This window comes from Triturus cristatus, chromosome 4_2 (genome assembly GCF_964204655.1).
Source record: "Triturus cristatus chromosome 4_2, aTriCri1.1, whole genome shotgun sequence".
Lineage (NCBI taxonomy): Eukaryota > Metazoa > Chordata > Amphibia > Caudata > Salamandridae > Triturus > Triturus cristatus.
The window spans coordinates 582,218,620-582,362,798 of NC_140586.1; positions in this window are offsets into that span (position 1 = coordinate 582,218,620).

A 144,179-nucleotide genomic window follows, 5' to 3' on the forward strand; every position below is an offset into this window, starting at 1 on the left:
GTAGTTAGACAAATATAACAAAGTTGCACATTCAGAGATTACTGTCTGTAAACAATTGGATTTGTGAGGGACGAGGAGGAGTGATACTGTTCCCATGAAATGTCCTGAAAAGGTGATTGGACGAGAGGAGAAGAAGATGCAACATTAACTGCAACATAATATTGAACTGTGTATAATAGTACATGTTCCTAGAGTAGGTTAACATACACCCCATTTTCTATGGTATGCAGACATTCATGCTGATTGCTGTGGCTACTGCTACTGCACATTTTCCCTGCCTTACTCCTTATTGCTTTGGGACTTTACTGAGTTTTGTGAAGCTCTCTTTATGGGAAGTTCTGCTTTGATCGATTATTGACTTCTGGATATTTTTTAAGCTTTATGCTTGATCACATTCCCTTTTGAATTTGAACTATTTATGGATTACTACTGACTCTTTTTGCCATTCTTCGGATAGGATTTCTTCCTTTCTGGAAAACACTTGGGGCCTGATTACAAGTCTGGTGGTCCATAGGCCAGTAGACTCATGGGGGCGCTGTAGTGGCTGTCTCCTGACCACCCTATTAGGAGTTGGGCAGTCAGACTGCCACAGCCACCAGGGAACTGACATTCCCTGGCAATGTTGTGGTGTTCAGGAGGCAGAAATATGCTTGGTGGGAGCGCCATGGTCTCACCAAGTATATTACGAGTTTTCTCTCCTCCGGAGGTGTCATGGAGATTCGTCCTCCATGAAAACCATGGCAGAGAGGAAACAAAGGGGGCCCTGTCACCTCCACATGGGGATGAATTCAGGGGGGCATAACATGTGACCCCCTGTGTCCATGCGTCCCACCTCCTGCATGGTATGGACTGAAAAGTCCATGCCATGCTGGAAATGTTTTTGGCATTTCCATAGTGGTGCCCATTTTAAGAGGCACTGCTGTAGGAACACTAAAAACCAGCCCGCCAGACAGGAGGAAACTCATAATTTGGCAGGTGGCCTGACCATGGATTTGATGGTGCATCGGTGGGACAGACCCAGCACCACACCACCAAAGCTTTAATCAAGCCCTTTTATAATTGACTTAACCATTTTCTTAATCAAGTCTGTAACATATTGATTATTTGCAACTAATATGAACACACCTTATGATTCTGAATATGGATAATATACTAAACTTTAAAAAGTAAAACCCTTTAAAACTTTAAATAGTTCTCATAATAAACTTGACTTTAGATAGAAATTGTGATTACTATTTATGTGATAATTTCCTCCTGATCTTAACTACAAAAGCTGAGGTACATTGACCTATTGGGCTGCAACACAGCGGGAATCAGTATTTGTGTGATGGTAAAATGGGTTGTATTTAAACTGATGTCTGCTCCAGCAAAGTTTGGTAGCAGAGGATGCTTTATGTTCTGAGAAGAGGAATTTTAAATACTTGTCCAAGTTAGAGTAATCACCGAACCCCAAAGCCCAGTGTCCGGAGCTTGAAGACTGACGAGGTGTGATTTTCCAAAACTCAATCAATCAATCAATCAATCAGTGACACTTATAGAGCGCGCTACATACCCGTAGGGTCTCAAGGCGCTGGGGAGGGGTGGTGCCGCTACTGCTCGAACAGCCAGGTCTTCAGCTTCTTCCTGAAGGAGAGGTGGTCTTGGGTCAGGCGCAGGTCGGACGGGAGGGAGTTCCAGGTCTTGGCGGCCAGGTAGGAGAAGGATCTTCCTCCTGTAGTCGCTCTTCGGATGCGGGGGACAGCGGCGAGGGCGTGGTTAGCTGATCGGAGGTGGCGTTTGGGAGCGTAGAAGTTGACTCGGCTGTTGAGGTAGCTCGGGCCTTGGTCGTGTAGGGCTTTGTGTGCGTGGGTGAGGAGGCGGAATGTGATTCTCTTGTTGACGGGGAGCCAGTGAAGGCCTCTCAGATGTCCGGAGATGTGGCTGGATCGTGGGATGTCGAGGATGAGTCTGGCTGAGGCGTTTTGGATCCGCTGGAGTCTCTTCTGGAGCTTGGCGGTGGTCCCGGCGTAGAGGGCGTTGCCGTAGTCCAGTCGGCTGGTGACGAGGGCCTGGGTGACGGTCTTCCTGGTCTCTGTGGGGATCCACCAGAAGATCTTCCGTAGCATGCGTAGGATGTTGAAGCACGCCGAGGAGACGCTGTTGACTTGTCTGGTCATGGAGAGGGAGGAGTCCAGGATGAAGCCCAGGTTTCGTGCATGGTCAGTTGGTTTGGGTGCGGTGCTCAGGGCGGGGGGCCACCAGGAGTCGTCCCAGGCGGAGGGTGAAGGGCCCAGGATGAGGACTTCCGTCTTGTCCGAGTTCAGTTTCAGGCGGCTGGTCGTCATCCACTCGGCTACCTCTTTCATCCCTTCGTGCAGGTTGGCTCTGGCGGCGGCGGGGTCGTTGGTCAGGGAGAGGATCAGCTGTGTGTCGTCGGCGTAGGAGATGATGCTGAGGTGGTGTTTGCGTACGATGGCCGCGAGGGGGCTCATGTAGACGTTGAAGAGGGTGGGGCTCAGGGATGATCCTTGGGGGACGCCGCAGATGACTTCGGAGGCCTCTGACTTGTACGGTGGTAGGCGGACTCGCTGTGTTCTTCCGTTGAGGAAGGAGATGATCCATTCCAGCGCCTTGTCCTGGATTCCGATGTTGCTGAGGCGCCGTATTAGGGTGCGGTGGCAGACCGTGTCGAATGCCGCGGAGAGGTCTAGGAGGATGAGGGCCGCTGTTTCTCCGTTGTCCATCAGGGCTCGGATGTCATCTGTGGCGGCGATGAGGGCGGTCTCGGTGCTGTGTTTGGCTCGGAAGCCGGACTGTGAGGGGTCGAGGGATCCGTTCGTCTCGAGGAAGGCGGCCATCTGCTTGTTGACGGTCTTCTCGATGACTTTGACTGGAAACGGGAGAAGCGAGATGGGGCGGTAGTTCTTGAGGTCGGTGGGGTCCGCTGTTGGTTTCTTGAGTAGAGCGCTGAGTTCGGCGTGTTTCCAGCTTTCAGGGAAGATGGCGGTGTCGAAGGATGTGTTGATGATGTCTCTCAGGTGGGGTGCGATGACAGCGTCGGCCTTGTTGAAGACGTGGTGAGGGCAGGGGTCGGTTGGTGATCCGGAGTGGATGGAGTTCATCGTGCGGATGGTGTCTTCTGTGCTGATCGGGGTCCAGGCGTGGAGGGTGGTGGTGGGGGGGGGTGGCTGGTCGGCCGTGGTGTGCGTTGGTTGGTTGTTGAAACTGCTGTGTATGTCCGTGATCTTGTTGTGGAAGTATGAGGCGAGGGAGTTGCAGAGGTCTTGTGATGGGGTGATGTCGTTGTTTCCTGCGTTGGGGTTGGAGAGCTCTTTCACGATGTTGAAGAGTTCCTTGCTGTTGTGTGCGTTGTTGTCCAGCCGGTCCTTGAATGCTGTTCTTTTGGCGGCGCGGATCAGCTGGTGGTGTTTCCGGGTGGCCAGTTTGTAGGAGGTCCTGTTGTCCGGTGTCGGGTCCCTTTTCCAGACTTTCTCGAGGGCTCTGATTTCTGTAGTGAAGGTATATAAAGGAAAAACACAATATACATACATAACAAAGGGCGAAAGGGACGGGGTATGGAAATCAACAGATTCCCAGACCTCAGGCATTTGCATCCAAAGTGACTTTCAACCATTCATATTTACAACAGTCACAGTGTGAGAGACATCTTGTGCACCACATAGATCATAATAAATTAATTGGAGTCAAGGTGTGGGTGTAGATGACGTTATAGTCAGGGGATCATCAAGACAAGGAGATCTATATGCCTGAGAGATAGCCTGAGTGAGATTACAGGGGGGAGGAAGTAGTTCCTGTGCAAGGCGGTGCTCCGTGTGGTATTCAATAACCATAAATAGTTGGCGAACATGGAAATCGGCAAGCGGGTCAAGAGGAAATGTCCTGCTCATAGTATCCTGGGAGGCACATTCTTCTTTATATGTGTGCTGCCATAGGCATCACACATAGAAAGAGAAAGAAATTAGGAGAAATAGAGATATTTCTCCTCATTAGGCCTCCCCTTGGAAGGCATCAGATTTGGCCTATTCTGAGGTTTACAAGTTCTTGTAAATCTGTGAATGCATCAAAACCGTTGCATGGGAACAATGCAATGCCCATGGAATGCCTTCCTGGGGCAGAGTAATGCAATGAAGTGATTTGCGCTGCTTCGCATTACTCCAGACTTATAAAGCTACTCAAAGCTATTTAAAGCAGCTTTGCATGGCTTCATAAATCTGACTTAAAGGTTTGTGTCACACATGTACCACATTGCGTGGTGCAAACGTGATGCAAGCCTCTCATTAATAGACCCCCAGGTATCTAATCTCATTTATTACACCTTTTGAAGCATACACATTGTGTAAGAAGACTTTTGGGTTTGCTTCTGATGCTGTCTTCAGTAAATTAGGCTACATATTTTAAATGTTAATGAAATCATATGCTACCAATATAATGTGCTAAACTATTGGATAACAACTGATGAGTATGACCCAACTTTAAAAGTACTTTTATTTAGACTCCAGAAATTGGACTAACAACCAAGAGGGATCTATTTCAAATTGTAGAAGAACACAATTAGGTCAGAATCTCAAATTAAATTGGCAAATAGAACCTAAGCATAATCTCGATGAAGTTATTAGGGAAGCTCTTGCTCCTTGTTGCAAGGAAAAGAGTCAAATGACTTTTAGGACTATTCGAGTACTACTCAAAGTAAAAACATTTTTTTAATTGTCGAATTGATGTGAGCTTTGTTAAGAAAATTGTACTGTTTAATTGGAGAGAGAATTGTCAGGAAGATTTTAAGCATGTTAAAGAAAGAAATCTCAGAGACAACCTTGTTGCATAATTTTGATATAAGCAGGCATCCAATTGTAACAATGGATTCCAATAAAAAGGGCCTGGGAAACATGTTTAGTACAATTGTTTGAGGAAAAGAAACGAGAATAGTGATGTTTGACTCTCAAGCTTTCATTTAAAAAATTCCTCATCAAATCACAGCAGAGGATTAAACATTTTTCACTGCATAAATCAACTTGGAACTCATCCAACATTTCATTTTACTTTTTATTTTTCCCAAGTCCTTTTCTCCCTTCCACTTTCTCTGCTTTTAATATAGTTTTTATTGTGAGATAAATACAAGGAAATGATAAAGCATGTTTAAAAGATGAAGTAAAGTCTCCCCCTTGCAAAACTTTGCAATTGTAAAATAGAGCCTTCAAATTCAGAAGGATAGTCATAAAACTGCTTGTCAGATAGAGTGATTTTTACGGAGCTATGTATGTGGATACTTATAAGAGGAATACATGTTGAATGTTTTAGTGATTAGCATCTACCATGTTTCTCCTTTTGCAATGCATTTTACTTAATTCCTCATTTTGAGGCTCCAAACATGGAGCATACAGAAAGGGAGATGATAGATTTTAGCTGTAACATAAATAATGTATTGGAGGTACCATTTATTGTCTACAAACATGGCTCTGTGTATCTTAAAACCACTACATAAAAAGGTAATTAAATGCACCTCTTTTAAAATAATCAAGATTGTAGATCAGAGAGAACATTTTTGGAATTGTTTACATTTAAAACTGTCATAGATTAGACCGTTTTAAAAACCTTAAATATTTCATAAAAAACCATGTGAATGTTTTGGGTCCTTATTAATTTCAGCAACGTGTTGTAGCAGAGATCAGAACCATGGGGCATATCATCAAGCCGGCGCAATAAAATTATCGTCGCTTTAGCGTCCGTTTTTGGGCGAAAAGCAGCGATAATTTTATCGCAGTATCAGTAAGGTCACGCTATCACGATGCAAAGTGGGCGTTCCTTCCCAAAATAACTGGAGAAATGTCGCTAACCGACATTTCTCCAATATGCAAGGGAATCGCTAACCTGCTTAGCGATTGGATAAGAAGCGCTAACCGGGCTTACCGCAGGTTCCTGTACGCCTGCTTTCAAGCTGATTTAGCCATGTAAGCCAATGGGAGGTGGATTACATGGCTAAGTCCACCCTGCCCTATCAGCTAGGTATCGCCTGTCACAGTGCGATTATTGCTGGATTTCCAGAGATAATCGCACTGTTTTATAGCTAACATGGATTTCTATCGCTTTGAAAATAAGCGTTGCTTTAGCACGCTATCTCCGCGATAGAATCCAGCGATAGCCGGCGATAATTATCCTAGCGCTAAGTGCTCTTAGCGATAATTATCGTCGGTTGTTGCTGATATGCCACCATATTCTTGTACACACTCAGTGGCATATTATCAAGCACGGCGTTAAAATTATCACTGCTTTAGCAGCAGAAAACTGCCGCTAAAGCGGCTATAATGGGCTTGATAATATGCCGCAGAGAATTCCAATAGAAGCCCATGTTCACACCAGAACACCGTTTCTTGATAATATGCCCCCTAGACTCTCACACAGGAAACTAAACAATTCTAAAACTGTATTCGCCAGCAGCATGTCTCCCAGTGAAGGCACATTCTGTAGTTCTTTAATAGATCTTTGTAACCTTCACGAGCATCTGTTCGGGGAAGAATACAAAGTGATATGTGGGTTGTTCCTATATGGAATCTTGTCTCACTTACTAGCTGTGAATCTCCTGGGTAGATATCCACAAGCTAGGAGCAACCAAATTACAGCATTTTGATAGTGTACAGCGGACTGATTTACAATTCTTATTGTTACCGAAGCCAATGATGCTCATTTCATTATCCTGAAAAGGACATAAGGATGTATCAGCCCTAAGATGACTCAAGCCTTCGATATAAATGTTACACAGAGATGAATTCCATTGGTAATATACCCTCTTACCTACCGTCCTCGCTAATTAGTAAAATAAGGAGGAAGAGTGTAAAACGGGGCTGTTCTGACCTAGATAACTATATTGCAGGTAAGTCGCTCTCCCACTGTCTATTTTCGCTGAAATAAACATTTGTACTTGCAAAGAAAATACTCCTTTAGTAAAGCACAGTAATTTACGATAAAATAATGAAGCAACTATAAATGTAAACCTTGTTTATTTCGTCTGTGCCTGCAGCGCTTCTGCTCAAGGGGGGGGGGGGGGGGGTCACACATTTGAATATATGCACAGTTGCGTTTCATGAGTACTGAGAAGATATGCAACCCAGTTTTTTTTAAATTACACATTATGCCTCATATGCTGACGTTATAACAATTGACCCCTTTTTCATGAATTCGTGTTTGTTAAAAAAAATAATTCTTTAAAAAAGGTTGTATGCAGTAATGCATTGTTTGATAAATGTAAGATTACATGCAGAGATGCTGAGCATTTATCATTATTATTGTTGGGTCAGACACGTCTGTTTTTCAAAGGGCCAAAGAACAATGCAAGGTTCTGTTAGTCTTTTCACTATGTTTTCTTTTGGTGGAAGAATTGTTTTTAAAGGTGATAGGGCACCACCACTGTTTGCAAATTTGGCTTTGAGGAAGTCCGTCCAGGTCAAAATGCGTCAGCCAAAATAAATCAACTTCTTGAAACTCTCTCTGGAGTGTGAGTCTTACTGGCGCTGAGTTGCGAGTGCTATTTGCAGATATATCTTTATATTGCACACACATACAACATGCCCTTTCTAGATATTGCCCTGCCACTTAATTACAATCTAATCTAGAGGGCAGGGGGAGGGCTGCAATCAATGGGGTTTCAGTGATGACTGGAATTTAATTGTGTGGCTGTCTAGTGGGAATACACAAAGCCCAGCTGTCACCCAAGCCAGACAAGTGATCAGAGATAGACAGCAGGCATCAAGTGCCACAATGTTAGATGTGGGTCTTTCTGTATTGAAAACATTATTTGGGAGCTTTTCATTGACAGGGCATGTAAAACTTAAAAGTACATGGCCTGAGTTTTGGGCACCCTGCTCTCTGGGTTGTCCAGGGCCTACCTTCCGGGTGACATATGTATAAAAAGAAAAGGTTTGGGCCTGGCTAAAGGGCTATTTTGTCAAGTCAACTGGGCAATGTGAAACTGCCCACATATGTTCTGCAATTGCAGACCTGAAACATTGATAAGGGGCTACTTAAGTGGGGGCACAATAAATGTTGTAGGCCCACTGGTAGCTTTTAATTTACATACCCTGGGCACATGCAGTGCACTTTACAAGGGACTTATAGGGAAATTAAATATGGCAATTAGGGAAAAGCCAATGTTACCATCTTTAAAAGAGAGAGCTAAGACAATTTAGCACTGGTTAGAAGGGCTAAAGTGCACCTAAAATCCTAAAGCCAACAACAATGAATTCAGTAAAAATAGGATGAAGGCCAAAAGTTTGGGGATGACCCTGCAAAAAGGGCTATTTTTCAACACTAATAAACATGTTGAAATACTGTATTCAATTAGAAAAGTTGCTTTACTGATTGCTACCTAGAAAGCAAGACTGATAGTCAAGGAGGATAGGATCTCCAAAGAGTACCTTCCGAATGAAGATTATGGTTAGACAAACTAAGATGTCTCATTTTGAAATAGACGGCACAGTTTAATCTGCAGACACTTGGAAGAAGACTGATTTTGGTTTTGAATGCAGTCAAGTTCATGCGTAGTCTGGGCTTAATGTCAGGCACATAAGATTCCAGCCAAATGGTCATAGTTTTAAAGCTACAAGAATATTTAAGTTTGCTCAAACAATTTTGTTATGCCAGAACAAGATAATAGCTTAGTCAGTGTAGGTGTTCACAACATATCCTACATACATGATCCATATGTTGCCTGGTTCTTTGTTGATCAGACACTTACTTTAGGAAAGTTGAAAGATAACCTTTCTTGTCATATTCGAGCTGTACCTTCACGGGCAGTGGGTCATCAAGGATCCCTTCCATAATAGGTACTTGATGTCTCTCCTTCACCTCCTCTGCAGCACATTGAACTAGAGAGAGTTACAATGGTTAAAGAATTTGTGGTGTTAAAGGAAATGGCCTCAATTTTTGTGATACTTTCAGCTAGAATAAACTTGATCTCAGGTTTTCAATGGTGGACTCACATCTAACCTGTAACAAGGCTAATTCACTGCCCATCAATGCTGGAAATAGTACTACTCGATCTGGAAAAACTAGTACTCTGATATTGATTTCTTTGCTGCACTAATGAAAAGCATATATGCATGGCCGGACGGTGTCCCAAGAAGTTGTCGACCTGTTCTAATACTCAATCTAATAACTATTTGAAAAATGAGGATATAGAAATATCATTTATATGATGTAAATTTATACCAGGAGCAGTTTTTGTACTTACATTTTACAGAGAAAATGTGGGTTCTCACGTAATAAATAATCTTTCTGAATGCACTTTATAGTTGGACAAAATAGGACATGTGAGTCATTCCATAGATTTACATTTCTATCCACATTTTCACTAATTAGGAATAAACAACACGCCCTTTTCAAAAACATAATAATCCTTTGATAAAATATACTGTGTGCGTTTATGACTTTTGTTCAGCATCAGGGTACAGTTAAAAGACTAACAGTAGATGAGCTTTAATTTTTTTTCTCCATAAAGAACTATAAATCCAACCACATTTTTAAAATATACAACCTTTTCATTGCAGAAAAAATACATTCACTGTTTCTTTTTGAAATGACGGGAAGACATGAACTTACTTTTTGTAGCTAAGGATAAAATGTGCTATAAATGGAGTCTTGCATTTTCTAGAGCTCTCACATCAAACGTTCCAAGCTTTAGCTCACAGTAAGCATGGAATGCAGAATTCTACCAAAGCAATTTGTTGCTATCTGCCAGATGATTAGAAGTGTAAAATTGAATTTTCCAGTAAAAATACTTTTTCATATCTTTTCATTAGAAATGAAATTTGTTTTCAGAAGTTATCCTAGACCCCTGAGTCTTCCAGATAGGAATTCCACAGAAATCGTCTTGTACACCAGCCTTGAGTGAAAAAATCTAATTGATTGTACTGCATAAGAATTAGAGCTATTATATTCACAGAAAATCCTTCAGTGGTAGGTAGCTTTTTTGGATGAAGCGTATATCATACAAAAGGCATTCCACTAAAGAATAAACATCTCCAATTAAACTTGTTAAGCTTCTTCTAGCAGCTATGCACTATTCGACCATACATGTAGTGACGTTTTGCAGCCAGGCAAAAACTCAGTTTTTTTGCTTGTGCTGAATGTTAAGTAGTACGGAATTCGATGCACTGCTTCGGAATATTATGTGTGCAATATGCCTTTTAACAGCTTAACCGAAGACCCTTGTAAATGCAAATAAAAGATGTAAACACCTTATGAACTGGAAATATATTAGGATTGGGCAGACTGGGGAACAACCTTTACAACGCAACTTTTACAACGCACTACACTTACAACGCATTTTTTACAACGCAACATCCATTACAATGCATTCCATTACATAGCATGACACTACAACGCATTTTTAAAAACTACCTTTACAACGCATTCCATTACATCGCATACTACCTTTACAACACATACCATTACAACGCATAATATTACACTACACTATCCAACACTTACCCTACTGTTGCACCCCCTGGAGTTAGAATAGTAATGTTTACCCCTATACTATCCAACACTTACCATACTGTTGAACCCCTGGAGTTAGAATAGTAATTTTTACCCCTATACTATCCAACACTTTCCCTACTGTTGCACCCCCTGGAGTTAGAATAGTAATTTTTACCCCTATACTATCCAACACTTACCCTACTGTTGCACCCCCTGGAGTTAGAATAGCAATTTTTACCCCTATACTATCCAACACTTACCCTACTGTTGCACCCTCTGGAGTTAGAATAGTAATTTTTACCCCTATTCTATCCAACACTTACCCTACTGTTGCACCCCCTGGAGTTAGAATAGTAATTTTTCCCCCTATACTATCCAACACTTTCCCTACTGTTGCACCCCCTGGAGTTAGAATAGTAATTTTTACCCCTATACTATCCAACACTTACCCTACTGTTGCACCCCCTGGAGTTAGAAAAGTAATTTTTACCCCTATACTATCTAATACTTACCTTAAATGCAATTTAATATTATGCGTTGTAATGGTATGCATTGTAAAGGTAGTATGCGTTGTAATGGAATGCGTTGTAAAGGTAGTTTTTAAAAATGCGTTGTAGTGTCATGCTATGTAATGGAATGCGTTGTAATGGATTGTGCGTTGTAAAAAATGCGTTGTGAGTGCATGCGTTGTAAAAGTGTGCGTTGTAACGACATACATCCGGGCAGACTTTCATTTATGATGGGGTAATCAGAGTAATTCCGTGCTAATCTTGTTCAGGGAATCACTGATAATTGCACATTTACTCCTGCTGGGGTAATTAAGAGTAATTTGAGGCGATATATCTACTGCCATAGCACATTTAGTAAGTGTGACCTGCCGCTTGTGCTCACTATACATGTTCTTCTGCATTTAGTGCTGTTTCTAAGTGCAAAATGAATCCTCGCTCTAATTTTGGATGTGAGGATGCATTTTGAGAAAAGAAAATAGTGCTAAATGTCAGTAGTAATCTCAGGGAAAATCCTTCCCCCAAGAGCATATTTAGTGAGCACTAGCAGTTCCTTAGGCTCACTATTCATGTTCAGTTGAACTTAGCACTATTGCTTAGCGCAAAATGCATCCTCGTGTCCATTTTGGATGCAAGTGGGCATTTATGCCCAAAGAAATAACACATTACTCCTCTCATATTTTCATGTGTAATCTTGCTGAATTCTTAGATGATTCTGCGTGATTACACTACACAGAATTATGTTAGTTACGCCCACCCCTAAGAAATATCTCTTGAATGAACATCAATAAAAGTCAAGCTACTGACTTTTGCAAATGCTAACACCATTTTTCCAGTTAAACACGTGCAGATGGGCAACTAACTACTTATGAAAGGTGAGCCAATTACATGACAAAATATACGTGTTAAAAAAATCTACAGAAAATATAAAATAATATTCAAAACCACACACAAACCACTTGAGCCATATTACAGAACATGCCCCAGGGGTACAATGCGCATGTGCGCCCTCTTTGCGTGGCCCTGGGGCACATTATTCTAGAAAGAGGAGTAGATGCTTGTGCGGCTACTTCTGTAATACTGAAAGCGCTTTTGCTCATGCCGCACCAGCGCTTTCTCAAGAGGGCATTTCCTTATTTGCATGATAGCATGGCCCCATGAAAACGAGGGAACCTTTTTGGCTCTGCACCTGCACCATATTATAGAAGGGGGCGCAGAGGCAAAAAAGCTGTCATTGTCCTGAAGACAGCACATTCTACATGATAGGGGCCACTATTCCTGTTTACACCTGGCGCACTTGCTTGAATGAGCTCCGTGGCACAGGCAGGAAAAGTCTGCCCTATCTGTAATAGGGTCCCAGGAGAGTAAAATCACATTAATACACACTGCCACTACTGAAAAAATACTACAGATTAAAGTGAGAACCAAATCAGAGGATTGCAAAAACCTGAGAGGTATGTTAAGATGCATAGGATGCACAACGATCAGGTTCAGAGAAAATGCGAAGCACACAAAATGGATAACAAGCTAACAGGACATAGATATTGCAGTAGCACCACAATATGTACACTATTCCCATAGGGAAAAGGCAATGGATCACAAGACCTAATTTGCAAGAGAAAGAAACAGATGTCATAAGCAATCTGTTTTTAACTTCCATGAACATCACACTTTAATATGAAATGTGTGTTAATCAAAGAATCAAGAAATGAACAATCATGATTTTATCAAATGCACATTCTTATAATTTTGCTTTGTCATGCATTTATGATAATCCTGAGTATATGAATGAACTCATGGTAATTATTAATTTCTGCTGAAGAATATCATTATTATCCATCATAAACAAAGAAACAACTATGGCCTTCTAAAAGGTTAGTGTTAATGTGCAACAATATTTTTACTCTCAAAGAACAGTTCTTAATATTTTGAAAGAACTGAAAGGGCATTATGGTACTTCTTATTGATTGTTTATTCTAGCAGTCGTTGACAGGCCTCTGAAAAATGTTATAAAATTGAATGTAAGGGACTAGACATTAGAGAGGAAATCTTCATGTCAGAGCTACAAAGAAAGACAGGCATGACTTGAGCACTTGCTTTAATAGATTGTTGTTGTGGGGCAGTGAGTGGGCTTCACCCGCAGTATGAGCGACTGTGTGAGTTCTCTGATATGAGGTACACAGCCATCTGTGGCAGAAATAGCTGGTTTGCTAATCAGGCAGAACAATTTGTCCTGTTATTCTGAATTAAATATGGAGTGTGCTCTACCTCTGAAACTCAAGGTAGGCTAGGTACTTACTAATATACTAGAGCAAGGATAGTGCCGTGAAGTAGCAGACAGGGAGGTAATGCTAGAAGTGAATAACCATGTGAAAGTATTTCTTATTCTTCCAAATATTGATTAATTTTCTTGCTGCTTTATTATTGATATCGTGTGTGGCTATGATACATATTGTATGCACTAAACTAGGCTTTTAACATAAATAATTTGAAATAAAATTCTGTTTCATAGTGATCCTTAAGTGTGTGATTCATTCATAAAAAATAATTTGGATTTCCACTAAAGTGTCCCTGTCTTGTCTCATGGGACTGGTAGCCTCCCTCATACTATTTCATTTTTATGGTTGGGGTTGGTGAAGGAGCAGTCATGTATTTGTGCTGATACAAGATTAGGGGCATGGTTGGTTACACACAAAAGTTGGTCCATTGTACAACAGTAAAAACTCTGAACTTTGTGATTATGACAATCAATACAGGAATGTGTAGAACACATATGATTGTGTGTTATCATTACTTATTAGATGTGTTGGACTTGACCCTTTTTGGCAGGTTCACCCCTAAACTTTTTGCCTTAGCTCTGACATGGAGTTGGTGTTCTTAGGCCTCTGGGTGCTTTAGCACTGTGGTCCAGTGTAAAGTATGTGCGCTCTCTGTGTTACATTAGTAAGGTTGACTTGCCCTCCCATAGTAATGCATTGGGTATTCCCTGATCAGTGTGTGTCAGTGGTAATTCCTCTTATGAGAGGAGCAGTGTGGTCAAGTCTGGTATGTATGACATTGTGAGCATAAGTTCTGTGCAATGGTGTCCGCAGATTTATTATGACTGTTGGAGAAATGCCACTTTTAGAAGTTGGCATTTCTGTGTGCTATGTGTCCGCCTGCCTGATGTGAGTTGCATGTCTGGCTTGTGAGTGACAGGGGCAGGGAGGTGTGTGTGGCTCTAGGAGGGGCAGGGCGAGTCAGCACTAAGCTGAATGGGACATCTGGGCTGGGAGTAGTGGGAGGAGAAATCCCCTCACCCTGAATAGGCCTGTGCCCAGCCTGTACAATGCTGGCTCCACCCCCTGTGGTGCGTCTGATCACCTAGCCCACACCTGACAAAGGGGAAGAGGAGCTTGCAAAACAAAGTGCTCCAAATCCCCCCTGAACCAGTGGCATCTGTTAGGAGGTTATGGTCTAATATGTTTAGGCTTATGAAGTTGGTGCAGACATATTTCACGCCTAATGTGATACTGTGTATAATATGGTTTGTGTTACAGGATGATGCTGAGTACAGTGTTTGCCAGTAGTTACTTGATGTGTTCTACGCTTATTATATGGTCTACATTTACTAAGTTCACTTTTTGATGGTTCTGACAGTGGCCCAAGTGGCCCTGTCATATGTATAAAATCCCCTGTAAATATTGCCCAGTGCCAGGTGGCACAGTGTATATTGTGTGATTACTATTATAATGTGTTTTATGATAATACAAAGGCTATTTTTGATATAAACTTGTGCGGAGTTCCTTTTGTGGTGTGCCTAGTGTGTTGTTGCTGTGTGTGTGGTGCGCAAAGGCTTTACACATTGCCTTCCGGATAAGCCTGATTGCTCGTGGCAAGCTACCAAAGGGGTGAGCAGGGGTTATCTTTGGCGTGTAACTCCCTTGCCCTGACTAGAGTGGTGGTCTCTGCCTGGCTTTGGCACAAGCCTTAGCCAACCAGAGATCCCATTTCTAACAAGATGTTACTGAGAATGTGCTTAGCATCCTAACACATTGTGCAGTAATTATTGATATACTTACATGTTCTAAGGTGAAGGCAATTTTTAATAGCCAGGTTTTCTTGCTGCCTAGGGGTGATGAGCATTAAATGGCTATTAGGGTTCATACGGATCAGGGGTGGATAGGTATTGCGTTTTAAGGGTTGATTTCGTTTAAGGTATGAGTAGGAGTAAAGGGAAGTAAGGTGTATTTAGAGTTTAGAAATTAATAATGGATAAAGGAATAGCACAGGGTTTAACTGGTAGTGAGGGTTTCCAATGTTTTAAGTTATGATAAAAGTATAGAGTTGCAAGGTGTTTTTAGGGTTCTTAAATGAATGGGGCAACGGTGTTTGTGGGGGGGTTTTAGTGTTCAGAAATGGGTAATGGAGTAGTAGGAGGTGTTTCGGTTTAAGGTATGGTTAGGTGTGGGGTAGGGATTGTTAATGGTTTTTGTTTTAGAATTGGGGTAAGGAGAGGGTGAAAAATAGATGGATAGATAGATAGATAGATAGATAGATAGATAGATAGATAGATAGATAGATAGATAGATAGATAGATAGATAGATAGATAGATAGATAGATAGATAGATAGATAGATAGATAGATAGATAGATAGATAGATAGATAGATAGATAGATAGATAGACAGACAGACAGACGGACGGACGCACAGACAGATAGATAGATGGATCACCTTTAACCCATATCACCTATAAAGTATACACCAATCAAGCAGCACCCACACGGGGGACCGAGACATGAAATTCTTAAATCATTTTGATGGCTTTAGTTTTCAGTTAATGTTTTACATTTCTAGGGGAAAACATGAGCACATCTTCCTGTGCAGGAAGAAATGGGCTGGAATTTCACAAACTGTCCCTAGTATCTTTCACATGGATCTACAATTAGGTGACATGATTTTAGATAGCACAATGAACTGATCTCAAGACCTTCTCTAATCTCTCCAGTAAACAAGAATGGAGAGAATGGAGAGTAGAAAGGATGGTAAAAAATGGAAGGGACAGAATGGAAGAAGGAGTAGTAGAAAAGGGGTGAAAGCATGAAAGACCAGCTAGCCAGGGTACAAACTGAGTAACAAGAGGTGAAAGAAAAGAAAGAGCTAATGGGAAAGAGGTGGTGATGGATGAATAAGAGTTAAGTGATTAAAGACAAAGTGAGATCAAATGGGAGAAGAGTGGAGCGATTTAAAAAAATTGAAACAGGATGAAAGAATTGAGGAGGCAAAATCATTGAGTTGAAAAAAATGTATCTGAAAAGAAAAGACAATTATGGAAAAAATAGAGTGTGACCAAAAAGGAAAGAGTGGAGGTAGTAAAAAGAAAGTGACTTTTCTATTTCCATTGGGCTTATCTATAAATTTGTTGAAGTTGAAGAGATGATTTTGACAACTCCTATATAGGTAAAAACAACATATATTTATCTGTAAGTAAGCAATGTTTCACTACACGTGGACCACTTTTTAAGGATGCTGTGGTGAGTTTTGACTCCGGACAGACCCTGGCCACTCTCTGATCGATTCACACCTGAATATTTCTGGTAGAAAGTAGTTTATGACTTGGGGTGGAAATGAGTCTATGACAAGGTATAACACCACCAACTTATCAGGTTAAAGTACAGTTTTAAAAATTTAACACTGCACTCAACTCCCGGTTAAGGTGCAACACACACAGGCTTAATGTAGGAAAATGTGGAAAGTACTTAGCTTTAACAAAACTGTTAAAAAGTCAAAACACCCAAAAATTAAAATACCACAACCAAATGAAAAAAAAGGACATTTAATGAGTAAAATTACACAAAAATGAAAATAAATCAAAACAGGGAACAAGCCAGAGCATTTAAAAAAAGATTTAAGCTAAAAAGCATCTTGAAAAGTAAAGTGCCAATCAGTCAGTGTCCACAGTTCACCAGGTCCTAGGCACAATTTCAGGTAAACTGTGATATAGTGAGATTTGGATACACAAAGTGGGTTTGTTCCTGTCGAAGATTTTACCTTCTGAAGTAGCCTCTGAAATAGAAATCAAAGTCCTCCATCGGGGCAAGGTTGCAAGCTATATCTGCCTTAATCCTCTCAAACCAGACAGTTTCTGGATGAGCTCCTGCTGAAGCCATTTCTTTTTTGCAGTAAAATCTCAAAGTGGCAGCCAAAGTAATTGTACCAGGTGGATACATTTTATGCCATCGAATGGTCAATGGCTATGCCTTCAAATTTAGGGCCTGATTTAAGTTTTGTCAGACTGGCTACTCCTCCAAAACGGTGATGGCTATCCCATCCCCTAAAATATAAATCCAATTATATCCTAAGGGATTTATATTTCAGTGGATGGGATAACCATCACCGTTGTGACAGAGTCACCCGTCCTCCAAGACCTAAATCAGGCCCTTCGTCTTTTAATAGAGCTCAAAAACCTCCATCGGGGCATGCCTAAATCTGCATGTGACAAATTATCTTTAAATTCTGGCACCTTTGTCACAAGGTCTTGCTGATTGTCCGGAAATCTTCACATCCAATAACCTTTAAGCTCCAACTTTTCAGATTTTCTGGAATAGATTCTATTGGTTATTTCTAACACTCCCAGGACCTCAGGGACAACACATAGGGCCAGGAGTTACTCCAGCAGAAGCTACCAGCAGGGTACAGTTCAGGTACAGGTGAACTGTTCCGTTGAACACTTCAAGAAAAAGTCTTCTTGCAGCTTGTTGTGTCCCTGAAGGCTCATAGGAGGTCATCCAACAGACTCTTGGAGTCCACTGATTAGTCTTGGATATAAATGTGAATGTGTCCAGCCCATCAGGTCTATACACAGCTCTCAAACATCAAGTCCAGCCCCCTTCTGTTCTTCCACAAGTCCAAAGAGATTTCTGATCCAGAATGCTTTGGTTGAGGTGACAGCTTTGTAGAGTTCATTGGCCAAGGGGCTGAAGGTTAATTTGTGGACTCTCCCTTTCCAATGAGAAAAAAGACCTGGCCACTATTTCAGCACATCTATTTTGTCTTACTGCAAACTATCTCACAGTGCACTATTCTGAAACAAATCAAACATGATAGAACCTTTCTATCCCTGAAAGGAGCATGTGCACCAGCCAGGGGTGTGTTTAGGGAATTAGGAAGTTCCCACCTCCTCAGCCACACCAAACTGGTCTTGAAACAAGCTCCTGCTCCCACTGTGCTGGCGCTAAACTGGTTACAGATGGCCTACAGAACAAAAGACCTCTCTTTAGAATTAACTATGAATAGGCATTCCTTACCAGATCCCTTTTAAGTTAATGACAATTCTGATCCCTTCCCAGCTGCCCTTGCTGCTGAATGTCACAGTTGTCAAATATCAAAGCTGACTGTGTTTATTGAATTTAAAACTCATGTCTCTTTCGTACACCAGCCTAGGCTTCCGGTATCTTTATCTTATTCTTAGAGGTGTATCGGTTTTCATTTCTCTCTCTTACCCCTTCTTTTTTTTTGCCTTTCCCTCTCTCTCACTCTTGCCCAAAATCTGATAAAGATAAGTAAGTCTCTCAGCTCCCAAAAAAGTGTTGATGTCCACCACTTGAAATCAGCAACACAACGTATCCCTTTAGTTCATTGGACATGACATTCAAGTTTTCTGCACCACCTCCTTAATGCAGAAGACATGAACATCATTTATTTGCATTAGAGGCGGATAAACCATCTTGTGTCATGCATCCAATTCTGTGGTTACCAAGCAGATATTTTGCCCACCCGTAGGGTAGATTGGATTGTTACCCACTAAATTACCAGCCCCAGACAGGCATATATCCAACTAGGCACCAGGGAAATGTTATAAAAGGATCTGGGGTGGATGTCTAGCTCATTCTGGTATCAGGCTGCTATCACACACATGCCCTAAATAGTCTCTATGCCTTATTGGCGGTGGTTTGGGGGAGTTATCCCCATCTGCCTCTCCTGGGGGTGTGGAGGTAGATAGTTCATTAGACAGCAGGAATTGGGGACTAGAAAGAGAAAGGGGGAAGTGGCCTGTCCCGGCATAGGTTCTTCATCCTACAACCATAGGTAACATTTGTTCTGCTTTCCTAAAGTGCACTCAACACCAGGGATTCATGCACAAAAAAGGAAAGGTGTGTGGGACTGGCCAGTCTTGGAAGCGGGTCTTACCTCGGGACACCAGTCTGTCCGAGACCCAGGGGTGTGGCATGTGCTCATAAAGGAAGAACATGCTGCCTCCCTTTTCTGTTAATTATTATGAGAAAGTGGGTTGGTGGTTGGGGACATATGAGCCTTTCTCAAGAAACCGCTGCAATCCTTTTCAGTGTGAACCACAACATTTTTCTAGCTTAACCTTCTCGCAGCTTGGCACACAAGCAGTTAGGCTTAACTGATGCAGCATTTAAACAGTAATAAAGTGAAAACACAATATGAGAAAAATCCTAGACTAATTTAGAAAAATAGAGTAAAATGTAATAAATTATTGAACACCAAAAAATGGCTTAAAAGAACAATATGCCAATCACAGGCATCTAATCACTTGAGACCAGGGCATAGTCAGAAGTTATGGCCAGCCGTGATACAATGTGGGATGTGCGGAATTTGGCTTTTTAGTGTAACTATTTGCAATATTGGGAACATTACACAAAATTATAAATAAATTTTGCATAATGCAATTGTGGCCATTAGCGATATAGTTGACTGTGAAATCAATTCCTGTCTCTATGTTGAATTCATGGGCGCATTTCACATTCGAAAATAGTGCCAAAAACACATATGCTGTGAAAACAGCTGCTCGCGTTGTGGTCATTGTTGATTCTGTGTTATAATTCTTGTTTTTCTTGTGCTATCAATTTTCCGTGAGTCCAGTGCAATTAAACAACATGACTTAACATTTTGAATTAAGCGTATTGAGCTTAAGGCAAATTTCACTAATTTACACGTATTATGTTAATGTCTTTTAAATATCACCTGGGTCTAGTTCTGAAGTGAATGCAAAAAAACCTGTTAATTTATCAAATTAGACGACTGGGGAAATCTACCATATAGTATGGCATTCATGGAACCCAACACAGTTTCCCATCCAGAATGCTGTACAATTGTCAAAGAGTCAAAAAACAATAATTTTCCCACATTTATTTGACAATCATCCTGGGCCTGTACAGCCAATGGCAAAAGTCTTATCATACTTCTTTATCATATTGATTTCACACGGTCCAAGTCGTGACGGTCTCCTGTGTGGTACATTTGAGCCACCTACAAAACTGCAGTACATTTATCATTTGGAGACGTGCAGGAATGTAAAAAACTCCTGGAAGTTTATGTCACATAGGTATAAGGAAATTCCGTTTTTCACAAATGATTTAAAATTTATAGTGTATCTTCGCTAAGTAAAAGTGGTGGGATCCATGCAAGGCACACAATACTGGACTCCTCCTGCTCTGTAGCCAGGTAATATTTGTGTCTTTTTTCTTTGGGTAGCTCGGGCTTACCATCTTATTGAGATCTGAGTCTGATGTGAGAAGACTCCAATGCCGTTTAATGTCTTCTCACATCAGACTCAGATCTCAATAAGATCCTGACCAATTACCCTAGCCTTACTTACCGCAAAGGCTTAACAATTCGCAATATGGTAAGCCCGAGCTACCCAAAGAAAAAAGACACAAATATTACCTGGCTACAGAGCAGAAGCTTGGGTTTCCATAAATGCGGGGATTGCAGCATGTGCAAACACGCCTTATCAGGAATCAAGGAGTTTTCTTTTAACGGATCTAGAAAGTTTCACATAACTGAGTATATCAACTGCAACACCAAATTTGTCATTTATGTTATTATTTGTAATTGCTCGAAGATCTATGTGGGCAGTACGGTCAGGAATCTTAAAATTCGAATCGCTGAACACTTTAGAGCATTAAAAAACATGGATGATAGATATCCTATAGTTCATCATGCCTTAGAATGTTCAGATCAGAACAAATCTCAGAAATTCAAATTCCATGCATTAGAATCAGTACCTAGTGATATCCGAGGTGGAAATCGAGAATTAAAGCTACGGCAGACTGAAGCACGCTGGATTCTGAGGCTACATGCGGTGAATAAGGGGATAAATATGGAAAATGAATTACAATATTTTTTGGGTGCATAATTGAATGTGCTTCCATATGTCTCCAATTTCATGTCAGCCTCTGATAATAATGTCAGTAGTAACAACATTGTGACACATGATACAGTTATTGTGAATTACTCTCTGTTATTCCATTATAAACCTCCCCTTCTAGTCTCTCAATGTATTTACTGGAAAACTGTATCCATTTTGAACATGTATATAAAGTACTATACTGGCTATTATTGTTGACCTTGCCACACAGGGAATCTGTTATGGTGGGGCTCTACTATGGTGTTGCCTTGTGGCAATTGGTACTTTTCTTTTCTTCCTTTTTTCCCTTTAATTTAGTTAGCAAATCACTTAATAATTGATTTTCAGTATTGCTACTGATTGACTATTACTTATAGCCATCCAATTGAGATAATAACTTGAGATGGTTTGCCCAGCCTGTCATTAGGTGAATGTTAACCTATTAGAGAGTACTTAACAATTTATTGTTAAAAGATATTGACACCACATTAATAGGAGCGTCACGTAGAAACTATCGTGTTGACGCGATGACTCGAATTTAATAGTAAACCGAAGTACAGGTAGCCAGCAACTGCTAGGAGTAGGAAAGAAAAAGATTAATTATATAGTAGAATGGTTTATATAGCAGGTCTTTACCGTTTTTATATATTATCTAGATTATTCGTCTATGATATGGCGCTCGATGAAGATATAATAATAGTATTTTGGGTCGTCATTTAATCGGACTACTAATCCCAATACAAGAAGGCGCTCGCTGTTGACGCCGAGCTAACGACAGTTTATTGAGACTTAGGTTGTAAATTAACCATTCTAAGATGGCGCCCAGCGGGGACATGAGAGCAGTACGTGTTAGTCCGTTATCCAATTGGACTATTTATTTCCACTCTAAGATGGCGCCGGTTGCAGACGCCGACATAATGATACGCGGTCGCGATACAAGGCCGGTTTGAATACTTTTAGGTAAGCGCTGTTTACATTATATTTGATAACATATGGTATATTGACTGCTAGTAATGATAAATGCATTTGGACATGACATAGGAACTTAACGGGGCTCACTATCTGCTTTACGATTATATGATAGGATACCCTACATGGGTAAGACATTATATCGACATCAGGTTCTCTCTTGGCAGCCTGCTGACTAGATAAACTTATTTCACTGATAAATGATGATAGTTACTTCATTTTGAGTTTGTGGTTTATTAGATAAGGAGGTTATATTCTGGTACTTCTTTACTTCAGGGAACTTATCTATCAATAGCGCGGAGTACTACAGAACGGTTAATGGGAAGATATAGGACCGGTCTGAACACTTAAAGGTAAGCGCTGTTCACACTAGAATTTATTACATATGGTTCACCTATCGCCTGAAGTATAAAGTCTAATTGGACAAGGCATAGTAGCTCAATAGAGCTAAGCAATCTGTTTCGTGTTTATGTGACAGGATACTAAACACCATATTGATATTAGGCTCTCTCTTGGCTGTTTGTTGTCGAAATTACTACAAATTTATTTACTAGTTGACGATATTCATTTCATATTTATGTTCATACTATTATCAGACACATATACTATCGTCTGGTTTTTTTCTTTACCTCAGGGTACAAAGATCTATTAATAGTGCGGAATACTAAACATCTGTAAAACGTGAAGAATTCGAGTTAAGTCCACTTCCTGGAAACTACCGGTACGCTTTTATTGTATAATTAAGCTAGCGCCAAACAAGGAAATCCAATTGGATCATAATAACTCAATACGATAATTTTTGTTTACCAATTTTAGCTCATGAATGCAACATCAGGTTTTTGACCTAATAGTTAAAGCCCTTGATCATACCTTATATAGGTGAGTTTATACTTCGTTTACGACTCAACACAGTGGTACTGCCATATACAGTAAGAATACACTTGGTGTTTACTATAAACTTATGGGTTATTTTGCCGTTACCTAGGAGATTAGTAGTTAAGATAGTGGTTTCGTCTCCATGGCTTATATAGCCTTGTTTATATATTTTTTTCTTCACTACGATTGGTTTGTCTTCAGGTTCTTTTCTAACAAACTATTCCCCTTCAGGTGCTTCACTTCCTTTCCTATATTCACGGAATACTCTCTACTCTTCGGTGAACACACTATATCATAATCCTGGCTCCGATCACCACTTAAACCTATTAGGTTATCCGGCACCATAAACTGTATTCTCAAGACTACAGCTCACTATGCTAATTTAGTTGTATGAATTTTGCTCAGCGATACATGCTTATGTATTTTGGTTATTATATACTTTTGTTTGCCTGCAGCCCTGATGAAGTCCATGATGTGATATAGTCAGGACGAAACACGTGTTGGCTGACAGGGGGCTCACATCGAAGAAGCTCTGTCAAAGAATAAAAGACAAGACTTGAACAACTGAAAACAATTTGGAAAATATTCTTTTTGTTGTGCACTATCACCATTACTTGGACTTTACTTTAGAACCCTATTGCTCGGTTTCAAAAATTGTTGATGTTTGGGGTAGACTTGGTTTACCGAGATTACGGCATTAGTGGTTGTCGTATTGTTAACCTAGTAGCAAGGGTTCTTTTTTACACTTAGAACGAATATAACATTTCTCTGCGCAATTTGTCCCTACCACTGTGGCTTGGTTTTTGTCAATTTATTAAAAATGTTTGGAGGAGCAAACAGAATGTAGATAATGCTGGAACTACTGAGAATTCTTCAAGTAAGAAAAAAATTCAAAACAAGACGAAAAGTAAAAAAGCAAATGGTCAGTTAAAGGAGATAAAGTATGGTAAAAGAAGGCAAAATCAGTATAAGGAATTACGCAAAAAAATATTTTACAAGAGAGTAGTGCATAATTTGCTGAAAGATGTGAAGAAATATAAAAAGAGAGCTATTTTATAAAAAAGAAGAAGCATATTGAAAACATTGTGTAAAAGGCTTTTGAAGTAAAAAGGAAACTGTTTATTTTAGTATTAAACAGAATTCGATCACGAGATAAACCAATCCATGTAATGAAGGCCAAAAGTAGGAGGAAAAGAGTTATTAATAAAAAAAAAATTTGTGATTTTTTTGGGGAGAATGGAAACACAGTTCCAGTTCAGAGCCTTTTTTTTAATGAAGAGAGTTATTCACTGAGCGGAAAATTATTGTATGCAGTTGACACCAGTGGTAGAGGTTATGACGTTAGCAACTGTTGTCCAATTGAGAAAGAGAAAATGGTTGAAAGAAATGCAGAAGAAGTGATAGCTGATGAAGTTTTAGGGAGATGTGCTAAAAACCCTGTGTACACTTAGGATTGCAGTAGTGTTTGCAGTGTACGACAGGAATCTATTGAAAAATTATGTAGTTTTTTACGAGCCTATACTTAAAAAAGTGTAAAACAAAAGATGAAGCTGTTGCAAGGACTAAACCCTTGCAGAGTGAGAAAACATACTGGTTTGCAAGGTCATTCTCTGGCTTGTCTTTCTAGGAAAGTTTGTCAAAGTGTTTTTCACCATTTCAGAATGCAGGCAGTACATCATACTCAAATGCAGAAGTTAGTGAGAAGGTTGTATTATGCAAAAAGTCCAGCACTAAAGTTAAGTGAGTTGAACAGTGCTCTTTTGCATGGGTCAGTATCAGATGTGAAGCAGGTCTGTGATGATATTGAGTTTTGTTACTTTGGTCCTCAGCAAGAGAGTGAATAAACTGACACATTAGTAGAACAAAATGTTGAAGACAATGAACAACCCGTAATTACAGAAAACTTTGAGGAACAAATCACAAAGTTTATGGTAATTTCAGGTGAAAGACCACATGTTTCTTGTATTTGTTGTCGGCGAAGTCACTATAAAAATCAGACTAGGGGTGTCAATCTGTATTTAAAAAGTGAAATAGAAGATAATGATAAGTGGATGGAATTTGCAACTTATTTGTTGGTAGAGGATTGTTTTGATTTGGGATCTGAGCAGCGTATTTCAAAATATTGTTATAACAAATTAGATGAGAATAAAATGCCTGCTAGAGCTGTTCATAATAATCTAGAGTCGGTTGCTATTCCTCCAGAGCTGATAGATTTAAATACGTATGAGTCTATTCTCATACAATGTGTTCACCTGTTTCAGGCTATTGTTCGTATGGAGCCCAAAACAGGTAAATTACCTCCATCAGAGTTGCAAAGAGGATTGAAAGGAAGAGTTGTGTATTTACCATTAGATTTAAGGAAAAATATTGAAACTATTGGTGTAGACCATGCAGAAAATGAGCCACTAGTCATTCTAGTTAATGGTGTTCCTACTAAGAATAAGAACATTTGGCAAGAGTTAGTGGATGTTAGAAAAGTGCAAAAGGCATCATTGTATATGTTAAAAGATAATGAGTACTATAGAAATGTGTTTGTAGGAGAAGAAGAAATAGATTTAGCTGAAGATACTGAAACATTAAGTGGACAAATGGAAAAAGTGGACATGTCCAGATGTGAAGAAATCTATGAACATTACAGTGCACATCAACTTCATTCCAAAGAGGTGATGGGGAATACAATTGAGTTGTTTCAAATGAAAAAAGCAACAGGAAGTCCCATGAGTGTATGGGAAGAGAGCTTGGAAGCTCGTTGTTTCCCGCAGTTGTTTCCAACAGGAAAAGGTGGACGATATGATGAACGTCCTGTGTAGATTCCTGCATCTGAATATCGGACAACAAGATTATATGCAGAAGATCCAAGATTTCGACAATGTATCCCTTATATGTTTCATCTTCTGTTTGAAAGTGACTTGTCTGGACTTTCATATGCAGTAAATCACATTTTAAAAATTGGAATGCATCTTCAAAATATAACTGTAAAGGATTTTATGGATAAAGTGCATCAGAGAGATGATCATTTAGAATCTCAGTTGATTAATCTGATGGCATGTCAGCGTGGGACTAATGAATATTGGTACCATCGAAATGGAGAACTGAAATGTATGCTACAGAACTTGGAAACTCCTACATGGTTTGTTACACTAAGCTGTGCTGAGTATGCTTGGGATGATTTACTTGAATTTCTTCGAGAGGCAAATTCTAATATAAAAAATATTGAATACAAGACACCTGGACAATTGTGCTCTTTGCATCCTGTCAATGCATGCACATATTTCAATCATAGATGTGAAGCTATGATGTCTTTCATCTGCAATAAAAAGAATCCTCCTCTTGGAGAAGTTGTGGATTTCTTTTGGAGAAAGGAGTATCAAGCAAGAGGTGCTCCTCACATACATATGTTGTTATGGATCAAGGACACCCCCAAATTTGGAACAGATTCAGATGAAACTGTTTTGTCTTTCATTGAAGATTATGCTACATGTGCTCTTCCCAATAGCAGAGAAGATAAACACTTAAAACAAAGCCACAGGTGTGGAATATACTGTTGACGAAAGTACAAGTCAAAGGATAAGTTCTATACCAAATGTCGTTTTGGATTCCCACGTCCTGTATTATCCAAAGGAAGAGTGAACAGTTTTATGTCAGCTATGTGACATACCATCACAAGAAAGTCTCCGAAAAACACCTACAACTTAAGAAGAAGCGAAGAATCGAAATACCTAAATGACTACAATCCAGTTATTTTATCCATGTGGAACACTAACATGTATGTTGCGGACAATTCCATTGCTGTTGCTCGATATGTAACATCTTACATTACTAAATCAGAAAAGACTGAATTGAAAGAAATGTGGGAAGAGATTTCTCACAAGAAGACTCTAAGTAAGAAATTATACAGTTTTAGTTTGAAGATGTTATCGCATCGTGAAATTGGAGCATATGAATGTTCAGATCGGTTATCATCTGCAAGTCCATATTCCAAAAGTAGAAGAATCATTTGGGTGAGTCTAGGTCTTTCAGGAATGCGAAATCGGGTACTGAAATCTGTTCAAGAAATTGAATATTTAGCAGAAAATGAACCAGAAAGTACAGATATTTTGAAAACGAATATGTTAGACACATACTACCCAAATAGAAGTCATCATCTTGAGAACATGTGTCTCTATGAAGTGCTGCAAAACTACACTTTTAAACGGAATACTACAGAGAACATCAACAATGGAAAATATGCAGTGATTGGTTCTGAAGGTTGTCTGGTGAAACAAACGAAAGGAAATTTAATTAATCACAGGAAACTGAGTTGCGACACTGCTGACAAAAGGGAATTTTACTATTTAGCCCTTTTGCCACTGGAATTACTTGGAGATTTTCCCAGCTATGAAGATTCATTTAATGCTTCTAAAGATAGCATACAATGCAGTGCTTTCGCAAATTATGTCAAAATGTTGAATGATGAAATTGATCAAGAAGCTACAATTGCAGCTGAGATTGCTAGAGACAGTTCTCAAGACAGTCAAAGTTCTGCTGCACTGAGTCAAGATCCACTAGGACAACCAATTGTTGAAAATGAAGCAGCGATTGCAATGAATGAGGTGGAAACAGCAATGTATCAAGCTCAAGAAGATGCAATACAGTTAGGAAACTTGGAAGAACAACTAAATGTTGAACAGAAACAAATATATCAGCAAGTGAAAGAGCAGATTGACCACGGATTACTTCATGAAAAGAGAGGGTGCTCATGTACATCATTTCAACCTATCCGAATGTATGTGAGTGGTCAAGCTGGAACAGGAAAAAGTTTCTTAAAGTAATTACAAGTTATCTGCAGAAAACAACTGATTCACATTTGTCTTGTGTTGTCACTGCTCCAACTGGGTTGGCAGCACATAACATTAAAGGAATTACTTTACATCCTTTACTAATGCTGCCAGTAGAGCATGAGAACAAATTGGAATACCACAAGCTATCTGGAGAAGCTTGTTGTGAGGTTTCAAGAGTCCTGAAGAAAATAAATCTTCTCATTATTGATGAGGTGAGCATGGTCTCAAATGTGATGCTTGCCTTTGTGCATTTAAGAATGCAGAAAATTCTTAAAACAGAGTATGACATGTTATTTGGAGGAAAACACATCATAGTTTTTGGAGATCTACTGCAACTGACTCCGGTAAAAGGACAACCGGTATTTAAAACACTAGCCCATGAAGATACCAGAAAGTCTCTTGGCAGTGTTGGTAATGTGAACATTTGGACTCATTTTGAATACAAAGAACTGACAACAAATATGCGACAGGCAAATGATGCTGAATATGGAAGCATTCTTCAAGATATAAGAATTCGAATTCTTTCAAAACAAGGCAAACAAGCTTTGGAGAGTCGATTACTTTGCAATGTCTTTCCAAATGAAAATGCAGTTCCTGCAAAAGTGTACGTGGAAATTGCTAAATATAATTCAGTGATTTGCTTAATGCCAACACTGCGCGAGTGTTCCATATTCAACGAAGAACTATTGAAACTGGAAAATTAGGAAATTGTAAAAATGGAAGCCATCGATAAAATACAGCATGAAGGAATCACTATTATTTTGACGGGAAAGTTGAGATCAAAACTGGATTGTTTAGGAAAAAAATATCTTAAACTGCTGGTTTAGAAAAGACACTATATGTGTGTGTAAACTGTCGGGTAATTTTAAGGCATAATTTGGATGTAGAGAAAGGTTTAGTTAATGGTGCAATGGGTAAAGTGGTGGATTTTGTGAATTATCAGAAAAAAGAAGGAATTGAATTTTTAAAAATTAAATTTGATCAGATTGAAGAAGTTAAAGAAATTGGTCGCTGTTCAGTTCGTCTTTTGCTTGTTAAAGATATATATGTCCGTAGGAAACAATTTCCAATTTTTTCTGGCATATGCAGTGACTATTCATAAATCTCAAGGATTAAGTGTAGACAGTGCATTGGTGAACATTGGATCTACCGTATTTAAAGAGAGTATGGCATATGTTGCTTTGTCCAGAGTCAGAACATTATCTGGTTTGTTTTTGATTGATTTTGATGAGACAAAGGTTACTGCAGATGCAAACTGTTCAAAAGAGTATAATAGGTTAAGAAGGGTGTATGCTCCAAATTTAGGTCAATATCCTGTATTTGAAAAGCGTGTGGTTGGTCAAAAAAGAAGGTTTGACAGTATCTGTTCTGAAGGTGTTGAGAAGGGAATAGCACAAGCTAATGTTGTGATTGCAAGTAAAAAGAAATTGGACACTGTTAAAGAGGTTGTTGGATATCAGTTTGAAAATAGTTCAGGTGTCAACTGCTATGCTAATGTAGTGGTCAATGTTGTTTTTTATCTTTAAGGTTTGCAAGAACAAATTATGCAGAATCAGCAAAAAAGATTTTGTTCTCTGTTGCATTCTGTTTATGAAAAATTGACAACAGATACAAGTAAATTACAATCTGTTTCAGATGTTCATAGTGTTTTGGATGTGTGTTCTGGTTCTACACAATTTTCACAAAATATCCAACAAGATGCTCAGGAATTCTTAATGTATATGCTTACCATTTTTGAAAATGAAGGTGTAGAAATAGAAAATATATTTGGCCTTTCGTACAAATGGGAACATGATTGTGAAAATGGCATGTATACATGTAGCACCAATGTAGACACTGAGAGATTTCTGTATTTAACATTACCAAACTGTAAATCAGTGTCTTTCAATAAATTAGTTAAAGGTGCAAATTAAAACATGGAGTTTAGCCAATGTAAATCAAAAATGTTATCCACATTATTCTTAACAAAATATGGAAAATACATCATTTTAATGATGCAACATTGTACAGCTGACGGAAGAAAATTGGATACTTTAATAAAGCAATTTGTAGCAGCACAACTATCAATATCAGGAAGGACTTTTGTAGCAATTGCTATAATTTTCCATGATGGTCCTTCCACCACATCGGGACATTACACTGCCTATCTAAAATGTGACAAAGGCTGGACACTTTGTAATGATTCCCAGTTGGTTTTTAAACAACGTTTGCCTAGGGAATTACAAAATTCCTACCTAATATTTTTAAAGTCAAAGTTTTAGGAAGATAATTCAATCTCTGAGGAATTTATTATTATAATTTAATGGGACTACCATTGGACAATTTACATAAAGAAGGAGTGCAAAAATACCATTTGGCCTCAAGGAAAGGTATATTTTTGAATTATGGACTTTTTGGTGGTCATTGATTAGGTGAATATTTTAAAGCGGCAATATTTACAGTTTTTATAAGTTAAAGTTATAAAATTTTGTAAGCCGTAAGCTTTCATATATGGGTGATTTGTTTTTTTTGGTATTTTACTGAGAATAGCATGTTGTTTTTTTTTTAACAATCTTTCTGATTTTTTTTGCCCGCTGTTAAGTGAGGAGTACGATTGAAATCACTATTTCTAGTGAAATTCAATTTATTCTAAGAACAGCAAAAAAGGCAAACAAATTACTCTGTGGAAATTAAGCTGTGTTGTAAAAAATGTATTATTACATGTTATATATTTTTTTTTTCTTTCACAGATCCAAATTTTAAAATAAGCAATTTATATCAATTTAGATTGCAATGAAAATCTGGAAAAAATGTATACCATTTTTTATTCCTATTACTGTGATGGTAAGTTTAACTAAGTCTCACCTTTGCAGACCTGAGGAGGTCTGCAAGAAGCTACAAAGATGAAACATGTTTCTAAAAACACTCTGTTTATACCTATGTAGTTTTAAAATCTGAACATAATCATATATCATGTGACCTGCAAAAAAAGAGATTTGAGGGGTTCACAATATTTCCCATTGTACCTATTGAAGGACCGTAATCATTTCAATCATTCTTCTTTGAGCATCTTTGCAGACAAAACTCTGTGCTTACCTTCTATCATTCGCAAGCAATTTTAAAAACAGAAATATGTCACTTTTTGTAACATAGTTATTGCGCAAGACAGTCTTTCATATTTACAAAGAGAGGAAAAGGCACTCTGTGCACATTTTCTACTTCATTTAAATACAACGTCATCATACACACCACTTTGCGTTGAAAGGGTGTTCTATAAGTGTTGTTGTGCAAGATTGCACTGAATACTCATAGAACAAGACACATCTCTAGATTTATCAGAAATCATAAATCTCGATATGTGTGTGAATGCTGCAGCATTCTAAAATTGGTGTAGGAAAGCACAACAAGGAGAATTATTTTCATTTCTCCACATTTGTACATCATCAAAGCATGCTAAAATGTTCAGCATACATTGAAGGAGAAAAATGTGTTTTCTGACTGTTTTGTGCAGGAAGGTGTGTCTTCCTGCAGAAAAACAAACAGCACATGACATAGATATCCTTGCACTATGGTGCAAGGGGGCCTGTGTCACCACATGGCTGCAGTTTAAGCAGCCGTGCAGAGAGTTGCATAGATTTGCAACATATTTATGTACATATGTTGCATCCCTGTGCTTCGGAAGCACTACAGCACACTGCAGTTAAAGAGGTCGTTGTTTCCCGCAGACGCCTTGCTGCTTTTGTTTCTGCCCGTTTGGAATCGCCTGTTGCCAGCCTACTTCTTGCGGAACCCGCTCCGCGGGTCCCGCTGCGTGAGGAGTGTTGACCGCAGCGCCTTGAAGGGGACACCGAGGGAAGTACTTGCACGGGGCTGCGAGTGAGTGCGTGAGCTCCTTGGGACTGCATTTCCCAGGAGCACCCGCCAGCCCTGATCAGCTACACCTGGGCCGCTCTCCCCGACCCCTCCTACCCTTCCACCGAGCCCTTATCATCTGCTCTCGCTGAGACGGCGAGTGGGACGCCTTGCTGCTTTTGTTTCTGCCCGTTTGGAATCGCCTGTTGCCAGCCTACTTCTTGCGGAACCCGCTCCGCGGGTCCCGCTGCGTGAGGAGTGTTGACCGCAGCGCCTTGAAGGGGACACCGAGGGAAGTACTTGCACGGGGCTGCGAGCGAGTGCGTGAGCTCCTTGGGACTGCATTTCCCAGGAGCACCCGCCAGCCCTGATCAGCTACACCTGGGCCGCTCTCCCCGACCCCTCCTACCCCTTCCACCTATTGTGTTCAGACTCCTTATTAAGCCACAAGTACTCCCGCAGCGCGGGAGAGCGCGCGGGAGAAGCCCGGGACAAGGGCGGGACCGTATGTGGCCGTCCGGGGCCGAAGGAGGCCGGGCTGGGCCACCCCCCTTACCAGTGACATACAGTATCACCTCCAGTAAGTGGCTTAGGAAAGTTGGATTTGTTTAGTGTTTAACATGGCAACGTCTACATCAACAAACTCTGTAAATAGCCATCAAATAACTCCTCTTGTAGAGTTTGGTCCACTGGCAATTGGCCCCCTAGATAAATTTTTCTTTAATCGTTCACTGGTAATAGACAAAGAGTTGACCTTGGCAGAGAAGCGCGCAGAGCGTAGGCTGTCAATCGAAATACTTAAGAATTCAACGGATAAGTTTTCAAATCTAGCTTACCCCACCCTGGTAACTCCTCTGTCATCAGTGAACTTGCCAGTTGTAAACGACCATTTTGAGGTCCAGGCCCAAAAACCAAACAAGGATGTTGTGATAGAACTAAATAATCCTTGTGGCGGCAAAATCCTACCAGCACCGCTCACTGATTCTGGCGCCCAGGTTACATTGGCCCAACCCAAAATCGGGTCCAAACGGAAACGACCAGCATCTGTAAGAAAATGTAAAAGGGTGGTCAAACCCCCTCAAAAACTCAGGAAGTTACATAAACTCGTGAACACAGGAGAGGTAGCTACTAACGAAACTCAAAGCACAGAAAGTGTTACACCTACTAATCTTGTCTCCTTGAACAGCCAGGACGGAGATGACAATCCTTGTACCGACTCCACTGTACCATGTAAAGATAAGGAGCAATCACTTGTAACTGTTCTCCCTGAACTGGAAAAATTGTTTAGATCACTACTCACCCCCATTGAGGATAGAATTGCAAAGCTTGTAGATAGGCTAAACCATTTTGAACAGACTACCTTAGACAATTTTTATTCCACAAAATCACTGATTAAAGCGAATAGGGTGGAAGTAAGCACAAACTCTCAGGTCCTAAACAACCCTGTTTTTCAGGATAAGGGAAGAAATCCCCGAAATAGCTCTCCTTTACCTCCCAAACTGAGCAAACCTACAGTTAAAGCCATTACAAAATCCTCAGACAGAACAGAGAGAGCAAACGTTGGCCCTGATTTACCTCAGTCGACCATAATACACCCTACACAGCCCACAATCCCCCCGACACAAAATCCACCAATCGCAACGAGTGCTGAGGCTACAGTGCGTCACCAAGCGGGAATAGTACCAACAAACGCAAACGTAACTAATAGTACGCAGAAAGCTCAGAATATTCCGGTGGGAGGGAATAGGGCTAACACAGGTTTGTTGGTAGGTAAAACTTCAGTACCGTCCCAAATAAATAACAAACAACAGGCGCTGAAGCCTGTCCCCCAATATGTCCCCCAAGTTCCCAAATCTATCCCACCGCCCGTGGCAAAACAACCCTACAGAAAACCACCAATTAATCTCACCCCAGACTCCTTTCCCTATGTAGCAGTTCTTATAAACGTCCCACCATTACCCCCAGGACAGAGAGAAACTTTCCAGATGCTCAAAAATAAGATCATGCACTGGCTAAAGGAAAACCGTCCTCTGCCTGGTGACATCGACGGGCTAATCATAGGGGTAAGGAGAATAGATTGGATGGGATATACATCGAAAACCTTGGGTGGGGATTGCATAGTGGTCAATTTCCAAGACCCAAGGGTGGCGGGATGGATAACAAGGCAGGGATGGGGAACAAATAAGGGAGGTATCGGAATTGTAGACCTTACCTTTTTTTACCCCCGACCGACTAGTGTAACGACTAGTTTACTCAATGAACCCCTTATTCCCCCTACTGTATCATGGCCAGTCAATCCCTTACCACCTCCTTCTGTAGGTTATAATCATACCACTTACACATATTACAACCCTCATGTAGGATGGCAGGAGCCGGGATGGGGATATTGACAAACCAGTACTGACAGTTTAGGAGGGAACACTAACGAGCCAGAAGGGCAATGTGATGTTCATGGTAATACAACTGTTACAAACTTATTGGTCAATTACATCGAGACGGGGGGTTTGGTCGAAGAAGGTGGTTTTAGACTGGGAACCCTAAATACAAATGCCAAGATAACATACCCAGCCAATACGACAGTGGATCCGACAGATGACCAAGAAAGGCAGACTAATTCTACTGAAAGCCCTATGTTAGCCCAAGTATTTCCATTGACTAACACCCGAGAAGGGCTAGATGCTAGCATTGGTACGCTTTTATCTTGGAATGTCGCTGGGCTGGCAAGTAAATTGGATTCCCAATCCTGGGTGGATTTTATAAGTGGGTATGACATCTGTTGCTTCCAAGAAACCTGGGCTTGTGATCCCCTTTTCTGTCTTGGTTATTTGAACTATTGTATACCAGCGTCAAAAGGGGGAAGAGGGCGGCCCAAGGGAGGCTTAACTGTTTGGGTTAGACAGGACCTGCAGGTCAACATCAAAATGTTGGACCTGGGAAATTGTGATTTGCAATTATTAAGAATCTCCGTAGCAAAGGGTCAACTAATAGATTTGTACAATGTCTACGTGAGAGGTAGCAACGTAACCAATTTACCCACCATTGAGCTGTTGTCTACTGCCATTGAGACCAAGTCCCAGGAAAGTGTAACGATAATTGTAGGGGACCTCAACAGGACTTTTGAACCTCTGGACTGTACAAATGACCTCTTGGAGAGCGAAGAGGACAATCTCTGGGGAGTACCACCTCTATGCCTAAAACCTGTAAGGAGATGGACAAAAGAGATCTTATCACTGAATGGAATTTGTATGGAACATGGCTTAAGAGCACTGAACGGGAGGACACCTGGGGACAAGGAGGGCAGCTACACTTTTGACAATGGCATCAACAGGAGCCGAATCGATTACATTTTGTGCAGTCTCCAACTGTGGAAAGGGGTTGTTGACATGACAGTTAGGCCCCGGGTTGAAAGTGACCACAACCCCCTCTGTGTGACTCATAGGTGGTGGAATACTGGTGCGGGCAACCCTCTAGTGATATACGATGAAACCCCTGTTATGAGTAATGATGAACGCAGGTTAAAATGGCCCAAGGTACTGGCAAACGAGGCCACTATGACTTACATCAATAATGCTGTTGATTGTGCAATTTCCGCGATGGAAACAGCGGTTCCAGTGGTTCCAGGGGATAGTGGAATCACCGAAATCCACAATAAGTTATTCTCCCTCCTGAGACCATGCTTCTTCATTAAAAAAAGGAAAGGGAAGAAATCTAAAGAAGTGGGAAGGTGGTTTGATAGTCATTGTAGATCAGCACGATTAGCCCTGGGACAAGCCATAAGGAATAGGGACCGCGCCGCTGTGACAAAGAATAGGGAACTGTACAAGATGGCCATCTATCGTGCAAAAAAGAATTGGGATGAAGGCCACTGGGCCGAACTAAAAGAGGCCTCTGATAGTAAAGACTCCAGGGCATTCTGGAAAATCATCAAGTGGGGTAGCGGAGCCGGTCCTGCGAAGCCAGACAACAATGTAGCAGAGGAAGCTTGGGTTGATTACTTCAGACCTCAGTACGCGGAAGTTAACCATCCTGTGGCAGCTGATAGTAGAACACCGGTTTATGCAACCGACGATTTGTTCTCCCTTAGAGAAGTGGAAATTGCCATTGGTTCCGCGAAATGTGGGAGGGCGCCAGGTCCAGATGGCATTCCACCTGATATTTTTAAACACGATATGACCAGATGGGCGAGATATACCCTCCTTGTAGCGAATGCCCTAGCCAAGGGGGAAGTGGTCCCAGACCTCTGGAAAGGCGCAACCATTATCCCCATCCACAAGAAGGGAGATCGTTCACTGCCTGCAAACTATAGGCCCATAAGCTTAATAGCCACCTTACAGAAAGTAGTTGGGAGAATGGTAACAAACCAGCTTATGGACTGGGTTGAAGACAACAACGCCCTTTCTCCATACCAAGCGGGATTCAGGCGAGCAACCAGTACCATCGATCAGGTCTTCCGCTTTACCATATTAAGGTGGAAGACCGTTGTACTGGGAAGGGGCTGCCTGTACGTCGCGTTCGTCGACCTGCGGACGGCGTTCGACCTAGTCCCCCGGTTTAAGTTATGGTTGGTTTTGCAAAAGTTGGGGATCCCTGCTGATCTGCTAACATTAATTATGCGACTGCACGAATCCAACTTCGCTAGAGTCCAGTGGGGTGGAAGTGGAGAGACAACAGAGGATTTCCCAGTGGAAAGGGGTGTTCGACAGGGCTGTTCCATGGCCCCTTTACTTTTCTCGTTATTTATTAATGGAATCGTTGAGAGGATGCTGAAGGCTAGTGTTGATGCCCCATCGTTAGCGGACACCAGGGTTCCGATCCTGATGTTCGCTGACGACACTCTTATCTTGTCTAAGACCCCCATGGGGCTGCAACGTGCATTAAACATTTTTGATGCTTTTTGCACTGAGCATGGGCTAGAGGTAAATGTGGGAAAAACAAAACTAATGGCTTTTTCCCCCGGACGCAGGAACTACCCCAAGGTAACCTTAAACAGCAGTAGGTTAGACATTGTCAAAGAATTTACGTACCTGGGTGTACAGATCGCAGAGGGCATTGGCTGGACGCATCATGTAGATAAAGTGGTCTTAAAGCACCAGCAGCTTTCTGGTGCTTTAAGGGGGGAACACCGCAAATCCAAAACAAAACCCATAAAACCCGCATTAATAGTGTATGACGCGAAGGTTTTGGGTGCCACATTATATGGCGCGGAGCTATGGGCCTGGGATGGTTTAGCGGCTCTTCAGACTTCAGAGAACAAGTTTATGCGAGGGATTACAAGACTCCCACAGAGTACCCCCTTAACCCCACTGTTTTTGGAGTTAGGTAGACGCACCATTGTAGATAGAGCCCGATTGCGCCCAGTCCTTTACTGGAGACGTCTCTGGACGACTCCAGAAATAAGACAATATGCGGAGGGTTTTCAATGGATTATCAAGGAAGATACCTTCCATAAGATAAAATGGCTAAAACATCTGAAGTCCATGTTAGTAAACTTAGGGTTTTCAAATCTTTGGAATAACCCTGAGGGAGAGATCTTCCCTAGCAAAGAAGCCCTTAAAGAACAATACTGGGATTGGGTTGGCGGTAAGATGCTGAATGACACCAGGGCCGACTCTATGACTGGTCGCTTCCTGGAGATAAAATTTTTTCCTGCCCTGGAAAATTACTGGGACAACATCACGGTACCAATGGACAGGAAACTTGTATTTCAGCTAAGATCAGGATCTATCCCCCTCAAGAAACTGACATCTGGCTGGCACAGACCCACCAATAACTTATGTCCAGCATGCGAAAATGCCGAGGAGAGCATAGGCCATTTTCTTTTCGTATGTCACGCTTATGTGAATCCGAGGAGAAAATGGCTCTCGCCGGTATGCAAAAACTTGGGGACACGAGACAGCACAGTGGCTCTAAGAATCCTACGTACAACAACTCAGGATTCGATAGTCATAGGGGTAGCTAAATACCTGGGTTGGGCATGGGCAATTAGAAGACGGTCCCTGGGGGGAAGCAGGTAACAAGGTATTCCTCTCAACAATGATTAATGTAATACTATTTGTAAATATGGTTTTTATATGCAAATGTTGTATGAGCTGTACTCTATGTTTAATGAATTTTTAATCCGTAATAATGTATTATTGTATAACTGTGTTGATTTTATGTGTTTTTATGAGAATTGTCTCGAATAAAGCTTATACAAAATTAGAAATTGGTTACTGTGTGATGCTGCAGCACTTCTTCATAGTTCTGCACTTATACATTCACCATACGCTACTAATGCATTAATTCACTCAATTACGCACTACATATACATTCATCTAAACTTTCTCACACTAACAAAGAAATGTAGCTCTATTTTAAACCAGGAAAGTTAGTTCTTAGAAGAACTTTTTTTTTTCTTCTTTCTTCTTTTATATTTTTGGGGGGTTTTCTAAACAAAAAAACCCCCAAAAAACAGGAGGAACCAAACAATGAACTTCAGGGAACAAAAACATAAAAAAAAGAAACAAAAGAAAATGGGCAAATGTGACTTTCTTGCCGGCGGCAGATCAGATCGATCGACTGCTCACCGTAGCACAAAGTCGCATTGCACTTAGTGCAGAGCACTTTTAAAAATTAAAATTGAGGACAGATGTCCAAATTTTGGGCTGATGGATGCACTCTTGAAGTGCTCGGCTGCGATGAGGTGGAAGGCGCAGGAGCAGGAGTGTCTCTCATCCATCGCCATTCTTCTCGTGCAAGATTGTTAGGATGAAGGGTCCTCAGGTGCTTCATCATACTAGCCGTCCCGCAAGAGTATTTCTTGTTAGGATCCCCTCGATACAGCACTCTTTTGCAAATCTTGCACGTGACCAAGGTGGCATTGGTCTTCGTTTGCCCCTCGGAAAAAGTAAAAAAATTCCACACCACAGATGAAAAACGTAGTGTGCGTGGTGTCTCTTTCAAAAATTCATCCTCAGATGTATGAGGAGATGCAGGTGATGCCTGCTGCCCTGAAGCCATTTTTGGTTGAAAAAAGTTAGAGCTAAGTGTAAACTTAGTCTACAAAAATCTTCTTCTCTGCAAAGAGATGCTCCTCCAAAGAAGGTCAAAGAAGAATGATTGAAATGGGTGGGGTCTTTCAATAGTTAGAACAGGAAGTGTAATGAACCAATCAAATGTCTTTTTTTGCAGGTCACAACGGATCCACGCACCCTGCGCTTACGCATCACACACCCAGCGCACATCCGCAAAATTGAATTAAAGAGTTAAAAAGAAATATAGGATTAGATATAAAAATATATTACTTTTAAGACTAGTTTAGAGTTTGTCTTCAATTAACATTCACATGAAATACATATATGTTTTTTTAAATGTTAAATATTTTGCGGGATCTGCGCACCTACCGCGTCATAGATGCAGATGACCATTCGCGGAAGCGCGTAAACGTCGCGTTACGTACATCGAACGTGTCGCGTATAGGCTGGGAGTCGCGTACCAGTCGCATTGCGATCGCGCACTAAACACGTACCCAACGCATACCATGCGTGGATGCTATCGCGTAGGGATCGAGAACGGTGCGCATAGGGTGCCCGGATCCAAAAAACATGGGAAAAAATATCTAAAATAAAGTTTTGAACATATAGTTAAAAAATATGTTTGAAAAACACAATAAAAACAAATAATATTTTTTAATTTTGAAAATATTTAAATGAAAAAATAGGTTAAAAAAATAGTGTTAAAAAAGAATTTCAAAAAAACATAATTAATGAAATTGACACACTGAAATTGAAAAATATAGAAATCCAATGAAAATCATTAAACATGATATCTTTAGAGATAATTTATAGATAGGAATTAGCATTTAAAAAACCTTTGAAATTCACTGAAAAAAACATAGGTTTCATGCATGTTGGGGTCCCCCTGTGATCAGCATGACCTCCTCTGTAAGCCCCTAGTATATAATAGGGCAGGGGATTAAAACTACCTCTTAAAATGCGCCACCGGGCGTGTTTGCACACGTCACCTCAGGCCCCGTCCCCTCACTTCCCCACTGTGTAAACACGCCCTGTGGCCATTTTAAGTTGGGAGATTAAGTCCCCTTGAATCCTGTGGGTCCCTAGGGTCCAACTAGATCACTAGCTACCTCCAGTAAGTGCCACAGAGCTGCATTGCAAAGAGATGTAAAAAGGGGCACGGCCTAGACCACCTCTCTGCAACGCAGCGCAGTGGCGCTTACTGGAAGCACCTGGTGGGCTAGTTGGCCCCCAGGGTCCCTCAGGATTGAAGGGGAATTATTTCCCCAACTTAAAACACGCCACAGGGCTTGTTTGCACACGTTAACTCAGGCCCCGTCCCCTCCCTTCACCACTGTGTAAACACCCCCTGTGGCCGTTTTTAGTTGGGAGATTAAGTTTATTTGAATCCTGAGGGTCCCTAGGGTCCAACTAGCTCACTAGGTACCTCCAGTAAGCACCACAGAGCTGCATTGCAGAGATGTAAAAAGGGGCATGGCCTAGACCACCTCTCTGCAACGCAGAGCAGTGGCGCTTACTGGAAGCACCTGGTGGGCTAGTTGGCCCCCAGGGTCCCTCAGGATTGAAAGGGAATTATTTCCCCAACTTAAAACATGCCACAGGGCGTGTTCGCACACGTCACCTCAGGCCCCGTCCCCTCCCTTCACCACTGTGTAAACGCGCCCTGTGGCCGTTCTAATTTGAGAGATTAAGTCCCCTTGAATCCTACGGGTCCCTAGGGTCAAACTAGCCCACTAGGTACCTGCAGTAAGTGCCACAGAGCTGTGTTGCATAGAGGTGTAAAAAGGGGCGTGGCATCAGAACACCTGTCTGCAACGCAGCTCCCTGGCGCATACTGGAGATACCTGTTGGGCTAGTTGGCCCTCAGGGACCCTCAGTATTGAAGGGGAATTAATTCCCCAACTTACAACTGGCCAGGGGGCGCGTTTGCAGAGTGCTGCAAGGAGGGGGTGTGGCCTCTGGCGCGATGCCGGTCTTTTATTTATTTTATTTTTTGAAGAAGGAGGGCTGTGTGGCCCCCATTCCTTTTCTAATTTACTGGCCCTGGTGACCCCATCTCCCAGGGCCTGCACCCTAATTTGTTTTGTTGAAAAAAATAAATGTGGCCCTCCCAAGGCCTTAATCGGCCCCAGGGACCCCATCCCCCGGGTCATGGCCTTTTTTTTATTCTTTAGGAGGGGGCTGCGTTGCCCCCCTCCTCAGGCCACTTATGGCCCCGGGGACCCCATCCCCCGGTCCGGCCTTAGTTTTATATTATTTAAAAAAAAAATATATTTATAGAAACACCTAGGACATGCTGGACAAACCGTATGTACCTATCACCATGACGATTTGCGTGATATTCATTGAAAGGCGACTATGAATAGAATGAATCCACATGGAATGTATTTACACCACTAGTGAAGCTCTGACGTGTCTGACGCCCTACCGTGCCTAATCCCGGCACCCCCGCCGGTGGGTACTCTCCAATTAGACACCCTTGTTGTTTATTTATACAAACATGGGTAGCTATTGACGGGCACATTTAATATACACGCACACCAAGCCATTCAAAGGGGATTCGACAAAAATTCGACCAAACTATGCAAGAAACCCCCCTCACGGTTAATAAAACACACATCCACCGCCGGATGTGTAATACTTTTTATTTTACTCTCTGGAAAGGAGACAAACCTCACTTGAGAGTCACAGCATGCTCCTGGCTGAGCTCAATGCTGTGTTACACCCACCAGTGCCCGCTGAGTGCCTCACACCTCTGTGTTGTATTCCACCAGCTAGTGTGAATGCTATGACACTCTCTAGCCCATGTGCACTGTAACACCACGCCGTGACTATGTCATGCCACACTTGCCTTCGCACGGGTTATATTGCCTCATCTAACGTGCCTTCCTCGATGCCTATGTTATAACGCACAGCGCTATGCCATACATATTACAATCTGGGATCCATATCTTTGTCACAGTGCAGATGCAACGTTACACTCCCCAGCACATATTTTATATTACAACTTTAGAGACTTGTTAGGTTACACAACACTGCCCTGTGCATATTACACTCCAAGGCGCATATCGCATAGCACGCGCTAGTGCCTGTGCTATCTTGTGCTCTCCAATGAATCTGTCATTGCGCACAATGTATTGCATATTATATTTCACGCCCCGGTTCATCTTATATCACACTTTTTGGTACATAGTTTATACCATATACTATATCTAGTTTTCATTTTCAATCGTGCTCTCAGGACTATCTATATAACACTGCATCCACCTACCCTTTTCACGGGCATTACATTTTGCGATGGGGGTGGAGCGTCAGGAGGTGTTTCTGCCAAGTGAGCCCGGAGTCACAGTCACAAACGTCCTCTTCTTCCGGAATAAAAGTGAGATTATGCTGCATACTTGTTCATATTTTAAGTAGTTCGCACAGACACACATTTTAAAAACAATAAAGTTCCTAATACCCACCTTCTCTGAACAGTTAGCTTGCTGCCCCATCCACCTCCTCCCTATCCTCTGTTGTCTGAATCCATGGACTAGATTCCTCCCTTCTGCCATGCATGGTCTGATGTGCTGCCACTGCCCTCCATTTAGCATGATGTACCAGTCCACTCCTCCTGCCCTCCATTGCCCAATTCTATGGCCCATCATTGACCTCCTGCTTAGCCTCTGTGCTTAGCTTGCTGCCCCTATTCTCCTTCCCCCTGCCCTCCGATGTCTTTGTGCATGCCCCTGCTCCATCCTTTTTGCCCACCATGTTCCATGGACCTGCCACTCCTATCTACTCTGAGTGTTCTGTTGAGCTGCCACTCCCCTCCCACCTGCCTAGTATTGTCAGATGACTGTAACCTGTCCCTGCCACCTACACCCTGCCTGTCCACATGCCATGCCCCTATCCCCTTCCTCCTTTCCTCCATGGTCCATTTTACTGCCACACCCTTCTGCACTTCCTGGTCTGTTGTGCTGCAACTGCTCCTCCTGCCTGCCCCGCGCGGTCTGTTGTGAGGCCCCTTCCCCTGAACTCTCTTGTCTGTGCCCAGGTCCTGACCCTCCCTTCTATCCTCCATGGTCCTTTGTGCATGCCCCTGCACCCTCCTTCTTGCCCATCATAGCCATTGTGCTGCCACTAACCCTCCCGCTTGCCATGCATGGTCTTCTGTGCTGCCATGGCCCCTCCCACCTTCCCTCCATGGTCTGTGTGTATGCCATCATAGTCTCATTGTTGCTCTCCATGGTGTGTCTTGTTTCTAGTGCACATCCTGCCTTTCCTCCATGGTCATCTTGCTGCTCCTGCCCTGCCCCTTCCCCCCAGCCCTCTGTTTCCATGTGCAGATCCCTATTCCCTCCCTCCTGGCTTGTCTGTTTCATTGTAATGCCCCTGATCCGTCCCTCCTGCCCTTTATGGTCTGTTATGCTGCAGCTTTCTCTCCTGTCTGTCCATTATGGTCAGCTAGCTACCATTGCCTCTTTCCCCTCAGTTCTCTGTTATCCATGTGCATGGTCCTGTCCCCTCCCTATTGCTTTCTATGGATTGTTGTGCTGCACTCCCGTCCCACATGTGCTGTGTGGTGTATTATGCTGCTGCAAACCCTGATGCCTGCCCTGTAGGGTCAGTTTGGCGCACCTCTCCATGTCCCTCCTGTCCTCTGTTATCCGAGTCCTTGTCCCTACCCCAATTCCTCCTGCCTACCATGATTCAATGTACCATACTTGCGAACATTTTGAACTTGGTAAGAGGGAGATTTTGAAAAAAAACTGGGGTATTGATTTTCCCCTTCGAGTTACATTGAAAAAGAGGAGATTGTAAACAGGAGACAGATCAAATAAAGCCCATTTGAGCTTAAAAACATTGGATGTTTCCTGGCTGAAACGGGTCTGTTGGCATGTATGGTTGTACTACCACTGCCTCTTCCTTCTACCCACAATGGTCTATTATATTGCCACAGCCTCTCTTGCCAGTCCTGTATTGTTGGTTTGTTGCCCCTGCCCCCCTTTCCACTGCCCTCCATAGTCTGTTGTGCTGCCACTGCCCTTCCTGCCTGCCCAGTGTGGTCAAATTGTTGCCTTTGCACTCTCCTACCTGCCTTCAACTTTCAGAGTCCATGCCCCTGGCCTCTGCCTCTCAACAGTATCCCAATGAACAACTAGATTGCTAACATTCTATACTTATTACAAAAGTGTGGAACGCCTAACGTCATCTTGATGTAATCAAAACTGTAATACCTAGAGTATTTCCTTTAGAAATTACATATATGAGAGGGTCTTATTTGCATCAAAATTATGGTTAGTGCTCTAAAAAACTAAAATGAGGACATATTTTCTGAGTTTTCAAATAGCGACAAAGAACTTTTAAATTATTTGTAATCTTTTTGTTTTTTTATCCAGTTGACCTCTTGATTAAATGTTGCACCTTGGCGAGAGGATGTGGTGTTACTTTCAGAGCTGCAGACTTTGCAAATGGGGAACCAGGATGGAGTTTCTGCTTCAGCTCAACATTCTGTGATTGTGGTCAAATCACTTAATCTCCCCATGTCTACAACCAAAATTAATTTGATCTTGTGTGATGTAACCAATGCTCATGTAAAGCATTCCAATACCTGATAAGTCTGCACTATATAAAACTGCAAATACACAAAAAATAAGTGTTTTGCACACTTCTGTCATTGGGCTACATGTGGGCTACATCTGGGTGATATTTGTGCTGCATTTGGGCTCTTTTGTCTGTGGTGGCCATCTTGGGAGATTTATTTGTTATGAAGTTTCCTAATTTCCTCATTTACTGCAGTCTCTTCAGTAGGAAATGCTTTCAGTTTTTTACTTTGATTCCATCAAGAAGGTATTCAGATATGTCACACATTTGCCATTAATTCTGAATGTTAGCACTCTAGTTGCTCACTAGATCACTGTAGTAAAGCTACTGCTCACCACGGAAGTCTGCTGCTGGTATTAAAAGTGTATGTTTCAGTCTGCATGTCAGAATATTTTTATGAAATAGAAGAGGATTTGAGAAGTCAAAATGTGCCCTAATTTTTCTTTCTGCAGAACTAATCATAATTTCTATGGGAAAATGAACCCCCTCATTTTGTTCCTTTGTAAATTAAATGTTTTAAGTGTTACCACTTTATTCCGATCAAGATGGCTTCAGGTGTGCCATACTTTTGTCATAAGTAAGACTGTTAGCGCTCTAGTTGTTCGTTAGAACACTCTGCGACATTCTGTCATTGGGCTATACTTGGGCTACATCTGGGTGATATTTGGGCTACATTTGGGCTCTTTTGTCTCTGGTGGCCATCTTGGGAGATTTATTTGTTATGAAGTTTCCTAATTTCCTCATTTACTGCAGTCTCCTCAGTAGGAAATACTTTCAGTTTTCTACTTTGGTTCCATCAAGAAGGCATTCAGATGTGTCACACATTTGCCATAAATTCTGAATGTTAGTACTCAAGTTGCTCATTAGATCGCTGTAGTAAAGCTACTGCTCACCAGGGAAGTCTGCTGCTGGTATTCAAAGTGCATGTTTCAGTCTGCATGTCAGAATTTTTTTATGAAATAGAAGAGGATTTGAGAAGTCAAAATGTGCCCTAATTTTTCTTTCTGCAGCACTAATCATAATTTCTATGGCAAAATGAACCCCCTCATTTTGTTCCTTTGTAAATTAAATGTTTTAAGTGTTACCACTTTATTCCAATCAAGATGGCTTCAGGTGTGCCATACTTTTGTCATAAGTAAGACTGTTAGCGCTCTAGTTGTTCGTTAGAACACTCTGGGATATTCTGTCATTGGGCTATACTTGGGCTACATCTGAGTGATATTTGGGCTACATTTGGGCTCTTTTGTCTCTGGTGGCCATTTTGGGAGACTTATTTATTATGATGGTTCCTAATTTCCTCATTTACTACAGTCTCCTCAGTAGGAAATACTTTCAGTTTTTTACTTTGATTCCATCAACAAGGCATTCAGATGTGTCACACATTTGCCATAAATTCAGAATGTTAGCACTCTAGTTGCTTATTAGATCACTGTAGTAAAGCTACTGCTCACCAGGGAAGTCTGCTGCTGGTATTGAAAGTGCATGTTTCAGTCTGCATGTCAGAATTTTTTAATGAAATAGAAGAGGATTTGAGAAGTCACTCAAAATGTGCCCTAATTTTTCTTTCTGCAGCACTACTCATACATTCTATGGCAAAATGAACCCCCTCATTTTGTTCCTTTTTAAATTAAATATTTTAAGAGTTACCACTTTATTCCAACCAAGATGGCTTCAGGTGTGCCATACGTTTGCCATAAGTAGGACTGTTAGCGCTCTAGTTGTTCTTTAGAACACTCTGGGAAGCTGCAGTAGAACACAAAGGAATCAACTGACAGTCTCTGCCCTTGTTGGATGTACATGTTTTACTGAGAATGTCAGACTTCATTCTCACATGACTGAGAAAGATAATGTGAATTTACAGAAAATATGCTCTCAGTTTAGCTTATAGATCACCTTCCAAACCTCTGTGGGAAAATCATGAGAAAATTGTTTTCTCTCAAACATGATTCATGATATCACAGCAGAAGGCTTTTTCACATGGTAAAATCACCTTAGAAGACACCACAATTCCTAAAATGAGTATGGTACCATCAACAACTGATTTATAATGTAACTAAAGTCTTAAAACCTTCTATTAACTGCAATGCTTTTTAATGAGGTGCTATCATGTATATTGATCCCAAGATGGCTGCCAACACTTCTTGGATGAAGTGCTGACAGCCAATCAGATCTCACGATGAGATGTGTGGTTAGGCTCCGCCCAGATATATATGTGATTTTACTTTTGATTTTCTCAGGCACTACTGAACGGATTTACACCATTTAAGCAAAAGGCACAAGTCTGAACTGAGGACTACCTCTTTGCCAAACTTGGTGTAATTCCGTTCAGCACTTTGGGCTGTAGCTGCGTCAACAGGTCCTGTGAGAAAATGCATGGGGAAAACGCCTTTTGGGAGCCCCCCTTTTTCTCGGCCCCCGCTTGACGAATCACCGTGAAGTTTTCAGGATAGGAGCGGACCGGAGCTGGCCAAAAGTTTGGAAAATTTCGCGAAGATTCATCAATCGACGCCAACGTTATTCCAAATAGAATGTTGCGGATTTCCTATGGAATATAGGTCCTAACTATAACTACCTACTGGCGACTGCCAGTAGGTAATATATATATATATATATATATTATCTACTGGCGGTCGCCAGTAGATAGTTATAGTTAGGACCGTGTTTCCATAGGAAATCTGAAAATTCTATGTTGAATAACTTTGGCGCCGGTTGACGAATCCTCGCGACATTTTCAAAACTAATGGGGCGCTCCGCTCAGCTCCTACCCTGAAAGTCTCGGGGTGATTCGTCAAGCGGGGGCTGAGAAAAAAGGGGGGTCCCAAAACACGTTTTCCCCATGCATTTTCCCATAGGACCTTTAGTCGAAGGTACAGCCCGAACGGCTGAACAGAATTACTTGAAATTTGGCAGAGAGGTAGTCCTCAGGTCAGGGAAGTGCCTTTTGCAGGTCTGGTGTCAATTTGTTCAGTAGTTCCTGAGAAAATAGCATTTAAAAGCATATAAATATCTATAAGCGCGTACCGTGCGCGCACCGTAAGCACACGGTGTGCGCACCCTAACGTGCGCGAGCGAAATTCTGATTGGTTGTTACATGTCTGTACACATTCGAATCGGTCGAAATCAGGAAGTGTCGGCCGCCATTTTGTCTGTCACACTGAAAAGGAAAGGTGGAGAACGTGAAAAGGGGACAGGGTAGGGAGTTCCTGACCCCCTAGCGTTTGTCAGGGGGTCACAGTGGGACCCCAAAGGGAAAAAAAAAGATTTTAATTTTTTTTTTAAATTTGCGGGGTGCGCGCACGAAAAAAAAAAAAAAAGATTTAAAAAAGAAGATTAAGTGTTTAGATATTAGGTGGCTCTAAAAAGAGCCGTTGTGTTTATTGAGTGTTTTTTGGTACCTACAAGTAAGTACCGATGCAGAGTCTAAAGTTCAAGAGGAAGACTCTGTTCCCTTCATCATTGAAATGTACACCGTCTCCTCTATAAATGCCTTGCATATTGTAACGCAAGTTGTTGTGGTATATAGAACCCATACCATAGTCTCTGAGGAAAGCAGAAACAGACTTATTGATGTGCTTTCTTGCTTTGTCAATCTGTGGACAATGTTGGTTGGACCAGTTCCACTTTTGCCTTTGGCATATATTAGAATATACAAAAGCAGTTTGTGGAAAAAGTGACATCAATTGCACAAAGGTGTCCTTAATAAGCATTTCCAGACCTACCCCAGTTAAAGTGCCTAGGTCATTTCCACCACAGTGCACAATAATAAGGTTAGGCTGTGGGAGATGTACAAAGGTTTTTACCAAAGGCATTAATTGGTGCCACTTTAACCCTCTCTGACAAATCCTTTTAATGTCTACATTTGGCAAAGCAAGATCTTTCACAATACCTCTTTTTTCTGCAAACTTTTCACTCCAGAAGACATAGCTGTGACCTATAATCCACACTGTGAACTTCTTCCAAGGAGATCTGGATGCACTCAGAAGGTGTCTTTCAGTAGAATGGCAATATGAAAAGAAAGATAGTTGTAAAATAGAGGCTTACATACTTTTTTTAAAATAAAAAGAAATCATTGGCTGTTTCAGAACATTCAACAGTAAAAACTAGGCTGAATGTTTACATTTTTAAAAGCATGTTTTGTATTGGCACAGAAAAATGTGTTCCCACAGAACATTAGTTTGGATTTGCTGTTAGGTTTGAAAAGTCAAGCACTCTTGCTATTTGGATTTGAAACATTGTGTGCTGAACTTCTGACCTCTCTGCTCACCCCAGTGTTCCATGACCTGTTGCTATGGTAGCAGGCAGAAGTCATGTTGGGAGAAGGGATCATTTGGAAAGGGTTGAAATTTGCAACCAATAGAAATGTGTGATTCCATTTGAAAAAATGTGGGAAACACTGTGATTTGAAGTTAACATGTATATGTGTGAAACAAAAGAGGGAAACATTGCCATTTACTGGTTCTGCTGAGAGGTGTACAGTTCTGAGATTCTGGCCCTGATAATCTGCTGTGTGAGTGGCACATTTCTTTCTCAACTAACTACTTTTAAAAGGTGAGTTATGAATTTGAGAGGGGATGTATGTGGTGTATTTGGAAATAAATAATAGAAATATGATTCTTCTTTTTAAGTTGTGTTTGTGTGAGAGGCAAATGCAAACACATTTGAAAATAGCATGGTACATTTTCCTTCCACTTTAAAAGTTGTGTTTTACATTTTATGTTAAGGAAGATATTTAACTGCCTTGAACATGTCAGATATTATGGAGTATGTCTTCACCATAAGTTAAGGTGTACTGGTATCACCCAGGAATATTGTTTTGTGCCTAGAATCACACCATGAGTCTGTGTGCACACAGGAATTCTTCTCAGAGATTTAATTTGTGTTGCTCTTGCTCTGTTAGACTTGCACTCGCAGGAAAGGGGCAGCTTGTTTTCAAGAACTGTGATGGTTTGCATTCAGCAGAAATCACTTTCTCACAAATGAGAGGCAAATGCTAACATATTTGAAATTAGCATGGTACATTTTCCTTCCACTTTTAAAATTGTGTTTTACATTTTATGTTAAGAAAGATATTTAAGTGCCTTGAACTTGAAAGATATTATGGAGTATGTCTTCACCATAAGTTAAGGTGTACTGGTATCACCCAGAAATACTGTTTTGTGCCTAGAATCACATCATGAGTCTGTGTGCACACAGGAATTCTTCTCAGAGATTTAATCCGTGTTGCTCTTGCTCTGTTAGACTTGCACTCGCAGGAAAGGGGTAGCTTGTTTTCAAGAACTGTGATGGTTAGCATTCAGCAGAAATCACTTTCTCACAAATGAGAGGCAAATGCTAACACATTTGAAAATAGCATGGTACATTTTCCTACCACTTTAAAAGTTGTGTTTTACATTTTATGTTAAGGAAGATATTTAAGTGCCTTGAACTTGAAAGATATTATGGAGTATGTCTTCACCATAAGTTAAGGTGTACTGGTATCACCCAGAAATAATGCTTTGTGTCTAGAATCACCATGAGTCTGTCTGCACACAGGAATTATTCTCAGAGATTTAATTTGTGTTGCTCTTGCTCTGTTAGCCTTGCACTCGCAGGAAAGGGGCAGCTTGTTTTCAAGAACTGTGATGGTTAGCATTCAGCAGAAATCACTTTCTCACAAATGAGAGGCAAATGCAAACACATTTGAAAATAGCATGGTACATTTTCCTTCCACTTTTAAAGTTGTGTTTTACATTTTATGTTAAGGAAGATATTTAAGTGCCTTGAACTTGAAAGATATTATGGAGTATGTCTTCACCATAAGTTAAGGTGTACTGGTATCACCCAGGGATACTGTTTTGTGCCAAGAATCACACCATGAGTCTGTGTGCACACAGGAATTCTTCTCAGAGATTTAATCCGTGTTGCTCTTGCTCTGTTAGACTTGCTCTCGCAGGAAAGGGGGAGCTTGTTTTCAAGAACTGTGATGGTTAACATTTACCAGAAATCACTTTCTCACAAATGAGAGGCAAATGCTAACACATTTTAAATTAGCATGGTACATTTTCCTACCACTTTAAAAGTTGTGTTTTACATTTTATGTTAAGGAAGATATTTAACTGCCTTGAACATGTCAGATATTATGGAGTATGTCTTCACCATAAGTTAAGGTGTACTGTATCACCCAGGGATACTGTTTTGTGCCTAGAATCACACCATGAGTCTGTGTGCACACAGGAATTCTTCTCAGAGATTTAATCCGTGTTGCTCTTGCTCTGTTAGACTTGCACTCGTAGGAAAGGGGGAGCCTGTTTTCAAGAACTGCGATGGTTAGCATTTACCAGAAATCACTTTCTCACAAATGAGAGGCAAATGCTAACACATTTGAAATTAGCATGGTACATTTTTCTTCCACTCCTGCAATGGGTGAGGTAGTTTTTACATGTTCAAAAGTCCAATTAACCTTTACCACACATGTAGTCTTACATACATGTCTGCAGTCTTCATGCAGTTGTGCAAGAGGACATGCAGATCTGTGTTGCACCTGACAATACACGGTCTCCAGAAGCATGCTCTTAGCACACAGACAGGTGCTTCTCCTGCACTCTCATGCTTACTATTCAGCTCTGTGTGGTGTTTCAGATAGCAGTGTGTAATGCTAACACATTCAACGTCACCAAGGCTCATTTCCTTTGCTCTACTCTAATCACTCAACCTGTAACACATGCTGATGGTCTCAAGTAGCTGTTAGGACATGTACTCTTTTCTGCCTCTCTAAAATATAAGGAAAATGTGTCAGGCTGCCATAGTAATTATCACTTACTATTCCACAGTAGTAAATGTGCTTTGAAATTGCCAAACCAAAATCGTTTTTTGCTTAGAATCACACCATGAGTCTGTGTGCACACAGGAATTGATGTTAGAGATTTAATACGTGTTGCTCTTGTTCTGTCAGACTTGCAGTTGTAGGAAAGGGACAGGTCATATGATAGGATTTGAAAAGCTAAAAAAAAAAATCGTAATGTATTAAAATTACATAAAGGTATTTTTTTTTTAGTTTCTTTCAGGTATTGCTGAACAACAGTGAAATTAATTAAAGATGCCTATAAATTCAAGAAAGAGAAAAGAACAGCAACAACATCTATATTTGAAGAAAACTGGACCAAAAAAAAAGTTGAAGAACCTCATGCTGGTAAGCAGACTAAGGATTTTTTTAAAAATATCTTCAAACAAAGAAAAAATGTTAAGAATATATCCACTGCAAATAGTGTTTCAAGTACAAAACAACAACAGAGTCGACAGAAAATACGAATCAGAAGTAAGAAAGAGTGACTTAACACGAAAAATAGATTTTAAAAACATTCGTAGAAAAATGTTTCAGAGAAGAGTGATGTTAAATTTGCTAAAGGATGTGAAAAAATATAAGAAGAAAACCAAATTTTATAAAAAAAAGAAATATATTGAAAGAATTGTTGCTAAGGCTTTGGAAATAAAATGAAAACTATTCATTTTAATTTTGAACAGGATGCGTAGATTAGAAAAAATAGTCAAAACAATGAATTCACAAAGCAAAAGGAAAAGAGTAGTGAAAAAAATGACTTTTGTAAAGTGTTCTTAGGAGAATGGAAGCATAGTTCAAGTACTGAGCCATTTTTTAATGAAGAGAGTTATCTTCAAAGTAATAGTTTGTTACATGCAGTTGACACCAATGGTCAAGCTTATGAAGTTAAAGATGGTTGTGTAATGGAAAAGGAGAAAATGGTTCCAAGAAATGAGGAAGAAGTGTTAGCTGATGAGGTTATGGGGAGACGTCCTAAAGCCCCAGTGTACACTTGGAATTGTAGTAGTATTTGCACTGTGCGACAGGAATCTATTGATAAATTACGTGACTTCCTAAGAGAATATAGTAAAAAAGAGTGTTAAACAGAAGATTAAGGTGCTTCAAAGACTAGACCCATGCAGAGTGAGAGAGAATACTGGTTTGCAAGGACATTCTCTTGCTTGTCTATCTAGGAAAGTTTGCCAAAGTGTTTTTCACCATTTTAGGATGCTGGCTGTTCATCATACTGAAATGAGAAAGTTTGTGAGAACATTGTATTTTGCTAAAAGTCCAGCACTAAAGTTAAATGAGTTGAATAGTGCTCTGTTCCGTGGATCTGTATCAGATGTAGTGAAGGTTACTGATGATATTCAGTTTTGTTACTTTGGTCCAGAGCAAGAAAGTGCAGGAAATGACACAGTTATTGAGGAAAATGTGGAAGAGAATATAGAAATCACTGTTAGTAAAAAAAATTAAGATGAAATGACAAAATTTGCTATCATCTCTAATGAAAGACCAAATATTACTTGTATTTGTTGCCGGAGAAGCCATTATAAAATTCAAACAAGAAATGTGTATCTGTATACAAAAAGTGAAAATGAAGATAATTATAAGTGGAAGGATTTTGCAACATATATATTTCTGGAAAATAGTTTTGATTTGGGTGAAGATCAGCGTATTTGTAAATACTGTTATAACAAGTTAGAAGAAAATAGAATGCCAGCCAGAGCTGTACATAATAATTTAGAATTGGTTGATATTGAATGAATGAATGAAAATAAATTTATAACGCGCAAAACTCAGCCCAATGGGCATCAAGGCGCCTTCCTGCAGAACTTTCTGATTTAAATACGTATGAGTCTATACTCATTCAATGTGTCCATCCGTTTCAGACCATAGTGCGTATGGAGCCAAAAACAGGTAAATTACCTCCTTCGGATTTACAAAGAGGTTTAAAAGGAAGAGTTGTCTATTTGGCATTGGATTTGAAAAAAAATATTTAAACAATTGATGCAGATAGATTGGAAACTGAACCATTAGTTATTCTGGTTAATGGAGTACCAACAAAGAATAAGAAAATTTGGCAGGAGCTGGTAGATGTACGAAAAGTACAAAGAGCAAATTTATATTTGAAAAGAAATAATAAATGGTATGAAACAATTTATATGGATGAAGATGAAGAAGTTTTACTAGCAGAATCAGGAATACCAGCTGGGCAAATTGAAAAAGTGGATAAGTCAAAAGAAGAAGACATTTATCAACATTTCAGCATACATGCTCTTCATTCTAAAGAAGTTATGGGAAACACTATTGATCTGTTTCAGATGAAAAAAGCACAAGGAACTCCCGTGAGTGTATGGGAGGAGAGCTTGGAAGCTTGTTGTTTTCCCCAGCTGTTTCCTACAGGAAAAGGTGGACGATATGATGAACGTCCAGTACAGATTCCTGCTTCTGAGTATCGGACTACAAGGTTATATGCAGAAGATCCAAGATTTCGTCAAAGTATTCCATATTTGTTCCATCTTTTATTTGAAAGTGACTTGTCTGCACTATCTTATGCAGTACATCACATTTTAAAAACTGGAGTACATCTACATAATGTGTCTGCAAAGGATTTTATGAACAAAGTGCAACAGCGAGATGATCATTTGGAATCTCAATTGATAAATTTGATGGCTTGTCAGCGAGGAACTAATGAATATTGGCACGGATGCCATGGAGAATTGAAATGTATGTTACGGAATTTAGGAGCTCCTACATGGTTCCTTACCCTAAGCTGTGCTGAGTACGCTTGGGATGATTTACTGGATTTTCTTCGAGAGGCAAATTCAAATATTGAAAACATCCAATACAAGACAGCAGGAGAATTGTGCTCATTGGATCCAGTTAATGTTTGCAGATATTTCAATCATAGATTTGAGGCTATGATGTCCTTCATCTGCAATAAAAAAAATCCACCTCTTGGAGAAGTTGTGGATTTCTTTTGGAGAAAAGAGTACCAAGCAAGAGGTGCTCCTCATATTCATATGCATTTGTGGATCAAGGATGCCCCAAAATTTGGAACAGATTCTGATGATGGAGTTTCATCTTTCATTAAAGAAAATGCAACATGTGCTATACCTTAAAGGACAGAAGAAAAAAACTTAAAAGAGCAAGTTTTACGTTTCCAAAGACATCGGTGTGGAAAATACTGTCAACGAAAGTACAAGAGTAAAGATAAATTCTACACAAAATGTCGATTTGGATTTCCACGACCTGTTCTTTCAAAAGGAAGAGTAAACAGTTTTACGTCAGCTGTGCGACATACTATTACAAGAAAATCGCCTAAGAATACCTACAACCTAAGAAGAAAAGAAGAGTCAAAATATATAAATGACTACAACCCAGTCATTTTATCCATGTGGAATGCTAACCTGGATATACAGTATGTAGCTGATAATTCTATTGCTGTTGCTCGGTATGTCACATCTTACATCACTAAATCTGAGAAAACAGAATTGAAAGAAATGTGGGAAGAGATTTCTCACGAGAAGACTGTCAGTAAAAAGCTATACAGTTTCAGTTTAAAGATGTTATCGCATCGAGAAATTGGATCCTACGAATGCTCAGATAGGTTATCATCTGCATGTCTGTACTCCAAATCCAGAAGAATAATTTGGGTAAGTTTAGGCCTTGCAGGAATGAGAAATCGGGTACTGAAATCTATTCGAGAAATTGAATATTTTCAGAGTATGAACCTGAAAGTACAGACATTTTAAGAACAAACATGTTGGACACATATTACCCACAAAGAAGTCATCATCTTGAGAACATGTGTCTATATGAAGTTCTGCAGAACTACATTTATAAACGGAATACCACAGAAGACATCAACAATGGAAAATATAAAGTCACTGGTGAGGAAGGATGTTTGGTAAAACAAACAAAAGGAAGTTTGATTAATCACCGGAAGCTGAGTTGTGACACTACTGACAAAAAGGAATTTTACTACTTGGCACTTTTACAGCTGTTTAAACCATGGCGTTCAGAGGACGAACTACTTGGAGATTTTCAGAGCTATGAAGATTCCTTTAATGCTTGCAAAGATAGCATAGAATGCAGTACTTTCTCAACATATGTTGAAATGTTAAATGAAGAAATTGAACAAGAAGCAACAATTGCAGCTGAAGTAGCTAGAGACAGTTCTCAAGATAGTCAAAGTTCTGGGACGTTCAGTCAAGATCCTCTAGGACAACCAATCATAGAAAATGAAGCTGCAATAGCCATGACTGAAGTCGAAACAGCTATGAATCAAGCTCAGGAAGATTTAATAAACTTACCAAATATGGAACAACAACTGAATGATGAACAACAACAAATTTATGAGGAAGTCAGAAAAAAAATTGATCACAGATTACTACATGAAAATAAAGAGTGCTCATGCACATCGTTTCAACCAATCAGAATGTATGTGAGTGGACAAGCCGGAACTGGAAAAAGTTTCTTGATTAAAGTAATTAGAAGCTACCTACAGCAAAAAACAGATTCAATTTTGTCTTGTGTTGTTACTGCTCCAACTGGGTTAGCAGCATATAACATAAAAGGAATTACCCTCCATCGTTTGCTAATGTTACCAGTAGAGCACGAGAACAAAATACAATACCACAAGCTAACAGGAGAAGCATGTTTTGAAGTTGCAAGAGTATTGAAGAAAATGAAAGTTCTCATCATTGATGAGTTAAGCATGGTATCAAACTTAATGCTTGCCTTTGTGCATTTAAGAATGCAGCAAATTCTAAAGACAAACTATGACGTGCTATTTGGAGGAAAACATGTTATAATTTTTGGGGATCTTCTGCAGCTTACTCCAGTTAAAGGACAACCAGTATTTCAAACCCTTACACATGAAGACACGAAAAAGTCATTAGGAAGTATACGTAATGTGAATATTTGGACATACTTTGAGTATAAAGAACTCATTACCAATATGCGGCAAGCCAATGATGAGGATTTTGCAAGTATTCTCAAAGATATCAGAATTGGACTACTCACAGAACATGGCAGAAAAGCTTTACAGAGTCGATTGCTATGTAATGTGTTTCCAACAGAACAAATAGTTCCAGAGAAAATATACAAGAACATTGCTGGAAAAAATACTGTAATCTGCTTAATACCAACACTACATGAATGCTCTATATTCAATCAAGAACTTTTGAAATTGGAAAATGAAGAGATTGTCAAACTGGAAGCTGTGGATAAAATACAACATGAAGGAATAACTATCATATTGACAAACAAATTGACAAGTAAATTGGATTCTCTGAAGAAAAACATCTCGAAAACAGCCGGTTTAGAAAAGAATCTTTATGTATGTATGAACTGTCGAGTAATTTTAAGACATAATTTGGATGTAGAGAAAGGTTTAGTGAACGGAGCTATGGGTAAAGTTGTGGGTTTTGTTAATTACCAGAAAAAAGTTGGAATTGAATTTTTGAAAATAAAATTTGATCAGATTGAAGAGGTTAAAGACATTTGTCGTTGTTCAGTTATTTTCTTGCTTGTGAAAGACTTATATGTACGTAGGAAGCAGTTTCCGTTTTCTCTAGCATATGCAGTAACTATTCACAAATCTCAAGGATTAACTGTAGATAGTGCATTTGTAAACATTGGATCTACTGTGTTTAAAGAAGGTATGGCATATGTTGCTTTGTCACACGTGAAAAAAATATCTGGTTTATTCATGATAGACTTTGATGACTCAAAAGTAAGTGCTGATGCAAACTGTGTAAAGGAGTATAATAGATTAAGAAGAAGCTATGCTCCTCATTTAGGTCAGTATCCTGTGTTTGAAAAACGTGTTGTTTGTCGGAAACGGAGATTTGAGAATATCTGAAATGAGGATGATCAGAAGAGAAAACAAAAAGAGAGTGATGTGACTGCAAGCAAAAAGAAAAAGGACAGTGTTGAAGAGGTTGTTGGTTGTCATTTTGAAAATAGCTCTGGTGTCAACTGCTAGGCAAATGTAGTGCTCAATGTTGTATTTTATCTTCAAATTTTGCAAGAGCAGATAATACTAAATCATGAAAAAAGATTCTGTTCTCTGCTGAGTCTCCTTTATGAGAAGCTGAGTAATGATAAAACTAAAATAGAAAGTGCTTCTGATGTTAGAAATCTTTTAGATGTATGTTCAGGATGTACACAGTTTACACAAGATGTCCAGCAAGATGCACAGGAATTCTTGATGTATATGCTTATGGTACTGGAAGATGAAGGGGTAGAAATAGAAAATATATTAGGTGTCTCATATAAATGGGAACATTGTTGTGAAAACTGTATGAACACATGCAGCAGTAATGTTGATTCTGAAAGGTTCATATATTTAACATTACCAGAGAGTAAAACAGTGACTTTTAGTAAATTAGTGAAAGATGCAAATCACAACATGGAATGTTCTCAATGTAAATCAGACATGTTATCAACGTTATTTTTACATAAATATAGACAGTATGTAATTTTAATGATGCAACGTTGTAGAGCAGATGGAACTAAAATGGAAACTTTACTAAAGAAGTTTGTAGGAAATCAATTATCAATATCAGGTAAAACTTTTGTTGCAGTTGCAACTATTTTTCATGATGGACCTTCTATAACTTCTGGTCATTACACATTTTATCTTAAATGTGAAAAAGGATGGACACTGTGTAATGATTCTCAATTGATTTTCAAGCAACGTTTGCCTTATGATTTACCAAATTGTTACTTAATTTTTCTAAAACCAAAATTTTAGATACAAATTCCAGCATCTGAAGAAACCATTATTTCAATTTTATAGGATTAACATTGGATATTTCACTTACAAAGGATTTTAAAATTACCATTTGGCCTCAAGGAAAGGAAAAGGTAACAATTGTGGACTTGTTTGACAGATATTATTTTGGTGTACGTGCTTAAGCAGCAAGATTTACAGACGTTATTTATTGCAAATATTTATTGTTCTTAGAAGGTATTTTTAATATATTTGTGACATTTCTATCAAGGTCTGTTTTAGTGAGAAGAGATTCAGGGCTTTTTTTAAACAATCTTTCAGATTATTGTTTTTTTTTTGCCCGCTGTTAAATGATGAAAACAATTGATATTATTATTTTCAGTGAAATTCAATACATTCTGAAAACAGCAAAAAAAGGGCAAAAAATTGCTTTGATAAAAATGAAAAAATATGTACTGCTTAAGAAAATGTATTGTTGAATATTAATACTTTTTTTCTTTTTTTCAGATCTTGAAAGAAAATTTAGGAAATGTAATTCATTTTACTTGCAATTAAAAAAAAACATTTAAAAATGTGTTTAAATTTAAAACAAAGGTGGAAAACATGGAAAGGGGGCATGGTAGAGACTTCCTGACCCCCTAGTCTTTGTCAGGGAGTCCCTGAAGGATCACAAAGGGTAAAAAAACCGATTATTTTTTTTTTTTAAATCATAGGGTGCGCGCACCATGCGCGCATCCTAAAAAAAATCGACGATTAGATTTAAAAAAAAGTTTTTGTGTTTAGATTTTAGGTGGCTCTAAAAAGAGCCCTTGTGTTAATGTAGGGACAGAGGAAGAGAAAAATGAAAAAATGAAAAAAACTATGGCCTGGTGCATAAGTGCTGCTCTAATTTCCTCTCAATGAGATCAATACTGGTCTCACCCAGAGAAATGAGAGCATGACAGTCCATGCACCGTGTATACAGCCTCCCAAAAGAAGAGCGTATATCCAGAGGTGCAGAAGTAGGAGAAGGCACCACCGCAAAAGAAGTGCTCGGCTGAGCTGCCAATGGTGTGCTCGGCTGAGCTGTTGCGGATGTGCTCGGATGAACTGCTGGTGGGTTTTCCTCAACAGCTCGAGCAAAAGTCGCAGGATGCACTTTTTCAACGTGCCTTAACATTGTGTGAATACTAAAAGAGTATTTCTTATTAGCATTTCCACGTGATAAGGTCCGGTGACAAAGTATGCAGGTGACTTTTGGTGCATTCACCTTCTTTTGGCCTTCTGGAAAAGTGAAAAACTGCCATATGAAGGAGTCTTTCTGCTTCCTCTGACTCTGTCTCACAAGAGTATCCTGTTCACTCTCAGAAGATGGCTGCTGCTCTGCCATTGTATCTCAAAAACAGATTAGCTCCTTCTCCTAGTGAATCAGAAGTAATAATGAGGGGAGTGGGTGTGGTGTTGGAAGAATCTGGAACTGAAACTACTTTGAACCAATGAAAAGTGTTGTTTCTTGATCACATGACTTGCCATGAGGGGAGTGGGTGTGGGGTTGGAAGAATCTAAAACTGAAACTAGTATGAACAATGAAAAGTGTTGTTTTTTAATCACATGACTTGAGGTGCGCGCTCGGCGCACGCACGGCGGAGCAAGTACGCATGCGCGAACGAGTACGCGCGCATGCGTGTAGTATTACGCGCGTTCGTAGCGTGCATACGAAGTACGCGCGCATGCGCGAACGTACTACGTGCGCATGCGCGTACGAATTACGCCCGTACGTTGCACGCGTACGAAGCACGCGCGCCTGCGCGAACGTACTACGCGCATAGTACGCGCCCATGCGCGAATGTACCGCGCAGAGCACGCACGACGTACGCATATGTATGTGGAGAACGTACGCATGCGTACATTATCTACGTACGCATGCGTACTTAGTGCACGCACTGAGCGCGCACTATGACGTATGCATGCATACGTAGATAACGTACGCATGCGTACACGAAAAACATACGCATGCGTACTCAGTGTACGCACCGAGCGCGCACTATGACGTACGCATGCGTACGTAGATAACGTACGCATGCGTACACGAAAAACGTACGCATGCGTACTGGGTGCGCGCACCGAGCGCGCAGGGTAAAATAAACCTTTAAAAAAAAAATGAATGAATTTAAATGTATATAAGTTAATAGAAGATATTAACTATGCTGTTCAAATTTATCCAAATTCAAAAAAAAAAAAAGCTGAGCCATTCCAAATTAAAGGATACAGATAATCTATAAATATATACATAGGTAACTTGTTGTAAAATAAATATATAAAAAATATAATAAAAAATTCAAAAATTAGCATTTAAAAAACCTTTGAAATTCACTGAAAAAACCATAGGTTTCACACACGTTGTAGTTAGGAATTAGCATTTGAAAAACCTTGCACATTCACTTAAAAAACCATTGGTTTCACACATGTTATAGTTAGCTGGACATTTCACTCGTACAAAACCATTGAAATTCCCCTGTTATAGTTAGTTCAGCTAACTATAACTCGTGCGCCTGCAATCCACTGCTGATGATGTCACATATTACATCACTCATGACATGGTCAGTGATATCACTGATGACATCACTGATGACATCTCAAATGACATCACTGATGACATCATCCATTTACTATGTGTTTCTGAACAGTGTTAATATGTTTACAATATATAGGGAAAGGCATGTTGAAGAATGAGTGGATGTACAAGTTTGTGAATGGATGATTTTCTAGGTGTGTAACTGATTCTATATGTGAGTCATTAAATGTATATTACTGCATACTAGTGACTAAACTGTGTGAATCTCTGCATGTGTCTGTGTGTTTGTGTATAAGTGGCTGCATGGTTTTGTGAATAGCTGTATGAGGATCTATATGGGTTATTTATTGGTTGTCTAAGTATCTGTATGGGTGCCTGATTGTATTAGTGGGTGAGGTGTGTGCATAGATGTATGAGTGGGTGATTCTATGGGTGCATGGTCTTTAGAGTGCATCTGTGATGAACTGTACGGTTGAGTGAGTGTATGTATGGGTGTGTTAGGGATCGAATGTATATCTCAGTTGTAGATGTGACAGTAACTACATATATGAAACACATTGAATATGTGTGTAAGAGTATATAACTATCTATATCTGAGAGTGTGTGATTGCGGGACTGGCTGTATGGATGAGTGTGTGCTTGCACTAGAAATTGAATAAGAGTGTCAAAATGTTTTAGTATTTTTATGAGTAAGTGAACTTAAGTGTGTTTAACTGTGTAGGTGTGTCAATTGGTCTGTGTTTATTTATTTGCACAACTGACTAGGTGTGTCAGTACCTCAATGGATGATTGGAAGTGTGTGAGTGTCTAGATATGTGTATAAATGCATATGATAGTCTTGTACGGAGTGACTGTAAGAATGAGTGACTGTACAGGTGAGTGAGTGAGTGGAGGTGCATGTAGATGTAAGAGTCAATGAGTGGGTATGTAGTTATTAGTATTGGAGTTTCTATGGTTTTCAAATTGGTCATCTGAAAGTTTGAGTTGGTGTTTCTAAATTTATATTAGGATGGGAGAAGATGTACTATTTTTTCACATATATGACATCATCATTGATGTCATCAGTGATGTCATTTGAGATGTCATCAGTGATGTCATCAGTGATGTCACTGACCATGTCATGAGTGATGTAATATGTGACGTCATCAGCAGTGGATTGCGGGCCCTCGAGTTATAGTTAGCTGAACTAACTATAACGGGGGAATTTCAATGGTTTTGCACGAGTGAAATGTCCAGCTAACTATAACATGTGTGAAACCTATGGTTTTTTCAGTGAATATATATATATATATATATTCACTGAAAAAACCATAGGTTTCAGGGGCGTTATAGTTAGCTGGACTTTTCACTCGTACAAAACCATTGAAATTCCCCCGTTATAGTTAGTTCAGCTAACTATAACTCGCGCGCTCGCAATGCACTGCTTGTGACGTCACATATTAAATCACTCATGACATGGTCAGTGACATCACTCATGACATCACTGATGACATCTCAAATGACATCACTGATGACATCATCCAGTGAATGTGTGTTTTTCTGAAAATTACATATGTTTTATATATGTATATCTCAAGGTCGATGGAAGAATAAATGGGTATATAAGTGTCTAAATGGATGATTTGTTTTTGAAGAATTGATTGAATAACTGACTGATTAAGTGTATCTTAGTGAATACATGGCTTAGTGAGTAATGTTTAAATGTGTAAATATCTGTATCAGTCTCTCACTTTGTGTATAAGTGGCTGCATGGGTTGGTAAGTAGCTACATGAGTGTCTATATATGGTAATTAGTTGGCTTTTTGAGTATCAGTATGAGTGTCTGTATGGTTCGGTGGGGGGTATTACGTAGTGCATAGGTGAATGAATAAGTGACTCACTGTTTGTATGTGTTGAAGACAGCATGTGTGCAGGACTGTATGGGTGGATGAGTGTGTGCATGGGTGTGTTAGTGAGTGATAGACTGTCTCAATAGTGTCTTTATGAGTAACTACATATGTTTTAAACTAGTATATGTGACTATTGGTGTATATAAGTGAGTATATGTGAGAGTGAGATGTTGAAAGAGTTCCTGTATGAATAAGTATGTGTTTCTATAAGTGATTGTTTAAAAGACTAAGTATGTGTACGTTTCTGTAGAAGTAAGTGTGGTGGTGTGTGTATAACTGTATATGCAAGTAAATGGATGTTTGATTCTTTATTAGCATGAGTGACTATGTGTGTGAGTAACTCTATGGATGAGTGGCATTGTGTAACAGGATGTATAGGTGTGTGAGTACATATGATGAGTGAGTACATGTATGAGTGACTGTATAGGACTGTTGGTGAATGAGTGGATGTGTATGTGGATCTTAGAATTACTGAATAGGTTGTTGTAACTGGTATTGGTATGTCCATTGTTTTGAACATTGTAGTTTCTATTTTTGAATGTGTGTATCAAAGGTTATATTAGGGGAAGAGGAGGTCTGCCACTCTATCACAAGGATGATGTCATCAGTGATGTCATTAGTGATGTCATTTGAGATGTCATGAGTGATGTCATGAGTGATGTCACTGACCATGTCATGAGTGATGTAATATGTGATGTCATCAGCAGTGCATTGCGGGCGCGCGAGTTATAGTTAGCTGAACTAACTATAACGGGGGAATTTCAATAGTTTTGTACGAGTGAAATGTCCAGCTAACTATAACGCCCCTGAAACCTATGGTTTTTTCAGTGAATTTCTAAGGTTTTTTAAATGCTAATTTCTAACTATGCCTACAGAGATAGGACATGTGAAGAAAGAAGAAAAAACGCACAGAAAGAAAAAAAAGAAATGCAGAAAGAAGCAACAGAAGTCCTCAAAGACGAAGAAAAGTGCAGGAAGAAGGATAACGTGCAGAAAGAACAAACAGAAGAGCAGAAAGAAGCCTTGTTGCAAAATCATCCTGTACCCTCAACTTTTTCAGACGGATACTGGTGGTAACTGAGTCTGACTAACCAGTCCTAGAGCCAGTGCTATGTTAAAAGACACTCAGAATACAGTGAAAACACCTACATACACTAGGGAACACTATGCGTTGGGGTCCCCCTGTGATCAGCATGACCTCCTCTGTAAGCCCCTAGTATATAATAGGGCAGGGGATTAAAACTACCTCTTAAAATGCGCCACCGGGCGTGTTTGCACACGTCACCTCAGGCCCCGTCCCCTCACTTCCCCACTGTGTAAACACGCCCTGTGGCCGTTTTAAGTTGGGTGATTAAGTCCCCTTGAATCCTGAGGGTCCCTAGGGTCCAACTAGACCACTAGGTACCTCCAGTAAGCGCCACAGAGCTGCGTTGCAGAGAGATGTAAAAAGGGGCACGGCCTAGACCATCTCTCTGTAACGCAGTGGAGTGGTGCTTACTGGAAGCACCTGGTGGGCTAGTTGGCCCCCAGGGTCCTACAGGATTGAAGGGGAATAATTTCCCCAACTTAAAACGCGCCACAGGGCTTGTTTGCACAAGTTAACTTAGGCCCCGTCCCCTCCCTTCACCACTGTGTAAACACGTCCTGTGGCCGTTTTTAGTTGGGAAATTAAGTTCATTTGAATCCTGAGGGTCCCTAGGGTCCAACTAGCCCACTAGGTACCTCCAGTATGCGCTCTGTTTGTTCGTTAGAACACTCTGGGACATTCTGTCATTGGGCTATACTTGGGCTACATCTGGGTGATATTTGGGCTACATTTGGGCTCTTTTGTCTCTGGTGGCCATCTTGGGAGATTTATTTGTTATGAAGTTTCCTAATTTCCTCATTTACTGCAGTCTCCTCAGTAGGAAATACTTTCAGTTTTTTACTTGGTTCCATCAAGAAGGCATTCAGATGTGTCACACATTTGCCATAAATTCTGAATGTTCGCACTCTAGTTACTCATTAGATCACTGTAGTAAAGCTACTGCTCACCAGGGAAGTCCGCTGCTGGTATTCAAAGTGCATGTTTATGTTTCAGTCTGCATGTCAGACCGCCAGTAGATAATATATATATTATATATATATTATACTTACCAACCGAAAAGCAACATCCTCCTCAGTAAGAATATCCTAAAAGAAAGAAGGAGAAAGACAGTTTAACTTTTAGTTAAAAAGATCACCTGAACAATTAAGATACTTTAAATTGAATACCTGAAACTAAGACTACATAAGGATATCTACTGAACAGAGAGAGGCAAAATCCACTATCAGACAGGTAATGAGAGGTCAAATGTAATGTTAATTAATTGGGCTCACTGAGATGTTCAGGACTTAGTAATTCTGTGCTTGTTGTTACAGGTGCAGGCGTTCTTCAGAGAAAGAAGCAGAGAAGGCACCAGAGTGGCAGTCTCTCTTGTTATTTCCCATTCCCCTTTCCGCCCCGTTTCTGAGATCAGAGTGTCTTCTGGTTCAGAGGTGTAGGGGAGTTGGGAATTATACACCAGTAGGACTTCAGCCCTTCTGCTCCCTTGGATTCACCAGAATTCAGGTACCAATTCTTGACACCCCACCTCCGGAAACTTCACTGGCTCCCTGTACAGGAAAGATGTCAGTTCATGCTCCTAACACATGCATACAAGGCCCTACACAACTGCAGACCTTCTTGAACCACCACTTAAACTTCGATCAACCAACTAGACACCCCCTCTCCACATCACTTTCTCTAACTCTCATACCCTTATCTGAAGTAGCAGATGCGGAGGTTGCTCCTTCTCCTACCTAGCACTGAATACATGGAATGAGCCACCCTAGTGACTTCCAAAGTTCCAAAGGTCCCTGGAGACCTGGCTATTCAGGTAATAAACCAGACGCTGCCAGCGCCCAGATACCCCGATGGATGACAAAAAATGCTCTACAAATCTACTGATTGATTGATATACAGACACAGCCTCTGCAACAGCACAGTCCCATGAAGGTTCTGCAGCATGAAATTGTGTCTTTTATAATGAACCCAGAAATACCTGTCTACCTCGAGGGAGAACTGCATACTGTGACAGAGGATTTTCATCACTTCAATCTTCCAGCAGAAGCATGGAGAGAAGTTTTTTCACTCTATTTCAGCTGAGGGTTTGTCCAGCTCAGTCCAGGTTTGCAATATTAGGTAGCCGTGGCATATGTACAAAGATGGATAAATCAGACTTTAAATATTAATGCTTGTCATGGGGAGAAGTTTCCATACTGACTGAAGTTTTATGTCAGTTCTGACAACCTCTGTTTTCAAGGATGGTTGATGCAATTATCTGACATGCATTTTCAGCCCTTGCTCTCCCAGCAAACTGGACCATGGCCACCCCTTACAATTTTAGGAGTGTATAATTCATAGTCTATGGGCTTTTTAGCAAATTAAATATAAATTTGGACTTTAAAATGTATTAATTGAGTCTCTGTTTTCAAAACTTTCTCAGGAAGAGCCATCAGCGATTATTCACGGTGGGGTCTTGCTTGCTTCGCTTGCTGCAAACAGGCATTTGACATGGTACAGCAGGTGATGACAGTGATGGAAGTGGACAGCACCAGTGAGGGAGTGGACAGCAGCAGTGATGGAAGAGGGCGAAGTGTGTGAAGAAGTGAGATGTGGATTAAGAAAATATTACAACACCTGCTCTTATTTTTTCCTAACAAAATTGGCACAGTTAGGAGACTGGGTTACGAGATTCATTAAGTTAATGCAGGATTTCAAAACCTGCCTGCGTTACATAGTGCACTATATTATATAGTACATTCTGTGCAGAGTGATCTCTATAGTGGGGCTGGCCATGATGGGGGTTCTGGAATGTTGGGGGAGTCCTGCCTGGGGTTGCACGTTTTAGAGATATATGGCTGTTTCTCTTCAATAAAGCTGTTATTGAATCAAACTAGCTGTGAGATTCCTAAAGTGGAGATGAGTATAGGATAAATGGTTATAGGCAATCAGGCCTGAGGGAGACCAGCCTTTAACGTTGCAACCCCATCTGGTTGTTGGAGCCAAACAACGTTGCATTGTGAGCGATGGGCGGTATTTGAAAAGCCTACTGTTGGACTTGGCCCTTTTTGCAGGGTCATCCCTGAACTTTTTGCCTTCCTCCTGTATTTTTTGTGGCCTGTTGTTGGCTGTTTTATGACTCTGGGCACTTTACCACTGCTGATCAGTGCTAAAATGCATATGCTCTTCATTGTAAATTGTTGTAATTGATTAGTGACTCCATGGTCGGCTTATCTGATTTACATGTCAGACCTTAGTAGTGTGCACCATGTGTGCCCAGAGCCTGTAAATCAAATGCTGCTGGTGGGCTTGCAGCACTGATTGTGCCACCCACAGAAGCAGCTTGTAAAGTGTGTCTCAGGCCTGCCATTGCAGAGCCTGTGGGCAGTCTAGTACTGCCATGTCGACTTGGTAATTGCACCAAATTGCCAGTCCCCAAACCTTCCCTTTTCTTCATATCAGACATCCCTAAGGTAGGCCCAAGGGCAGGGTCTATTGTAAGCATAAGGTAGGACATGCCCTGGTGTGTGTGGCATGTCCTAATTGTAAATTACAACCATTTTCATTTTTCGCTATTGCAAGGCTACCAGTCCCCATAGGCCAGAATGGGCAGTTTGCTTATAACACCTTATAATCCTAACTGACCCAGGCAACATGGTAGACATTTGAGTTTAGTATGCCTGAACTCAAAATGATAAAATACATCTTTTAGTGAAGTTGGTTTTAACATTCTGTGTTTGAAAATACCACTTTTAGAAAGTAGGTATTTTCTTACCTAACCATCCAGCCTGCCTCTGCTAGCTTGTGTATTGTGTGTCTGGTTTTGTGAGTGACAGGGGCTGGGGGATTCCAGGAGACAGGGTGAGTCAGTACAGGGCTGAATAGGGTGGTGGGAGGAGTCGCACCTGTGCCTGCCTTCCACAATGCTGGCTCCACCGCCTGTGTTGCGTCTGATGTCCTTGGCCCACAGTGTCAAAGGAGGATTCCTGTAAACAAAGTGCTCCAGGACTGCACAGAACTGGTTTGGACTAAGTACAGGCCCCTCTGCCTTCAGAGGACAAAGGATTTAGTAGTATAAATATGAGAACCTAGACCCCAAAACGTTAGATCACTTCTGGAACAACAAGACGAACCTTTGCCAAGGAGAAGAACCAAGGAAGCTGTAGGAGTTAGACAGCTCCCCCTGCCAGTGTGCTGTGTTGCTGGGTTGGCCTACAGTGGTGACTTCAGTGCCAAGGAGAGGAGAAGGAACTTTCAGAGAACTTTCATCATCTTGCAGAATATTACTCCAAGGGCTTGAACTTGTGCTTGCCTCCTGCTGAAGTCTCAAGGACAAAACACTTCACCACCAGCTCCTCCCTGAATTTCCTTGCTGGGAATTCTGTCTGCTGAAGCCTGCGTGTCGCTGGGAGCTTGAAGCGCGACTCAAGGAGAAGAAGTGTGTCGCAGTCGCAGCTGTTGCCATCACATCGCCGGAGAACCTTGTCACCGCCGCAGAGGTCGCCGCCGCATCACCAGAGAAACGTGCCTTTGTCAAAGCTGTTACCTGATGCATCACCGGAGAAGCATGTCGTTGCCTCAGGGGTCGCCGTGGCATCACAGGAGAAGCGTGTCGCAGGGCCTGTCGGGGCTCCAAAGTTACAGAGATCACTGCATGGCTGCCGGGCGTGCACGCATCGTCTTCACTTCGTCGCATCATGGGCGCCATCTTATCGCATCGCACCGGATTGTCACATCGGATCGAGGCACCATCTTGTCACATCGTAACCAGAACACAGTACGAGAATCAACGCATCACCTCCTCTCCGGTAAGAACCAAGGCGCATCCCCTACTCTGCGCAAGCATTGAGGCGCGATGCATCGTCTCCCCCTGAAATAAGGAACCAACACATCTCCATCCCTGCAAACCATTTGTTTGTTTTGCATTACTCATTCCGGTACTTTTGTGAGAACTTTGTCGCATTTATCATCAACTTGAACTAAGTGACTTCTACTATCTTTAAGTCTATTTTGAGTACAGTATTGTGGATTTTTGTCATTTGTGGTCTTGTGTTAAGTCTATATTAAACCTGTGTGGTGTCCATCTGTAGTGTTTCACTGTATTACTGTATGTGTTCACAAATGCTTAACACAATGCCTCTGAGATAAGCCTGTCTGCTCGTGCCAAGCTACCAAGGGGGTGAGCAGGGATTATCCAGTAGTGTAATCCCCTTTCCCTGACTTAGAAGCAAGGGTCCCTATTTGGTCAAAGGTACCTACCTCTGCCAACTAGAGACCCCCAGGTCTAACATTGGTGGTCAGCGGTGAGGATTCTGAACTTCCATTTGTGACTCATATACTGTAATTGGTGTACACTACTAGTGTGTGCAGCCCAAACGCAAACACATACTTTTTGGTAAAAATGTTTTTCCTTTGACCGATATTTTTTCTGAGAACTGACAATTTTTGCTGCCATGAGCAGACCAGCATCCGTTGCATCTATGGATCTTGATTTTGAGGAAGAGAGGTTGGAAACCTACAATGTGAAACAGCTAAAGGACTTCTGCACCAAATTTAAAGTTGCTACCCAAGGCTCTGCCAAACAGGATGAATACCAAAAGGCGCTGAGGGCCTGGGTGGAAGCAAGAAATACCTCTGAACTGGTGGTAGAGCCAGTTGGGGATGCAGATGGGCAGCTGGATAGGCCATTGTTTCCAGCCAGGGGAGGGGTACTGTCCCCACCTGGCAGTAGCGTCTCTTCTAAAGGCTGTCCCCAGGAGAGCTGGAAGACTGGGAGAGAAATAAGTTGCACAAGCTGGAGATGGCCAGGCTCAAGATGGAGGGGCAAAGGGACCTTGAGAATAGCAGAGAGAGAATGAGATTGGAACATGAGGTGAGAATGAGGGAGCATGATTTGGAGCTCAAGAGGCTTGAAGCAATGAGTGTCTCAGCCCAGCAACAAGAAATGTGTGTAGCTCAGAAAGTGAGCTTGGCTGAGTTGGAGGGGGTATCCGGATTAGATGGTGGCAGCAAAATTATGTTACCCAGAGCTGAGGGAGTAGTGCAGACACCCAGAGATGTGGCGCCCGACTTGGAGAGGGTTAACATACACCAGGAGGTTCAAGGATCTGAGGTAGCTCCAGTGGTGTGCAGTGTCCTGCAAGAAGATTGGGGCACTGGCACAAGGGTTCATGGTTCTAGTGTTGGGAGGGACACTCCACTGACTCTAGATGAGAGGATCAGGGAGAGAGGTTCCCCTATGGTTGAAGTAGTGGTGTGTGAATGTGGAGACCGACCAGAAGAATGTGGGTTGAATGACAGAGACAATCAGATACTGTCTTGCCAATCTCAGGAGAATGGTGTAGTGTATGTGTGCGAGGCGCTGGATGGTGAGGTGAAGGTTAGCAACTGTGTGGGGTTATGTGACTCAATTTGTGGAGAGCATATTGTAAGTCCCTGTTTTCCAGAGCTATGCCAATACCTGTTGGAGAGTGAGTTTTCAGACCCCAGGGAGCTCACCAGAGAGGCAGACCTTTTGCTGGATTCCAGAGGGTCTGAAGAGGCATTGGGGAGTGACCCTAAGGGAAGTGGCTCAGGTATCTTCCAACCCAGAGTGGTGGAAGTGGTTCAGAGTAGCCCAGCTAGGTCCCGTTGTAGTGGTAGGGGTGTAGGGCTTCACCTCCTGTCTTCAAGAAGATGGACTGGGATATGTCCAGATAGTGCCCAATCTCAGTCTCAGGGCCTGGATGGTTCTTTAAGGGAACACCAAGTAGGGAGCCTAGTCTCACCTGATGGGATTCATGTTGAGAGGGATTCCCTAGTGTCTGGTGAACTGTTAGTGTCTGTAATCAGACCTCCATCAGTTCTGTTGTCTGGCAGTGCCACTCCTAAGTGGAGGGTGCAGAAGTCCAGATTGAGGGGTGAGTGGGGGAAAGAGTCCCCAGTGGAAGAACCAGTGGGTCAGGGGCCAGCCAGAAGAGCTGAGTCCCCAAGGAGCTACCATGGTGACACCACTTTTGTCCTGGGGGATCTTCACGCACTGTCAGATGGACAGGAGTCAAGAGATCTGTGCCAGGCAGACTGTCACACAACACATGAGTTATGTGTCACCCTCGGGGAGGGTATCTGTACTCCCCAGGAAGTCCTTGTTTGCCAGGCAAGTGATCAGCCGCAGGGGTTGGTCCCTAGGTTGGGAAGCCAGGTTTAGGTGATGCCTGACCTGGAGGGAAGGACCACTGTAATCAGTGTCCCTACCGGTTTGTCTTCTGGGAGTACACTATATGGTATAGGACATTCTGTGAGGAGTGATCTATATGCTGGGGCTGGCCATGATGGGGTTTCTGGAATGTTGGGGGAGTCCTGCCTGGGGTTGCAAATTTAAGAGATATATGGCTGTTGCTCTTCAATAAAGCTGTTATTGAATCTGACTAGCTGTGAGACTCCTAAAGTGGAGACGAGTATAGGATGAATGGTTACAGGCAATCAGGCCTGAGGGAGACCAGCCATTAACGTTGCAACCCCATCTGGTTGTTGGAGCCAAACAACGTTGCATTGTGGGCGCTGGGGGGTAATTGAAAGGCATACAAAGAAGGAAAATGTACACTTCATAGTTCGGTGCCACTTATGAACTGGTGTATACGTCGAACAGTGAGTGCTTAAGGAAGTGTGGAATTTGGTCAATGCCCATATGGTGGAGACTGTGGTCATTGAATGATATTAGGTTGCGTGCGTCTTCACCACGCTATCAGCTGCCTTGTTGAGTAGTAATGTCTGTGATCATAACACACTGCATGGAAATTCCTAATACGTCATGAACTTTTGTTTATCGTTTGCCTAGCAACAGTTATGGGTGTGGCAGTTCACAGCGTATAGCCCTGAAGGCTCTTACCGGTGATTAAAACCTCAAAGCGTACCTGTGACCTTGTGCAGTTTGTACAGGGGTCGGCTGCGTGGCAGCAAGAGACAACTGTGTGCACTGGGGTTTGTGTGGATGCATATGCCAGTAAAACTTCTGGAGAGTGTTTAAGGCAGAGTGTTAGGGCAGGAGAACTATGGGAAGTGGTCATCGAGAGGAAGAGATGGTAACAAGCCAAGGACATCTCTTATTGGCTGCACACCAATTAGTTCCAGCAACTAGTGGGAAGTAAATCTTTTAAGAGAAGACCGGCATTTCCTGACACAGAAACTGAGGAAGAACTAAATAAAATTTTAAAGGCTGGTAAGGCAGTTGCAGTTTGAGATTAAACTCTGCTTCTGGTACAGTTTGTGATATTACAACTGCTGGACAACTGTGACTACTTGCTCTCTGTTAGTGTGTTATTTTTTCGGTGTAATATTGACAGCTGTGACTATTTTACTTGCGTTGTTAGTTATTTTATTAACATATTTTGGTCGGGTGAGTGTGTTACTGTTAAGGACTACGCATCTCATAGTACAACCCCCTATGTTTCTGCAAGAACCAAGACCTCCTGTGATTGCATGGGAAGACTGGTGGGATGCATTTGAAACATATCTTGAGGCCGTTGGAGGGGATGTGTATGCTGCAAAAAACACAACTGTCCATGTTGCATCATCATCTTGGCATGGAATTCAGAAGGGTCTTGAAAATCCTGCCAATATCGGAGAATGCAGATGGGTCAGATGCTGATGAGGGGCCAGAAGAACTATCAGAAGAAAGTTATCATTGCTGTGGAAAGTATAAGTTTTTCTCTTGTGCTCAATCACCAGGAGAGACTATTGAACAGTATGTATCTGTTTTAAGAACTTTAACAGTCTCATGCAAATTTAAAGATTTGCATGAGGAGAGAATAAGGGATCAGATGATTAACAGAACATGTAGTGATAAAATACAGGAAATGCCTGTGGGTACGGGTCAGGAAAGCCTGTGCATATCGAAATGTATTGCAAATATATCTCGGTATGTGAAGGAGTTGAAAGATGAACAGAAAATGGACGAAATCTAAGGGAATAATAAAAAGGTGTATGTCCTTTGAAAAAAAAGAAAAGAGTAGAGGCCTGTTAGAACCGGCGGTCTCTAGTTGGCAGAGGTATACACTTCTGACAAATAGGGACCAACCAACTCTAGTCAGGGCAAGGGGATTACACACTCAGATAACCCCTGCTACCCCCTTGGTAGCTTGGCAGAGCAGACAGGCTTATCTCAGAGGCAGTGTGTTAAGCATTTATGACCACATTCAGTAATAAAGTGAATACACTACAGATGGACACGACACCGAAGTTATTATAAAAATAGGATTTTTATATAAGGCTTAGCACAAGACCAAATAACGACAAAAATATACCACAGTCTTAATAAATACTCTTTGGAAGGAAAAATAATAGTTCAAGTAAGGTTTCTTCTTGGCAAATAGTTCTTTAGCAAAGTATTCTTCTGAGCACAGTTCTTTGGCAACAATGTAACCCCCACAGGAGTCACACGACGTCGAGTCTACAAGATTCCCAAGGTTCGGCGTCGACCGCGAGGAGCGCTACGTCGAGCCTGGAGTCGCAACAGACCCCACAAGTACAGTACCGTGAGAACGAAGAAAACGAGGATCCACGGCGTCGAGATGTCGGCGTCGAGGTCGGCGTCGATCGTGCCTCAGAGTCGGGTCAATCCGCAGCGGCGTCGAGGGATGTCGGGCCGGAGCAGCGCTCACGGCGTCGAGAAGGGCGTCGAGTCGATGCGATCAGCAGCGGCGTCGGGACGGGGTCGCTTGGAGGCAGAGCCGATACTCACTCCTCACTGGCGTCGATACCGGCGTCGAGACGGGGTCACTTGGAGCCGGGGCCGATACCCACTGCTCACTGGCGTTGCTGCTGGCGTCGAGACTGCAGATTTTCCCTTGCGTACTGGAAACAACACTTTCCAGCAATTCAGCAAATGGTGAAGTCCTTTGGCCCTGTGACTTCAGCAGGAGACTGGCACTCTTCCAGTCCTTGGAGATTTTCTAGCAAGTGTTCAGAGAGTACACACCAAGTTCCTCTCTCCTTGTTCCTTGGCAAAAATAAAGAAGCAGCTTTCAGGTTCCTCCACAGCAAAACAGCACTCTGGCAGAAAGGGGAGGCAAGTCCTTAGATCAGCAGGCTTCTTGTCCTTGGTACAGGTTTCCTTGTCAGAAGTGATCTGAGTTCTTGGTTCAGGGGTCCTTCTCTTATACCCCTTTTTCCCTTTGTTCCCTTTGTCCAAGCCGGGCGATTCCCACCATCTCAGGTTTGTTGTGGGTGTTGCCAGGCAGAGGCACCTGGCCTATTCACTGAGCAGGGCCGAGTCCTCAGCCGCCCAGCAGGAGGCGGAGCCAGTATTGTCACTGGTAGGAGCAGGGCTATCAGTCGCCCAGCAGGAGGCGGGGCCAGTATTGTGTCAGGCAGGGCAGGCTACTCTTCCCTCACTCTACGTGTAAACGCCCCATTCACCCCACACTGACTCACTCAGACCTCTGGAGCCACTCAGCCCCTGACACACACACCAACCCAGCAGAGACCGGTAGATAGTTGGACAAGAAAATAGCCACTTTCTAAAAGTGCTATTTTCAAACATAGAATTTAAAAACCATCCAGCCTAAAGGGTGTGTTATTAAATTCTGAGTTCAGGGATACTAAACTCGACTTGCTACCATGCTCCCTGAGTCAGATAGATTATAATGGAGTTAATAATCAGTCTGCCCAGTCTGGCCTATTGGAGGCAGGTAGCCCTTCAATAGTGAAAAACGAAAATGGCTGTAATTCACTATTAGGTCATGTCACACACATCAGGGCATGACCTACCTTTTACCAACAATGCACCCTGCCCTAGGGCCTACCATAGAGGTGTCTGAAATGTGGCAAAGGGAAGGTTTAGAGACTGGTAAGTAGGTTTCCTTACCAAGTCGACATGGCAGTCAGGGACTGCACGCAGGCGCCGCGGTGGCAGGCCTGAGACACATTTTGCACGCTGCTTCTGTGGGTGGCACAACCAGTGCTGCAAGCCCACCAGCAGCAGTTAACTTACACGCCCTTGGCACGCGCAGTGCACTAGACTAGGGTCTGAACAGTAAGTCAACCAAGCCAATCATGGTAACACCAATCAACGTAACAATTTAGCATAGGGAGCACTTGCACTGTGGCACTGATCAGCAGTGGCACAGTGCCCAAAGCAATAATCCAGCAAAAACATCGTAAACAGAGGAGGCAAACAGAAAAAATGGAGGAGAGACTCATGCCAATGATGCCAGGTCTAACAAGGCCATTATGTGAAAAAGGAACCGCAGTTGCAGGGGTACACAAGGAAGAAACAGTATTACAGATGTGGACGTTATAGTCATTTGGCAGAGTCAAGTGCATCAAAGCTAGATGTAAGTGTAGGAGGTCCAGGGCATCTCTGTGGTGGGGCTGGGCATTATGGGGGTTCTAAGATGTTGGGAGAGTCCTGCCTGGGGTTGCACCTTTTGGAGGGCTATTACTATTCATTAAAGCTTTTCATCGAATCTTGCATTGAATATTGAATGCCGCGAGACTCCAAAAGAGCTGCTATTGTCATTGGGGTTGTATCTCGACAAAAGGCGGTGCGAGGTTTTTCGGTTTTAGAGATGTCAGCGCTAACGAAGTGCAATAGTACCCGAGGTATTGAGAAACGAGGGGTGAAGACACAGAACCACGGCTGATTTGCTGCATGATCCAGACTAATCGTCTCACACCACACATAAAATATTTTATCAGCTCTGAAATGTAAAACAGAGTGGCTCCAATTTACAAAGCTTCCTTCAGCAAAAATATAGAAAGATGAGCTGCAGCAAATTTTATTATCCTTCCTTTAACATAGAAAGACCACACATTTGCATTACAATAAATTCAATGATGGCATTTTTCTGAACAGTATTTTATTGTGGAAAAAACATTTGACGTATGGAGTATCGAACTTTTAATGTACATCATGTGCAGTCATGTTTTATAATGCATATAGCACAGCTCATCATATTTCACTTAAAATGAATAAAATAAGATTCATATACCTTTTTTTAAATAAGTTTGTGAACTGCAGTCCACGCGGTAAGCATGTAATCCATCATTTGTATGTTTTAGTTGTTTAGCCATCATTTTTGTTCTTTGATGGACGAGTCGGAAGGATTTTTAATCGGCAAAAATGCATCGCATATGGATCTCTAAAAGATTATCTCACCAGGGATCAGGTAAATTAGAAGCAGCAAAATTAATTTCGATCTCGGTGAATATGCTTTAAACGGAAAACAAATCCCTCAAAGTGGAATATTTTCTTTATGAAAATGTAAGACAGCAACCCAAACGACAGGAGAACTATAATAAAATACACGGAGAAAATTGTGTCACTTCAAGATCACATTAAAGAATAGGGAACCCGGCTTCATTTAATCCATTGATGTTTTGGAAGATTTCATATTCAAATGGAGCTTTTCAATTATCATTAAGTCCAAACATGGAAAGAAGACAAAATAGTTTTTATCTAAAATTGACCCATCTTGATCGTGTCTGGCTACACAAATGTACATGCATGATCCTATTAGCATGTTTTGCCTGTTAGCCTTCATGCTGGATGAGCAGCTTAAACATCTCCGCATGTAAGGTCTCCTCTACCAATACACATTCAAACATCATTTTGGTCAGATTTATCATTTATCATTCTTTCACGTAGTGCAATGCAGTAAGCCACCTTGCTGAGCTGCGTGACAGGGAAAGGGCAGGAATGAGCCATATTTACCATTATATGGGGCATTCCAGTCCTTTCCTGGTGCTGGTGCAGACACCCTGGTGCCATGTTGCAAGGGACAACATCCTGAACAAAAAACAATCCTCAGCGGCAGTTTCCTCTTTCTACTTGTGCTGCAGAATGCAGCACCAATAAAAAAGAGGAATAAACAAGGAGAAATAAAGATATTTCTCCTCGTAACGCCTCACCAGGGGAGGCAAAACATTTTGATGCATTCCAAGGTTGACCACTTATGGTAAATATGGGAATGCACAAAAAGCCATGAGAGGGCCCATGGAATGACTCCCTGCTGCAGAGTAATGCATCCCTTAGGCTTTGTGTTCCCCTTGCATCCCCTTGCATGGCCAAGGGCGACGCTAAACCTTGATAAATCTGGCCCTAAATTTACACCTCAACTGATCTACTGATGGGTTTTTAATTTGTGAGGTAACCTACATACTAATATGTTACATCACAAATTATACATTTGTAGGGGGTTGCAAAAGTACCTATCTAATGCATATTGATTAGGCAGGTCGGAATTTGCGTCCCCGTGTCATTTGCTGTGAATGTTGTGATGGAGGCCTGCATGGAACAGCAGACCTTTGTCCCTGCATTTGCATTCCAAAAATAAAAACATTTTCTTTTAAAAGCAGCCCAAGTCACCTAAAGACACGGCTGGTGCTTTTAAAAAGATGGGGAGCAGGTGGGCCTGTACCTTCTCCTCAGTAAACCACCAGACAAACATTCTAAACGGGATATAGCGCCATGGCAAATCAGCTGCCAGCCCAACTTGGGGCCTGATAATGGATCATTGGTTGGCGACAGCAATTGTGGTCAAATAATACATACCTTTATGACTCACACGTAGGTAGGGGAGGTCTCTATTATGCCCCCACCTATTTGCAATTTGAAAAGGGTTGCAAAAGACTTTTACTGAGAAAAACTCTTTTGAGTCTCGTAAATTGATATTGTACATTGTAAACATCCCTTTTGAATACTCAGGCTCTGTGATTTTGTGAAATGTCAGTGTTTGAGACCAGAAGAGAGCTTTGTGCATCAGGTCCATAGATCATCCCATCTGCTCTTGCATCAGTCTACTCATCTCTTTCCTCATCCTTCTTTCATTCTCTCTGTACACCATCCATCCATGTATGATGAAATCATCAGTCTCCCTCTGTATTCATAATTAGACTTTGATGGACCTTGTTTTGTGCAGAGAGGGGTCAGATATAAGGGTCCCAACAGTCATCCAATGAGGACCGGAAATCAGATTCATGTAAATTACTCTCAGATCAATGCTATTAAGATATAGGAATACTACACAAAGGGCTCAGTTAAAGCTTTACAAAAAATAGAATTAGTATTTGATTTTCTGAGATCTCTCTAATATGATCTCTCCTGATCATTAGTAAACCAGACTAAGAAAGCACATTCAATGTAAAATAAATAAATCATGATAGCAGAGTCCATATGGAAATATAAGTCTGATTTATAAAATTAAAGAAAGTAAATGCATCAGTAAATTTGCATCAGGTTATAGGACAAATTGGTCAAAGTCTAATGTTGTACCAAAGCTCAAGAGTTCAGAGAAGGACATGAATTTACCAGCCCAAGTAGTCTCCCAAAGAGGAGGAGACTATCAGGCTCATACAGTGTATGTGTCAATTCGCAAAGGAAGCCAGGTAAGTCTACATCAGGCAAGTCAAGATTGCCAAGAGAGTTCTGCAAAGTCTCACTCACACCATCACTATACACTGGTAATTTCCCTACATATTATCACACCTGTCATCTTCTATGACATCACTGATAATATCACTGCAACATTTGAAGTGAAATTATTGATGAGAAAACTGTGCATGGTGGGGGTGAGTTATAATTATCTTAGGACATAAGTTACAGTTACTTGAAATAACTATAACTGCTGAATTTCTATGGTGTTGTGTGTATAAAATCTGAACCTAACTAAGGTCTGTGTAACCTTTAGATGTTTCAGTGAATATATATATATATAGGCGCACTGGAGTCCGAGAATTGTGCCAATATTAGCTCACTGGAGGGAGACAAAACATTTGAAATGGACCACACATACCAGTATGCATTAAGGAAGTCAACAAAGGACTTTGTGGATAAAATAAAATCTGATTGCCAACACCATGCCAGACATGAGGAGAAAAACCACGAATGCATTGCACGTTATAAAATATGATTATTAATGGATATGCTGCAAGCTTACCAAAAATCTGTCCTTTTTCAAGCAGTCTTATCAATACTGTTTTGTGGTCAAAAACATCATAATTGCACTAGGAACATTATATACTGTGAGCAAGGTCTAGGTGGACTGAAACACACTGGAATATATATATATATATATATATATATATATATATATATATATATATATATATATATAATATATATATATATATGTATATATATATACACACACACACATATATTACCTACTGGCGGCAGCCAGTAGGTAGTTGTAGTTAGGACATAAGATCCATAGGAAAATCGTAACATTCTATTCCCAATAACTTTGGCGCCGGTTGACGAATCTTCACAACATTTTCAAAACGAATGGCCCATTCCGTTCAGCTCCTATCCTGAAAGTTTGGGGGTGATTCGTCAAGCGGGGGCCGAGAAAAAAGGAGGGTCCCAAAACGCATTTTCCCCATGTTATTTCCCATAGCAAATTTTAGACACTGCTACAGCCCGAAATGCTGAACGGAATTACACCAAATTTTGCAAAACGGTAGCCCTTGGTTCAGAAAGCGCCCTTTTTATAAAATGGTGTAAATCTGTTCAGTAGTTCCTGAGAAATTCAAAAAATAGTGGTCAAAAAATCATTTTCGCACTGGAAACTTTAGACATGGTTATAGCAAAAACTTCTCAACTGAATACACAAAAGAGAGGTATGAAACATACCAGATCAGTGGAGCCCTCTATATGCCAGCACCTAAGCTGCTATCCCTTCTGTATTCATGTCCCTATATAGTTGCTAGGGGTGAGTGTGCACACTGGATCGCACCCACTGATACAATGCCAGTCCAAGCGGACCTAACAATTTCAAACCAAAAGCACAGGTGCACCACACTTTGAGAAAGTGGGGAAGATAATAATATAATTCATTCCCAACGTCAAAGTTATTCAGAAAAGGTCATTTTTTATTCACAAAATTTATAATAGTTCTCATTTTAAAACAACGGAATATAAATACAGTCTGTTCTTGACAACACAGCCGACGCGTTTCGTCCTTGAAGCGGACTTCTTCAGGGCATGTAATAAAGTGCACGAGTCATTCAATTCTAATCAGCAATGAGAGGAGAATTGACAATCCAAAAGTAACCGTGGTGGGATTCCCCGGATTCTTATATGTGCCGAAACTTTATATGGGCATAATATTCTTGTATGGTCCACATTTCCTGTTGCCCGTCAGCCGTTATTATCGAGACCGTCGGGAGTCCGTCACAGCCGTATTTGGACTGTGAAGACCGTTCTTTCTCTTACAAAACAAGAGTAAACTTGAAGGAACTTGGAATGATGTAACATGGTCATCCTTCTTTTAAAACTCTAAAGCGACCATACAAGAATATTATGCCCATATAAAGTTTCGGCACATATAAGAATCCGGGGAATCCCACCACGGTTACTTTTGGATTGTCAATTCTCCTCTCATTGCTGATTAGAATTGAATGACTCGTGCACCTTATTACAGGCCCTGAAGAAGTCCGCTTCAAGGACGAAACGCGTCGGCTGTGTTGTCAAGAACAGACTGTATTTATATTCCGTTGTTTTAAAATGAGAACTATTATAAATTTTGTGAATAAAAAATGACCTTTTCTGAATAACTTTGACGTTGGGAATGAATTATATTATTATCTTCCCCACTTTCTCAAAGTGTGGTGCACCTGTGCTTTTGGTTTGAACTTCTCAACTGAATTACACCAAATTTGGCAAAAAGGTACTGCTTGGCTCAGAAAGCAACCTTTTAAAAATGGTGTAAATCCATTCAGTAGTTTTTGAGAAATTAAGAAATAAAGATAGTGATATCCATGGCCGCATTGGATCTGCGCACCCACCTGATCACAAGCTTCATGCTAATTGGCTGTCAACACTCCAAACCAGTAAGTGTTGGCAGCCATCTTGTGCCTCGGTAGAACCGAGGCACAAGAAAACCGAAAAAGAATCACAAAAAACAAGGCCTGCTCAGGGGGTCCCACAAGGACCCCCAGGGCCCAAAAAGGAATTAAAAAAAAAAAAAATTGGCGAGATTTGCGCACCCGGTGCGAATTTGGGCCGAAATTTTTAAAAAAATGAAGTGCGGGCTCCCGCGCTTCGTTAACATTTAGCCCCCGGGTGGGCCAAGTCCCGGGGGCAATCTTTATATTGTGATGGGGGCCCAAAGGGGCACCCCAGCCCTGGGGACTGCCACCCCCGCGGTTTTTCAAAAATATGTGCGGGGGGCTCACAGCCCCCCAGCAGCCCCGGGGACTGCCACCCCCGGGGCACTAAGTATGCAAATTGGGGGGTCTGTTACGGACCCCCCTGACCCGGGGACCACCACCTCCCCGAGGCTTTGTTAATGTTGGGAGAGGAGCCCCCCTCCTGGAGCCCTGTCATGGCCCTGGGGACTGCCACCTCCTAGGGCCGGCTCCTGCAGTATCCCGGGGTGCCCACCCCCAGGACACTGCAGTTTGCTATGGCAAGGCAGGAGCCTCGCGGCTCCCGCCCTGTCATAGCAAACTGCTTTGGTTTTTGGAAGAGAGAGCAGGGAATCCTGCTCTCTCTCTCTTTTTACACCTCTCTGCAACACAGCTCTGTGGTGCTTACTGGAGGTACCTATTGGGTTAGTTGGACCCTAGGTACCCTCAGGATTCAAGGGGACTTAATCTCCCAACTTAAAACGGCCACAGGGGGCGTTTACACAGTGGTGAAGGGAGGGGGCGGGGCCTGAGGTGACATGTGCGTTGCAGAGAGGTGGTCCAGGACGTGCCCCTTTTTACACCTCTCTGCAACGGTGCTTACTAGAGGTACCTAGAGGGCTAGTTTGACCCTAGGGACCCTCAGGACTCAAGGGGACTTGATCTCCCAACTTAAAACGGCCACAGGGCATGTTTACACAGTGGGGAAGGGAGGGGATGGGCCTGAGGTAACATGTGCAAACACGTCCTGTGGCGCGTTTTAAGTTGGGGAAATAATTCCCCTTGAATCCTGAGTGCCCCTGGGGGCTAACTAGCCCACCAAGTGCCTCCAGTAAGCACCACTGCGCTGCGTTGCAGAGAGGTGATCCAGGCCGTGCCCCTTTTTACACCTCTCTGCAATGCAGCTCTGTGGCGCTTACTGGAGGTACCTAGTGGGCTAGTTGGACCCTAAGGACCCTCGGGATTCAAGGGGACTTAATCTCACAACTTAAAACAGCCACAGGGCGTGTTTGCACATGTCAGCTCAGCCCCCCCTCCCCTCACCAGTGTGCAAATGCGCCCTGTGACATTTTTTAAGAGGTTGTTGTTATCCCCCTGCCCTATTATGTACTAGGGTTTTACAGAGGAGGCCATGGTAATCACAGGGGTACCCCAACGCATAGTGTTCCCTAGTGTATGTAAGTGTTTTAACTGCATTCTAAGTGTCTTTTAGCATAGCACTGGCTCTAGGACTAGTTAGTCAGAGTCAGTTACCACCAGTACCCATCTGAAAAATTTGAGGGTACAGGATGATTTTGCAACAAGGCCTCTTTCTGCTCCTCTGTTTATTCTTTCTGCACGTCTTCCTTCTTCCTGCACTTTTCTTCGTCTTTGAGGACTTCTGTTGCTTCTTTCTGCATTTCTTTTTCTTCTTTCTGTGTGTTTTTTCTTCTTTCTTCACATGTCCTACTTCTGTAGGCATAGTTTGAAACTAGTATTTAAAAAAACCTTTGAAATTAACTGAAAAAACCATAGGTTTCAGGCACGTTATATTACAAAGTGGCATTTAAAAAGCCTTTGAAATTCACAGAAGAAACCATAGGTTTCAGGCATGTTATAGTTAGAAATTAGCATTTAAAAAACTTTAGAAATTCACTGAAAAAACCATAGGTTTCAGGGGCGTTATAGTTAGTTGGACATTTCACTCGTACAAAACCGTTGAAATTCCCCCGTTATAGTTAGTTCAGCTAACTATAACTCGTGCGCCCACAATGCACTGCTGATGACATCACGTATTACATCACTCATGACATGGTCAGTGACATCACTCATGACATCACTCATGACATCACTGATGACAAAGTCTAAACTTAAAAAAATTAGAAGTATGTAAACTTGTCTAAAAATGCGACTCATTTGGTCCCGCCGCATATACATTAGTAGTACGCAACGTCTTTCCTCCTCTTTCCCAGGATGATGGACAGCTTACTAAAAGGCCCCTGAGTGAGTTGCCCCCTGATTTTGGAGACGGGTCTTGATGTCTAGGAATACGATTGCATCTTCACCAAACAAAGCAACACTTACCTATGTAAAGTACAAATCATCCAAATGTGTTATCTCTGCAGTTCCCCCTGATGAAGGCGCTAAAGGAACAATCACATTAGCAAAGTTATAGACACACAAGGTCACTGGAGACATTTCTTCGGGTGTCCTTTACACAGCTGTTATGTAGGAGATGTACTATACATTTACCCAACGAGGTAGCACTTACTAATTAGCCAGTAGAAAGTACTCCACTCATGTTGACCCTGCTTGAATAAGTACGCAAGGCAGGCTTAATTCTGGCACAATGCTTGTTTCACAGAAATTGAACCTCAACTGGAAGCACTAACAGATATAAACAAAGCAAGTGCCCAAGTTAAAGCTTCACTTCTGTAAAGTACTAATCATCCTAGCTTTGTGTGCATGGCCAAGGCAAAGCAAGTGTGTTTTTTCTGCATTTCCACAGTGAAAAGTTATCTGTAATACGTGATAGAAGTGTTTACATCCTTGCTTTTTTCTATGCAATATCTCACATTGTGATTGTGACGAAGGGGTTCTTTCTTGTCATCTGCTGCTGAGAACAGAGTCCATGGTCCTCCCTTTTAAATGTCCTAAGTAATGACCATTATCCATAGCACCACTCCCACACCCACTCACTGACACATAGTCACTCACACACCCACTCACAGACCCACACAGCCACTCACACCCCACTCATAGACCCATAGTGCCACTCGCTGATCCAGTCATAGACCCACATAGGCACTCACACAACTACTCACAGACCCACACAGGCACTCATAGACCCACTCAAAGACCCACACCGGCACTCACTCACCCACTCACAGACCCACACAGGCACTCGCACACCTACTCATGCACCCACTGCCAGACTCCTTCACACACTCATAGACCCACTCAGACACTCACACACCCACTAACAGATCCACACAGACACTCACACACCCACTCACAGATCCACACAGGCACTCACATACCCACATTCAAAGGTTACAGGTTGCAGTTAGAAAATGCAATAAAGAAAACCTTAGAAATTCACTGAAAAATCAAAGGTTACAGAGATGTTAAATTTGGGTATTTAATCATTGAATAACCTTACGAATTCACTGAAAAAACAAAGGTTACAGGGACATTATAGTTCAGAAATATAACATTAACAAAACTTCAAAATTCACTGAAAACCCTCCCGAAGGTTACAGGGAAGTTATAGTTAGGCTCACATTTCACTTTTACAAAACCAGAGAAATTCAGCAGTTATAGTTACCTGCACTAACTATAACTTACACCCAGCAATGCACTACTTATGACCTCACATATTTCATCAGTTATGGCATGGTCAGTGACATCACTGATGGATAGAAGTGGCCCCGAGAAGCACTGAGAGCCTTAGCATGGCATATCCGAGGAAACGGTGTGAAGAGAGAGGGATGAATCTCTCAAAGATGTCCAAGAAGTGGAGCACCAGATAGCCCTCAAGGCATGGGAGGCGGTCCATCTGCTAAAGGCCCACACACAGGGGCAAGAGGATGATGGGGCAGTGGAAGAAGAAGAAATGGAGGAAGATGGCATTGCAGAGACTCAAGTGCTGGCAGCAGCTGTGCATCTTCTTGCAGTCTAACCCAGTCAGAGTAGAGGGCAAGCAGGCTGATATGTCATTGAAGCTGAAACTGGCTACTCTAGCCTTTGAGGAGAAAAAGGCAGCCCTAACAGCCGAGGAGAAAAGGCAGAAGTAGAGATGGCACTGGAGGAAAATAAATTAACCTTGGATTTAGAGGGGAAGAAGGACCTTCTGGCCTATGAGAGAGGTCAGAGAGAACTGTACCTGAGAGCCAAGATGGCTTCCGAGTCCAATGATGATAGTGGCAGTGTCAGTGAAATGCCAAGGCGAGGTAAAAGAGTCCATATTACGAAAGACATAGTGCCTAGTTACATGGTGGAGGATGACAATGATAAGTGGTTTACAGCAAATGAGGTGGCCCTATGCATGCTTAGAGTCCCTCGGGAGGACTTGGGGTCTAGTATGTGGAAGAAAATGTCAATTGTTAGGAAGGATCCCCTATTGACCCTAGTAGTAGCTGACCAGATGATGTATGCCTCCATGAAGGAAGCCCTCATCACTAGGATTGGGATGACCCCTCACAAATATTGCCTGAGGTTCGGGGATAACCAGAAGCAGTCACACCAGCCAAGAATAGACTTTGGGTGATTCATCAAGTAATGCTCTGCATGGATGGATGAAGGCCAACAAAGTAAATGATTATGATGAGCTTAATATTTTGATAATAAAGATGCACATACTGAGTAGTTTTTTACTGAGCTGCACCAGGACCTAATTAATTCCAAGTTCACTGTACCCTGAGAGAGATCAGGAAGACTTACCTATGGATCAATACCCGAAGTGTCCAGAAAGGTACCTGGGGAAACCATAAGAAAGATAGGTTGAGTCCCCCTCAACAGAGGGATTGGGGAACAAGAAAACACAAAAAGAGTATCATGAAGGGTTGCAAAAGTGTTTTCAGGGGAGTGAGTTCCAGTCATACTCTGACAACAAGAAGTGGAATGTCTTTGGGAAGAGGTCCCAGGGACTTTACCAGCCGAAGTGTTTGAATGTTACCTGTCAGGGCACAAAAAAGGAGATTAAATCTTTCTTAGCAGGAAGCAACCTTCCACTGGTAGGCCCACCCTGGGTAATGCCAGTGAAGCTGCTGGGGTAGAAGTTTGTGCCACTTAGTTTTGTTGGGAATGCAGAGCTATACGCCGCAGGGGGAGTGCTCTTTTGTTGAGGGCCTACAGTAGCAGCTGGATTGCCAGGAAAATGGTAACACCTCTGGTAACAACTCTGGTGTTGGCCATATCTGTTGGGCAAATGGTGTACTGTAAAGGTAGCCTAAAGCTCCTAAGACTGGGTCAACCAGAGTGTAGCCCTTAAGGCTACTAAATGTGAATTGTCTAAAGCCACACTTTGGGATTTTCTATGTTATCCACACTCGTGGTGGCAGAAGGTGGTGAAAAAGAGGTGAGTAAAACCCTAGCAAACATACTGTAGTCCAAGAAGCAAGATGGGTCAAGTAAAGGGAGTTGTACTCTCCCCCACACTGACAGCATAGAACCATAAGTACTGTTGCCAGTTACTGGAACAGTTCTACTCTCTTTTCCCACTTACCCCAGGGTTCACTAAATGGTGCATCCATACAATTATTACAGTGGAAAGCATGCCTGAGAAATGCAACATTTAGAGGATGTTCAGCAAAATGAGGGCCACCATCAACGATGGGGTTTCTAATCTTCTGGAAGTGGGAGTGATTGAGCCCTCCTGTATCAATGGGTCCAGGCCAGTGGATTTGGTACAAAAGGCTGCCCCACTTGGCACTACCCCAGAAGTGAGGCTCTGTGTGGGCAATAGATTTGTCAATTTATTCACCAACACTGATGCTCACACCATCCCCAGAGCTGATGAGCTCATTGATCGCTTTGTGCCTGCCAGGTTCCTGAGTACATTTGATTTGACCTCAGGGTACTGACAGATTGTCTTAACTAAGGAGGCCAAGTCGAGGTCAACATTCCCCACCCCAGTAGGGCCTTTCAGTTTAATGTGATGTCCTTTGGCTTAAAGAATGTCCATGCCATCTTCTAGAGTGTTATCAACAGGGCCCTAGCTGTACTATAAATCTTCAGAACAGCCTACCTGGATGAAATTGCTCTCTTCAGCTCTGGCATGGATGACCACCTGTACCATAATAAAGCAGTGTTTCAGGCCCTGTAACATGCAGGTCTTACTATCAAGGTCAGCAAATGCCAAATAGGTAGGGCTCAGTGGTACCCTAAAGACCCCTTCCTGCCCCTTAATACTACCCAGTCTTGAATCATATAAAACTCTTGCCCCTCCTATACACTAGCCAGCTCTGAATCCTAAATACAACTTACAAGCCTGTATGTTGTCTTCTCTGTTCTTTTAGTACCTTTAAGGATTCTGACATTTTACGTTTTCAACAATTTTTTTCAAGTTTCCTGATGTTTTTCTATAATAGAGTTTGGGGTTTTGTTATTGTTCCTGGGAAAATATTCTCGGAATTTTTTTTGGGAATAGTGAGTGATCATGGAGTCAATATTTTTTAAATGTTGAAGGATGAATACATTCCAAGGTTGTAATCAAAAATCTTTGCTGAAGCAAATAGTGTTGTTTTCAGTTAGTTTAATGATGATTGGAAAAAAGAGAGGGTTGGGTAATCTGTAATTACAAAGACCAAGATGACTTCCGGTATGACTGCTACCCCACCTACATTTTTGCTTGATCTCTCCTTGTGATGTCTAGAATATCCATTTGGTAGGAGGAATACAAATGAAAGTGGAGTGGTGGGAGAACTCTGTTTTAAGAGGAGGTTGAAGTCATGAAGAATGGTAAAGTCTGCTATTTTCCATGATTTTTGTTGTGCATATAGATCTTTCATTAATGAGCATGCATTTTAGACATGTACATTTGTGGACGGTTGTGCATGAAATTTGCATGGTTTTAATATGAATTAGGTTTTCTGTGTGCCTGCCTTGTCAGAATGTGAGTAAATGTATATTGTCATTCCTTGCACTGTAGGGTATAGGAATAGGCTTACCTCCAAGCTTACTTAGATGAGCACATGTTTCACAAGATAGGAAAATATAGATGCTATTGATAGGCAGTTGATAAATGCATATTGTTCTAGAAAAACAGTGTGTTCCAAAGTAAGTGCATTGAAACAACATTCAAGATGTATTTGACTAGTCCATTCAACTCATAACACTACATCAATAACACAAAGGCAAAAACACAATTTAAAAAAATCCTAGAAATGTAGACATTTCTGAAAATATATGTGCAATATGCTAAAAACAAACATCAGAAAAAGCTGTAAACTCCATTTGAATTACTCTCAAATTCCCAGTTCATAGTTGAAGTATGTTTGTTGAGATATTACGTAGAATTTGAATGAACAGCTACATCAAAAGAAATAAAGACTAATATAGGCTATCCAAACACCGTATCACCCTGATGGTGTGACCTTTTACTGACATATTGTAAGGGAGATATAGTAAGGGTGGGCGATCAACCACTACACACTGTTGCAATTACCCACTTAAGATATCTTAGGTGTAATATTAAAACTAAACCAGTAGGGTGAGGAAAAATAGTGATGAGGTGTCTAACCTAACAAACATCAGAAAAGGGCCAATGTTCAGTACCATATCGTTGCAACTTCTACAATAACAACATTAATTTGCATAAAACACATTATGTAGTTGTTTTCTTTTTTTCAAGGTGGCGCACCAAGATAACAGTCATTAACCTCAACAACGCTGTCCACTGTGCCTAATTATACAAGATCCCAGGTCCTCAATGGGAGCAGCACTTCTATCAATAATGAAGATCTTGATAAACAGATGGGTCCATTGGATTTCGCAGGCCAGCACCCTCGGCTTTCTCTCTCTCCTTGAGTACATAAGACTGAGAGTCCTTTTCCTATTGCCAGCATCAATGTGCCCCCATTAGCTCGCTGTGGCCTGACCCAGCCCAACCCACAGCTGTAGCCACCCCTGTTTTGGCTTTTGTAACAACCAAAGGCATACCATTTGCTGGTATCCAGGTCACACTACTCCTGTGGCCATGCAGCCAAGGTGGTTTGGAGAGAGCTGGGACTGCAGAGCGGGAGTCTCAGGGGCAGTAACCAATGTCACCAACATAAGTAGAGACCTGATGGGGGCAGCTAAATGTTGGGAGAATCATCTGGGGCAGGTTAATGAGCTAAAATGCCCTAGAATTATATCCTGGAGCACAATCTGAATATGCAAAAAGTACATTCTGGAGTATTATAAGATGGCTTTAAAATTGTGACTACAGCATTGTCCTATTTAGCTGCATCTTTTCACGGCTACGCACCATCTGCTGCCAGCTCTATTCATGAAACATCTCCAGATGGCAATATGTAGTATGTGATCATAAATGAAATCCAGACGAAGTGATGAAATATTATGCTTGGTTTATTCCAATACAGGACCCATGACCGCCAGCCACAACAGCGGACTAATCAATGAGTCAAAAGTTCCATTACATGAGAACACTTAAACAATCTACATTCTAAACATGACATAACTGCATTTAAAGCAATATACTTACATTTTATATTACATTGCCCCAGATTAAACCCCCCTTTTTTTAATAAACAGAAAATAAATCAATAATATACGTAATCTCTAGAGTGAACTGGAGCTGATCTTACCCTTGATCTACTTCTAAGTAAGTTGTCTCCATGACCACCAGAAGCAGTAATATTAATATTAGAACATGCTCCACTATTGATAGTAATTGGAATATCACCTCTGTCCAGATTCGTAGAAGAAGAGTTTACCTCACTCATGTGCAAATTCTCATTGCTAGCTGAATGAGAAAAACAATCAAGGTCAAACCAATCATTTCTTTCTTTCTCTTTTGTACTGCTAAGCTTTTGTAGAATTATTTTAGCTTGTTCGCCAGTCACTTTAACCAAGGCATTTCTATTCCACCACCCTTTATTCTGTAATAACACTGCCATTCTAGTAATTTTCAAAACCTTCACTGGTTCTGAAAACTTTGATTGTCCTTTACTAAATTTAATAGGTTTTTTTATTAAAACCCAATCACCAACATTCAAAAAACCTTCTTTCACATGCATTCTTTTATCAAAATTGCGTTTGTACATATCTTGTTTCTTTTTGACATGTTCTCGTACACTCTGTAAGTCAATATTATGAGAAAGAGTGACCTTATCTAATAACAATGTTGGACTAAGAACAGAAATAGGTCTTCTCCCTCTTAACAAGACAAAAGGAGCAACATTAGTAGCGCTTTGTGGAGTAATATTGTAATTCAACACTTTAAAATGTAAATATTCAGCTACATCTAAGTTATTGGCAACAGCTGTTTGCACACCTTCTTTTATTAACCGACTAGCCCATTCCACGAGAACATTGGAAGCTAGACTATACAATGGTGCAAGAATATGTTTAACATCATGTTTGTCCAAAAACTTAGTGAATACGTCAGAAATAAAATGATACCCATTGTCTGTAACAATTTCCTTCACCCTACCTTCAATACAAAACAAATGTCTCAAGAAAGATACCACAGAAGCTGGATCCGCACTTTTGACAAAAGAAAAGTACAACCACTTTGACAAATAGTCGATGGCAACTATAAGAAATCTTTTGTCACTTTTAAAAACATTGAACTGACCAGTGAAATCAAGACCTATTTTCTCCCATGCATTATTCAGCCAACTCATAGGACACAAAGGAACCCTGGATGTTTTCCAGTGTTTGTCAGAACTTAAACACTTAGCACATGTTTCCACAAATCTTTTAACTTGACCATCTATACCTGGCCACCAATATATTTGTTTCATTTTCTTAATAGTTGCAGTAATACCCAAATGTCCATCATGAGCCAAAGAAATAATTTTAGTCCTAAAACTCACTGGAGGAGCACACAAATCTTGTCTGACTAAAATATCATTAACTACAGATAATTCAGAAGCCACTTGAGAAACAATTCTTACATCAGTTGACATACTCCTGTCACACGGCCAATCTTCAATAAGAAATTTCTTTACCTTAATCAAACAATCATCTTTCTTACAACTTCCAAACCATTCTTTATCTGAAATTTAAAATCGTTCATTTATATCATAAACTGTAAAAACATATTCAAAGTTAGATTTATCACTGCTGCTAACAAAGTCAACTTCTACTGGTAACCGTGATAAGCAATCTGCTCTGACATTTTTGCCTCCTGGTATGTAGTTTATGTCAAAATTGAATTCTTGTGGTCTTGCGAATACCCTAATGAGTCTAGTAGAAGCCTTATTAGAACAACTATCTCCCAACATATATATCAAGGGCTTATGATCAGTATACAGTTGAAATTAGTTCCCCAAATGTACATTTTAAATTTCTCAGAAGCCCATGAACATGCCAGTGCTTCACGCTCAATGGTACTATAAATCTTTTCTGCTTCATTGAGAGTGCGTGAAGCAAACGCAACATTGCACTCCTGACCATTCACCATTTGGCTTAATACCGCACCAAGACCTTTGGCGCTAGCATCAACCGTGATGATACATTTCTCTCCATGAGTAAATGGTTTAACAGCAGAAGCAGTTACAATTAACTTCTTGACTGAAAGAAAAGCATGTTGACACTCATCTGACCAAACATTCTTCAAAAGATTCCTTAATGGTTGCACAATGATGGAATAGCCCAGAAAGGCTCTGAGTGAATCTTTGTCTGTAGGAATTGGTGCATCATTAATACCTTTCAATAAAGATACCTTGAGTTTAATACCTTCTTTAGAAATATTATGCCCCGAATAATTATCTTTTCAGCAATTAACTTATATTTATCAACATTGACAGTCATTCCTTGAGAACCCAATTTACTCAAGACCTTCTCTAACAAAATTATGTGTTGATCCAAATTCTCTGTGTGAATTAAAATGTCATCCTGGAAAGCCTGTATACCTTTTTCTTTCTCCAAACATTTGATCCATCAACCTTTGAGATACGCTGGCAGCGGATGCCAGACCAAATAACATACACTTGTACATATATACACCAAACAGTGTCACAAATGTTGTTAAAGGTTGGGAATCTTCGGATAAGGGAATTTGGTGGTACACCGAACGTAAATCTATAGTAGAAAAATACTTACTTCCTCCTAGTCCTGCCAACATTTCATGAATTCTAGAAAGGGGATGGCAATTCACAAGAATATTCCTATTAAGAGCTCTTAAATCTGCACATTAGCGTATATTGCCAGAACTTTTGCGTGCAGCAACCGCAGCTGAAACCCATTCTGAAGATTCTACTTGCTTGATTATATCTTGAGAACACATATCATCTAATAATTTTTTAAGATCCTCTCTGGCAGAGAGAGGAGCAGGTCTTACTTTCTGTATGACAAGAGTGAAGATGTTCTTCAATTTAATAGTGTGTTGAAATCCTTTAACTGCACCAATCTTTTTTGAAAACACATCTGAAAATTTGGAACATAAGTTTTGTATAATCCCTTCATGCATGTTAGTTTCTTGAATAGCTAAAACTGGCATATCACCGTGTATGACTGGTTCAGAGTGCCCAGGTCTGAGTATTATCCCTAGTTTAGCCTGGTTTTGCCAACCAAGAATGTCTCGCCCATTAACTGCAACATACATTTTGGTAAAAATGTCTCTTCCTTTTAATACAATGCTGTCATCAAAATAACCTTTCATAATTATATCATACTCACCAAATGCTTTTGGATTTACAGTAGTAGGCTTCAATAATTTCTTGGACCAAAACTTGTTGAACGTGTTTTCAGCCAAGATAGTAATAGGAGACCCTGAATCGGCCATAATGCCAATATTAATCATACCAATATGTTCTTCACAAATGGGACCTTTGCACCTTTTTTCAGAATCACTTAATGAATTTACCTCAACAGATAACGAAACATTGCTAATAGCCTCACTCACAATGTCATTCTTGACATCAAGTTGACTAACTTTAAACTTTGCTTTGTTAGAATTACATACAGTGTAAAACCATTTCTTTTTACAATTGTTGCACCTTTTACCTTGAGCAGGACAATTAGGATAATTGCCCATATGAAATTTTGATCCGCGCCTGTAACATGCTCCCCCAATCCACTTTTCACCTGTTTTCTTTGGTATGTTCTTATGTCAAAAAAAAATAACATCAGAATCACTAAGATTAGATAATGCAGCTACTTGTTCTACTTTTGTATTATCAGAAGAAATTGTAGTAGAAGATTCAGTCAAAATTTTAGAAGAAACATCAGAACGTTCGATACTCCTAGCTATATCCATAACTTCATCAACAGATGGATTTTTACACGTTAAAATACTTTCTTGAATTTTCTTATTGAAACAATTAAATACTAATAGATCACATAGAGCAGTGTCTAAATAATTTCCAAATACACATTTTGAGGCTAAAACTCGCAAAACTGCTAAATATTCTTCGATAGACTCTTCTGAGAATTTGTGTCTCTCGACCATAACAGATGGTTCGTCAACATATTGTTTACCCAAAGGGTGCCAAAGCTTCCTTTAAAACATTCCAAGTTTCATTGCCAGCAGGCGCAGGGAAAACTGGTAAATTGTCCAAGATTTCTTGTCACGCACTGCCTAAATGATTGAACAACGAAGCTCTTTTCCTTGAAGGTGAATATTTGCTGGCATCCATAGCTTCAAGATAATTTTCAAACACTCTATACCATTTATGCCAAGGTGTAGATGGTTTACCAGGGCTTTCGACAAATGGAGATGGTTGCATAACTGTATTCACAGAAGCAATGAAAAAGAGTATCTATGTGCTGGTCACAGAATGTACAACAAGCACAGTGTCATCAAAATATAGAAAAAGAATAAATAAAATATTACTTGTAAATGTTTAAATGAAGAGAAGATGTAAGCTGGTCCAGTATTTATTCAATATTGAATTAATTATCGTTGAGAATGTCGAAAGTTGATTGCTCCAGTACTCGGTACACAAAAGAATGGCGTATGAATCCTAGTTATAATGAAAACGTTCCCAATGAACAAAGATGGCCGCTAAAACGTGCTCACCGTGCTCTTTAAAGGAAATTGAAGTAGTTGTGGCAACGTTCAGAAACGTGGTGACGTGCAAGTTCACTAATCCAACTGACATCAGAATGTAGAGTAGAACGAGGATCACGCTACAGTCGAGTGCATCAGTCAGCAAGCAATGAACATATTCTCGAGCGCTGCGATAAACACGGTACGCACGAGAATTATGTTTGAACAATGCGCTATGAAGCACCCGTTAAGCGTGAACAAGATTTCGAAAGATAAAACGTTGGCAGCTGACCAAACAGGTAACTGCAAGTAATAATAAGAAAATGTACTTTACCACAATGCGCAGTGAGAGGTCTAATCACAGAAATCTTGATGTAGAACAGAAATCTGTTTCTGTTTTTTTATTTCTTCAATTTCTTGTGTCTCTCTTTTGTCCTCCATTGCGCTTTGTATGATAAAGATGAAATGAGCTGAAATGCGATGAATAAGACGTAAGTGGGTCCAATCCTTTTAAAGAAATCGTCGCCATACAATGAAGTATGCGATCATAAATGATATTCAGACGAAGTGACGAAATATTATGCTTGGTTTATTCCAATACAGGACCCATGACCCCTAGCCACAACAGCAGACCAATCAATGAGTCAAAAGTTCTTTACATGAGAACACTTAAACAATCTACATTCTAAACTTGACAGAACTGCATTTAAAGCAATACACTTCCATTTTATATTACATTGCCCCACATTACACAATACCAGCAAAAGTGGAACTCTGCTGCCCATGGAACCACTTGTTCGCAACCCCTAGTCACACCAGGCCCTTTCAGAGGTCATTAGGATGGGTCATTTGTCAGGCCCAGTTGAGGAGAAAACCAAGGAACCTACCACACAGAGAGACAAAATGTGATAGCCTACTGTGAGGTTCTGGACTATCCTTATCCACTTGATCACCATGCATTTCCCACCCACTCACGACTGCAAAAAGTACTCTAAGCAACTGTTGGCTAATTGTAATGTTCTCATCCAACTGCAAATACAAGTGAGAATCTGTTGATTGAATGTTTCATGTAATGAATGTTTTCGTTATTTTCACTCATGGTTATCTAATACTTACAATTGTTTTTGACGATTTGTTAGATATTTGCAACATATTTACTGGTAGATATGTGTTCATAATTAGGCCTGGGTGTGAAATTCCACTCCGCTCGAGGAGTTTGCATACTTTTTCCCACTCCGTGCTCTGCATGGTGAGCGGAGTTCTGAAAAACTCCTCTCCTCTCCATGTAGCAGACTTCTTTCCTCGTTTGCACTCACCAACATTAAGTTGACGAGTGCGAGTGAGGGAAAATCCTACTCCAGACCACCTCTCAGTGAGATTTCTCAAACCAGGAGGTCACTGATGGCAGGTAAGCTACTGCTCATAGTGAGAAACCTGCCATTTGCATTGAGGAAGCTGCAGCTCAAGTAGAACATCTACTTGAGTGGCTGAAAGTAGCAGCACCCTCTTGAGCTGCTCCTGGTGCCGCTCGAGCAACAGGCACTAAAAATAAATGTGAGCAGCATGACCTAACAAACTACGCATAGCGAGACTGAGTTTTTTGGTTTCTTCGAGAAGTTCTGCTTAGTGAAAATCCGCAAACTCCTCCCATGCCTATTTATAATTCACAGTAGATCAACTGGTTCTTTTCAAAAGATGCATGTGTTAAGATCAGTTTGGCATGAATGGGGCCAGTTTTATTTCTGGGATGCACATGACATTTAAGCATGCCTGATTGATGATTGGGTGGCAAAAGATTTTCTACTTAACTATTACAAAGCACAATTTAGGATGCCGTGGCATTGTCTATGAACAGCAAGCTTCCTGACCTTTTTTTTTTGTTTCTTTGTTTTTTTTTAATGATGTTAAACATTTGTCATAGCCTGTGTTTAATTCACATTCAATTTCTTTACAAAACACATGATGAAGGACCTATGGGTTCCAAATATAAAGAGACGAGACAAAGACTTTGATTGAAGTCATTACTCATGTAGAAGAAATTGTAATTGCAAGGATTTTTATCATGGATGACAGTTATATTATGATACTGGCAACAACTGGATAATGCAAATATTAATAAACAAAAATTAGCAGGAAACACTAGTTTTATTGAATAACAGAAAATTGTGGATATAGTGTAAATGAAGCATTGGATTAGGGCTCTCAACTTCACTGGAGAGGAATTGGACATCTTTGAGTTGGGGGCCATGGCCAACTACAGCCAGCTATTTGGTCCAGCAGAGAGTATGTTAAATACATGTACTTTCATAGTGTTTAATGATATAATACACTAAATATTATTGTGAGAGATACTACATTCTGTCCTTATTGTTGTGGACGTGACACCTGATGTACTAAAAGTATCAGAAAGCCTCCGGATCCAAATGTGTGTGTTTTATATAGGATAATTGTGGTGTTTAGAATTTAAAGAGTAGCCTGAGCTCATATTGGAAGAATACTGAGGGGCCTATATTACATGATGCGGCATGGAATGTGTATGATAGAATGTGATGATACAGGGGAGAGAACACTAACGACTTTTGGTGCTGATTTCCTGGGCCAAAAACAACAACTGGAAATCACTTAGTTGGCTGCATATCAAATCTTCACAGCATTGGCGACAAACATGGGATTTGACCGGTAATTTTTTTGGGAACAACTGTGCTACATCAAAGCATTGTTCGTTACATCTACGCATTGCTGAAGGTTTTTAAGAGTGTAGACCCCTTGCTTCTTTTTGCTGTGGCTCTTCAGCATTTTTTAGGCAGTTTCTTACTTTTGGAACCGGCAGTGCATGTGTGAGGAACTGTTTTGATTGTGAAGCTATTGAATGCAGCAACATGCGAGGAGCATGAGTGCATCATTGTAAGAGCATGTGAAGAAGTGTCTGCACCAGTACAGTTCATGAAGCAGCTGCGTGGATGACTTTGCTCGCGCAGAGGGCAGACGCTGTGAGGGAGATTCAATGTGCACTGTCAATAGAAAGCTCAGTGAGATTTGGCTCACATTAACATCAAGGAGTTTCAAGTGCTCTGGATATGGAACTGTAGGTAACACAGCCGGCATTGGCTACGAATGAAAATCACATAAGTTTTACATCTAGGTCTTTCCTGAATAATTGCGACTACCATCTCCAGTTGCACTGTAGAACTAGATCAGTTCCTGCTAATAGAGTGTGAGCCGATCTCAGCACCCTTGCAGCGCTCTCAGTGGATGAGCAGGGTACTGCATTGAGTACATGTCAACAGCGACTGGCACACTATTCTGAGTTGGCAATTTATAAACGAGGTGTCATCAGCAATTGGCACGCTACAGTGGTGTTTGTGTCAACAGCGATTGGCATGCTTGCATTTTTTTTTAGAAACATATAACAATTGGCTCCACTACTTTTGTCAACCTAAATAACAGTTATTTCACAGGAACTAATGGAAAATGTATCCATCTCCATTTATTGTATTATTCTATAACTTTGTAGTTCAAAACAGGATGTAAAACAATTGGACACTGAAAATCTGCATATTTCCTGGGTAAATGTCAGTTACCAGAATAAAGGGCCACGTTCTTCTGTCCCCAAAGAAAGTTATAGCAGAGATGGTAAAAGCGGCACGGAGAATTATAGCAGAGCTTGTAAAAATACTACTACCGGACTTCCTCCTTTGAAATTGACATGTTTTCTATGTGGATCATGTCTACATGTTTGAAATGTAATAATAGTTCAGCAGTTGCACAGGAATACTGAAAGTGCAAAAAACTAGGTGATTTTGGAAAGGTATGAAGGTTTGGCAGACACATTCCTGTTAAGAGTATTCGGGCTCATGGGGAGAGTGATGATTGTAAAGATGTTCAGAAAAGGGTTTAAGAGTTGGCATTTTCAGAGAACTGTGTGGAAATTAACAGCATACAGAATGGGAAAGTGTATGGTGATCCTCTGGTATCCGTAAGAATTGATAGCATCACCATACCATATCCTTTCTTATCGACTCAGGTACAGGAATTTCAAAATATCAATTGAAAAGTATAGAGAATTTTGGTTGCACAAAGACCCAGATTCACAAAGGCTTAGTGTCAGGTTGGCCTTATTATTTTAACACACACTCAATGCTGAACCTGTTTGGGAATCAAGAAACCAGCGCAAATTGGTATTTGCGTAGGTTTGAATGGATAAGTAACTCTAAGCAGCACATAATGCATTGCTTTACATTAAGGTGACATTACATGGGTGGTATATGGACATTCCCATGCAACTGTCCATGCTTTTTGATGCAACATCTTACATTAGGAGATAGGGTTTCGTACCCAAAATTAATGCTGTTAAAAAAGAGGTGTTAAAATTAGAAATGTTTTCATTTCTCCTTACTTTTCTGACTTTGCATGTGTGCTGCACTGTACAGCACACATAAAAAGTAGGAAAGGGTTTTTAACTTGTCTAGCCATAATATTTTGCACAGAAAGGCTAACATTTGGGTACAAAACTGATGGTAGACTCAGGCACGCACCCTAGCACTATGGCGCTAAAGTGTGTGCCTGGCACACGACATCACAATTCAGCACCATCGCTAGGGAGGGGGAGGAGAGTGCCATATCTCTGTGAATATGGCACTCTCCTTCTCTCTCCCTGTCACGCAATGGGGCACAGCCTCTTTAGGTGCTGTGCTGCATCGTGGGACACCTTCGTGAATCTGGGCCAGAGTATTGTTAGCCCTAGATGTACTGACTACAGCATTAAAGTATAGTTGGATAGATCTGGTGGGGTATTTTTGCGAGACGTAACATTTGGGAATGATGATCAAACCTGATCATAAACGCCCTGTTTCACTGATAAATTCAGTTTATCATCAGATGCAAAGGAAAAAACAAATTTAAAAGTGTATTTCAGAACAAGATTGGTGAAATCAAAGATTTTGTTCACACCATTAAAGGTCAAAGGAGGAGTAGCTCCAATGAAACTTAGACTAGCCAATGTACCCCATATAGGCTTGGGTGGAGCTCGCTGAGTTTCACTCCGTGAATTTCCATGGAGTTACTGAAAAACTTCGCCAAATTCTACAGAGTTCCGCGAGCAGGTGGAGTATTGCTTAAGAAAAAAAGACATAACACAGGTCTTCATTACATACAGCGTTAATTATGCTAAGCCCAGATTCTTGGCACACAGTTCCTGAAGGAGAGAGGACAAGAAACAATGCTTTAGTTTACTCTGTTAATCGGCAATGACTTTGAGAGACCTGGGCACCTGTAATTCCAGGGTCCCTGTAGTACGTGGTTGGGATCCGTAGCGGCCTCACATGGTCACACACAGGGACCTTTATTTTAGACTGATCTGGAAACCTTGTTTAGTTTAAGGAGCATGGAGTATAAGGAAAATAAGCATGTCCCAACGAAAGTCATGTTCGCATAACGGCACGCTACAAGATTATTACAGTGAATGTCGCTGCTCCTTTGACAACAGTAAACAGAACCTTTCAGGAAAGTGTCTATCGCCCAAAACGTTCAAAGGGAACCTTTCTCACTCTGCCTGAATCATACATGTGAAAAGCAAAGTATATTTTTAATTCCCACCAAGGCATCCCTTTTTAGGGCAGCAATAGTGAGTCACTCCTGTTTTCCCCTGAATCACGGGTCCCTGTCCTGGTCTCACCTGGAAAACACTGAACTCTCATTTGTATGTATCTGCAATCTTACATTGCACAATACTTCTCTTGTAGTGAAGTGTGTTCATCACGAACTTTAATGGCACAGGTGTTGGTAGGGAGCACGTAGCTCACTGAGCGATCTTAGTTACTTGTAGAATGGTTTACATTGCAAGCTAGATACCATAAACGTACAGAGAAAATACATACTTTACAGAATCCGTTATGATACCTATTGCTCAAAATACAAACATACCATACCACTTAAAAAGGGGCTCATACTCGATTGAGTCTCATCCAGTAAAATCTGTCTCTGATACTCTGAAACTAAAATGCATGCTTTTACTACCACTCGACGAGTACCAACCAGGGAAATTGCCTTGTAACCGATCATCTCATCACATTGTAAAATACGTGCTGCAATTACTGCATAGATATAAGTGGTGTTCATGAAGAGCTTCTTTTATGTAGCATTCTCCTGCAATGGTTCTACCATTTTAATGTTATGCAAATTAACTAAGACTTAAGAGGGCACTGCTGAGATTTGAACCTATGAACCACTCAATGGTTCAAGCAAGCACTGAAAATGCTGATCTACAGGATGTTCCGGAAAAATAAATACCTGTGTACAATTAGATAACATTATAAGACAATAACCAGTTGTGACCTAGTTTTACAGAGCAGCAACCCTTCAACATTACAAATGGATTCTCTAATAGGAACACAGGCAGGAGAAGGGAGAACAGACATGAAGCATCATAGGGAAAGTAATCCAATGGGAAATGTGTCGGGAGCACAATGGGCATCGGCATGGGATGAGGAATGGTGAATAGGGCACTGGGAGAGCATGTGATGGCTATTAGTTGACAGAACAATGAGCAAGTAAAATATGTCAGCTGAAAAGAACAATCTGTTAGCACACCACAGTCATGAGCAAGGTAGGGATGAAGCTTCCGATGAAGCAAACCAGCGACGCTGGGGAAACTACATTCCTACACCTTGTGCAAAAACCCTCCTGGCTCTCCTTAACCTCTTCGACGCCGATGACGGAACGGTTCCGTCATGCGAGTCGGTTGGGCTGTGCTTATGACGGAACCGTTCCGTCATGGCCCCGCCCGCGCTCAGAACTTTCAGCACCGCGCGGGAATCCGCGCAGCGCTGAAGAGGTTAAGTCTTTAAAAACACTCCGCCGGTGACGACTAACATGGGTGCTCCAAACACAGTACTAAGCCACTGTCCCAAAAATAATAACACAAGTGATTCTCCTCACCTCCAGAGCCACGCTCTGCTTCTCCTCCTGAAGTTCTTGTTCCTCCTCATCTCCCCGGTACTACCGGGCTCAGCCTGCTCGGCACATCCATAGGCTCCATAGCAATATGTCTGCAGATTGGAAGACATGCCTGCTCTGCTCAATTGGTGGTCACTCTGTGTTCTTCTGTGATTATTTTTTTAAATCCAATTGTATTGAAGTTTGCAAGCCTATACAAACACATTCTATATGAAGTTTCATATTAAGATACTTGCAAAGGGGTGAGCAATGATGAGTTGATAAATTCCCAAAAATTCATTTAGCCAACGAGTTTCATCTCAGAAGAGACTTCTTCAGGGCGTAATATTTGGACATAAAATTGTCAATGAAATGGTGCCTTAATGTGATAAGGATAATGCAGACGGTGGTATCAATAGGCAGGGTGGCCAGCAGCAATAATCTCGACATCCGGGTGTGGAGTTTGTAACTTGTTTATCCTGAGACAAAACGCGTTGGCTAATTGAATTTTGGGGATTTTAACAACTGAACATATTTATCAATAAAGAGAAATTATTGTGATCATAAGAAAAATCTGGACCTGCTTTCTTCAAATCATCACAGATACTTGATGTTTCAATGAACTTTAAATAAGACTTACAACTGATGTGTGCTGATTCCATTTTCTTTCGTGAATGTTTGTGCTGGTAGTTAACGTCAGTCACAGCAGTTTGTGGAGTTTTTGATGAACTCTGCGCTCCAAGCAGAGCAAGGCCTGGCCTAAATCTGCAAACTATGTCAGGCAGAGGAGTTTACCGCCCACCCCCAAACCACATAATTTACACAAATGTTAAACACTATGCAGGATGATGAAATCATTGAAACAGTGGTTGCCACATTATGATTGTCACTGATTGTCTGAGTGGGAAAAAAGCAGGTGATTTACATTTATGTGTGGACCTAAGACCTCTCAAAAATGCAATCTGTGTGGAGAACTATTTCTTTCCACACATTGATGATGTGATCACAGCTGTGGGTCACTCGAAGTGTTTTTCAAAGTTAGATCTTCGCATGGCGTACCATCAGGCACTTTTAGAAAAACATTTTCGTCATTTAACAGTTTTGTTACACCTGATGGCACATTCCAATTCTGCCGTATTGACATTTGGAATGGCCTCAGCAGCATCAGTATTTCAGAAGGTAATGACTAGAATGTTACAAGACATAGCCAATGTAGTCATCTTCCAAGATGTCATTCTTGTGCATACAGATACAGAACAAATACACACTAAGGTTGTGGAAGAAGTGTTAATAACTTACAAAAAAATGGTCTGACTGTTAGAGAGGATAAATGTATGTTGGGTGTGAACAAAATTGAACATTTGGGACATATTCTTTCAGAGGATGGGGTGAAACCTAAACCCAGCATTGTTAAAGGTATAAATATGGCAAGCCATCCAACTTATAAGGATCAGTTATGTTCGTTCATTGGATTATGCGAGTTTTACGTGAAGTTTGTCAGAAACTTTGCTTGTCTCACATAATGTTTCAGGGGTCTCTTAAAGAAAGAATCAGAGTCTATCTGGACTTCAAACTGTCAAGAGAATGTTTAGCTAATCAAACAGAGTATAATAGCAGCTCCAGCATCCCAGGCGTATGTTGTGGGTCATGATATTTATGTGACAGTTGATTTAAGTTCTTACCGTATGGACACAGTTTTGTCACAAATACTTGGAAGTAAAGAGGTCACAGTTGGATTTGTATCCCGGATAAGGAAGGAAGTGGTGTTGAGGTACTTAGTGATAGAGAAAAAGAAGCTAGCTTCTGTTAGGGGTGTAGAAAAATGTAGACCGTATCTTTTGGTTAAGGACGGACATAAGACATTGGTTGACATATTGTCTCCTAATAAGATAAAGAAATCAACAGCTAGATTGGCAAGACTTGCAACAAAGTTGTTGGAGTTTAATTTTACTGTCAGTCATATTGCAGGAGGAAAGACTGTAAGGGTAGTTATCTAGTCTACCTATAGAGGATAGTGATTTGGAAACAAAAGAACAAGGAGAAATAGAGGAATACATTATTTCAAGTGGTGAGAACGGAGTGATTTGTTTGGTCATGGAAAAGTGACATAGTGCCCTAGAGGCTCATGTAGTGTTAAAGCAGCTCAGGAACTTAGTTATCACAGGATGGCCTCAGGACCAACAAAGGTGCTTCAGACAAAGAATAATGGAGTAGGCTCACTCTGATCGCTTAGAATGTCTGAAACTGAACTCAGAATTAGGAATGACATGTATGTAAGGAAGTAAATCTTCATTTGCTGATCAATTAAAATTGTTGCAAATAAAGGAAATAAACCAATATATATTTTTTTAAAGTCTACATGTGACCTGGCAAGTAAAATGTGAATTTCAATAATACAATGTGCCATATAAATAAAATAAAGGCACATGAAAGTGTAAGTGCAGTTAGAATTACCTAAGACCTCAGGGGACTGGAAGTTCCGATTGTCTACCCAGCAATAAAAATGTTGCTAGGCAAGATGCTGTGTAGACAATGCATGGGGCAGTGTATTGTCAGCTGAGCTGTGGGTCACTGACCCCACTCTGTGCCCCTGCTGTGCGGATAGCAGTCATTTTACTTGTAATTAAAAGTTAGTTGCCCTACAAGAGTGCTGGAGTGAGTGGCTGTTCAATAGAAACATCACAACAGGGTGACAGGATTTTATCTGGAGGGCCATAAGACTGGCCATAGCAGTTTCCATCTGACCTGGCTGATGGCGAGGCAGATGCATAGGAAGTATAAAACTCTTTCCCCAAAACGCCCACATAAATGACAGTAAGGGTCCAACCACGTTTGTTTCCAGGCTGTCACCTGGCCTTTCGATGGGAAGGCTCCCAGGCGGAATAAAAGTAAGAAGTGTTGGATTGATAGAGATATGTGACTTATAAGTTAGGGTTGTGGACCCCAATTAGTGTACGTTTGCAGTGCTGACCATCCGTGCTTTGTTTGTGCCGTCTCGGCTTTGTCTCTTGTCCAGGCTTGTAGTTTGGCAGCTTTGTTAACTGTCTTTTTAAATGTGGTGAAACTGATGGTTAAGTCTCACACTTCAAACAAATTAAGGAAGGTTAGTGCGTGCTGAAGCACTAATCGTTTTTGTGTTTGAGCTGCTTCCTAATTTCTGAGCCGCATAGGGTGGCCAATGAGTCAGGTTTCCCGCACAATTTATTAAGTGCAGCCATCCTTATCAGGGATTAGTGGGATAGCCTGTCCGACCTGTGCTTGAGGAATATATTGCGGAAGTTGAATTTCTTTTTTAAATAAGATGGACTTAAGTTAGTTTAGGGTGGTTGCGTCCTTTCCCTAGAAAAGTTCTGAATCATAAGTGAGTGAAGGAAGAAACTTGGCTCCAGTAATAAATCAGAATAAGATACACACCCCAGCTTTTTATGAAGAATCTTTAATGCAAAGAGCAATTTGGGTGCCAGAGCTTTCCTTTGGACTAAGTGCTCCTTAAACGTTAGGCCGAAGTCCATTACCACTCCTGGGTATTTATATGATCTGACCAACTGCTGCTTTACACTTGAATTTGATATGAGGAAGGCTGGAGTTTGAAGAAAAGTAGATAACCTTTGTGTGAGTGTAATTTAGTTCCAAAACCAGTGATTCTGTGTGGGAAAGTAATTTGTTTATCTGGCGCCGGAGGCCAATTGGAGTTTGGCTGCCTCGAACTATATTGTCCACATATTATATGCACCACAATGAGGTCATTGCTAGTTTGAGTGGATCACTTTGTACTACAGATAGACATGCTTAGTGATCCGCCATGAAGATGCTGAATAAGAAAGGGATGAGCACACACCCCTGCTTCAAGCCAGTGTATGTGGGGATCTCACTGGTTGTTCTGTCTCCTTTTCCTATTTTGACTCAGACCCAGGTTCCTGAGTACAAATTAATTATGTCCCCCAGTAGCTGTGGGGGGTGCACCCCATTCAGCTATCTTCGCCCAGAGACGCTCTCTCTGGACCATATCAAATGCTGCTTTTAGGTCTACAAAACAGGTGTAAAGTTAAAGGTTTTTTTAAAAGCTTTTTTGATGAGCAGACTCAAGGCAAGGAGGTTGGACATGGTACTCATACCAGCTTTAAAGCCCATTTGGGTGCTTTTTATGATACTTCTGGTAATGGCCCAGGCCTCAAGGTCTTTTAGTAAATTAATGGCCTAAAGTTTGGCCTCAACTTTAATAAGCGCAATTAGTATATAGTTTGCTGGGATGGAACAACAATTTGCTTTGAATATTGGGTGGAGCACACTGCCTCTCCAGGAAGACAGAATGATATTTGTGGTAAAAGTGTAATTGAACAGTGGGGTGAGATGCATTGCTCAACAGGGTTGATCGTACTTGAACAGAGAGTTTAGCGAGCCATTTGGTCCAGGTGTCCCATCTGAACTCAGTCTCATTAGTAATACCTGGACTTGGGTTTCTTTCAACCATTGACATTCAGGAGGGTTTGTCCTGAGGTGTGCCTATCATTGTGGTTGTATCTGTCGCCTTTGAGCTATTTACAGCCTGCGAGTTGGCAGCTTCGATCTGAGTTTCCCAGCCTGCTTCTGAAATGTCAGCATTATGGTGTTGATAGCTGCCATTGGCAAGAGTATTTATTTCAGCTCCAAACTGAATATTGTTTTTTGTTTTACTTGCATGCAGAAGCTTTGTCCGAATGTTTATATGATGTGTTTTTTTGGCCGACCAAATTGCCTTTATGTATTTTCACCTTAGGTTGCTAATTTTTTGCTTAGTGGAGAACTTGTATGATGGGTCCCTTTTCCGCAGTTTCTTGATCTCCTTATTTAGTTCTCTTTTTTTTCCATTAGAGAAATTTAATAAACCAGGTTGCTTGTTTAATCAATGCATTTAAATTTGGTGTTTGGTTGGGTGGGAAGTTGGTTAGGGCTCCCAACATTGCCACAGTAGCCACTAGTGAATGTCACTCATTTGGATGGAATAAATAGTTATGAAATCTATTGTAGTTTATGCCAGCATTCCATTCTAAAATAACCATTTCAAATTATAGGCACTGGTTGGAACTATCAAGACGTTAGTCTTTGGTGCTCTTGCAGGACATATCTGGAGTTCGACAAGCTGCAGGAAGTGATCGCTCTCTACTCTAGGTGCTATATGGTAGCTTGTAATCAATTGGAATAGATCTATAGCTATGTATGTATAGTCCAGAATGGAGTGAGCTGTGTTTGATGGCCTTGTGGAGTCTGCCGGTTGGTCTTGTACAAGACAGCTGTTAAGCGTAAACAAGCCAAAGTTTTCAAAGGCTTCAATCGATTCTTTCTCATTGTGGTCTGTTCTGTGGTAATTGGCTATAACTGGGGGTATGCATTATATGGCTTGCTTGTGGTATTGATCAGCCTCATAATTTTGGGTTTGTAGTAAGTGCATATTAAAATCCCCTGACAGAATAATACCTGCTTGAGGAAAGGTGTGTTGGAGCGATTTTAAGTTTGATGATAATGACTTTATTTTTTCTGCTTTGCTCTTCTAGGAGGGGTGGATGTACATCTTACAAATTAAGAGACGGTCTTTGCAGCTGTATCTATGCATTGTTTGTTTTTGACGAGCTGAAAGTTTGATGCATTGTGCCCATGAGAGGCCCAGATCAACCTGTTCTTGTTGCCATCTTAGATGGGATGTTACGAATATTAAAAGATAGCCGGAGGCTTTGCCCTAATTTTTTCTTTTTAACTAGGCTTGATGGCGCTATTAGGTGTCACTTGAGTTGACCAATCCCGGCGGTTAAATGCCCGAGGAGTTGTGACCTTTTCAACAATATCCATGTTCTGGAGACAATGATCGGGAATGATTTGTGAAACTATACCAACTGACGTGAAACTCTGCTCAGATGATGGTCTAACGGAGGAGAGTAAAAGATCTGTTCTGGTCGTGGAATCTGGTCCCCTTTTTCTACGGTCAGAAGATTTATTATACTTGTGTTTTAACTTGATGGGAGGCACTCCCGTTTTTTTCAAATAGGTGGTAGACCTCTTTCTCCTGCATTTTCCTTTGAGTTTGTTGTGTGGTCTTGGGAGAAATCTGGAACAAGGTTTTTGCCTGGACTGTTTGTCTTGTCGTCTTGTTGTTGCTCACTTTCCTGAGCCATTTCACTTCCTTTTAGTTAAGGGAGGTCGTCTCTGGTGTGCCAATGGTGTGGGTACATCTAAGGGGCAGGGGAAAGCCACCAGTTGACTGTTTGAGTGGTGTATTTACTGATTGCATGTCTTCTAATGATGGTTTTTGGTTCACCTTGCTACCCTGGGTGCACTGGGTTCCATTCTCAGGTGGTATAAACAGCTTTAAAGGGGCTGTGTTCATCTTGGCCAAGCTGACTGTGGACAATATACTAGATGGAAGCGGAAACGTCTGAGGTTTTACTTCTACTAAGCTGTCAGTCAAGGTGGTCGGAATACTTTTTAGATGTTCCAGGGTGGACAACCATTGACAAGTGTGATAAGTGGTAATGGGGTCCTTTTGGACTCTCTTAATCAGCCGGTTTAGTTCCTGAGTATTCCGTTGAATACCTAAGACATGAGTGCCTAAAAGTTTCAATAAGTCAACCGGAATCTCTAGTTTCTCTCAGTGATATGTTTGACCAACAAAATCACCTCCATTGTGTTTATTAGGTGGGGCACAGTGGTGATGAAAGTGGGAGATTCTTGTCTGTGAGCTTACTGATGTCTGATGTGTGCAACAGGGGATCACTATACTTTTGGGATACAGGGTCCATTGAGTTCTTTGTATTGTCCACTCAGCACCTGTATTTTGCTTGCTGTAAGTCTTGCTCTGCCAAGTGATGTGAATCCAGCCCAGAGCCCTTGGAAGTGAGTTTAAAGTGTTGCAACTGCAAGAAACTGCACATCGATGTAGTTGGCCGATCCGAACTGACGCATCCCCTGCTGCAAGTTTTCATAGAAATCGTGTGCCTTAGAGGCCCCTGTTACCCAATAGACCGTGTAATTGCCGATCTAAATTACAGAACTGTTTGAAATGGAAGCGCTATGATTTATTGCTTTTTACAGATGGATCAAGTTTTGTAGCAATGAACTATCTGGATCCCTAGATGACTGGAGGGTCTGGTACAGAACATGCGGACCTCTAGTGGTATTTTGGATATATCTTTCAATGATAACTGGGTCCAGGGTTTCCTGGGCTTCTTGAAAGGGATATGTAACTTGGGACAACTGATGGGTCATGCAGTAGTTTTCACTCTGTGGGAGTTGTTGGCCATTGGCGTAGGTATCCGTGTGTAATTTAGACAAAGTGACCCTCAGTCTGTCATCACCCCAAATGTATGCCTTTAAATATGATGATCAATGAGTCACAGGGTCTTACATAGTGGGAGCATGCTGAACACATAGTTAAAGCATGGTTCCATGATCATTTTGCTAGTTTGGACCCTGCCCCACATAGAAAGTTGGAGACTCTTCCACTTAAAGAAATCCTGTTGCAATTTATCTTTTAAGGGTGTGATATTATCCTTCATCATTTACTTAACATTACAGCTGACTAGGATTCCTAAGTATTTCAGTTTATGAGGCACCCATTTTAAGGGGAAGACATGGATCAAGTCGGCCATTGTAGCTTTGGCCAAGGGCAAAGGTTTGCTTTTTGACCAGTTGATCTTATACCCAGAGATGTAGCCAAAGGGAGAGGGTCAATAAAATGTCATCCGAGAATAGCATGGTTTTTAAATCACATACATGTGTGTGTGTACACCTTTTACATCAACAGGGATTGTAAGTGCCTCCAGGGCAATCAGGAATAAGATGCCGGACAGTGCTTTTAAGTTTGATATGAATCATATCAGAAAGTTGTTTACCTGTGCTGCAGAGAATGAGTAGAGAGCACAAAACTATGTTTGTGAATTTATTGTCAAAGCCTCGGCAGGATATCACTCAGAATAGGTAGCCCCACTCCACTCAATGAAGAGCTTGATCCACATCGAATGAGAGAGACACTTTCTCATTGGCGTAGTCTTGGGATTGCCATAGGAGATGAAGTAGCATTCTGAGGTGGTTCCAGGAGGATCAAATTGGCACCGTTTTTAATGAATTATACCTAGTATAATTCCCTTTAAATGGTTGTCAAGCACATTTGCAAAACTCTTTATGTCGTTACTTAAGTGAGATATTGGTCTGTAGTTCAAGACTCTCAGTGGATCTTGTCCTGGTTTTGGTAAAAATGCTATGTCTGCCCTATTAATTTCAGGATCAATTGTTTCTTCAGCTGAGTCTTCATTAAATGCCTCTGTGTAAAGTGAACCATTATAATATACTGGGGTAACCCAAAAGTGTCCACGGACCTGGGTAATGATCGATGTAGAAACAAATGGTCCTAAACTGATTTAAATCACAGTTTAGTTGCCTAAACATTTATCATTCAAAGAATATATTGCATTATGGTTAGCATATGAACATTAATGTATAGCAAAGTCATCAACCTATACATAAGTACATCCTCAAAAAAGCGGCACTCAAAGTAGTTCAAATAGTGACTGTTTTTTTATTATCACAAAAAGGTTCAGCATATTCATATTCACTGTTGGAGATGGAAAGGTTCCTTCAAAGGGAGTTTGGAAAGGGAAAACGTGCTTGTGTAGGAGCATAGATACGAAAAAAGAATCAAGATATATTCAACAGATAATTAAATGCAATTTTAGTGTAGCGAACTGGCTAGGAATTTACAATGGTGCCAGTATCCAATTTAGGCCTGTCCCTCATAGATTTTCTGAAAAACTCCAGTTTCTGCGATTTCATACAGGTGCACAGAGAACCATCTTCTGTGAAATGAGCAGGGCAGGGATGGTATTAGGTACAGGGGAGAGTGTCGACGTTTCGACCCTAGTGCATAGAAGGTAATTTACATCCTCTGCATAAGGGTCTCTCTCAGGACAGGGGGAAGGGGGCAACCTATGTAGTAGTTCAAGGCTGGATACACCTGGAAACACAGGAACACAAAAGTTTCCAGAGAAGACTCTCAGATACGTCGTGGGTGCATGTGCTCTGTCTAGCCTGAGACCTTCACAAGTTGTGCCCTGTGATCTTGGCACCGGGAGTTCCAAATGGGGGGCCCGATTCACAGAACTAACTTACGACAAAATCCTAAACTTACTACCATTTTGGTATTCACAGAAGGCACTTACTCATTTTGGTATTCACAGAAGGCACTTACTCATTTCGGTATTCACAGAAGTTAAGAGTCCTAACTTTAGGACACCTAAATGCCTTCTGTGAATACCGAAAGTCTTAAAGTTAGGATTTTTCTCAGTTTAGGAGTAGTAAAGTTAGGACTCCTAACTTTAGGACTCCTAAATGTCTTCTGTGAATACCAAAAGTCCTAAAGTTAGGATGATTTTCTCTGTTTAGGAGTCCTAAAGTCAGGAGTCCTAACTTTACTACTCCTAAACTAAACCTATCTGATGCATATATCTTGATTCTTTTTTCTTATCTAAGCTCCTACACAAGCACATTTTCCCTTTCCACACTCCCTTTGGAGCAACCTTTCCATCTTTAACAGTGAATATGAATATGGTGACCATCTGTGTAAAGTGGGGCTGTTGGTTTTGACGTGAGTTTGTAGAAGTCAGTCAGAAAACCATCTTTTTCAGGTATTTTTACAGAAGGTAGGGATTTGATGTCTTCCGTCTTAAGGTCTTGTTACAACTCTGTTTGCATTTCCAAGGTCAGTTTTGGAATGGGCAGAGTCTGGAGGAAACCATTCAGACCCTTTAGGTCCTCTGATCCTTCAGACTTGTATAGTCTGGTATAGTAAGCTGTGCATTATCTAGTGATCTCAAGTGAATCAATCAGCAGTCATCCATTTAAGGAAAGAATAGCAGGTATAGCTGTGTTAGAGTCTCTTTATTTTATTTGAAGGAGCTAGCTTTGAAAGCTGTTCACATGGTTCACATTTTTTGCATTTAATTCATAGTAATGCTTTTTACCCTGCATCAGAGTCCGATTTATTGAGATCATATATTTTTCTAATAAGGAGCCATAGTGTGCTATCCATAAGGTTGAGTCTTGATTTTGTTGACCTGGATTTACCTTTAATTCCATTTGAGTGCTAAGCTGAGTTTTATGACAGCTGAATCTCTGATAAATATATCTTTGATATACGCCTTCAAAGCCACCCAGAGGCTCTGCAAAGAAGAGACTGAGCCAGTGTTGGCGTCCAAATAGTCCAGTACATGGGAGAATAATTGTTCCTTATACTGTGGTTATTTGTGATGTAGTGGATTCATTCTCCACATTTTGGCCGCAGAAGTGAATCATAGATCAACAGACATACTGATTGGGCCGTGATCAGAGGTGCAGGGGGAGTCAATATCATACCTCTGTATTATGGACACAAGCCTGTTGTTTGCTGAAAGAAGTCAATGCAGGTTTGTGTTGCGTGGGGGCACAAGTATAAGGGGTAGGCCTTAGCCGTCGGGTGGTCAAATCACCTGGGGTCAGTTAAACTATGGTCTGTCCAGATGTCCCGTAGCATGTTTCTGGGCTGTGACTTGCTCAAGTATGGTTCCCCCGATAGCATGGTGTATATTGAAAGTTTCACAAACACATCTCTACCATCTGGGTCTAATCAAGTCTGTATCATCCTGTCTTTTACCTGCTTGTGTAGGTGGATGGCCACGTCACATTTTCTTTGGGGCATTGATAGTAGGTCATCTTGTGTATCTTTAGAATCCACTGAGGAGAATATGCCTTTACTCTCCTAGTCCCTTTGCAGTTTTGTACACGGCCTGGTAGTCTATTGCATTTCCTAGACAAGATCAATGTCCAGTTTAAGATGGACAAAGTATGTCAGGATTTTCTTTCCTTTAACAGACGACGAGAGCCCATTGGCATTGAGAGACCAGATGTCTACTGTAACAGGGTACAGCGGACATGCCCATGACAAGGATAGCTGTATGTGGTGGGGAAATCTGTGGCAATCCGTGTTCCAAAGGTACGAAGGAGCTGTATGTTTTCAACTGTCTAAACTGGCGTATTATCCCTCTTGGGGGATCTGGTCACTTTAGTTAAGGAGGATCCTGTCTGAAGTCTTTCTCATCTCAAAAGGCTCAAAGACCTCTCAAGGCATAATACAAGGTAAACAATTATGAAGATCGAAAAGAAGTGGGGATCAAGCTTTAAGAGGAGATGTCTATTTATCCATTGATGTGTTTGTTCAATAATGAGTCACCTGATCTACAACTCTGTCCCTCTGCCTTGCAGGTTTTTCATAGTGAGGATCTATGATGCAGCCATCAGGAGGGCCATCATGAATCAAGGGCCCAGACTCAGCCAAATGCAAGGCTAAACTAGTCTCCATGTTGATCCACTAACCTTTTGGTGGACTTGCTCCTTTCACAGTGTAGCTCCATCTGGAAGCTGCTGCTGTACCAGTTGCTTCTGCTGACCCAGAAGTCAGGAGCTTGAGGCCCTCCTTCACCCACTGATTCCTGCCTGGGCCTCATCTCTGGTGGTCCAGAGGTAGAGCGTCAATTCTCTGCTGCTTGACTGCCCTTCAGTCTCTCTGCTTTCCTCTCTCTTTTATTTCTTCCTGCCAGAGCCTTTATTGGCTTATTATTTTCTTTCATTTTTCTTTTTACCTATTTTCTCCTTCGTAGTCCCCACTGCTGCAATCCCCAATGGCCCCACTCACCTCCAGTGACCCTTCGTGCTCCAGCGTTTTCCTGCCTCCCAGCTGTCCAGCCCCACCCAAAGCACTACTTAATATCGGCCACTGCGCAGTGAAAGTGCAGTCCACTAACCTTTAGGTGGAGTTGCTCCTTTCAAATTGCAGCTCTGTTTGGTAGCTGCTTGAAATGATGCTCTGGACTTTGATGAATAAACCAAGTAACTTTATTCACCCCAATCACAGGCATGAGGCTCGCTCGCCTGCTCATCCCCAATTGTTACTGTGGGCTCAGTGGAATCCCGATATCCGTCATAGTTCCACTGAGCTCCACAGCAACCACAGAGGCCTGAGAGTGCGACGTCTTCTAGATCACAACATATCTCCCTACTTTAGACAGAAAAACAACAGAAATTTGAAGTACATATCAACGGCCAGGAAAGCATACTTGCACATTGCTCCAACAATATACAATAATTTCCTAGGAGGTTCATTACCTCATTAGAACTATATACACATACGTTAATGGTGACTAAGGCACCCCAGGAACTAAAAGCTTAATCTCATAACAAAATCATGAAACCTAACAGGCAAACAATGTTGTCTGCAAATTTATTTGATCTTACATCCCTCTCCAAGCAATGTGTCACCCTCTATACACCTTTTATTCCCTTCCCTTGCACCATCACCGCGCACTCCACCTCCCCTTCTCATCTCATAATTCATCATCATATACCCACTACTACCTTGCTCTACACTTTCCTTACCTTCCAACTTCTTGCTGCATTTTCCACCCTGTCTGAAATACAAAGCAACCCTCCTTTTATTCCACCTCTGCCCATTTGTCAACACAAAATGCCAATCACTTACATCCTGCACTTCCAGGTGAATTGAAAACTTGTTTGATCCATCCCCCCTTCTACATAACTTGATTTTCACAAAATCCCCTGCTACGATTTTCCAATTCCTCACACTGCTCTTTTCTTTCCTCATCGTGCCACTTTCCCTCAACCACTGAGGCACTAACTTCATCCTCGCTTCTCTTCCTCTCTTTCTCTCAAAATGAGTTTTTCTTGTAGCACCATTCTCTGCGGTGTGGTATGCCCACACTATATTCTCCACTGCTCTCTTAACATCCTTTCCACCACCGACTGCCATCGATACAGTTCCTTTGATCATACGATTTATCCACTCAACCAATTCATTATCTTGGGGGTTGAACAGTGATATACGAATATGTCTTACTCCATGTCTCCTCAAAAAACTCTGCATAACATTGGCTTTGAGTAATGCCCCATTGTGAGTGAGCAATACACCTGGACACCCTCCTCTCATGAAAACGTTTCTAAACTTCTGAAGGCATTATACGTTGAAATATTCTTCATGAATTCCACTATCAACCACCTTGAAAACACATCGACTACTACCATGGCAAATCTGCATGATTTGCCCAAAAATTCCATGGGACCAATGAAATCCAGACATACTTTAGAGCATGCGCTAATTGCTTCACTGATGGACCCCATACCTTCCATTTCCATCCTTAAATGCTACTCACTCTTTCTACATACCATGCAATCTTCCACCCACGTCTTTACATCATCATCTATACCGGGCAACCAAAATCTCTCCTTCAAGCATTTTTTCGTCAGGGATTGACCCAATGGCCTTCATGCGCTAATATAATCAACTTCTTTCTTACTCCCTCCAGAGGCACATACCTTCCCCTCCCATTATCAAAAATTCACTAGCTCTGCTACTCAATTTTTGTACTTTCACAAAACTTCTCAAAGTAGTTCTCACATAGCCTTCACGCTTCCAAACTTCACAAATATTTTTTAATTTTCACCAAATCTTTGAAAAACCCCATCAGTTTGCACAGCTGTCTCCCACTCATCTCGGGTAACAGACACAAATTATGCTTCCATCGCATCCTCAGTATTCGCCACCACACATACCAAGTCTTCCTCCATTTTTCCTTCATCCGCCTCTCTCAACGGTAATCTTGATAAGCAGTCCGCTTGCACGTTCCTCCACCGAGACACATACTCTAGATCATACCTATAATCTTGTAACCTGGATGCAATGCGTGCTAGTCTGCTCGACACTTTACTTGCACCTCCTGGTTTCAACACTCTGACCAATGACTTATGATCCGCTGGTAATGTAAACTGCATGCCCCACATGCACAGCAGTTCTCCACTCCCCACACTGCCACTAAGGCCCCTCTCTCAATTACAGAATGATTTAGTTCTGTTTGAGAAAGAGTCCTTGAAGCCAAAGCCACCGGCTTATCCACATAATTCTGTACCTGTGTTAACACAGCCCCAACACCATGAGAACTGGTATCAACATGTAATGAGGTTTTGTTCATTGGCTCAAATGGGGTTAAAATGTCTGCATTGGTTATCTCGTTTTTAATTCTGAAAGCGTCCTCATGTCTCTCTTCTCAAACAAACTCCTTGCCTTTCCTCAATAGCTCCCTTAATGCTTCTGCAACATTTTCAACAAATTTTGTGCAATATTCAATTATCCCCCTAAAAGACCGCAATCGATCTTTCCCTTCAGAGGTCAGAGCAAGGCATATTGACTTCATTAAATCTTCTTTAGGTTTGACTCCATGCCCAGAAATGGTGTAACCTTACCTATTGTTAATCCAGCTTCACTTAACACTTTCAATGTTTTGACCAAAGTTTTGTTATAATCCTCCTCTGATTCACCCGTTATTAAAATATAATTCTGAAGGAAATGAACATTATGAACATCACCAAATAATGTATGCATCATACGTTGGAACACGCTTGCCAGCCCAAACGGAATTCTCTGAAACTGGAGAACCTCTTCAATTGTAATGAATGCTGTAAACGCTTTTGATTTGGTGATAAACTGTTTTCAAATCCAATCTCGTGAAAAATTTTGCATTATTCAGCATTAACACCATTTTGGAAATATCGGCACCAGAAAGCTATCCATGACAATGCATTGGTTCAATGATCTCAAATCTACATAAAATCTCAATTTGCCTTCCCCTTTTTTTGCAATGACAACTGGAGACAGCCATTCCGAGTCCTCCACCACTTCAATGACATCCTCCATTTGCATGTCTTCAAACATCTTTTAAACTTCCCCACGTACAGCTATAGGAAATCGTCTCACCGGTTCCGCTCTTTCTTTCACCTTTATTTTGTGAACATACCCCTTCAGCATGCCTAACTCAACCCTGAACACATTAGAACATTTCTTCAAAATGCCTTCCAGACTTTCTTGAGATTGAATGGCCAAAACTTGCTAATTTAATCTAGGATCTAAAACAATGTGTAAATCATATTGCTGAACACATCTTAATAAAGCTGGCCCACCTTGTGACACGTACATTATACTAGACGTCTTCCTCCCCTTGAATTCAAATTCAGACTCCACAAAGTGTATGCTCTCTCCGCTATAGCCTTGCGGATAAATGTCACTCTGTTGTAGTTCCACATTCTGCCATTTTTCCTCAAAAATGTCTCTTGGTACGATTGTGTACATAGATCCAGGATCAACCATCAAATCTATCTGAACACCACTCACCATAAATTCCACTTTCCGTCTTTGCACTCTCATTCCCCCATTGCCCTCTATACACAGTGCTATATCTTGTGTACAATCATCCTCTGCAACACAAGCCACCTTATTTCTTGAAGCATCCTTACATACCTTTGCGAAATGACCCTTTCTTCCACATCTCTGACAATCCTTGTCCCGTGCGAAGCAACCTTTAAAATACACAGCATGACCCATAATTCCACACCTGTAATATCCTTTAAATCATTATCTCACATCACTGCTTGCTTTCTTTTTGGTCTAATCTACCAAGTGTTTCCCTTCTCTAACTTCTACTGTTTGTTTAGCTTTAACATCACCCTTTGTAAACTGTTCCTTCTTATTTACTACATTAACTCCATCTTCCCGTTTAGTTTACAATTGTTGCATTTCTTTCATGCAAATATCTGGTTTCTTCACTATTTTTGCAATCGTTATTGCTTCCTATAACATTGGACTGTTTGCAGCCCATAGTCTCACTTGCATTCTCCTATTTTTGCATTGTACTATTAATTAGTCTCTAATCATCTGATCAGTCATAATTCCAAAATCACACGTCACAGCCAATTCTCTTAATCTTTTTATCAAATGGTCTACTGACTCCTGAGATTGTTGTGGTTAGAAAGAAAATGATGACGCTGCATCACTATATTAACTTGTACCATAATATTTTTCCAATCTTCTTTTTGCTTCCATGTAAGTATTTTTCATTCGTTTCCCATCAGCACTCATGACCTCTGGCAAAAATGTAAAAACATGCTTGTGAGAAGCTGGCTTAGTATATGGTGAACACTTATGTAAGTGGGCACCCCGCACTAATCCAGACAACCCTTATGGTGATTTTAGTGGTCTTAGACGCACTTAGAAAGCTCTCTAAGTGGTAGGTGTGGAGAGCAGCCTTCAGGCTTAGTCAAGAAGGAGTGTAAAGCAGCTTGTTTTTTTGACCAGAACATAATCTTATTGGTTTACATTAAGTGGAAAAGAACCACACAGTGTATTTTTAAAAATACATATTTATTATAAGACACTCACTAACACACAGAGATATCTCCTTCCCGGAGATATACACAATGCACACAATACTTTGCAATAGAAACAGGTAAGAAGCACAAACACACATTGGTCGCCAGGGGGAGATCAAACCATATACAAAAATAGTGGTATGCAAACCACGACTCAACTTCACTCAAGTCAAGACTATTCCCAGGAGACGTAGAAGTGTTTGTTACCCAAGGAACTATGCGGGGTAAGTAACCAGGAACCCCACAGAGGCCGTGCACAGAGTGGGAACACAGCTGCGAGCTCAATACAGGTCAATGGGTAAGTCGTGGTTGCAAGATTAAATAAGAAGGATCCTTCCCTGTGGACCCTGAGGACACCCAGTGGAAGACAGAAGGTTGGAGAGCTCCCAGGCCATGGATACCCTCAGATTCAGGATACCTACAACCACTGTCAAGCACAATCGAGGACTACAGGACAAGACCGCTGTTGAAGAAGGATGAAATAGTCTGTTGGACCCAGGGCATGGGTTTGTGTTGAACAGTACCTGAAAGCAGAGAGGACAGAGTCTATGACCCGCCGGGACATCTGGGAGGCACGGATGATGAAGGCCAGTCAAGTTCATGGAAACAGGTCAAATGATGAAGAGGCTACCTGTAAAGGTACACCGAATCGGTAGCTCAGCCCGAGCACCGGGACGCTGAAGATGACAGGGTTCTGTTAGTCCAGCCAACCGCGTTGGCACGCGTTAGTTATAGCAGGGACAGAGTCGTTGATAGAACCTTTTGATGCGGCTGACTCCATCAGTAAAAGTAATTTGTATTAACCGTTGCAGTTACCGCATGCAGAATCACTGCAATGACACAGTACACAGGAGTTCAGTTATAGAGCATCCTAGGAGGGATGCTGGCCTCAACTCAACAGGAGGACAACTCAGGCGTCGAGGGAATGCAGAACCACCACCTGTGTTGCTGAGCCTTGGAGAATCAGGGGAAGCCCAGGTTCGGCAGACCGATCGATCTTGTCATGGTGCCTGGGGATGCAGGGGAGTGACTCCTTCACTCCAAGGAAGATTCCTTTGGATGTCTTTAGATGTCCACAGGCCCAGGATGGAACTTGCATGGAGCAAGGACACTGATGGTGCAGCAGGTTGCAGGACGATTAGGTCAGAAGTAAGCAGAGTCTTCTCAGTTGCAGTCTTGGTCCCAGAGCAAAGGATGATGCAATGAGTCTGGCACTGTCAGCACGACTGGGCCAGGATGTCCAGATGGTCAATGTTGAAGTGGAGTTGAGCTGAATTGAATCCCACGATGAATCCGGGGACCAACCCAAAGGTAAGCCCTTAAGTACCCTAAGGAAAGGGTTGGGACGATTCAGGGTTCCCTCCCAGGGTAGGGGTTGGACATTGGGGAGGATACTCCTTTGTCCAGTTTCGCACAAGAGCAGGAGCCAACGGTTCCCTGAGCTGGTTTGAACTGGACTATGCAAGGAGAGCACCAAATGTGCCCCTCAAGCAGAATGAGTGGCTCTGGCAAGCGCACCCACCTGGGCCTAATACACTAAACCCTGTCTGGGATGTGGTCACACCTCCCTGTGACAGGATACGTATTGTTCTGCCTTCTCCTGCTCGAGCTTGGCTCAGCAGCAGGAGGCAGAATCATGTCTTTTGTCGGCAGCAGTCATGTCGTGCTCTCCGGGAGAACTGAGGGCCTCCCGGAGAAGCTTTACAGTGCATGGAACCATACCTCTCACACCTTTTACGGTGTGGGGGTATGATTTCAACATGTTTGATACCAACAATGACAGGGTTCCTTAAAGCCAGTTTAGAGATGGTCATCGCGTACTGATACATGGCCACTCAATGTATCCTAATGGCTGGTGCACATACAACCTGGGAGAATGGAGTCTGAAGGTTGTAGAGGTGTCCTGCTCATGCAGGTGCACCCTTTCACTTAGAACCGAGCACCCTGATTTCAGGATTGAAAAGGCCTGCTATAGGGGTGACTTATAGGTTTTAAGCGCAGTGACCTAAGATATAGAGAAGCCTATATCTGTCGTAAGTGGTGCGAGCACCAGCTTTCACAGGCTGCAATGGCAGGCCTGTAGTTACAGTTTGAGTGGTCTCTCATGGGTGGCATCACACATGCACCAGCCCATGGGGGACCCCTGGTGTACCTATGCCCTGGGTACCTCAGTACCATATACTAGGGACTCATAAGGATACACCAGTATCCAATCTGGGATGTACCGGAGTACTACGATAACCAATTAAGGGGAGAAAGCACAGAGGCTGGGGTCCTGGTTAGCAGGATCCCAGGCAGACTAGTCTGAAACAGCACAGCACCAGGCAAAAAGTGAGGGTAACCATAAAAATAGATCCTACTTTCCTACAGTGCTGACCCTCCTTACCTAAAGCATTGAGTAACAAAGCTTTTTTTTCTAGATGCTGAAAAACTTATACCATCTACAGCCTTAAAGTAGTTTTCAAAAATCCCAATCCACACCATTCTACTGAAGGTTGCCCTACATGTGATAAAAACATTGGAGGGGCAGCCACCATTTGGTTACTTGCCATGGCCATTATGAAGCACGGAGAGCCACTTGTCACCAGAATTCAAATTCACAACACTCTTAAAGGGCTGAATTCTCTTACCAGGATACACTCTTCCGGTTGATTTTCCCTTTTAAGTCTATCTTTCCTTCTTTTTCTAAATTGGCCTTTTTCAATGTTATTACGGATTTCACCCTCTGTCCTTCTTCAATTTCATCAGCTTTTCCCTCAGTGTTGCAAAGGATTTCACAGGAAGTGACTGGATTAGTCCCTCCTCAGTGTCACCGATTCAAATTCCTGGATTAGCCCCTCATCAGTATCACCGATTCAAATTCCTCCAGTGGGAGGTACTGCCGGCAAACGGAGAGAATCTGTAATGACCTCCCTTGTCTAATCAGGTAAGCGGGGACGTTTGAGTGTGCAAGCACCACCTCTTCTGCCCATCCCTGCTCTGAACGCACTATATCGGGGTGTGAATGCCTCTTACCTACACTCTGTGTGCTCCTGTATCGGCTTTACTGCCAAGCGTCATGGCCCAAACTGTTGCACGCACTTGTTATCCGATCCAGCGATGCTGAGCCAACTTTCCTAGCATTGCAGGGTAAAAGCCTCCTGCCTCTTAGTTCATGAGTGGCTTGGAAAGCGGGCTTGCCGCTGCTGCTGTCACATTGCTGTCAGAGGGAGAATGGGCAAGAACCTCACAGATGATCCAGGCAACCACTGGATATGCAGGACTCCACTCTGCCTCACCGTTTTTCACGACAGATTTGACCTCCCTCTGGCTGGGGCACAGCACAGCAGGCGATCATAGCCAAATTGAAATGATGCTCCGGACTTCAATGATTAATCCAAAAAGCTTTATTCACCCCCACCACAGGCATGAGGCTCTCTTGCTTACTCCGGCCCAACTGTCACTGTGGGCTTCGTAGAATCCCGATGTCCGTCAGAGTTCTACTGAGTTCCACAGCAACCATGGATGCCTGAGAGTGCAGCGTCACAGAGATCACAACATAGCTACTGTCACCGTTGCTGCTGCTGACCCTGAGGTGAGGAGTTTGAGGCCCTCCTCTACCTACAGGCTCCTCCCTGCACCTCATCCCAGGTGGTCCATTGGTAGAGCATCACTGCTCAGCTGCTTGACTGTCCTCTTGTCTCTCTTCCTGCTTTTCTCTTTCTCTTTTATGTCTTCCTGCCTCTGCCTTTGTTGGCTGTTGCTTTTCTTTTCTGTTTTTCCTGTTTTCTCCTTTGGTGTCCCTGACGCTGCGATCCCCAGCTGCTCAGCCCCCCTCCACTGATTCTTCCCGCTCCTGAGTTTTCCCGCCTCCCAGCTTTCCAGCCTCCCCACAGCACTACATAATGGTGGCCGCTGCGCAGTGAAAGTGCACTCCACTAACCTTTTGGTGGACTTGCTCATTTCACAGCGTAGCTCTGTCTGGTAGCTGCTGCTGTCCCCGTTGCTGCTGATGACCCGGAGGTCAGGAGCTCAAGGCCCTCCTCCAACCGCAGGCTCCTGCCTGTGCCTCATCCCTTGTGGTCCAGTGGTAGAGCATACCTGTTCTGCTGCTAGACGGCCCTTCTGTCTCTCTCTCTGCTTTTCTCTCTATTTTGTATTTCTTCCTGACTCTGCCTTTTATGGCTTTTGCTTTTGCTTTTCTTTCCTTTTTCCTTTTTTTCTTGTTTTCTCATTTGCTGCCCTTGCAATCCTCCATGGACTTTTCACACGTTTTCCCACCTCCCTAGCTGTCCAGCCCCCTCAGTAGCACTATTTAATGGTAGCTGCTGCACCGTTAAAGTGCATTCCACTAACCTTTAAGTGGACTTGCTCCTTTCACAGCCCAGCTCCATCTGGTAGTTGTTGAGGTCCCTGTAGCTGCTGCTGACCCAGAGGTCAGGCGTTTGAGGCCAAAGGCATGCCCGTCTGTGCCCGTACATGCCTGGACAGCGCCCAGCACAAGGGACCCTGGTTCTCTGACCTTCTACAGCAATGACACTAGTACCCTCCTTGCCCTCAGCTCTGTACGCCACACCGCCTGCCACCTAGCATTACTGAAGGAAATCCATGGACCCTTCCCCTGCCAGAACTGCAACCACTCCTTCACCCATGCCAACACACCTGCTCATCTTGCTTTCCAGCCAACCAAAAGTGCACCCAACTGGCTCCACTGCATCCTCCTCAACGTCTGATCCCTCCACAATCATGCCACAGAAATCTGGGACCTCCTTGACACTGCATCTCCTGACATCGCCTTCTTCTCAGAAACATGGTCCAATCCGAGTTCTATACGGGACATCGCAATTCCCTTCCCCGATGGCTAAAAAATCACCTAGAAGGACTGCACCGAGCGTCCAGAAGAAAACTCTCTGACTGACTACACACTCAAACAACCCGACTACCATGGAACACCTCCACTTCCAGGTCCAGACCAACCCAATAACCTCACTCCGTGGCTCCCTCATCTACAGGACCCCCAGCCCCTGCCTGCCATTCACCGACACCATCATAGACCTCATTGCACACCAGGCTTTCGCATCCACCAAGCACTTCCAACTGAGGGACCTCAACTTCCACCTAGACAACCATAGTGACCAGAACACTGCCTCCCTACTGGAGAATCTCACCAACATTGAACTCAAGCAGCTAGTGACTCACCGACCCACACAGCCAGACACATGCTCAACTCTGTTTTCTCTGCCAGCGTGAATATCACCTACAGCCAGGCCACTGAGCTCCTCTGAACCAACCACCACTGTGTGCATCTCACCTTCACCACACCCACAGTACACCACCGCCCTCATCATCCCCCCGTCGCAGCTGGAACAAGGCCACCAAAAAACATCTCATTGACCTCCTCAGCACAACCACCCCGCCAACACCAACAGGCACCAACACTGCAGCTCGCAACCTTCGCCGATGGATCTCCAACTGTGCCGAAACTATATGCTATGTGCAAATCAGTCTTGACCATCACATATGAGATACCAAACGAGTAGTTAGAGAGCATCCCCAAAGCTTCAAAAAGAAGTTGCACAACAGTAGACAAAGCAGGCACATGCTACCTCAAGCTCCCATCCTAACAAGGAGCACAAAGGAAAATACCATCTGAATCCATAGCGAATAGACTAAACAGGAAGGGGGTTACCAACCATAAAAAGCAGGCCCAAGGCATACCACACCGAAGCTTCAAGGACCAAATGGCAACAAGAGAAACAGAACCCCAGAGAAGCCACCAGAGGTCCCAAACAAGAGGACCCATCAGTGGACGAATGAGCTGGAGCAGAACATACTTAGCAGGCTCTGCAGAATCGGAAGGGCAGAACCATTCTAAAAGGTACCACTATCACAACCCTAGCATACTGGAAGAGCTGGGGGTGACATAACAAGGGTGCAATTCACACCCAAAGCAAAAAGAAGGGGATGCAGCACCTAGCCAAAACGTGAATAAGTGAAGACGCAAACTGCTCTTCCAGACCAGAGCACAAGCTCCAAGCACCTCGGTCAAGCTTTGCCACATCGGAACAAACATATGACACAGATTATATCCCAGTTCCAAACAACACCCAAACAAATGGTTCTGCAGAAAGACCAATTTGGACGGTAGCAGACGAAAACAGAAAAGGGTGGAAGGAAGCATCTGCTATCTTCAGCCTGGAAGCAAAATAAAGCAAGGGGAGAGTTGCCGCACATGTAGATGGTTTCCAACGTAAGCCCAACTCTGAACAGTTTATCATTAACAAACCTCATAATAAACAAAAGGATATAGTCATTTAGGGTTGCAGGGTGAACAGGGAGGAAAGGCCCAATTTCGCATAGACCGCCTAGCAATGCAAAATTAGGGAATGATTGCAACTAACCTGTAAAATTGAGGTCCTTGCACAAACACTTGTTTGTGCAAGGATTGCTATTATAAGTAGTGTGATATATCATACAGAAAAAGATTCACTAAAGTTTGCACCATCTGGTAAATTTCAACATTTCAAACCCAACAAAATTTAATAGAGGAAAAAGGCCTACTATTTACTGGGACATGTAGATTCTACTGCCTAAAGCACCAACATCTGCATGTTATTCCTCAAAATTAGAGTAGTTGTAATTTATTGGTCCCCATTAATAATGGACGCTGAGGTGTTGAAGTTTAATAATGTGATAAATTCTGGCTATCTATGTGGCATACATGTAATCAAGCATCAGCAGGGAAGATAAACTTGGCAGAGACAGAAAGAATATGCCAGTGAAAAACCCCAAACCCAAATGGAAAAGAGATCGTACCCTGGAACCATGTCGGCTTTGTGGCCATCATAGGGAAGACTTAATCCATGTACTGTGGCTGTGTTCTAACCTTTTGAAGGAAAGAAGTGTTCTTCTACGGAGGGGCTGGAACAACAAGGAGGTTAGATCATACAGAGCTGCACTATTGGCCTGTTTTGATCCCCAGAATACCAATCTAAATTGCGCCCTGGTGAGGTTCATGGACCACGCAGTAAAAAAACTAGAGGACAGGATCTGCTTATCATTACCTCGTCCAGAGACACAGACTCCTGGCTCCTTGCAATAGCTGAACAACTCCTTTTGCGGGGAAGCCAGGTACACAAAAAATTGCCGGAATCACCAAAACAAAATGACTATCGGAAGGGGATTGGCGTATAGGCTGGTTACATCTGGGACTTAAAAGCTACCTCAACCAGGATCACAATTGCACCGAAGGGAACATCATCATAGGATTTGCGGGTAGTGCACCTACAAGAGAGCTCTTACAAGTGGGAGGTCGGGTGCTTTTAACTACAGGAAACAGGGTTCTTTTTAATGAATCTAATAAGTGCTATATTTAATTTTTTGTATCTTGCAAAGGTTTTATCAAATCATGCAATAAAGTTTCTCTTACTCACTGAATAGGAAAATGAGAGGAAGGAGAGAAACCCCATCCAGCACAGACTGAGGCTGGGCACCACGTCCTACAAACCCCAAGTCCAGTGAGGGCACTAGGGAAGGCCGAGTCTAACTCATATGAGCATCAATCCAATCCCACCTCCAACCTACCAGGGTCACACCACAAAGCCCAGGGCCAGAAGGAGAGAGATGCCACACTCCAAGACAAAGGGCACACTCACCTGTCCTCCAATTAATGAGTACCAGAGTAGCACAGAGAGCTTGAACATCCCATTCCAAAGCACAGCAGGGAACGCTGTGGGGAGGGCCCAACTACAGCCCAGCTGATCAGAGGGTGGCCATTGCAGATATCCACTATCATCTTCAGCTTTAGAGAACAAACACAAACACCAGCCCTAAGCTAGATGGAAGTTGGAGAACAGTCAGTGAAACATCAAAAGAGCACAGCACAGTACCCAACAAGTCAAACAAGGAAACTTGTGCATACAATAGCAAACAATATGCAATGAGATAGTAAACATCCCTTAAGCCTCATGCCCAGAAAGTAACAAAGATTTAAGCCAAAGTCCAGTCTGCACAACAGGTTAGAAAACTGAGGGAACTCACCTTCCTTTAGGGAAGTGGACAACTGCATAACTACAGTGCCAGTAGAAGCCAGGCCACAAGCTGTTAGAGGGCCTAAAGAGCCACCAAAAGTGGAGACACCATCCACAGTATCAACAAACAGCAAGCATAAACGGCCAAACAGGCCCTACAAAGTAAACTAGAATTGTAATACAGAGAAATGAAGCACAGTGCAGCTGCCCAAAAAGTAGAAAGACAAAGCAGTACATTCCTGTATTGAAGCTATCCTTTGTAGCCAAATCTGAATGGGAAAGGATCTTGAGTTTTTGATTTAGGTAGATAGTGTGATGCCTGTCTCCAGGATGTGGACATACCTCATGGCAGCCACTGTGAAGAGGAAGGAGAAAGTTGTGCTGCCCTGGAGAGTGCTGCACCACTAGAAGACTACACACCCCATCCTCACCCTGTGCTAAATCATCATCCCTGCACTTGAAAGCGTGATGCAGCCCCACAGCGTGGGACCCAGGGCGGGCCCATCAGCGCCAGTCAGAGCCCAAAAGAGGCCAAGCTGGGCCACCCCTCAAACATTTCGGGGGCTGAGGCTAAACCTGGTTATCATGGGAAAAGGGAATCTGAAGCAGCCAGAGACAGCAGGGTAAATAATTGCGACTTTTAACTCTTTTCTGGTAAGGACAGACAATGTCTTATCCAAAGAAATTGAATTTACAAAACAAAGGTTATCCATGGGACATATAAGAAGTGGAGAAGCTAACTCTGAAAGCCCCTTGAGAACGGTAGATAATGTTTTTCCGGAAGGCTCACCTGTTTAAGTTCCTGTTACTTAGGTTGGGCAAAATGAAAAGAACCCTATTTCGCTGGTGAAGCCACTTGTAAAAAGGAAAAGAATTGGGCCTCTAAAGCTAGGAAATTGAAAAAGTGGCCTGTAATCGAGCTTTCTCCACAGTCCCAGACACAGGGGCAGAACATTGTAAATTTGAATGATTTATATGTAAGGCTGGAAAATGTTTTGCTAAATCAGATACACCCTTTGAAAGTTCGGTTAGAGCTTATAGAGCAACTTTAAGTTCAATTAATTGAGCAGGGTGGGGCAACAGACAAAAATCCTCAAACTGCCACTAGTGCGCTGAAATCACACCCAAGGGTATTTGAAACAATTTAGGTTGATGAGAGGGGGGGGACTGGGGTGGAATGGAGGAACAACAGCAATTTTCTAAAGAAATACCAACTCAATTACCAGTGCATCGAAGATCAGAAGTACAGAATCAAGACAGTACCCCAAGAGATAGAAGAGGTACGTTCACAGGTGTAATTAGGAAAGACAGGTCGTCCACCTTTCAGCAATCAGGCTCATTGGCAGTTCAGGCACTAAACCCGACACCAAGAAGAATTTTAATTCTTTTAAAGGAATTACAGAATTTAGGTTTTCCGCACTGGAGAGTTTTAAGGGCTGTGACTGACATTTTCAGGGAGGGGCATTACGACAGGGAAGGATGGGGACCAGGGGCCGCTTTCTGAAGGGGTGTGCCATTAGGAGATCCTGCGTGAAAGAAATGACAAACTGGATAGGAGAGATAGCCAAATATATTATGATATGCCTCCAGAAAACATAGAGGGTGGATCCAATTTCCGTGGATGGGTATAGATCTTACCATACCCTGGCAGTGCCATCTAGAGCTGGAAGGGCAAGAAGAGGCATTTTAACATGAATGGCGAAGACTCTCAGGGGCATATTCTCAAGGACACATCGCCAATTTAGCGGCACCTTTCCGCCACGAAAGTGGCGATAGATTTATCGCACTATTCATAAGCCTGTGCTAACAGCTGACATTGTCAGTTTACCTGCAATACCTGCTGCCAAAAACATTGCCAAGGCTGACAGTGACAACTAACACTAATCATATGCAGAGTCGGCGTTCCTGTCTAAAAACTCACAATAACACCACTTTGCGATATTCTCAATGACCAGCCAGATCGGTGATGCTGGCCAAAAGCAGACGATAAGGCACTTTAGCAGCAGGGACTTCGCTTCCCCCACACTGCGCAGGAACAGCTGGAGACCATGCAAGGCTTCTACACCATAGCTTGCTTCCCGCACGAGTTGGGGGCAATTGACTGCACACATGTCCTACTTGTGCCCCCTGCCGACACTGCACACAATTACCACAACAGAAAGCACTCGCATTCAATCAATGTGCAGGCAATAGTGAACCACCAGGGACTGTTCACCAATGTCGTCGCCAACTTCCCAGGCAGTGTGCATGATTCCTACATCTTCTGACAGTCCATCATCAACCAGTGCTTTCAGGATGGCACCTATGGAAATTGACTGCTTGTTGGTAAGTACCAACGGAACACACCACACACCTCAACTAAACAATCATACAACTCACAACTGTGGGAATGCACATGTAACAAAATCAAATACAACATGCCCACCTACCAGACACAACAACACAAGTAACTGTGGTAACAGGGGCCAGACATGTAGACAAACCATCCACAAAGCCATAGCCCCTATGCCACACTATTGCAGAATGTGGGGAGAGGTGGGAACCAAGAATGTGCGAAGGAGGCAAGTGACCCATGAATAAGAATGTACACAATACCAAGTGTGGCGGTGATGTGCTGGACAGCCTTGAGTATGCAGAGCACACACATGTCCATGTGGACACATACTACTGGTGTTTGTAGTGTTGTGGACAGTGAACACAACCATGTTACCGCAGGCAGTGGGGAATACATTTGACATGTAGCTATGTTGGCCCCCCTGTAAGTGTAAGCATAGTGGACTGGGCCGGCGTACGCCAGTCCAGCGTAGGTGTGTGAATAAATAGCCCGGGGCTATGGGCGTGGTTCACTTCCGGGATGGCCACTAAAGTAACTACTGAGTGTGTCTCTGTGTCCGCCATATCCTGACCATAGGCCTACACACACATGGCCGACCACCTCCAATGGACAAATCTACACCGGCAATGAGGTGGCTATATCACACGCCACCCGGTGCACATCTCGTCATCGCCTGCAGGGACGTGTCCGCCAGGGCGGTGCCCCTCACCCTGCCACGATGCCACCGCCATGACCCGTGGTGCCTGCACGATCCTTTGCGCCTGCTGTACCCCAGTCCACTGGTCCCCAGAACTGTCCGGCCCCCAGCGGTCATTGCCCGCCCCTGCGCACCCAGGCCTCACTGCTCACCTGCCGCTACCGGCGTGCCTCTAAGAGGACCCAACATGTGCAGGTGTAATCTTCAAGCCCGAGGCCCGCGAGCTTAGCAGCCTCCTCAGCCGATCGCTGGCTTCCGTGCACCAGGCCCCCAACACACCCAGCGGCACCGCGGAGTTCTGGGTGTGCTGACAGCTCCATTTGGCCTACACTGCGGTCCAGCAGGTCTCAGTCAAATCCATTCCATTCTGGCCCAACAGGCCTACTGCATCATCGCAGGCTGCACACCCACTCATCTCTTTAGGTGCCACTACCTCAGGTCACCGCAAGTCATCGCCACGTGGCAGTAGGCCCGTGCCGGACACAGTGCCTCAGGTGCCACTACCTCTGTGCACCGCAAGTCACCGTCCAGCCTCCAGGCCACAGCATCATTGCAGGCTGCACACCCGCTCAGCTCTTCCGGTGGGCATAGCTCAGTGTACCACAAGTCATTGTCCAGCCCCCAGGCCACGGCATCATTGCAGGCTGCACACCTGCTCAGCTCTTCCGGTGGGCCTAGCTCAGTGCACCACAAGTCATCGTCCAGCCTCCAGGCCACAGCATTATCACAGGCTGCACACCCGTTCAGCTCTTCTGGTGAGCCTAGCGCAGTGCACCGCAAGTCATCATCCCGTGGGGCTACCCCACAAGTCCACCTCCAGCCGCCAACAGTATGTCCTCTGTAACACCACTGAAGCCCTTCACAGTCACAGGGCCACCCCCGTCCAAGGCAGGCCGCTGGAAAGCCTGGGTGGAAAGTCTGGAGACGTACTCCGAAGCGCACGACATCCCAGCGCGGCGGTGGCAGCCCACGGTAAGGGTGTGTGAGGAGTGTGAAGAAATGGCCTGGGGCTCTGGGCATGGTTTAGTTCTGGGCTCAGGACGTGGTTCAGTTCCGGGCTCAGGGCATGGTTCAGTTCCGGGCTGGCCACAAAAGTATCTATGGCGTGTGTCTCTGTTGTAGTGTCGGCACCACCCGCCCTTAATCGACAATGTTGCAATGTAGCATGCACCAGGAGGGCGGGCTCGCCCGAATGGATAAATAAGAGAGTGCAAGATTGCTCTGGGTCTTGGCTCATACATGCCAACTGTTGTGTGTGTGTCTTCATTGCCACAGCATAAGCCAAAGGCCTAGCCTTAATCACAGCGCAAGTTCAGCCAGGCCTGAATTCTACATCTGTGTCTGCCCTATCCTTACCATAGGCCTACACACACGTGGCCGCCCACTTTCAATGGCCCACATTACAGTGTTGTTGTCAGGCTTGCGGACATGCGACAGACAGGCATGACAATGGTGTGCCGTAGGCGTGAAAGTGATGCAACCGAGCAGCACACACAAGTAAATAGGCTGGGGGAAGGGAAGAGCAGCTGTGAGGCTATGTAATATACATTGATCCAGAAGCAATACATGGCAAACATGAATTTCAAAGTCGCACAAATACATGCCACAAAACCTGCCAGTCTGCCAACACAGCATACAGAACCACCAATTAACACTAATCTGACTTACCTCTCACAGGTGATCAAGGATATGCACTCTGCCTGTGGATGATGACACCTCTCTGAGCCTCGAACACCCCGGCCCAGAGGCAGTACAATGTGGGCCACAAACGCACCAGGGGCATTGTTGAGTGCACATTTGGCCTGTTAAAGTCACGTTTCAGGTGCCTGGACATCACAGGTGGAAGACTCCTGTACAACCCAGAATTAATGTGCAAGATGATCATTGCATGTTGTGTATTGCACAACATATGTGTACGCACCAATGCCCCATGGATCCAGGTGCCCGATGCACCGGACGATGATGAGGAAGATGAGGCAGGTGGACAACACCCCACTGCAGCTGCAGCTGCAGCAGGAATAGCCCAAAGGAACACAATCATTAACAATTTATTCGCATGAGCATGTCACATTGTGACTGTCCTTAGCAATCATGGAACAGTACAAAATAATCACATGAACAGCATGTGCAAATAAATTCATTGCAACACACATTCCCTGTGTGCATGTCAGTCCTCTGCATTAACACATCACTCTGACAAGTGTAAGTTCAACTTTAAGTGCTAACAGTCTCATGAAGAGCAAAAAGGATGGTGGGTATGTCACCTCTGTACAGAGAGGCTGTTTAGGGTGTCACATATTTGAAATGCCATTTCAGGCTGTCAAATGTAGTATGTAATCACACTCATCAGCGTATCACATGTGTACAAAACATGACATGAAGGCTGTCATTGGTGTCCAAAAAAAGACAACAGGGTGTAATTTGGGGTCACATATGTCATTTTGGGTGTCATTTGGGGTCAGATATGAACCACCCTGATGCAGAGATGCACCCTGTGACTCAAGTCCCACAACATGAGCAACATGGACGTAAGGGGGATGACGTGAGGGGTTGTTTGTGCACGTGGATGTGTCAGAGTGTGACCTGCTCCTTTACGGATGTGGTCCACACTCAGTCACCTCAATGTCATGGTGTGCACTGTGTCATGATAATTGTACTGGAGCCATGCTAATCGTCATGCAGTGTCACCTGCATTGTCAGTGTGGCTCATGGACCCGCAGCTTTGCTGGGTTCAGCACATGTGCATGGGTTTGTTGTGAGATTAATGATGTGTGGGGAAGGCCCCTTCTGGGTACATTATCGAAGGCGGCCTACTTCCTGTGTCTGTGTATGCTGCAGTATGCCGTGGAGATCAGGGACATGATCCAGACTCATTGTGGGTGTGCACTGTGCTATACTTAATTGTGCATGTGTGCCATTTTGCCCTTCTCCCCCATTTGCCCCAGTCCCTAGTAGTTACTCACCCTGTTGCTGTTGGGTGAGGTCATGTTGAGCAGTGTCCGGTCCCCCAACTCCTGCCACTGTCTCCACACTGATGACTGTGGACACCATTTCCTCCATCCCATCCAGCTCCTGCTGTGGCGCTGGACTCCCACCTCCAGTCTGCATTGCTGCTTTCCGGTTGTTAGCGAGTTTCAGCTTGGTTTTGCGCTTCACATCATTCCAGCACTTCCTGGCACTTCACTCCAACTCCATTCACCATGGCCTAAATGGACTGCCATATTGCATTTTTAGTTGCAAATAACACAGTGGAGGTGATGAACATTTGTTGGTGGTGTTCTATCACCTCCGTAATCAGGATCTTGTCTTCCTGCGGAGTGAATCGCGGGTTCCTCTTCTTCTTCTTCTTGCCCTTCTCCTTCCCCGAGGTCCCTGACTGGTCCTCCAGGTGGTTTGTGGGGTTCTGGTTGGCCTCTGTAGTTGCTCCAGCTACCTCCATGGTGCTTCTCAGTTGTTTGGGTTTTTTTTTGCAGCTATTATGGTGATTTTTCCCGCCTGATGTGGGAATAGCAGCCTGGCGCTGCTTATCGCTGATTTTTTATCGCTGTTGGGCCCACCTCCACCTTTCTCACGTTCGGGTTTCCTTTTTTATCAGTTTCCCGGTAATTTTAACGCTGACATTTGACGCGTTATCGGGATACTATCGCCTGTTGCCGGCATGTTGAGAATACGCCATTAAGACTGCGTTAGTTTCCCGCGATAGACGGTGTTGTGTGAAAGTGCGTTAACCTAGGTTGGCGATGATAATCGCACGTTCTTGTGAATATCCCCCTCAGTATTAAAGTTTTAACATTTTCTAATGACTGTTCTTGTTTCATATGCAAAGGGCGAGGTGATTGGGATTTTAATATTATAAATTACTATAATAATAATTTTGGGGGCGAAATGGAATCTCTGGTAGATGAAAGTGGGTGATTAATAAGGCGAGCTCCGAACATCATAAACCGCTCAATGTCAATATATTGGGAGATTTTCTTTTTTTTTTTAAATGTATTTATTTATTTATTTATTTGTTTGTTTATTTATTTATTTATTTATTTTTGGCCCGGATAAAAACAAATATAAGAGCCAGTAACAGTCTCAATAATTACATAGACCAAACAAAACAGAAATATATATGTATAGGTACAGGGAAGCAAGGACAAAGGAGAAATCGCTTAAAGGTAATCATGCGCGCTGCGAAGAGAGGCATTAGATACAGCAAAAGGGGTATGCCCAAATCAGCCTCCTAGAACATCTGAGTGTTACACCAAGAGATAGTCCTCTTCGCACATGGGTGTCACACCTCTCTATCATTTAATTATGTGCGCATATAACATTTTAACCATGCTCAAACTGATTGGACTCCTCAATTATAACTGTCGACGCGGTCACGTTTCAGCCGTCAATTTCTTCCGGCTTCCTCAGGACAAGGACAATGTTACACAATATCTGGATTATTATCTCAGCTCTCGGGGTCGACAGGACTCCACTACAAAGGGGGTACACCCTCCACATTACAAAGTTTCATAGTGAATCTAGGAACCTGCAGTAACTCCCACTGCTCTTACTACCAGTCGTCTCCTCGAGAAGTAAGCCGCTCCTTCGCCTCAATCCCAGCCGTAATCGAAAAAGCCACTCGATCAAATCCTGTCTCTCGTAGCCGTGGCCAGCATTAGCAAAAAGCACAAAAAATTACCTAGTGGGTAGATTAAACATTGGATACCTGAGAGATAATGTTCTATATCTAATCACAAACCAAAGGAAATGATGGACGGAGTGTTGAACATTGCAAGCACTCACCCCCAGTCAACTGATCTGGGTTTAACCCATCACCGTTCTTTAGCCCACTCTGCCACCCCAGTTCAGACATGGCCATATGCAAATCAGTCTGACCCTGTGCCTCATGGGAACAGTCCAGTCCGAACTGCCAAGCCATGTTTTCCCTGGACCGGAAACAAGTTTCCTAGGACCGGTTTCTGGCATTTCAGCCGTCTTCAGCCAGGCTTGTTTGAATCCAGTGGCAAAGTGAGCAAGGGACTCACGTCTGAGCATACCCTGCCAACTTATGGCGAACAAAGCACAAACCAAAGGAAATGATGGACAGAGTGTTGAACATTGCAAGCACTCACCCCCAGTCAACTGATCTGGGTTTAACCCATCACCGTTCTTTAGCCCACTCTGCCACCCCAGTTCAGACATGGCCATATGCAAATCAGTCTGACCCTGTGCCTCATGGGAACAGTCCAGTCCGAACTGCCAAGCCATGTTTTCCCTGGACCGGAAACAAGTTTCCTAGGACCGGTTTCTGGCATTTCAGCCGTCTTCAGCCAGGCTTGTTTGAATCCAGTGGCAAAGTGAGCAAGGGACTCACATCTGAGCATACCCTGCCAACTTATGGCGAACAAAGCACAAACCAAAGGAAATGATGGACGGAGTGTTGAACATTGCAAGCACTCACCCTCAGTCAACTGATCTGGCATCGGTGATTGATAGATGTAAGTTATCCATTCTCTTCAGGTCCCTAATAATCTTCCCTAAACGAGGCGCCAAATTGATTGCCCATATGGAGCCAACATCTGCCGAGATATCAATCCAGAGATAGGTAGCTACCTCCACCTTCCGTGGATCCTGGCAGGTCAAGGTTTTGGTGCATACGATCCTGGTCTTATCTGTGTTTAAGCGGTATCCTGACTGCCTACCAAATTCCAAGGCCAAAACCTCAATCCTTGCAATTGCTCCCAGGGGGTCGGGGTGACGACTGCTATGTCGTCTGCATATGCTAACGCCTTGGTACTAAATCCCCTAACCACTATTGGTTTAATTAACTGATCTTGAGTAATTACTTTGATGAATGGGTCTATACACAGCGCAAAAAGAATTGGTGAGCATGGGCAGCCCTGTCTTGTACCTCGTGCTACCAAAATCTTTACAGACTCCCTATTCATCAGTTGGATCTTAGCATAAGGTTGTGCATACAAAGCTTTTAGGGCCATTATAATTTGAGGCCTAAACCCATTAGATCTTAAGTTGTCCCATAAGTATGCCCACTCAACTTGATCAAAAGCTTTTTGAGCATCAAGAAGGATCAGGGACACCTGAACCCCTGAGGCATCAGCTAGATCAAACAGGGAGATTACCCCAAATACGTGATCCGTAGTCCTCCTCCCTGGTATAAAGCTATGTTGCCAAGGGCTCACCAGGGAGGTAATAATTTTACCAAGTTGGCGCGCGATAACATTGGAATACAATTAAATCATCAGCATTGATCAGGGAAATGAGACGGTAGGAGGCAGGGTCTTCTGCCACTTTGCCTTTTTTTTTTTAAATACGATTGTGAGAAGTTGGCCTGGTATTTACTGTCCACTAGTTATAGTGGGCACCCTGTACCAGTCCAAACAACCCCTTATTGGTTATAGCTTAAAGACAACCTTTATTGAAAGCTATCCTAGTGGTAGTTATGGAGAGCAGCCTTCAGGCTAAGTCTTGAAGGAATGTAAAGCAGCTTGTTTTACCAGTCTATAATCTCTTGAGTGCCTAAATGAAAGACAACCACACCAGGTATATATATAAAATATATGCATTTATTTCTAAACACAACCTCGTAGACTCTTTATAAGGCTAGAGGTCAAAACACATAAGTTATACTTCAAATATGTTAGTAATAAGCACAAATACACTTCAGGCCCTAGAGGCGAGCCAAACCGTATACTAAAATAGTGGTACAAGAACCACAAATTAACTAGACACAAGGCCTAGAGCCTGTAGAATCGCTGGGACCCCAAGGAACCACCCAAGGTAGTGACACAGGGGACCCACGATGGCTGTATGCAGTGTGAGAACACAGCCGCGAGCACCCGTTAGCTTCTATGGGGAAAGTAGCGTTTTGATTTTCAAAGATTAGGGACACTTAGAAATGAGTCAGGACCAAACCGTTTGGGACTTAAGAAGTTCTAGGGTCAACACCCACGGGAGCACCCGAGTACTCATGTTACCTCACCCAGGGAAGCCGGGTGCATAGGTGTCAAATGGTGTCAGGTCGCGTCGTCGATTTCAAAGGGAGCTGGCAAAGAAATGCTGCTGCCGGGAAGATGCGAAGTGTCCGAAGAAATCCAAGCCTGGATCGGAGTCGAGAAGAACCTGAAAGCAGAGGGGACAGAGTCTGGGTCACTAGTCAGTGACCAAGAAGGCGATAGTAAGATGCCCACCGATGTTGGGTGATTTCAGGTGAAGAAGGTGAAGCTGGACTCTTCAGCCACGAGGACCAGGAGGTGTTTAGGACAACCAGGAGCTGCATTCCAGCTGTCCTACAAAGGATGTCAAGTGCTGAAGCGTCGGTGCCTGGATTGGACACAACAAGCCTTGGCAACAGCAAGCCACGCTGAAAGAGAAGAAATGCTTTGGTGCAGACCATCAAGGTCTGAGGGACTCACCACTTGGTTGAGAGTCAGGGCACATCTGGAGTAACCAGGGAAGTCTAAGGAAATTCAAAGTTACCTCTTCAGGGACCCACCAGTCAACGGACCAGGTATCGCAAAGGGACCTCGAGAAGAAACACAAAATGGCGGCCCACGGGCACTCGGGGTGACTAGGCCAACAATCTTTGGTGGATCTTCTGCTCGAGGTAAGGCCTAAAAGTAACCCCAAGCACGACTTCAAGAGACATCGAGAAGTCTATGTACTTGGAAAATTGCACGGTGACCAGGAGTTCCGGTTCCACATTACTCACTAGGGCTGCGGGTCTCAGCTTTGCTGGAGACTCACGTCAGCCTGTGAGATGTCTGGAAATTTTCTTCCTGGGCTGCAAATATTTCAGAGCTTCGGAAATGCAGACTGGCAAATTGCTTCGTTGGCGCCTGCCAAGCAGGAGAGTCACTCCTTGACCCCAAGGGAGATTTCTTCAGTCCTCTAGTCTTGAGTAGAGCGTCGAAGTTCCAGGATTCAGCTTCAGAGATTCATCCAGGGTTATCTAAAGTTCTAGTTACAGAGGTTCCTTACTTATACCTAAGGAAGGGGTTGGACTAGCTCTGGGGACCCACCTATGGGAGGGTTTGGAAAGAAGGGTGGCTACACCCATTTCCTTTGTCCAGTTTCATACCAGAGCAGGGGCTGGAAGCCCCTGAACTGGTTTGAGCTGGACCTTGCACAGGGACACCAAATGTGCCCCCAGTGCAGGACTTCAAAGCACTCAGAGAGTGCTCCCACCCAGCCCCAATACACATAATCCTGTCTGGGAGGTGATTACACCTTCCTGTGACAGGAAACCTATTGTTCAGGCCTTCCCTGCTGGAGTTTCGGTCAGCAGCAGGAGGCCAGACCTGTGTCTGTGGCTGCAGAATCCATTTTGTGATGCCAGGGCTCTGTTAAGTTTCTACCGGGTAACCCAGTATTGCCATGTCTCTCCCTCTAGAAGGGTGGGATCAAACTCCCACACCAGTTACTGGTGTCGGGGTATGATTCCAAGGGTTTGACACCAAACACAACATGTTTCCGTGCAGCCAGTCCAAAGATAGGATTTAACTTTTGGTTATAATGCACTTAAGAGTATATAGTCATGTGGCACCAGTGACAACCCCGGAGAAGAGATTCCGAAGGCTGCAGTGGGGCTCATCTCATGCCTGGGCACCCCCTCACATATAACCAAGCACTCTACCTTCAGGATTGTTAAGGCCTGCCATAGGAGTGACTGATAGGTTTGCATGTGCAGTGATAGGTGAGGTATAGTGAACCTATACCTCAGGAAGGGGTGCATGCACCATCTTACCCAGGCTGCAGTAGCAGACCTGTGGTGTCATTTTGGGTGGCTTTCCAGGGGTGGCATAATACGTGCTTCAGCTCCTGGTAGGCCTCTGGGATACCTATGCCCTGGGTACATAGTATACCATATACTAGGGACCAACAAGGGTACCTCAGGATCCAATCTGGAGTGTACCTAACGTACATGCAATCAATTTAGAGAGGAAGCAGCTAGGCTGGGGCCCTGAATAGCAGGTTCCCAGACAGACTAAAGTCGAAAAACAGAGAAACACCAGCAAAAAGTGGGGGTAAACATGTGAAGCAGACCCTACTCTCCTACACAACCCCCCCAAATGCAGGGACATTAAACTAACCTTGACCAGTTGAGTCTTTGTGTTCTAAGTGGAAATATCTGGAGAGTCCATCTGCATTGGCATGGTTATTCCCAGGTCTATGTTCCACTATATAGTGCATCCCCTGTAGGGAAATGGACCACCTGAGCAATTTGGGATTTTCACCCTTCATCTGTTTTAGCCATAAGAGTGGCTTATGGTCTGTGTGAACAATGAAGTGAGTACCAAACAAGTATGGCCTCAACTTCTTCAGAGCCCAAACCACAGCAAAGGCCTCTCTCTCAATGGCTGACCAACGTTTCTCTCTGGGGGTCAACCTTCTGCTTATGAAAGCTACTGGTTGATCTTGACCTTCATCATTCAACTGTGACAGTACAGTCCCTACCCCCAACTCAGATGCATCTGTTTGGACAATGAACTTTTTGGAGTAGTGTGGACTTTGCAGAATGGGAGCAGTGCACATGGCCTGCTTCAGGTCATCAAATGTCTTTTGACAGATAACTGTTCACTGAACCTTTTTGGGCATTTTCGTAGAGGTTAAGTCATTCAGGGGTGTCACTATTGATCCATACCCCTTGACAAATCTTCTATAGTACCCAGTCAAGTCAGGCCTAAGAAGGCTCTCACCTGAGTCTGGGAAGTTGGAGCAACCCAGTCCATTATGGTCTGGATTTTGCAAGGTGGCCCAGGTACACAACCTGACTCTGCCCTATCTGGCACTCAGTAGCCAAGATAGTTAGGCCTGCTTCTTGCAGGGCCTCCAAAACATTCCTCAGGTGGACCAGGTGATCCTCCCAGGTGGAGCTAAAGACAGCAATATCATCTAGATATGCTGCACTATAGTCTTTCAGGCCTGTAAGGACTTGTTTTACCAACCTTTGGAAAATGGCAGGTGCATTCTTCAATCAAAGGGCATTACCACAAATTGATAGTGCCCACTAGGGGTAGAAAATGCTGTTTTTGGCTTTGCATCATCAGCTAGTCTGATCTGCCAGTAGCCAGCTGTCAGGTCAAATGTGCTTAGAAACTTGGCTGAGGCCAAAGTATCTATCAGGTCATCTGTACTGGGGATGGGCATCAGTCCTGATTGCATTGAGACCCCTGTAATCCACACAAAACCTCATCTCTCTCTTGCCATCTTTGGTGTGAGGTTTAGGTACCAGGACTACTGGACTAGCCCAAGGGCTATCTGAGCGTTCAATTACTCCCAAATCCAACATCTTTTGGACTTCTGTCCTTATACTGTCCCTGACATGGTCAGGTTGCCTGTAGATCATATTATTCACAGGCAGACTGTCCCCAATGTCCACTTCATGAGTGCACCAGGTGGTCTGACTTGGAGTCAGAGAAAACATATGTCTGTACTGACTGAGAAGCTTTCTGCAGTCAGTTTGCTGCTGGGCAGTGAGGCTGCCTGCCAAGGCTACACCATCAACTGACCCATCATCAGTGTTCTGGGAAAGCAGGTCAAGGAGTGGGTCACTCTCTTCCTCCTGTCCTTCATCAGTAGCCATGAGCAAGCCCATGTCTGCCCTGTAAACATATGGATTCAGTCTGTTGACATGAAGTACCATGTGGGGACTCCTAAGGGTTCCAAGGTCTACCAAGTAGGTGACCTCCCCTTTCTGTTCAACAATTGTATGGGGGCCCCTCCATTTGTCCTGGAGGGCTGCTGGGGCCACAGGCTCCAACACCCACACTTTCTGTCCTGACTGGTAAACAGTCAGTACAGCTTTTTGGTCATGTCAGGCCTTTTGAAATTCCTGGCTAGCCTCAAGGTTTTTAGTTGCCTTTTTCATGTACTCAGCCATCCTGGAGCATAGGCCAAGTACATAGTCCACTATGTCCTGTTTAGTGTGTTTGAGAGGTAACTCCCATCCCTCCTTCACCAGACAGAAAGGGCCCCGAACAGGATGGCCAAACAAAAGTTCAAAAGGGTTGTAACCAACCCCCTTTTGTGGCACCTCCCTGTAGGCAAACAAAAGGCAGGGCAAAAGGATGTCCCATCTCCGCCTAAACTTCTCTGGGAGACCTTTAATCATGCCCTTTAAGGTTTTGTTGAATCATTCAACTAAACCATTGCATTATGGGTAATAGGGTGTGGTGAACTTGTAGTTCACTCCACACTCCTTCCACATAGCAGTCAAGTAACTAGACACAAAGTTTGGCTTCCTGTCAGATATTACCTCCTTAGGAAAGCCTACTCTTGAGAATTCACCCAAGAGAGCTCTTGCCACCACAGGTTCTGTAGTGGACCTTAGGGGAATAGCCTCTGGGTACCTGGTGGCATGGTCCACCACCACCAGAATAAACCTGTGCCCAGATGCTATCTGAGGATCCATGGGACTAACAATGTCAATCCCTACCCTCTCAAAGGGAACCCCCACCACAGGTAGTGGTATCAGGGGGGGCCTTTGTGGTTCCACCTGCCGTGCCACTGGCGTGGCAGGTCACACAGAAGCGACAAAACTCCTTAGTGTCTTCAGACATGTGGGGCCAGTGAAAGTGAGGGAAAATTCTGGCCCAAGTCTTGTTCTGGCCCAAGTGTCCTGCTAAGAGAATATCATGGGCTAGTGTCAATAGGAAGCCCCTAAACTTCAGAGGTATAACCAACCTCCTGGATGCACCAGGCTTGGGGTCTCTACTCTCTGAGTAAAGGAGTCCATCATCCCAATATATTTTATGGGTGCCACTAGCATTCCCAGCAGCCTCATCAGCAGCTTGCTTTCTGAGGGGTTCAAGAGAGGAGCAGGCTTTCTGCTCCTGGCTCAGATCAGACCTGGAAGGGCCCCCTGTCCCCAAGAACTCAACCTGGTCAGGATCAAGCTCCTCTGAGACAGTTCCTTCTTCATGCTCAAGATCATCTCCCTGAGGAGACTGATCTGCCTTCTGAGTCAGGGGGAAGGCACTGCCTTAACCCCACTGCTTCTCTTCTTGGGAGGCACCTGGTCCATTATTCCAGAATCCAGGGCCTGTCCAGTGTTAGACATGTTGGCCTGTGACCTAGTCACAGCAAAGACATGAGCAGGGATCCCTAACATTTCTGCATGTGTCCTGAGCTCCACTTCAGCCCAAGTTGAATATTCTAGATCATTGTCAAGCAAGCACTGTACTGGTAGGTCTGCACTTCCCAAAACCTTCTTAAGGCCAGTTACCCCGCCCAAGGAGAAGTTAACAACTGCCAGAGAATGGTCTGTTCTGGCACTGCTAGCATTGGTCACTTGGTACATTTCACAAAGTATATTCTGCTCAGGATCCACAAGATCTTTTGTCACCATTGTTACACTTGCTGCTGTGTCCCTGAATGCCAAAGCCTCTCTTCCATTTATTAAAGGCTGCTGTCTGTATTTGCCCAAATTACTGGGACTCACAAAGGGGGACATATCCATGCCCCCATCACAGACTAGGACAGCCTGAGTTGGAACTCTGGCTAGGCCAGAGTCCATCTTAGAACCCAGGTCAACCCTACTACACCCTTGTTCTGGACATTACCACCACCAATTGTAGCTGTGCTAGGGTGAACAGTTGTCTTTGGGGCAATGGTGGCTGGAGCAGATTCATTGGACTTGGTGCAGTCACTGGTCCAGTGAGATTTCTGCTTACAGATTATGCACCATGGTTTCTTTTGGCCTTTTCCCTTGTTAGACTGTGAATCCCCACCTGAAGAAGATTTTTGGGGCCCTTGTGAATACTTCTGGTCTTTACCCTTCTCCCCACCCTTGTCAGAGTTTTTAGGATCTTGCTTCTTGGGTTCACCACCTTGGTTCTGTACCTTCTGCCTCACCCTGGTTCTGACCCATTTGTCTGCCTTCTTTCCCAATTCTTGGGGAGAGTTCAGATCTGAGTCCACCAGGTACTGGTGCAACAGCTGATTCTGATAATTATTAAGGATCTGTGCCCTCGTAATTAAATTGTACAATCCTTGAAAGTCATGCACTTTGCTGCCAAAAGCCTTAGTAGCACAATCTACAAAGTCTACCCAGTCTTGATTCTGTGCATTTTGGGTATCCCTGAACTTTAACCTGTATTGCTCAGTGGTTAGGCCAAACCCATCAATCAAGGCACTCTTCAGAATGTTGTAATCATCTGCCTCCTCCTCTCTAACAGTGAGGAACTTGTCTCTACCTTTGTCTGCAAAGGAGATCCAGAAGATTGCTGCCCACTGCTCCTGGGGGACCCTTTGAACTTTACAGGCCCTTTCCAGTGCAGTTATCCATTTGTGGAAGTCATCCACACTCTGGTAGGGAGGGACAATCTTATTCAGGTTTCTATGGTTGTAAGACGTCTCCCAATCTCTAGGGATGTTGCTGCCACCATGGGACTCTAGTCCCAACTTTTTTCTAGCTCTGTAGAGCTCTAGGGCCTCCTCTTTCTGATTTCCAGCTGAGCTTCCTCATACTTAAGCAGTCTCTCCCTCCTCTCCTGAGAGGTTTCCCTCCTATGAGAGGAAATAGAGGTCTCTATGGATGAGCCAGAATGGTTAGACTCACTGAGGGACATCTTGACCTTCTAGGCCCACTACCAACTCTTCTAGGAGGGACAAAGAGGGGCCCAGTGTGGCCCTCTCCATCACCTTCTAGGGGAATTGGATGTTCCAGGTCCAGATCATTGTCATCCACCTGGCCAGCATCAGAGGTCAGGTCATGGGGTGTTTCAACCCTAGGCCCTTCCTCATGTGCTATCCCACCCAATCTGCCTACCCCTTCAGACCCTATATGTCTGCTGAGATCTTCCAACCTGAGTACCTCTATGAGATGCTGGGTGGTTAGACTTTTGCCTGTCTTCAGTTTCCTAGATGTGCATAATGCTCTCAGTTCCATGAATGGGAGGTTATCATACTTGGAAACTAGAAGCCCATGGGCTTCTGGAAGGGACCCACTGGTTCCTGGCCTTGAAGACATTACTAGTGAGGTGTGGTGTATTGCACTACCTACTTTAGTGTGGCCAACTAAATGCTCTTGAGTTGTAGAAAGGGGGTGCTAGCCCTTAACACACAACTCTAAGTTCAGGAGAACTTACTGTATTCTAAAGCTTGTATTCTATGTACCTAGGGTACCTTTAGTGGTTTTCAGTTAGTCACTCAATTGAGATTATCTGGTAAAACAATAGCAAGCTGGAATCCCACACGCTGCACACCAACATGAGAGGTTGACCTGGTATATGCTATCCACTAGTTATACTGTGCACCCTGTACCAGTCCAAACAACCCCTTATTGGTTATAGATTAAAGACGACCTTTATTGAAAGCTGTCCTAGTGGTAGCTATGGAGAGCAGCCTTCAGGCTAAGACTTGAAGGAATGTAAAGCAGCTTGTTATACCAGTCTATAATCTCTTGAGTGCCTAAATGAAAGACAACCACACCAGGTATATATATATAAGATATATGTATTTATTTCTAAACACACCCTCCTAGACTCTTTATGAGGCTAGAGGTCAAAACACATAAGTTATACTTCAAATATGACAGTAATAAGCACAAATCCACGTCAGGCCTTAGGGGCGAGCCAAACCATATACTAAAATAGTGGTATAAGATCTACGACTTAACTAGACACAAGGCCTAGAATCGCTGGGACCCCAAGGAACCACCCAAGCTAGTGACACAGGTGACCCACGGGGCCGTGTGCAGTGTGAGAACACAGCCGCGAGCTCCCGTTAGCTTCTATGGGGAAAGTCGTGGTTAGATTTTTAAAGTTTAGGGACACTTAGAAATGAGTCAGGACCAAACCCTTTGGGACTTAAGATGTTCTAGGCTCACCCCCCACGGGAACACCGGAGTACTCGTGTTACCTCACCCAGGGAAGCCGGGTGCATAGGTGTCAAATGGTGTTGCGTCGCGTCATCGATTTCAGTGGGAGCTGTCAAAGAAGTGCTGCTGCCGGGAAGATGCAAATTGTCCGAAGAGATCCAAGCCTGGATCGGAGTCAAGAAGAAAGCAGAGGGGACAGAGTCTGGGTCACTAGCCAGTGACCAGGAAGGCGATAGACAGATGCCCACCGATGTTGGGTGAATTCAGGTGAAGAAGGTGAAGCTGGACTCTACAGCCACGAGGACCAGGAGGTATTGAGGACAGCCAGGAGCTGGATTCCAGCTGTCCTACGAAGGATGTTGAGTGCTGCAGCGTCTGTGCCCGGATTGGACACAACAAGCCTTGGCAACAGCAACCCACACAGAAAGAGAAGAAATGCTTTGGTGCAGACCAGCAAGGTCTGAGGGACTCACCACTTGGTTCGGAGTCAGGGCATGTCTGGAGTAACCAGGGAAGTCTAAGGAAATTTAAAGTTACCTCCTCAGGGACCCACCAGTCAACATACCAAGGATCGCAAAGGGACCTCGAGAAGAAACACAAAATGGCGGCCCATGGGCACTCAGGGTGACTAGGCCGACAATCTTTGGTGGATCTTCTACTCCAGGTAGGAGCTACAAGTAGCCCCAAGCACGACTTCAAGAGATGTCGAGAAGTCTATGCACTTGTAAGAGTGCACGGTGACCAGGAGTTCCGGTTCCACGTTACTTACGAGGGCTGCGGGTCTCAGCTTTGCTGGAGACTCGGATCGTCCTCTGAGATGTCTGGAAATCCTCTTCCTGGGCTGCAAATACTTCAGAGTCCGGCGGGAGCTTCGGAAACGCAGACCGGCAAATTGCTTCGTTAGTGCCTGCCAAGCAGGGGAGTCACTCCTTGACCCCAAGGGAGATTTATTCAGTCCTCTAGTCTTGAGTAGAACATCGAAGATCCAGCTTTCAGCTTCAGAGTTTTGTCTAGGGTTATCTAAAGTTCCGGTTACAGAGGTTCCTTAATTATACCTAAGGAAGGGGTTGGACTAGCTCTGGGGACCCAACTATGGGAGGTTTTGGAAAGAGAGGTGTCCAGTTTCATGCCAGAGCAGGGGCTGGAAGCCCCTGAACCAGTTTGAGCTGGACTATGCACAGGGACACCAAATGTGCCCCCAGTGCAGGACTTCAAAGCACTCAGAGAGTGCTCCCACCCAGCCCCAATACACATAATCCTGTCTGGGAGTTGGTTACACCTCCCTTTGACAGGAAACCTATTGTCCAGGCCTCCCCTGCCGGAGTTTCGGTCAGCAGCAGGAGGCCAGACCCGTGTCTGTGGCTGCAGCATCCATTTTGTGATGCCAGGGCTCTGTTAAGTTTCTACCTGGTAACCCTGTACTGCCATGTCTCTACTTCTAGAAGGGTGGGGTCATACTCCCACACCAGTTACTGGTATGGGGTATGATTCCAAGGTGTTTGATACCAAACATGACATATTTCCGTGCAGCCAGTCCAAAGTTAGCATTTACCGTTTGGTTATAATGCACTTAAGAGTATATGGTCAGGCTGCACCACTGACAACCCCGGAGAAGAGATTCTGAAGCCTGCAGAGGAGCTCAGCTAATGCCAGGGCACCCCCTCACATATAACCAAGCACTCTGCCTTAAGGATTGTTAAGGCCTGCCATACGAGTGACTGATAGGTTTGTATGTGCAGTGATAGGTGAGGTATAGTGAACTTATACCTCAGTAAGGGGTGCATTCACCACCTTACCCAGGCTGCTGTAGCAGACCTGTGGTGTCATTTTGGGTGGCTTTCCAGGGGTGGCATAATACATGCTTCAGCCCCTGGTAAGCCTCTAGGGTACCTATGCCCTGGGTACATAGTATACCATATACTAGGGACTCACAAGGGTACCTCAGGATCCAATCTGGAGTGTACCTAAAGTATATGCAATCAATTTAGAGAGGAAGCAGCTAGGCTGGGGCCCTGAATAGCAGGGTCCCAGCCAGACTAAAGTCGAAAAACAGTGAAACACCAGCAAAAAGTGGGGGTAAACATGTGAAGCAGATCCTACTCTCCAACAACGATG